At 39.6% G+C, this 144,179-nt stretch overlaps 2 long non-coding RNA genes across 4 annotated transcripts; both read left to right on the plus strand.

Moving 5' to 3' along the window:
• Positions 1-2,457: 2,457 nt before the first annotated feature.
• LOC137165345 (uncharacterized) lies at positions 2,458-120,391 on the plus strand. 3 transcript variants are annotated; one of them, XR_010923341.1, is made up of 5 exons: positions 12,469-12,563; positions 24,854-24,909; positions 117,535-117,611; positions 119,759-119,907; positions 120,082-120,391. It is a non-coding gene; the product is annotated as an uncharacterized lncRNA (long non-coding RNA). The 3 variants fall into 3 exon arrangements; XR_010923340.1 differs by lacking the exons at positions 12,469-12,563; positions 119,759-119,907 and adding an exon at positions 2,458-2,531; XR_010923339.1 differs by lacking the exon at positions 119,759-119,907.
• On the plus strand, positions 4,181-6,887 carry LOC137165346 (uncharacterized). The gene is made up of 2 exons (XR_010923342.1): positions 4,181-4,275; positions 6,669-6,887. It is a non-coding gene; the product is annotated as an uncharacterized lncRNA (long non-coding RNA).
• Positions 120,392-144,179: the final 23,788 nt, after the last annotated feature.

Below are 144,179 nucleotides of genomic sequence, written 5' to 3' on the forward strand. Positions count from 1 at the left end.
GCTGTCCAAAAGAATACTAAATTTCTTTACTATATTTAACTGCTGTTTATGAGTAATGAGTTCAGCTGCTTACATTTTAGATACAGTGAACACTAATTCCTCCAATATGAAAGTGAACTTTGCCTGATAACATGTAGCAAAGACCATAGCAGGGCCCTCCAACGCATAAACCATTTAATAGCCTACCATGGAGTGAATGAAATCATCTAGTAATTTGTTATATGCACAGCAGCTGGAGACAGTTGCCAGATTTGTGACTATAAGGGCCTCTGGGGGAGTAGAACAGGCAGAGAGTATGATTTTTATTTTAACAGTCTATTTAAAGACATTATAAGTGGCCCCAATCTAATGGTTTTGCCGATGTCCCAAATTTGCTTATTCTGGCCTTGGACAAATGAGATAGATCTTAAATAATAGTCTGACAGCATGAACAAGACTAAATAAAATATCCCGGAGATCACAACTGTCAAACTGCCATACAGTGGCTCAAGAGCATGAGTACCATCCTCCGAGCAGAGTACTAAGAGACACCACAAACCCAAAATTGGCTGTGAGTTCTATACTTAGATTTCATCAATCAAGTGTAAACTCCTCAGGCACTCTAACAGCCTAACCATGGAGTCACGGACAGTCCCCTTGAGTGCTCAGATCTATGATGTTGCCTAGGCAGGCTTGAATTTCTGATAAATATTCCCTTACATAAAAAAATCACAGCAATAATCAGGTTACTCCCAATCCCAAAGGACCACTCGCTTACCCCAGGTCAATTGCACTTTTGATCTCATACTAAAGACAACACTTGTAGCCAATCCTATAATAAACTATATAAAGATTTATTGACTAGGAAAAAGAAATGACAGTTATTTACAAGGCAGGTAAACACACACACAAGTTAGTCTTTAATTTCAAAAGACAATAGAAGCATCTATAATACACAAGTTTGGCATGTCCCTTAGGGCTAACCCAGGCTAAGCACTGGGGGTCTGTTCCTTATGCTTAGGAAACCTTGCCCTTGAGAGTCAAAGCAGCATAGAGATAGTTTCTCCTTGTCATGGATTTTCCCTTTTCTCTGAGCTGCCAGCTCAGCTGATGGGAGGTATTCACTTGCATGTCTCCTCTTCATGGGTGGGAAGGAGAGCAATCCACAAAGTCTTTTGTTCTCTTTGATATTCCACAGTAGTTCATCTGGTGTTGATGGACCCTTCTCTGTGGGGCAAGACATAACTTTGGTTGTAGGCCAGCATTTCACACTAGATAATGTCTTTCCTCGCTGATTATTTACATAGTTAGAGGCTTACAATGCAAATGCTTAAATATTATCTCATTACATGGAATACCAATATTATTATTTTTAAAACTCTAATTCATATTTTAACAATACTAACACACAGGTAAGCCAGAATGATTCCAGTTACTATTTGTCAGAATTGAGTTGAGACATGGGTGTCTTTTACCAGCATCACAACAGTCACCAGAACAAATTCGGGTGTAAGAAACCCAGGAGGAATGGGCAAAGAAAGGAGTAATAGATTCTATGGAAGTATTTATCAAAAATCAAACATTTATTTTCATCCTTGGTTTTTTGCTAAGATGCTACTGTGAGAACATGTGATTTAACGCAGATGAAACTACTTGGCTGAATGTTAGTAATAAAGATCAGGTAACTAAGTTTCCAGTGCAAGACAGTGGCTAAAATCAGTCATATTTGGATGGATAAAAAGAGAAATATCAAGTAGAAGTAGGGACATGATCAAGAATGATACGGAAATAATTATAAGAGTTCAAAGGAGAACCACAAAAGAGACCCAGGGGCTGGAAAACAAATGCTGCAATGTGAGATTTAAGGATCTTAGTCTATTCAGGTCATAGAAGAGAAGGTTGATAGTGACGTGATTATTGTGTATCAGTACTTACACATAGAAGAGAGATCTGATAATGAGGGACTTTCCAAAACTTCAAAAGCATAAAAAGATCCCAGGACTGGAAGTTGAAGTGAGGTAAATTCAACCTTATAATGAGATTCAATTTCCTGGCAATTAGGGTAATTAAACATTGGACTAGCTTACCTGAAGAGACGATGCACTTACCATTACTTGGATGCTTAAGAATAGATAAGTTATCTTTTAAAAAGACATGCTTTAATTTTGCTTCTGGTAAAAAAAATTTGCCCTATGTATAGAGAAGGTCAGATTAGATGATCATAGTGGTCTCTTCTGGCTTTAGAGTCTAGAGGCTAGGAGAACTAGTATTAGGGTATGGCTGGGGTCATCAGTTGGATTTCTTTGGTGTCATTTTGTGATGAGACATCCAAACCCTACAATGGCCAGAGAAGGGTTGATGAACCCACAGCAGCTCAATCAGCCCTGCCCTGATTCACCTGCTGAAGTGGTCAGGCGTGGAGGGGAGCTTTTAAAAGGAGAAATGCAACTCCTTTGGGAGAAATTGGGATGCTGTGCATATCTTTTATGCTAGTTCCCTGAAGAAAGGCCCTACCAAGGGACTGCTAGACACCAGAGCCTTCCTGCAGAAAGGTAGGCCTGGTGTGGAATTACTGTGTTTTCTTTTTTAACCAGGGGTATGATGTTTTCTGTTCTATCTTGGACTTGCTTATGGTCTGAATGGGATTGCTGTAATTGTTGCTCCCATACTATCCCCCAAAGGGAATGACCACTCTCAATAAATGTCTGTTGGTTTTCCTATAGCAGGATCTGTGATTTTTATCACAAGCCCCAACACATCCATGCAGCACCACACAGCAATGCATAATCGTGACCTCATGATTCACATAAATATTTACTTGTGCCCACGGGCTTAATGGAGAAGGCAAAACACACCTCACTGCCACACACACCTCAGTGACTTACAAAAAAAATCTCCTTCCAGGTTTTATCTAAAAGGCAGTTAAACATGTAATCAGCCCTCTACCTCCACCACTTGCTTTGTGCTTGATTTGTTCTCCTTTCCTGGTTCTGAGCTCTCTTGGGAGTTAGAAATCACATGGAAACCCTTGCAACATATTGTATATTTGGGGGGGGATGACAACAGAGAGGTATAGGGCATAGTTTCTCAAGTGGGCAGGGGGTATGCAGTGAAAAAAACAGTGAAGGGAGATGGGTGACAGCCGCTGGCTTCTGGTGGCTGCCGGGTGGCAGCCGCCCACATACCACCTGGTCCCAGCTCTCAGATGGGGGCCTGGCAGCAGCCTCCTGCGTATTGCGTCTTGCAGTTGGGTGGCTGCCACCCATGCCCTGGCTCTGAGCCGAGAGACAGCCTCCCACACCCTGGCTTGAAGATGGGCAGCAGATCCCTGGGTTCCAGCCTGCGCGGAAGCCTCCTCCACCCCAGCTTGGATTGGGTGGCAGTTGCCCACCTCCTGGGCTGACAGCCAGGTGGCAGCCGCCTGCAACTTGCCCAGGTGGGAACTCTTATCCCCAGCTCTAAGCCCGGTGCCCAGAAAACTAGGCGGAGAGCCCAGCAGCTCGCCCAGTCCTGGAGCTGGGCTCTACCGCTGGTTTACTTGTCAATTTCACTGCTCTAGCTGAGCAGTGAAATTAACAACTATGGCAGCCCCAGATTTTACCAGTATAAAAATCTTGAGGGGCCCACACAGTGTGATTTGCCCCAGGCCTGCTATCCATTCTGGTGGGCCACTAGTGCCTGCTCATACCTCACAAGTTCCTGCCTGTGTGAGGAGAACACCACCTGACCCTGCTGTCAGGCCATAGTAATTGGCTGGCATTGACCTTTGCTCCTATATAGAGGAAGGGGAGGAGGAAGGAGAGGAGAAACAGGGGGGGAATGTTGTGATCTGCCACAGCCACACAGCATTGCAGAACTCAGAACTCTCCTGCTTTGTGAGAAATACCGTCGTCCAGCAGTAAAGGGGAAAAGGATGGTATTTCTCAGAGTGGAAAATTGAGTGTTGGGGTACTTATTAAAATTTTCAGAAGTTAGGGGGTACTTGCTACTTAAAAGGTTGAGGAACACTGGTATAGGGGACAAGGCAAGGGGAAAGGAATTAGGTTAATTAAAGCATTTGTAGTCAAAACTAACCATTTTGTAGCATTTAATTCCCTGGTGACTAAGCAAAGACTCACCCGCCCCAAACCAAGAGTGAAGGGGTACTTTTCTGATATACAAATCCTAATTTTTGAAAAAAAATCCTCTTACATTCATTTGCAGGATCAGGGGCTCAAGTTGTCACTTTCTTTCAAATTGCTGAGCTGCTGCATATGGCCCTTTCAGCCACCTTAAACTCCTTCCCTAAGGTAAAAGGTAAACAGTAACTGACACTGAATTTTCATAAGAAAAAATTAGTTAAAATTTGTGGTTGGATGTCAAATTGCTCCAGAAAGGGAGGATAGGATTTGGAGCATGGGAGAAACAGATTCAAGTAGCCCAAAAAACAAAAGAGGGTTAGGGTGAACTTTAAAAAAAAAAAAAAAAAAAAAAAAAAAAAAAAAGTATTCATCATACAACAGAGAATGTATTTGTTATCTTTTCCCCTATTAATTTCTCATCATGTTACTAGGAACTACTTTTCATAATGAGACGGATACTTTGCATAAAATACCATAGAACAGTTTTTTTAAAATTGTTTTTAATGTGCAAATAATTAATGCACCATATTCTAATGGCAATAATCTGAGGTTTACAGTGTGTATGTATGCATATATGTAACTTTAAGCATGTGTACTGTCCCAGTGACTTCAGAGGGACTACACATATATCTAAATGCTTTGAAGGGGCCATGGTGCGTTTCCTTCAAGATCGAAGACAACTGGCTAACACCCAATAATTGCAGCGATAGTTTATTTTGCACATTCTGTCATGGCTCATTGGTATAGTGGGTGACACTCAAATGGTAGAAGTTTTAATTCTGTTTCCATAAACACTTAAAAGTTAGATGACTCACCAAAGTTTGCATCAAATGTAATTTTCTGAAGATGAAATTCTCTGGGGTAAATAAATTCTTTCCAAAGCACTCAAATACCACAGTGATGCAAACAACATAATTCAAAGAAAATGTTCAACCAATTTATTAGAACTATTATTCCCCTGCTGCTTATGGAACAAATAAAGGGATCAGTCTACGGGCTACTGACGAGAACTGTGAAGCAAGGCAAAGAATTAGCCTTCACACCATAACTGCCTCATATACCCTCTTTGCACCTGCTCTTTTCCCCTCATCTCCCTTTTCTTTTCTTTTCTTTTCTTTTCTTTCAGATTAGTTTATCCCCTCCTAAGTAAACCTACCCAAAACAAAATAAACAAAATTGTAGAACTAACTTGTTTGCTGCCCTCACATTGACTATGTTGTGTTTGTACACTGCCTAGCCCAATGGGGCCCCATTCATGGTAGGCCTTTAGGCATGACCATATTAAACATGATTAATAATAACTATGAACATGCAGGTACAGCATCTATACAGTGAGGCTTTAGCATTGGGCAAAGAAATGGGCACAGAGCTTAGTGGCTGACACATGCTGCTAGGCCTGCACTGAATTGAGCACTGGTTAGGAAGGAAGTAGGGTTGGGATAAGAGGATAGGGAGAAGTAGGCATGATGGGGGAGCAGACAATCTGTGGTCAGTGGTGTAAGTATAATCCGGGTAATGCAAATTATATTCTTAGTGGCCATCTTAATTATTTCAGCATCCTCCTGCTGCCATCTTACAGCACTGTTTTACTCAAGTATACGGAAGAGCTGACCTTAGAAGAAAAATGAGAGCAGAGGCTTAGCAAGCAACAGACTTAGCAATGCTTCTGAGAGTTCCCATGAAACAGTATTTCTTGCACCCAGAGGCTCATTAATGTACAGTAGGGTACAGAGTTGTTGCTGGCCCACCTACCTGCAGTCCCCACACCTCTCTGGATCATCAGGAACAAGGTGTCATGTACAGTGGTCCTACCACTGCACTCTCTCACCCTTTTTTGGCACTCCTGCAGGAAAAAAACACTGGTCTATGTATAAATAGGTGCAGCTTTATTGATTTCAGTTGATTTGCACCTGCTTACACCGGGTCTGAGATTCTGCCAAATTTTATTGAAAATATTTGATTATATAAGACTTGATTTTAGACTGATGAATCTATTGTTAAAGCATGCATTGGGCTACATTTTCTGCTTCTCAGCTTTTAGTGGGTGTAACAAAAGAAGGGGGGCTGAGCCTCCGTTGTGACCTCTTGATTTGCTGCTTGAACCTTTGCTGCTTTGACTCAGGTTACAGCAGGAAGGGAGCTCCCTGCTCCCCTGTGTCCGCTGTCCTCAGGGCTATGGAAAGGGAGGTACAGCAACTTAACTACACCAGCACCAACCCTGCTGGGGAAGTGATTCCCCTAATTCAGTGAAGTCCCACCTCAGGGAAGTTAAGACAGTTGTTGCTCCTTTTGCACTACTTAAATGGCATAAAGGGAGTAGAGCTGGGCAGAGAATAATGGTGCGTGGTGTTTTCTGTCTCACTTCATCCTCAACATTGAAATACATCAGACTATTGATTGGACTCTGTACATGCTATCAGGGATAAGTCTTTAAAACAATAATAGTAAATCTTATTTCTATGCAAATACCTATGAATATTTGTAACAAAATTCCCTTTATGCTTTTTTTTAAATATCTCTTCTGAATAATGGCTGATAAATGTGTTCTGTTTTTGTTTCTAAATATAGAGCCTAATTCTGAATGTTAAGAGCCAGCTCATGTGTGAAAGTTCTACTCAGTGGGAAAAGGGCTACAGAACTAGACTGATTATTAGGATATGGTTGAAAAGACTCAACTGAACATATTGAGCTGAAACCAAGACTCCTTTCAGCATAGTTGTGCCTGCTCAGAGACTGCCTGAATTTAGCCCACAGGATGGGTGCAATTTCTAAAACTGTTTTCTTGAATAGATTGATGAAGGGAATGATGATAAACGGAAAATAAACAAATGATTGTATGTGTTTGTTTCTGTATTGCATTGTAAAGCAATGATTTGGCTGCACACAATGCACGGTGCTTTCATTTTATGTGGCCATACGAATCACAGCATAGTAGTTGTCAAGCAGCCTGTCTTCTGCTTAATTACAGAGCTGTCCCATCTTCCTCTAGAATTGGACAAATGATCTTAAAATGGCAGAATAGTATTTTTTTTGTTAGTATAAAAATTAAATTTCAGTCGTTTTCTTCTTTTTGATAATCTAGTAGCAACAGGAAATGAACTGATTGTAATTATTCTCTGTCTTCTGCAAAGAGTTCTTTGCTGTGTGTTCTTTTTCCCCTTAGTAATAGCTGTAAATGATACATTACGGAACTGGCAATGCCTTTCCCATTTCAGCTTCATTGAAACTGCTGAATGTATAAAAGGAATCCCAGGGATTAATCCACAATTAAATATTCTGATATCTTTAAAAAAAAATCTGCCTGGCTATACCTTTTATGTTTCAAAGAGATATTGAATTAATAATGTTTTGCCATCTCGTCAGACCTCTGAACTCCTGTGGCTGAGATCACATCATTTGGCCCACTTAAACAGAATCTTACACCGCCAAACATCCATTTTGAACAGCTCATGGCCACTGAAGACTCGGTAGTGTTCACTGTCCATTTTCAGTAGCTGCCGCAGTCACAGGACCCTATGTTTAAAAAATCCTCACCCCCCCCTATGCCCCAAATGGTAGAGTTATTAAAGCACTGCCATATGTCATCAATATTTTAAATAAAAAGTCATATTCACTGCATAATGTTTAAACATAAGGCTATAAAATCTTGTTGGGGTAGTGAGTAAGGCTGCTGGCAAGGCTATCTGACCCATCTGGAGTCTGCAGGCTCACACAGGACAGATTCCAAGCTTTCAGTGTAAAATATAAGGGGGGAAAAAACAAGTGATTTATGTGTCATTTTCATCGCCAAAAACCCAGGCAGCAAATGCATCACCCAAATATTTACAAAGTGTAACAGAGCTGTGTAACAAGAGCAAGAATAATTTTTCTAACTAATAGCTCTTATATATTAATTTATTTAAACGAAGAACACATTGACTAGAAAGTTCTCTTTTGACATCACAGGGTTTTAATATTTTTGCCCACTGTTAAACTGATTCTCCTTTACATTCTTGTGTTTTTTAACCTCCTTTAGCTGCCTTCCAGGAGTCTGACATGTTTAAAGGCGGGAAAACATTAGGTGCATTGCTTCATTTAATAAGGCAAAAAACCTGGCTCCCAAGTGGATTAACTCAAAGCCTGAAGAAGTTTATTACAATGTGAGAAATGGATTACTTCAGAGGAGAATAGATGGGCTGGAAACAAGCAGACTACTCAGATGGTTACTCCCTCCCAAAAACAGGTGCATAGGGTGTAGGCGGGAAGCAACAGGGAATGGGCAGCTCCACCTCCCCCTATTCATTGCTCAGCACAGCTGAGCTGGCATGGAGGAAGTAGTAATTTTCTGCTGTTATACAGAGCTCTCAACTTTACTGCATTATGTGTTATATACCAAATAGGAGCTCATTTGGTTTCCCTGTTCAGCTGCACCATGTTCTGAGACATGTCCTAGGGCAAGGCAGATTTGGGGGAAGGAAGAAGAGACCACCTGGGGCAGCTCTAGGTCCTCTCTCTCCCCTGTTGCTCCTCTTCTCCATAAAGCAAAGAGGTCTGTGAAGGAAGGGATAAGATGCCCAAGAGTCATGGAAATGCTGACACCCAGCCTGCTTACTCTGTCCTCCCTCTACCATATTCAGACATTGGCAGCTGTGCTCTTTCTTTCACAGCATTCTGCTCTAGGGACAGGGAAGAAGGAGCAGGAAGCCCAGAGCTGCCTATGGGTAAAGGAGTCACTGAGTGACTTGGGGCTGGTGGGTAGTAGGCAGGAAGAGGCATGTGCAAGTAGAGACAGCTTGTGCTACTTGAGCTGGGGAGCAGAAAGGCTTCCATTAATTGAATTGGGGGGTGGGGGGAAGCAGGGCTTCTGGTAATTGTAACACGGAGCAGGAAAGAGCATTAATTGAATTTTCAGGTGGGGAGGGCTTGCATTATTTGAATTGAGGGCAACGTGGGCAGGAATCACTCCTCCCTGTCATGTAGCAACTGAGCTGGATATCTTATATAAACAGGTTTGCTTTTGAAATCTGTGGTACATTCTGGTTCCAGTCAGGCATTCTCAATGCTGTTGATTTTATTCAGGATGAAACCAGGATATCTTGAGATGTACAAAAATCAAAGCTGTGAACTTCACAAAAGGCTTCACTTTAAGTAAAGGTTTGGGCTGAGTACTAACTTATCTAAATCTCTCTCTCGTTCATCTGTCTTGACTCTGAAAAATGTCCATTTTTCTGAGAAGTAATCTGGCAGTAGAACAATGTTTGGATTGGCTGTGAGCCTCCACTTCAAAAGTAATTATATATCTTGGGTGTGTGGTACAAATTAAATTTATTCCAACAGAAGACAATTGAATGACAGGAGCATAAAATAGGGTCATATACATTCTCTGCTACCTTTGTAACTAACTGCCTGTCTTGTCATGTGTCAGGATGCGCAATCCAGGCCAGGTAAACCAAGAAGCTCCTTGAAACTTGACCCCAAAACTTGAATCAAATCTCTTTTGAGGTTCAGCAAAGTTTGGGTAACTGTTCTCCACCCTCTGTTGTTGTTATTGTTAGTTTTCACACTTACCTGCCTCTCCTGGGTCTCTGTATAACCAAAAATTGAAATGAAAAATACCAGAACACTGGCAATTTTTGATGTCAAGGTGATGGAGCAGAAACTGTGTAATATTTCCATCTACTCTATCTATCAGAAATATCACAGAATGGTCTGTTCCCATGGGATGACCAGAATTTTTTTAAAGCTTCAGTTATATGATTTGGTTGCTTGAGAAAAGCATCCAGACAGTTGGATGCTTATCAAAACTTGCCAGAACTTTTGATAATCCTCCATTGCTATTACATCCCTCAGTATTCTTCTTCGAAACAAATGATATAGCAAATAGTTTTTCTTCACTGCCCAATTCAATCCCAACATTTGGAAAGGGTTAAGAAAGGGTCAGCCTTATGCAGAAATTTTGTGAAAGATCTCTCTCTCTTCCAAATAACTAATTTCCCTCTCAGCATCTCAAGATACATTGGAGCCTTCACTACTCTATAGTCCAAAAGTCTACACATGATAGAACAATTCTGATGATAACTTATTTCCACAACAAATATGTACTATAATACTGTAACCTATCTTAGTAGGTAGAGATGGCATCTTTGTGGCTCCAGCATTCGGGTAATTAAAAAATTAAATGTAGGATTTCAGTTCCTGAGATGACAAGCATTTTTGTACCTGTCTGATCCTTGGACTATCAGTCTTGTTTTGATTTTTTTTTTTTAATCTTTTTTATCTTTGACCTGCTGCTACATAAAAGGATTGATGTAGGTAATAAACATGACCTAGTTCTATTCTTAAAACTGCAAGTGTCAGTAACTTGTTAGGGAGTTTGATCTCCAATGATCTAATCAAGGCTTACTTGGTAACCCCAATAGGAAGTATATGGTATCATAAAAATTCCTCAATATGTAACTTTATAAATTGGAATAAGAAGGAACAAGAAGAATGTCAGGAAAAAATGTTTTTTGAGATTGTATAGATGAGGAAATGGATACATTTCTGGCCTTTCTGTGACAAAATAACACACACTGGAAATACATCAGAGGCACAGGTATCTTTCTGCCTCATAGTGGAAAACAAAAATAATTAGCAGCTTCAAATATATCTAGAGGAGACTGCATATGAATTTGTCATCTTACTGGAAAAAGGAAGTTGGCACCTCTTGATGCACACTCAATGGCCAAAGGCTCACATCAAGAAAGAAAATAATTTAATTGGTGCGTTTTTAATACATGACACACATCACTTCTAAAACAGGAAGAATTGCTGCTGTGCAAGTGCTGCTTTCATTTAATTCTATAATGGGTTCACCTACTACAATATACTGACCAGCAACCTAAGAGGCTAGCTGTGTTAACTGTTATTTTATAATTAAAAGTGATAGTGAAAAATAGATCTTCGGTGATAAGAAGCTACACATAATCAAAATGGGAAAGTGGTCAAAGTGGGAAAGGAAGAGAGTATTCCTTTCTTCATCTGACACCCACAATACATTGGCCAGTGGGATGGCTGGAAGTGGGGGGGGGGAATTCTGTGCACTGTGGAGGTCTGAAATAGATTACTTCCCTGGCACAAGAGGGAAACACCAGAGGAACTGGGCCTCAAAGGGGTATCTCTGAAGTGTAGGCCACCCAGGTTTGTCTTTGACATGGAACAGTCTACGTGCCAGACTTCGCTCTGTGCTTTTAGTGGCAGCCATATCTTTCTTGAAATATTGTTTGTTAAGAAATTTGAAATATTTTTAAAAGTTCTACATTGAAAAAGTATTTGTCTCTGTAGCTGTTTCTTTCCCAGTGTCTCTGAATGCAGCATAAAGCTCTAAGACATGGTTTAATATAAATGCCACAAACCAGAAAAAAAAAATGCAAAATAACACAAGTTTTGAAAGGAAGACTTCCATTAGTCTGTTATCAAGACTTTTGTGACTTAGCCTCCATAAAATATGGACTGCATAAGAGCTACACAGAGTATGTTCATAATCTATAACATTTATTTATACAATGTAGTACACAAAGCAATCTTTAATTATCACTATATAGGATATCAAGTTATCTTTAATTATCACTACAGAATGGTTGTGCAATCAAATACTGCTGGCAATCAGCATTCATTATACAATAGCATGACTGCATCTGTTCGTATTAACAGATAAGCAGGAAAAATCAAAACAGCATCTGATTTATCCACTAAAACTGTGTGAGCAAAATATTGTATCTAACTCTCTTAATATCTCTCAGTGACTTTGATCTGATTAAAGTCCAAAGAAACATAACCACAGATGCAAATATTCTAGTGCCTCAGAAATTAAATACAGCTATATTTCAACAGACTGAATAGCTGGAGCCATACTCCAGCTGAAGTGATTATAGGCACAGCATAAACTTGTGATAGAGGGCTGTCTAAATCTCTGAGGCCGCAGGTGCAGGATTATAGTAAACCCCATTGAAACATACAGTATTCTGTCTAAATACACCAGAACAAAATTATTTAGGCAGTTGATCACATAATAAAAGTATGATGGATAATCTAATGGAAACTAGCAGCTCAGAGTCAATAACAAACTTGATTCTTTGATTAAATGCAGCTGATTTTTAATTCTGCTATTTACAGGATTTTCTGCCTAATAGAAGATATTAAAAAAAAATCTATTTTGAAAATGAGAACTCAGTCACAGTATTTATCTCTGTTGGAAACTATACTGTGTAAGCAATGTAGAATGTGTAGATAGACCTATCTGAAAGTAATTCTCTAAGATACTTGGCTGAAAAGCACATCAAAGCACACTGAAATAATGAGACAGGCTCCAGCTGTTGGATTCCAACAGCTTTTTGATTTGTGCTCCAGTAGAAGCTCCAAGTTTTGATCCTGTGTTGATTATTTCCATGGTATTGAAGTTGATTTGTGCATTATTTAAAAACAGGCTGTAGACTGCAAACAAGGGTGAGTTGCAAACTGCCTCTTAAAGAATATTTTGTTTCTGTCGTTTAGATTATTGTTTCATATTCCCATACTCTGTCAATGCACAGTTACCCTGGTAAAAAAGCGCCTATTTGGGAAAAAGAATGTATTTTAAAGAATTGTATTAAGATAAAAGGAAAGGCCACTATAAAATGGCGAGAACATAAAATGTGGGGATCCCACTATTTTCATGTGGCTTTGCTATTTTCTAGATAGGGTGGCAATTGTGGAAATGTGCTTTTAGAGCTGTTGCCAGGACGTCTTTCCTCCCTAGAGGCTGAATCATTGCCTAGGAAACCCTGCCATTAGAGAGAAGAAGCACCTTTAAAGAGCTGTTGATGCTTTATGTAAAATGTTCTTTTAGAAACCATTCTATTTATCATATTATTTAAATTATTATTTATTTGGTATCATAAACATGTATTGCATTTTACAGACAGATAAAGGCTCCTGAAAAATGTATAGTAATAAGGGCCAGATTCTGGCCTTGTAGTTCCCATTTTTTTCCTGTAAATTGCAGAGTTAAAAATCAGCAGACAACAGTAGCAGCTGTAAGTGCTCAGCCCTTATAGGGACAGGGACCCTATATTTCCTTTCTTACAAAGGATTAGAGCTAGTTGAATATTACTTGGCAAACACATTAATTAAGTTTCCTATCATTCATGAAATAGATTTATTTCATTATTTACAAGTGGAAGTTGGGGTGAGAATAGAATTTTTATTTTTAAAAGTTCTCCTCCTTGAGTTATTGATTGCCATTAGTTATGACCAGGCAGAGACCATCAGACTAGTTAATATTGGATATTCAGTTCATAAACCATCCATCTATTTGGAGGCCTCTCTGAAGTTTAGCCAAAGCCTGCAGTCTGAAAATTTGGGTTATGGATCCAGGCTTGCTCCTAAGATTTAGTGTAATTCATTATTTTTACCAGGCTGTAATTCATTATTTTTACCCCGAGAGCAGCTTTACTCCTGGTGAACAGCTTTTCTCATGGCTTTTGGGAACTTACATCTCTAGGGCCCACGTGGGATCAGGACGGGAGGTTATCTGAATGTGAAACAACAATGCTGTGGAAGGACCTGGCAATGTTTAACAGGGACACGGGAGAGCACTCATGTGGTGGCAGAAGAGGATGGAATTATCCATGTACCTATGCATGACAGACAGCTATCAATCAATTGAAAAAATGAAGGCTGACCCAGATTTTTTTATGAACTATCATTAAAGGCTAGATTCAGTTTGAGTTTGGGGCTGATGTTCTGGTCAATTCAAATATTTCACTCACCCTTTATCAAAAACAGGAGATTAAGACTATCACAGATATTTCAATAGCAACTAGATGTGATTTTAAAATAATAATAGATAATCTTAACTGAGAATGAGTAGCGAAACAGGTTAATTCAGAAAGTAGGATTGACAATGACATGAACTATGTCTCAGAGGCAAAATTCAGTTGATTTGAATGGACATAACTCCGCTGAAATATTTAAAGAGGCTGTGGAATCAGTACTGAGCAGTGATGTAGTAGGATGTTAAGCAATCTAGGTCTCTGTGCAGATATCTTAGGTTGGAGAGGGGTGTCATCAGCATATCATTTGGCTGTGTTCCAGTGTGGTGCTTGTTCACTCTACAGACATAGTATACATTCACTGTGTACCACTACAGGGGGCTTCATGGTCCAGCCATGAAGGACCTTCTGAGCCACTCCCCAGATGCTACTGCATCCTTTGCGATCACAGTGACCCCTGCAGTGTGAATGCACCCCTCACCTTCTCAGAGGGGAATGATGATGGAGGATGTTGTAGTAGATCTTTCAGCCAGTGCCAGCCCAAACATTACCTAGTCTGCATGTGCTGATTCATGGGGAACCCCTGCAAAGTTCTGCTCCATACATTGGATGTGCAGCGCTCACAAATTCATGAACCCATGAGTTCATTTTTTACTTCTCTGTAAAGGCTGTAGATGGAGGCAGTAGTTTTGCTGTGAAAGCCATTGTCCTACTGATGCCTCAGGGGAGCTGAGTGTGTTTCAAATCCACATTTGTTGAGGTACTCCTACTCCTTTGCTTTGTTCATTTTCTCTCTATGGGGCTTGAGGCTAATCATTCTCCCATCACACTGTGTGTAACATGGGGAGGGTAATAGCATGCACTCTTTGCTGGGATTGTGGATGGCTACTTGGAGTAATGTCAGCCAGATGTTTCACTTTATGCCAATCATGAGGGAGAGAGAGAAAGAACATCATCAAAAAGCAAACAGTAATTGGTTAAAATATTGAAGATCGTTGTCCATGCGATAGTGTGTTGTTTAAGTGCTCAGCATGAGATGGAGTGAATGTGAGGGATGAGACAGAAAGGCAGAGTGTAAAGAGAATCAGATGGTTAACATGAGCAGATAAAATGGTTGAAAATAAGAATTTTCAGGATCCAGGTGTAAAATATGGTTGCCTTAATATGCTACCACAAAATACTGCTTCAGTATTCGGATATGCTTTTAAGCAATTCCATGCATAAAGCAGCCATATTATAGGAGGGGCTGTGAACATTGCCTATTATTAAAGTTGCCTGCTACTTCCCATTATAAGATCCTATTTTCAGTTGCTTATAACTTTGCCATACTTTAATCATTTGGGCTGAAATTTTCCATGTTGATTGTCTGCCTCAGGCTGAATTGTTCTGGAAAATTTTAGCCAAAACAAGTCAGTCATTTCTGAGAAATATGCTGAGAAAAAATACACTGTTTGTTCTTGTTAAAAAATTCTTGTGATCTCCGTGCTTAAGAGCAGGGACTTGCCATTTGGCAAGGCATGACCTTTGTGTCAGGGATGTGCCTTTCGCCATTCCTGTAATAATCTGCCCTAATTTGGCCAAATTATAAGCATTTGAAGAATTATAATTTGCAGATACTCATTAGAGACTAGGTAGATCACAGTTAAATTCCCCATATGTTCCATCCACTCTGGGCATGCTCAGCCCAGGGCAGAACAAAATTTTCCCTGATTGTGTAGGTCAAGGCTGCTATAGGCTGTGCCAGGTAGCAAAAGCGAGAGCAGGGAAATTATCTTTCCTGTACTTTCAGTGATCCCCCTGTGGGTCCCAGGCAGTGTAGATGAGGAAGCTGCCTGATTCAAATGTATCTATTGGACAGGGAGGGTGTGAAAGGCTGGCAGGGGGCAAGTCTGGGGATGGGATTCGGGGGGGAGGGGTAAGGGGAGCTAGGACTATATGGACAAGGAGACTGGACCTGGGAGCCAGGGAGGGAAATGTGAGTTAGGAGAGAGAAGACTGGACTGCATGGGTAAAGAGACTGGGACTGGAAACCAGTGGAATGGGAGAAAGGAGGTAGGAAAGGGGAGATGGATCTAATGAATTGCCAGGCTGTGTAAAGTGAATTGGGAGAAGCAGGGCAAAGAGATGGGACAAGGAATGAGGGCAGGGGAGGGATGGGACACTAAGATTGGCTGGTGAGCCCAGAGAGTAAGACTGGGAGTGTGAGCCAGTGAAAATGGGTATGCAACGAGGGGGCGACAGATTGGACAAGAAGCCCTGAGTGGGACAACTCAGACTGGCTGTGGAAGGAGACTAGGGACAAGGTGGTGGGTGGGAAATGAATGGGATTGGGTGGAGGGGGAACTGGAATGAGGAGTCCAGACGGGGAAGGTGAGAAGCCTAAAGGATAGATGACTGGGGCTGATTAAGAGTGGAGAATGGGACTGGCATGAGGAAATGAGGGGGAGGGGAAGACCACTTTGAGATGGGCAGGTTGGAGAGGATGAAGCAGAAAGGGTCAGGCTTGGAGAGAATGAGCAAAAGAGTCTGTCCACATTAGAGAACTCTCCCTTCCAAAGTCTGGAATGCAACCCATGATTCCTGAGTCTTACCATTCTTCTGTTATCAGCAAATATCTTATGAAGTGTGTGTCCCTTTCTAGTGCTGGACCACATAGAGGATGACAGCCTACTACTGCTATCAATTACTCCATAGGCTCAAGCGGCAGAGGTCTGTGTGGTGGATCTAACTGTTCGAGTCCTGCTGATGAACCATGTGGGTGTCAATATGCTGCTACATGGTGGAATTTCTGAGAGAAAATTGTTAAGGTTGCAAAGTCAACCACACAAAAGTTAGGCAATGCTGGATTTAAGGTTTCTTGTGCTCAATTTGCCTCCCTGTACAAATGTATTATGATTAGACCTGGGTGAGTTATTTTTCTGCATCTAGAATTTTTTTAGGAAAAATGCATTTTGCTGGGCTCTGAAACTATTGGTGAATTCAGTTTAAATTTGAAAAATAGTTTTGGCTGAAAAAAAATTTGAAAAAGTCACAACATTTCATTTTGACAATTTGTGAAGTGTTTCATTTCAACTTTTGATTTTGAAAATGATATTTTTTTTCAAATTTTGCCAACAATGAAACACAAAGGGTAAAAAACATCCAAAAATAACTGAACTGAAGCAAAAAGCTTTTTTTTTTTTTTTTTTAAATGTTGCAAGTCACTCCAAAATGTATGTCAAATCAAACAATAATTTTTTGTGATTTTTTATTTGATGATAGTTGAAAAAAAGTAGGTTCAATTTGAATCAGATTTTTTTCGGCCCCCAAAACAAAAAAATCCATTATTTGCTCAGCTCTAATTATGAGACAGTCTTTAATTACATGATAACATAATTTTTCTACAAAACCCCTGCCTCAATCAGTGCACAGGGCTGCTTGGTCCCCATGTACCCTGGAGGCTACATCTTCTCCCACAAGAGGTCACCACCTACCGTTCCAAGGACCCTAACAATTTGGTCAACAGTGGGGTTCAGCTACTCCATTGGGTACAATAGGGGGGCCATGCCTGGCACACAAGTGGGATCAGCTGGCATACTTGGGGGAAGGGTTGGCCCAGACATCATAGTTTCACAGACTCTAAGGATGCCCTTCTATGCCTCGGGAGGTCTGGTGTCCTTTTATGCTAGGCCGTAGGGCAGTCTTTTCAAATATGGTGCAGTTTCTGGCATAGGAAGTACCTCACTTCAGCCAATGAATAATGGACCCTATATAGGGTCCCCTGGAAGGACCCCTTGACCGCTGCATGTTAACTTGACAGTGGAAAGACTACGTGAGGTGGAGGCTCGGGTCCTTGACCCCCTAAGGGGAGAGTGACTATGGGGGAGATCGAGCTCCCTGGGGGAGAGGGGCCATAGCGGACAGGAAGGGCAGTGCATAGCTAAGCACCACCCTAATTCAGAGGTTTTCCATCTGTTCAAGGGGATGAGGATGCCCCTCACTGAAATCCCTCTGTCAACCACCTCCTGAGTGGCGGCTTCCCAGGGCAAGGAAGAAGACTATCTTGCCATATGTTTTGGAGGCTGCCACAATGGACGAGGCCCCCACCACTCTTGCCAATACCCACACGTGGGGTGAGGCAGCTTCCAGGAGGCTGTAAACCCAGTGCTTCCTGGTGAGGCCAGGGAAGGGGCCCCTATGGGTGGAAATAGCAGAAATGGTCGGTGCTGTGGTTGGGGCAGGTTAAATCGTGGATGGTAAATTCACCACAGCCATTTGAGCATACACTCAGGTGCCCTGGGGAATGGGACCCCTGGTGCTTTTGGAAGGCTTAGCAGGAGGAGGAGGAGGAATGGAAACATCCCCCCCATTCTTCTTGCTCTTGCCTTTTCTCTGAGAGGAAGAGGAGGAGCTCAAGCTCTTGTCTTAAAGTTTTTAGCTAGAAATGGTGCCCTATAGAAGAGAGTAGCCAGAGGCAGTGCAACAACAGTGAGTGGGAAACCTGCTGCCCCCTTCTTTTCCTCCCCATCACCCCACCATCTGAGGCTTCTCAGGAAGAAGCCTCACTGAATGGGGACGGAGGACCTGCCATGGCAGTGACTGAAACAAAAGGGGAAGGAGAAATTGACAGTGATAGGGGAACACCATATACCCTCCCCCTGTTAGAAAGGGGAACCAATCTGAAAAAGGAAACAAAAGACAGAAGCAAGGAGAAATCATTAGGAGTCCACCCCTTCTGGCTGCATTTCAGGGAAGGGGGGAGGAGGTAAGGATCAAACTAAACAAACAATTCAGGGGGGCAAGAAAGAATTTGGGGAACACAATCATGGAAGATAGAAGTGAAGGAGGAAACCTATAACTGTGAAGAGAAAGAGGGAATGGGGAGCAGAGGGTAACATGCCCACCCTAAAGGGAAGCAGACTCCCTAGGCAGGGTTGACAAAGCTAATGGCAGCCAGCTGGAACCCCCACCCAGGCAAGAAGTGCTGCTCTGGGGCTGAATGTGGATTTATGCACTAAAGGAGACTTGTCTGTAGGACACTATGACAGATTGCTGAGAGCAAACAGGTGAACCAGAACTGTGATCATATAGGCTCCAATTGGTTTCCCCAGAGAAGGCTGATAGGGTGATACAAGCTTATTAGCTGATCAGGCTGGGAGGGCTGATTGAGCAATTAGTCCATCAGCTGAGGTGTATCAGAAAGATACAGGAAGGGAGTGGAGGTGGTAAACATCAGACTTGGTTTAGTTGAGCTCATGGTGTATACAGCCCGCGCACACACACACACACACACACACAAACCCCCCCCCCCCCCCCCCGCGGCGAAGGGCTAAAAGTAGAGAAGTAATGTAAATAATTTGCTGATGAGACTGCATTGGTGATGGGAATATAAACATATCACATGCACTTGCCACTTACTGGATGGAGTCTGAGAGGTTTCTGGGGCATCAGAGGATGGAGATAGAGCATGCCCCATTACAGATTCCTGCTTTGTTTGTTGTGGAAGTTGGAAGACCAGTAGTAAAAGAAGCAGAGACTGTTAAGAGAAACTAGGGTCTTGTGGTTAAGGCAGTTGAATGTTGCCCTGAACAATTTGATTCTATCCTTGTCTCTTCCACAGAGTATATTTGTGATGCAAGGCAAGTCAGTTAAACAATACTTTTTACTGGTGGTAACTAATTGTGTGTTCTTTAGTTTCTGGGTGTTTGATTTGAAATGCTGCTGTGTGATTTGCCGAAGTAGTGAGCACTAACAGCTGCAACTGAAGTTTATGGGAGCTATACTTTCAACATAAATGTTATATAATGTTAAGGAATCTGAAAAATCAGGTCCTAGTCATCTCAAATTGGGCTGCCAAAAGTAATGGGTACTCTTTACCTTAATCTCTCTGTGTTTTAGTTCCCTGTTTGTTAAAAGGGGGTAAAACTTTTGTGTCTCATTTAATGTTTTTGAAGCACTTAGACGCTATAATGATGAAAGCTATTGCCCATGAGGAAACTAATATTACTGTCTTCAGAGCAGGGTATGAATAACATGTAAGAGATAAGGTACTGGCCCATACATTGGATAACAAAAATAAAGCCAAATATGGAATCCCTATTCATTCATTAATTGGATACTGTCCATCATGTGCACTGAATGAAGCAGGGGTTCTGTGCAAGTGCTCATGTAATTAGACTGTATCATAATACATATGCACAAAGGGAATAAATTACAGATGCATAGGCAACCTTACTTCTGGCATTTTTGAACTTTTGAGTGCTTGACTTTTTTTCAACCTTACTAATTTTCTTTTAATGTATGTAATAAATTCTTATCTCTAACAGTACATTTCATGTTAAGTATCTCAATGCAAGATTTGAATATCCTATGAAGGGACCCAGGTTTGAAAATGTGGCTTCTGTGTTTTCACATTTTTCCATTCCACTTTTTTCGTCTAAGCAGCAGTTCCCTCTTCTTTTGAAAACTCGGATGTGGTGAGGATGAGAGGCAGGGAGGGCATTTCACTTCAATGGTGGGCTATTTTTCAGTGGAACATATATTTTTGGTTCCTAAGAGCTGAAATTCTGTTTGTTCATACTGAAGATTCAGGTTACTTTTCATGTATGCTGTTGTGTTGCTCTGGTCCCCTTACCCTGACTTCCAAGCTCTTCTGTCTCTGACATCAATCACAGAGAGTCTGCATAAGGATCAAAGAGCAAAGCTGAAAGCAGAATTTATACTTGCTAACTGTGTAAATGGAACAATTGCACAGTGGCTAGGTGTACCATGTGTCATATTTAAAGATAACAATAAATAAAGTATTGGATGAAATGGAAGCATGTCTGCAATTGTCAAACATTTTTTCAGCAGGTTTTCTGTCTTTTCTAGCAATTTTTTTCATTTGTCTCCCACACAAAATATGACCATATTCTGTAGTTTGCCCACATTTGGGGACAAATGTGCCGGCTGTTCGGTGATTGTTTTTGTATTTCTAGACCTCTCAAACCTACATAAACCTATTCCTTTCCATCTTGGTAGTGTGTGTTTTAAGGTAGGCAGAATGAGCACTAAAGAGGATCTCAAAGTGAAGGTGAATAACCCCTCTTATAAATACAATGGCGTAGGGGAAAATCTCTCGTTTTACTGTATTGTTCTGAGATGTTTTCCTTAGGTTTCATGTTGTGTTTGAGATATACAGCACAAAATGTTGCACATCCTATACACTATTGAATTTCTTTGTCCAATAACTGTCACCCTTAGCACGAGTTGGCTGCAGTCATTGCTGTTCAGTCAAAGAGGAACCAAATTCACGTGCAGGAGCAAAAAAAACCCCTTTCTCCTAGCCTGCCCAACAAGAATCTATCTCATTCAGTTGTGGTGGGCATATTTTATTGTATATGTGTTAACAGTGGTGCAAAATCTCAGGCATGTACCAGACATAGTGGGTAGAAATCCATACCTTTGCCTGGTGGTCTTCTAAGTGAATCATCAGTTGTCTTCCATGAAAGTCCAGAAAGCTTTGTAACCAAAACTGAAAAAAATACACTTTTAATTACATATGTGAGAACAGTGGCTTCCTGACCTTTAAAAAATGTGACAAGCTGAAAAAAGATATTCGGGTGAGAGTGCTCTCCGTGGGATCAGCATCCATGCTGGGAAGTACAAGACCTGGCTAGTGTTCTTTGCTCTGCTACTGACCTGCTGTGTGACATGGATGGGAGATCATATGAACCTGTGATGTTCTGTACAGCAGCTGAGAACCCTCAACATAGATATAAGAATGATTCCAACCACTCCTGCTACTCTAAACCTCATGATTAGCAGTGCCAGAAGCTACTGCCAGTACTAGTAGAATCACAGAGACACTTTAGTTTTACCTAATATTATGACACCATCAAGGCTCCTGTAACCGAGTTAGCCCGTACCCATGCCTATACTGTAATTGTCAGAAGTCTGAAATGTCAAGAAACTATGTCAGTGACCTCTTCCCCAAGCTTCCAAATTATCTTCCCCAAAATTGATTGATGAGGTATGCTTCCTGGCTATGCTGATAGCTTATTTAGGAAGCACTGGTGTGCTGTGCCCTGTAAGGGAACACTGAGTTCAACTAACATATTTCTCAGCCTTCATTTCAGTGGGAACTGCTAGGTGCTCCAACTTTAAATCAGCCCACTTATTTAGAAGCTTAAAGGTGAACTTAGAAGCCCAGTTTAGGTATCCGTTTCTTAAAATTGGCTAAAATATACTTGGTTTTCCATATTTATTCAGTTCATCCCTTCTACACACAGTAAACAGCACTGTGCTATGTGAAAAATACAAAGCACATGAAAATAATGGCAAAAGCATTCGGGTAGACTACATCTCATAATGTCGTAAACACAAGATGAAGATAAGGAATGTATTGCGTAGCTTCAGTGTTATCAAATATATTTTAGTAGCCCAAGACAAGGTTTGATTTTACCTAGATAAAACAAAAAAAAAAGTTCCTGTGCTAAGTCAACTAAAAAAAATTAACCCCTTCCAGCTTCAAATGTGAAATGATTCAGATTTTTGTTTGTTTTTTATCTTTAATTCATAACATTAAATCTGTGAAGACTTGTTTTCAAAGCAGTTAACCAGTCAATAATATTGGCTACAAAGTTCTGATTTAAAATGACCTTTTAAAAATGCTATATGAAATTAAATTTTAATGAGTGGTAATAAATGGTGAAACTTCTATAGAAGAAAATATGGTACTAGCCTCGAGCCCTTGCTGTATGCCATCCACTTCAGCACCATATTATGTAGCTTCTCTTTAATTATCTTCAAGCAGGGGGGGAAGATGATGATAATTCAACACTTGGAAGAACTGAAAACAGTTTTAATACTGCGCTTAAATGCTATCTTCTTAGGTGAATAATTACGTGGACTATGCTCGGTTGGTTTCATAACACTGCTTACGAGCAATGCTGTTCTGTTAAATTTAAACAGACAGGATGCCATTTTAAGTTTGTTCCATTTTTCTTTTGGTTACATTGACAATTTGAGTAAGAATTTCTCATAAACAGTAGACGAGTGTATGGTTATTGCTCTATAAGAGAGACTGGTGCTGCAGTTTTGCAGTGCAGAGAGCAAAAGTCTAATGTTGGTGACCCTTCAAGGATAAAAAGAGATTTCACAACAGGCATAGGGAGAACAAGAGGAGAAGTAAGGAAAGAGGAGGGGAAAGGAACATCAACTTGCATTATTAAATTGGTAAATGGTACTAGAATATCAGCCTCCCCACAATCAGCAATGACTGGAATATATCCAGAAATTCTGAGTGGGTCTGTAAATGTATCCCCAACCATAGCCTTTGGCATAGTCTTGTATTCTCAGTCCCTAGGGTGCTGAGTTTCATTTCCACATTTGCTAAATGAGAACAATTTATCTTAAATCAACGATAATCAGTGTAAACACTATTATTAATTTATTTGTTTCCAGTATAGAAAAAACAGTAGGATGAAGCTTTCTTCTTTTTATCAGTGCTTTTTCTACCCCTTTTGCCCTGAGGATCCTATTAGTAGAGAGATGAGCAACTCTATTTCATCAGAAATAAATTATTCCTCACTTTTTTAATGTAAGTACTGAAGGGCTGTAAAGATTAGAAATATGTTTGAACCCCCCTATCACTTGATGTTATTTTCCTTGATGTACCAAGCATCTTTGGGGGAAGTGAAACAACACATCCTTTTGAAAGCAAAGTTATTTTAAAAGAACTCTAGCAAGGAGTTGGGTTGATGTACAAAATAATTCAAAATCCATGCAAAAATATTTAACATCCTGTATATGTGATGTGATGAAGACCCATCAAAATTTTTGGTGTATGTAAGAGACAGAATGTTTGCAGGGAAAGTAGGTGGCAGACCTAGTCACCCTCATCTTAAAAATGATTAGAAAGCTGTAATTCCCAAGGAACAGTAGGCTAATTCTCACTTTCTTCACAAAGGGGCTAAGGATGAAAAAACACCTTTAATTAATAAGCACTGTTGGCACTATGCTAGTAACAAGCTGCTATAAATGAAACTCTAATTGCTACAGAACAGAGTATTGTGTAGAAATGCATTTTACTCGTAAGTGCTGTTCTTTGTTGTAGCTATTCTACCTTCTTGTGTATAATAGAAGTAGCCTTGCCAATTTAAAAAAAAAATCTGTCTTCTGTCTATCTAAAGGGGTTAAAAAGCCCTCATGAAGAGCTGAATAGATAAAATGTGGTGATATCGTAGGAGTGACTCAATGCAAGTTAGATTAAGCTGTGTAAGGAGCTTTTACTAAACTACTTATGCTTGTAATTTGTATAATTAAAACAATAACAAAGAGACATGTTAAACAGTAGCTTATGGTGGAAATATATAGAGATTGAATTATCTTATTACAACATTGGATTTGACACTTGTATGTATTCTTTTATTGCAGATCCTTTTTAAATAAATTACTGTTTAGTATTACTCTATAAAGTGATTTTAACAATATTTACCTAATTCATAGATGTGCTCTTAGGTTTAATTAGTTGAATCTTGCAATGCACTTTGAATCAGATTACAATAATTTGATTTTAAACGCTTCTTGGTGGGCTGTACCTTCCAATATGTGTGAGGGAAGCACGTTACACATTGTTGGTGCTATTGGAATATTAATAATTTGTGTATGTAAAGTAGTAAAATCTCTGATCATATAGGCATTGAAACCCCAAAACTCTCTCTTCAGTTTTTAGAAGTTGGGAGATACAAGAACTGCAGGGTGGTAAAAGTGTATTAAAATCAGGCTTTTATTAGTAAAAGGCTGAGGAAAATGGAGTATTGGATGTTCTCCTATAGAGAGCTGTCCAAATTCATCATAATTTATTTACTTAGAACACTTTATAGCCATCATCAACAACTTGTTGCTGTATTTTCATAAAAATGGAGGTCAGAATTCTTAATTTTAGACTGTTTGCAACTATACAATGCCTAACAAAATCACTGACACCAAGAATAAGCAGTTCTCACTTTCCCCTTTCTTTAGAATTGCCGAGTGAGTGAATAATCACAAACCTCATAAAAAGCAGAAAGAAAGGCAAGGTAAGTACTAAGATATTTATTTTTGGCATCTGGAAAGTGTAATATATGTTGTGCAGAAGATCTCTTACACTATTTGGTTAATCTCAGCAGCTAATTCGTTTGGTATGTTAAATGGAGTCTTTCAGCCAAAAAAAAATGCTTCATTTTTGCAGCCTAGTATTGTAACTGACATCTTGAGGATCATGTTCACAGCATACCCAAGTTTAGTGTACATGTACATACAAGTCTGATTCTGTTTTTTGGTTTTTTAATGTTCGTGGTGGTAGCGCATCTTGAATTTAATATTCGAATGCAGCCCTTACACAACCTTACAGAAAAGAGGCACTGAGACGTGGCTAATGAGAACAAATCCTTGCTACTGCAGTTTACAATAGCACCAACAAACATGGAATTGTGTGTTTATAGATTTTAAAAACCACTGGCTGCAACTTTATTAAAACACTAAATTCAAGGTGACCCGACATCTTTAGTTCCTTCACTGTAGATCTCTGCCTCTGTGAAAGCCTTGCTCATGAGAGAAACCCATGCCCAGCTAAGAGATGCAGCAGCTCCCCTGCATGCAACTTTTCACTAGTGAAAATCTCCTCCTGGAGGCAGGACTCACCTGTAATGGACTCCTGACTAGCAGGTTGTGACAATATCCAAATATTAATAATTCATGGTTTACCACATATCAAATGCCCTTTCATTGATCCTGAGATGTGCAGGTCCATATTAGAAAGAAGGGAGGACTGGCCAACCTCTTGTTCCCATTAGGGTCATCTTGAAGAGCACAGCATGCTGGACCTCTGTGTAGAGGTGGAAATCTCAATTCCCACGTGTTATTTCATGCTTACCCTTTCCTTTTGAAGTCTGTTTGCTCTGCTGACTTTGATTACCATTACTAGAATTTCATATGGTAGCATCTAACAGACCATGCTGTCCATTTCGATGCAAAGAGAAGACTAATTCAAAAAGAAAAACACAACAATTAAAGGTATATGGCCCTGACCATCCTGGGCCTCTCTAAGACTCCAAAACCTGGTGACATCAGTGGGAATCTTTCAGTTGATTGAAATAAACGTTGGATCAGGCCCAAATGTTGCTTCACATGATAGACTCCCTTGGCTCATGGGTCTTCAGTGGTTCAGCTCTCCTATAAGAAAGGTAGTTGGTGTGGGTTTTGTTCGGTAAAGTGTTCATTTGTAGCAATAAGCCTTTAGTGCACAGAGCCTGTTTAAAAGGTGAATTTCTTGTGAAGGAACAGTATTGAACTAACGTTGCATATTTGACTCTTTGCAGTTTCAGTAATGAGAAAAAGCATGGTATTATTCAGGTGGCTTTGAGATATGCATGAATCCCCATATTCAGGTTTTCAGCTGGAGAAATCAGAGTTCAGGTTTTAGATTAAAACCTACACTTTCGGAATCCAATATCTGATATTTATGTTTACATTCCTCTTGAATATCAGGAAAGATAGGACATTCAATGCTATTATTACTGATATTTGATACATCTACAGTACATAAATTCTGCTGCCTCGGTACCTCAAAAGAAGTGCTCTTTGTTAAAGAAACACAACTGCTGCAAGGAAACACAAGCAGAGGAGATATTTAAGGGGGGAAAAAAAGATTATAAACCCAGTAGACCGTGTTTATATCATGGTGCCTACGAGGCAAAAGTTTGCAATCCTGAAAACAAACTTAACCTTTTTATATTATCTAAGGTCATTAACAGCAAAGATCAGCAAACAAATTTCAGAGATGTCTTTAAGATTATTAGAGCTGTTGGAAAACTATTTGGAATATAGGCAGTTCTTCTTTAAGTTAAATAAAAAGAATTCTATTGATTTGTGAATTAAAGGGGAAACCCTGAGATATAAAATAAACTGGATTATTACAAACTATTAGCAAGTTCATCTTCTAACTCTCCCTTAGAAAAGGATCAGGTTCTGAAAGACAAATGCTTTTTGAAGCAGTCTTGCGTACAAATGATTGATGTCAAAAAGGTTAAATTAAACTTTTATTTTACTAATCATTAAAGAATTAAACCAATAACACATGCCACTTCAGAGAAAAAAGAAATCTTTCTATCAAGCATGCCATTCACCAGAGGCCCATCTTGCTGTCATTGCAGTATATGCCTGAATTCCCATTGGCTTGAAAGGGAAGCAGTCTAGCTATGGATTAATAATAATAATTAACTGATAGGATTTATAAAGACTGTTATGAAAACCATCACCATTTAACAAGGTCTTTTAAAATGAAGACAGAGGAGAAGTTCAAACAGAAATACTATCTCCATGCTTATTCTCAGCCAGCACTCATTTGGCATTGCAATGCGAAACAGTCAAGCGCCAATAAAACATTAGTGATGTTATTTTTTTTAAAAGCGGGGGAAAGGAAAAGAAAAATCTCTCAACTTCAAGAACATACTCTGCCTAAACTAAACAAAGTGATGCAGACAATTGTAGCATAACCAATACTATTTGTGATTAAAGTAGATGGTAGCTGTTTTACCCTGCTATATTATGCATCACAGTAATAAAAATGTACCTAAAACATCCCTTTTAAAGAGTTATGGCTGATTTTGCTAATAACAAAGAACATATCCTGAAAAGAGATTATTATTAATAATAATAATAATAATAATAAAAACCTTCACTGCAATTATAAATCAAAATAATAGTTACCATTAAAAAAATTAAGAGAACATTGCCTGGAAATGACATATTGTACAGGAATGTCTTCCCCACTCTATTTCCCAGAAGATGATTTCCATTAGTTACAGTAGAGTTACAGAACATTAAATACCCAGCAAATAAGATACTCCCTTCTGCTGCTGAAAGACTTACATAACAAGAAAGTTAGAGCTTTGGAATCAGGAACTGATTTACAATTTTATGGGGGAGGTCCAAGTGCAGCACACAGGTCTGCATAAGGTGCAGTAATTTGGATCTCTGTGAACTTCGGTCAGAGATGTCACTCTTGCTTAGCTCAAGTCGGGCAGCTGTTGGAAGGTGAATGAAAATGCAGATGGAAGAAAAATCAATATGTTCCAAATACAACTGGGGGAAAATTACATTGGTAAGCCGAGAATGAATATATATGAAAATATTTAAGATCTGGTCCTGCAACTCTTACCCAAGTAATTACTCCATGAAAATCAATAGAACTGCCTGTGTGCCTAAGGACTACTCATGTGAGTGAGGAGGGCATCAGAACACCAGTATGAAATGTGCTTCTTGCATCCGGTAAATGCCACTAGAGTTGCATAACAAGGAACGTATTTTGCATGCAATATGGATACTAGCCCTCTGACAGCCTCTCGGGATTTTATGTGTTGGTGCTGGAAGTGAAATGAAAACCCTTTTCAAAAGCAAAGGTGTAATTGACCAAGTGTTGGAAGTCACAGTTTTGTGCTATAATACATAGTTTATAAATTATAGCTTTAGCTACATAGGAACCTTATAATAATCAAACAATGATAGGCAGCCATAGCTGTTTATTGTGAAAGTGCTACATTATCTTTATAATTTTAGAACTTTGAGATAATGTTTCCAATGCACTGAAATTTAGGAGTATCGGTGCTGACCTCAAACACTGTATGTTGAATATACAGTAGGATGAAAAGCTTCAGTAAGTAAAGATCAATAAGATAGATTTTCCTTGTACTTCTAAAAACATAAAAGGTTTTCAGGATGCTAAATTTCTAACTATAAATAAATAACAACTTTCTTAACACCATGACTATAAAATCTGACATGAGGAGAAAATATCTAGTTTAAAATGACAGAAAGTTAGAAAGGTCAGTCATTTGTTATACTCTTATTTGCATTTCAGTGAGGAGATGATTAATAGTTATCATTTATATTGTGTTAGCACCTAGTGTGGTATAGGTTAAGTGCTCCAGGAAGTGTAGAGATGACACCCTTCCTGTACACGCTTTATGCAGACATTTTGTTTTCCTGGGGGGCACTGTATGCTGGTAAGAGAAACAACAAAGGAACATAAGATAGGACAGTACAGCCTACAAGTACCAAGTTTTGTTACTGTTTACTTACGTATTTCTGTTCCTAATAAAGGGTTTATCTTGAAACTGGTCTGCTCATTAATAAGATATTGCACTTAAAAATGTAGTCATGGACCAGGACCCCACTGTGCTAGGCACTGTATAAACAGAATAAAAAGATGGTCCCTTCCCCCAAAGAGATTACAATATGAGTAGATAGTAGAGATAACAGCCAACTTGTTTTAAAATCAACGTTTATTAACATTGCTTTTAAAAGTGACTAAATGTGTTTGAGGTTTTTTTTTAAAAAGTGTATAAGATTTTGCTTTTTTGACTTTCCCAGATTTTAAAAACTGATCTCAGTAATGGTTTTACATTCCTAATAAAGTTAGAGCAGAGTGTAATATTCTATCATACCATATGTCAATCAAAAATTCTCCAGTATCAGTAATCATCTGCAAAGAGTGATGTTCACACAAGCTCCTCTCTGCTAGGAATCAAATTCCTGTGTAAAAATATTAAAAAAGGGAAAACGTGGTTGAAAATGCAAGCAAGGGACCAAAGGACTGTTCTCAAACCTGAGTATTTCAGTATAGTGTTAATAACGTTACATCTTGGGAGATAGGATGTCAAGGCAGCAGCTGGATTCAGATGGATTCTATTCTTGGATCTGCCAGTGACTTCTCTTGTGACCTTGGGCACCTCACTGTGCTGTTGTTCTCTATCTGTAAAATGGGGATAATGATAGCTCTTCTCTCCCACCCTCTATCTCTTTTGTCGATTTAGTTTCCAAGGTCATTCAGCAAGGAACTATTTCTTGCTATTTGTATATACAGCAACCTATCACAATCTATTCATATTCGTGTCTTAGTTACTAATGTGGCCCATCTGCTGGGGTCTCTTGGCATTACTGTAATACAAATAATGCATAATAATAATTAGAGGAGAATATATTCACTATGTCAATCTGCTATAAGGCTTTCTTGCTATATATGTGTTCCAATACATCTTCTACATCTTTCATTTCTGTGATGATTTGTATATGGCTACTCTTCACTGGCAAATCTATTGCTATCTCAATTACTTTGATATTAAATCCGCCATTATAAATACTTAGACAATGGGAATTTCAGATTATTGTAAGTCATATATATAGCTCAGAGGTGTTGTTACATCTCTACATGGAAGTGCAATGTTAAGAAATTCATTCTCAGTCCTCAGGCAAACTAATTTTTGTTACAGGTCTGATATGACAAACTGGGTATTTGTATATTCATTTTGATTCCTAAATTAGGTGCTAGAAAATCACAGGTGGGCTATGTAAATGTTTGAAAATGTGAAGCTCATTGCAGAGATGCATGCCTCTCTAGATGTTCAGATCCAGATGTAGTTAAGCCTCTCTAGTCTAGGAACTAGCCTGAAAATCCTGGGGTTGGGGGGCTGAGGGGATGGAGGAAGCTTCTTCAAAATAGTTCCAGTAGTACTTTCTTCTGGCTGGGTAAGAAAATGATGAATAACCACTATTTATTAGCATTTTACACTTATAGTTCTGAATAAAACAAGGATGTATAAAGGCATATGAAAACTGAATTTATGAAATACTTCAACCTTTAAAAATGTCCAGGACCAATTTGGTTTGGAGAACAGATCTGTAACTTGAGGTCATTTGAAAATTTTCAAAAGAAAATGAACAGGTTTGGTTTACAATATTTTATTTTTTTTCCCCATTTTACAAAATGAAAACAAGTTTTATAGTTTTATTTCAATTTTTTTTCTCCCTTTCTACTACCATTAACCCCATTTCTCAACACACAAAACTTTTAATGCAAAAATGTATTCGTATCAGAATGAGCCCAAAGACATGGAACTGGGAGGATTTGATTTCCCCTGGGTTTATGATTCAGGGCCCAGCTCTGGTTTGATTCCTCTCTTCCCCAATAGATAAAGTCTATGAAGGGGATCACTGTGATTGTCTAGTGATCTGCTATATAACACAGGCCATAATATTCCACCCAATAATTAATGTTGGTGGGGACTACTCTTTTCTAGTACATAGAAGGCTCCAGGATTGTCACTTTCCTCACAGTTCAGGTTTTCTAAACCTTTTATCATTTTTCTTGCTTTCCTCTGGACTCCTTCCAATTTGTCCACATCTTTCCTAAATTGTGGTGCCCGCAGTTGAGCACAGTACTCCAGCTGGGGTCTCACCAGTGCCAAGTAGAGTGGGACTCTCGCCTCCTGTGCTTTATGCAACATTTCTGTTAATTCATTATGTGAATCATATTCGCCTTTTTTTGCAGCTGCATCGCATTGATGGTTCATATTCAGTTTGTGTTCCGCTATAACCCCCAGATCCTTTACAGCAGTGCTACCATCTGGACAAATATTTCCCATTATGTAGTTGTACATTTGATTTTTCCTTCCTAAGTGAAGTACTTTGCACTTGTCTTTATTTATAATGCTTTGCAATATCAGCTTGAGAGCTGGACTAGCATTTTAAAGTGCTATCCAATACAGCTTACTTAAAACAGTTATTAAGGGAAATGGATATTTATGGGCAGGATGTAAATCAAGTTAAGACTAAGAGTTAGTTGGGCATAAAGGAGATTTGCCTGAAGATAAAATTCTACACACTGTGTTCTTCCAAAGCAACACACCATAAATGGAAGAACCCAGAAGCCCAGAGCTTCCTCTTCCATATTTTAATAAATAAATATATTTTACATCCTGGTTGCTTATATTTTGTGATCATTTCATAATCTTAACAGTACCAGAAGTTTCCTTTAGTCAGACCAGCTGCTATAGTAATTTCACAGAACCCAAGTTCTGTTTCATATTTATCCTGTAAACATGGGAACAGGAACACTTTTGTACTCTTTCCGTCTCATTTCTCCCTACTAAATTTAATTAACCCTAATGTGGATTCATCATCTCAGTAACCACTGTGCAGTACCACCCTCAGACAGTCTCATTTAAACACTCTTTTGGCTGTATGAATATTTTTTCTAACATGGCAGCAGTTCTTTCCTCTCTGCACAGCATGTTACTGTTCTTTGGTATCTGTGAAGACGTTGTAACCATAGATACCATGCACAATTCAAACATGAATCTTCCAGGCAATACAATTTCACCTGTAAATATTTTGATGAGGAGAATGATAATGCTTCAGATCAAGGTCTCAACAGAGAAAATGCATATATATATTAACTGAAAACACTGATTAGGGGAATTAAAGCAGCATTCTCGGCAATGCTCCTTCTCAGGAATAGAGGACAGAGTTGAATCTAAGCCTCAGAACTTCCACATGGCAGTGCAACGTGCCACTGCTGGGCCAGCATTGGTATTTTTTGTGTTAGTAATGGCTAAGAGCCTGATCCAAAGCCCATCGCAATTCCATTGAATTCAATGGGCTTTGGATCAGATCCTTACAGCTTTACTGGTCACTTTAAAGTGGTCCTGTAAGTAATTTGTAAAATGCTTTAGGATGAGTATATATGTAAAATATTATTACAGTGTTCTCTGTTCCAAATGTAGGCAGAGTTGGCTCATCCCCAAGGTAAATACAGTGCAGTAAATTGTAGACCTAGTTTAAAAACATGAAATGTTTTGGGCAAAAAATGACTTCACAGTTTTTCAATGGAAGAAATACATTTTGTTGAAAATTTTCTCAGTGAGTCTCATAAATTGAATTTTCATAAAGCTTAGTGCATGGATTTTCCAGAGAAGACTTTAAAACTGAAGTTCACTCTACTCTATGTGCACATTTTTAAGGGTAGACTAAACTAGTAGATGAGAAATACATAATACAGCACCCTGTCTTTAAGGACATATACCACACACCAGATGGAAAACAAATTGTGCGTACAGCATTATCAATATTGCCACTGATGCTACCAGAGCTACAGTATGTCACAGTAGCAGCTCCATTAACCCTGCTACTCCTATTGGGACTGCCTTGTTGTTTGCCTACTTTGTGGCTGTTGTCAATGAATGGACTAAATTAGAGGATTTTAAATGTCCTTTTTATTGACCTCTCGCTTTGTCCTTGGATCATGCAAGATGGTGATGCAAATATTACTATGTAAATTGTTGCAAAAAGTTATCACTAGGTCTGACTCCTGCCGTTTCTGTAAATTATGTTGTTGCACTTATGACCCTTATAGTTCAAACTTTAGAAGCATAGCTAGTGCTTAAGGTGATGGTCTTCCCCCACTTTACCTGGTTGATTTGTCCTCTGCTCTCTCTCTTCTCTGTGTTACGAATTTAATACATTATTAACACATCCACTTAAGGACACTTTCCTTTCTACCTATTGCAGTCTACAGCCTCTTCTCTGCTTGTTCTCTCTCTCCCTTTCTCTCTGTCTGTTGACACCAGAAAAACATATTCTTCCCTGTAGGAAGGCGCTGTGGCCTTCCCCGGAGTCTGGACCCGAGGAAGGGCTGCAGCAGCCTGGCTGGACAGAAACAGGCCCAGCAGACAAGTCTGCCCGGCAACCAAAAGGCAGGGCAGTGATAGGACCGCCCGGCCCGCCCAATCGGCAGTATAAAAGACAGGCCCCAGAGCTCAGTCTGGGACTGAGGCCTAGGCTGGAGTGGAGCTGAGTTGATACCAGGGAAGTTGTCTCACGGAGCAGAGACTCCGACCATCCCCAGACCGACCTGGGCCTGGAGACTGGGTAGGGCCTTCACGTAGCTGGACCAGGCCATCTGGCCAGAGGGACTGGACCGAGGTACCAGAACCCTGAGACTGGACCAAGCCCCCTGAGCAACCCGGGTGGAAGATACCCCCTGAGGCCGGACGGGACCTGGAGGAGCTGCCAAACGTCAAGCCCGCAGAGACGGGACAGAACCTGGATGAGCTGCCTGAGGCCGAACCATCCCCCAAGCCCTGTGACCTAGAGGAGCTTCCCCTCGCGGAGGAGCTCCCCGCCTTGCCACCTGTGGACGAGGAGGGACTGGCGGGCTTACCCCGGATCGAGCACCTCAACAACCCCGTGGACCCTGATGAGCCAGGTACCTGGGGATACGGGGAGGAAGTGGCCCAGGGACAGCCATAATCAGTGGCTGGGACAGAGGCAAGCCCCATCGGCGCGTTGTGGTGGGAGCCCCGCCGACTGAGTGGCAACGCCTTTACCACTACTAGGGCCCTGGGCTGGGACACAGTGGAGATGGGTGGGCCTGCATCCCCCTCCCCCTTTCCCTAGCAACCCCGGGAGAGCATCCTCCTCCCTACCACTCCTGAGAGTGGACCTACTGCTTGCTCACCCTGCCTAAGGGTCGGAGCAATTGATATATTGCTTGCTCACCCTGCCTAAGGGCCGAAGCCATTAACTGCTTGCCCGCCCTGCCTGAGGGCCGGCACAATTGGCTGCTTGCTCACCCGCCCTGCCTGAGGGCCGGCACAATTGGCTGCTTGCTCGCCCGCCCTGCCTGAGGGCCAGGGCGATAGACTGTTTGCTGCCTGAGGGCTGGGTAGGACCCCCACAAGAGGGCTAACTGTTCCCCCTTTGGGAAGGCTCTGCGGCCTTCCCCGGAGTCTGGACCCGAGGAAGGGTTCCAGCGACCGGGCCGGAGAAGACGACCCTGTAACATGCCCAAAAAGAAAAAAGCACTAAATATGATGATTTTCGCATTTTTTTCGTAAATCATAAAAAAGAAGAGAAAAATCTATCACTCTTTTTCTAGGTGCCAGCACTGGGTCAGAAATGTGGTGATTGTAACAGAGTGGCCGGCCTCTTTAAGGATCAGGATACCTGGGCAACCCTTTTTAATAAGCCTTGTCCTATTACACTTCTGCTCAGTTTAGGACTTAAAAAGGGAAGAAGCCCAGTAGTTTGGGGCTGGCTGTGGAAGAAAGCAGTTGAGCTGGATTGTGATTAGATTTGCTGAGCTTACTCCTGCGATGGGCCCCAACGGGCCAGGGGGCCAAGATCTGTGACAGTGCTGGGCCAGTGTTCCACAAAGAACGAGAAGCTGAAGAGGAACCGAAGAAAGACCAGAAGCTCAAGCCCAGAGGGGGTCAAAAGATGCTTCATTAGTGTTTTGTACGATAGTTCTGAGTTCTATTGAGGGGTCCTGTTGAGGAGCCCTTTGACTTACCACTCTGGAAAGAACAGTGCGATTTTTGGTGAGTTCTGTTGTGATTTAGATGGACTTTGCTGTTAGCCTGATGGGAGCTGAGTGAAGGGACTCTGAAGAGGCCAGCTGGGAGAAGCCTGCTTGGGGCCTGACCAGTTACAACTGGACTTGGATAGCCCAGAAAATGATTGAACTTTTAAGTGATCTGGCTATAGGGCTAAGTTACTGAAGACCCAGACAGAGGGTCCAACAGCAGGATGCTATGAAGAGGAAGGCTCAATAACCCTGCACCCAGACACAAGGTGGTGCCAGCCAGTGAGTCATTTCTTTGCACGTGAGGTTCATTCTGAAGCAGGACCCTCAGTAACAATGACTGAATTATATATGCAGTTGCATAGAGATTATGTTTAACATACACATGGATGGGTCTTTGACAGCTACAGGCAGATAAGAACCTCATGTTTCTTACATCACTTAGGGCATTGCAAGACCTAGAGTCAGACCTGGCAATCATTTTAAATTTGATTTATGAAAAATATGGAGGTCCCCTATGTCCCTAGGATGCTTGAAGATGCAACCTGAGTCATTTCAAGATGCCTATTTCAAAGGCAGATATAGAAACAACCTATCACTAGTTTTCCTTCCACTCCAGGCTCTTCTTGGTGTGAGTGTGAGTGCCTCTGATCATGCAGGTACAATTCACATTAGCAATACTTGCCACAGCAAGCTGAAAAACCTCCTTGCCTTCAGTTCTGTTGTGATGCAGAGGTTTCATTTTCTCCAAGCAAAAAGAAGCTTTCACTATGAGGAAAATAATCCCTGATTTTCATTTTGGACAAGACAGTGCATTTGGAAACGGGTTGGGTGGACTAGCAGTTCTGTTCCTCTTCCTAAAATCAGGCAAAGGTAAAAGTTACCCATTTATATGACTTGTGTGCGCACTTTAATTGTACAATTGTTAGAAAAATGTGTCTGAGTTTCCTGTCTGACAAGTGATTGAGCTAAATTTCAGAAATGAATGAGTTCTGTTAATAGAATCCATTCTTGTAAATTAATAACATTTTAGTTTATCAATCTGACCTAGAACATATATATATATATATATATATATATATATATATATATAGTATGAACTGCCTGAGGTTAACTCCTATCAGGCAACACCAAGTCATAGCTTCAATGTGAGACCTTATTGCCAATCTAGTAAACATTACTTTTCAGAATTCAAATAACATCCGTCCGAGTTTTCAGCAATGATTCCTAGACCCCTAGGAATAATGGAATAAGATGGTATTTTACCTCCAGCCCATAGTCAGAACCATGCAACCATCCTAACAGACAGCTTGTATCCTGAAGGTAGCCAGTCTTGTGCTCGGTCTGCTCGGGAGCTGTATGAATTGCATAGTGGTGTACCCCCTTGGTGAATACGTCCTAAGAGTTTGAACATAGGTTCTGTTGGCCTTAGTGTCCCCATTCAATGAAGTTGTTGTGGAGGTGCCTGGCGAGATACAGTCTTTCATGGTGCCAGGCTGTTTTTCTTCCACAAAAGCGAAGGGTAAAGATCATTATCCTAGATTTGATAGTGTAGTGGCAAATCCTACACTATGTTTCTGAAAGCAAAGTTTCTTCGTTTACAAACTCTAGAAATGTGGCAACAATGGTAGATTTGGTTGGCATCTATTTTGGCTTAATGCTTTTATTCTGTTTCAATGCATAATATCAGGTGAAGAGCAGCTTTGTTTCTGACATTTGGGTGCAGGGTGTGCAAACTGCAGTCTCCTGCACTCATGGGGGCAGCTGTCCTGAACAAGGGACTCATCTCAGGGGGATAGGGAGAACAGGACAGGTATCACCATCTGCCAGGGAGAAATAGCTTTACATTCCAGCTCAGCAAAAGGAGGCTTCTCGTACGATACACTAAATCAGTCCATACCAGGTGCTCTGGTCCTTCCCACATTGTGGCCTGTGTCAGCCAGCTTCAGGTCTCCTAGTGGAGTGGACTTCCAGGTGGTTTGCATAGTAGCTTCTCTTATTGATGCCAAACTTTATGTAGATTTTCTGCCATCAGGGGCTAGCAGCCTAGTTTACTCAATAAAGGAGTCACTAGATGCCATGCAACCTGGAGAAAGATGGCCAGAGCATTCCCTTTTATGGAGTCTAAAGATTGAACACGTGTCTTGAAAGAAACTGTCCCCACTAGCAATAGGGCAAACCTCACTATATAACTAGTGAGCTGATCCTATTATATAAAAGGTTTTGTTTAGACAACAATTAAATAGTTATTTTTAAAAAGGAAATTTACCTTAAAATAACTTCAAGACAGTCTTATAGGACTTAAATTCTTCCAGTCATAATTTGCCTTGTGAGACTGGGCCTCCTGCTAGCAAGTACAAAACAATATCAATAATATAACAGCTATCACTGAGAGTATCAGTCACTGAATGGAGCTGTTCAAACAATGTCAGTGGAGACTAAGTTCTACTCACAGTTGCACCATTCTAAATCAAGAGTAAGAGCTGATTTATTTAAAATTATGTGGAAGCATTTTCAAGAGTATTTACAAATACATCACCCAAACTCTGATCTGTTACTCTATATTTATACATGTGTTACTGAGAACAGAACTTGGCCCATGTATTTCTTTATACAGCTGGGCAGTGAATGGTTTTCCTGTCCCATGAACGTTTTGAGATTTTGAAAATTTTGTCACATCCCAAATCAGGATTAAAAAAAAAAAAAAAAAATTGTGAACCAAAAATCTGGGGGGGGCGGGGCAGGAGAGGGAAATGGTTCTGGTCTATCAAAATACTTTATGGTTCAATAATTTCTTAGCATTTATTTTGACTTTGAAACATTTATTTTACTATAATTGGTTTAAATTTCTAAACAGTCATTTTGTACTGGAAACTAAGTTTTCATTTTGAAAATAAGATGAAATATTTAGATAATATTTAAAATATCTGAACTTATTTTCATCAATAAATTTGTCAAAACAGACCCTTTCCCAAAGAAGGTTTTGGTTTCAACCAATCAACTTTTTTTCTGATGAAAAAAGTTTTATTTAGCTGACAGCAATACCATGCCATGGAATTTCAAGGAGAACTCTCCATCCCATAGTGTTTTCTGTATTAGTCATCAGCATCATTGTGAGATGGCAACTTTTGATATGGAGCCCGCATTTTACAATCCCCTGTTTGTGAACCTCATACTTAACTTCATGAAACTAATGGTGCACTGTGCACTTCTGGTTATAAGATAGATATAGCGTAGTTATTCATTTAACATGTAAGCACAAAACATTTACTATCGAGTATCCTTGCTACTGCATGGTACACTGGGGCCCGCTCTGGCTCCCAGACAGAGGAGTTAAAGGGACCTGTCCGCCTGGATCACCTATGTCTCATGCAGAGTGCAGCATCAATTACCACTGCAGCACTGCTCCTTCTGGTCCAAACCCTGTGAAACCCCTTTCATGGAGTCAAGGACTTGCTGATGGTCAGGGAACACATCAGGTTTGTTCCATGGGCGATATATATAAACTACCTGTGTGCCTCAGGGAAAAATTAATGTATCACTTGAGGTTATCTGTTCTATTCATTCCCTTTGAAGCACCTGGCATTGGCTGCGGTTGGAAGGCAGGATGTTGAACTAGATGGACCACTGGTCTGACCTAGTATAGCCATTCTTATGTTCTTTTCCTTAGGCTGTCAGAGAGCCAAAAAAGTGTGCTAGTGTGACAGAGCTTTTTCAGGAATACTGGGATCCATGGATTCCACAGACAGAATCATACCTTGTTCTGCAGAGTTTTAGGGGAAGAGCAAATGTGGGATCATTGTGTGGGGCAGAAAGTGGAGTTTTAGGGTGTTGAGCACCAAGTAATTTTATAACAAAAATTACTGCAAATGTATATTATGGAAAAGCAGGAAATGATAGGCAAAATCTTAATTATTTCTCTTAGTGTGGCTTCAAGGATATGAACCCCACTAGTTTAGTCACTTGGGGTTCTTGCCATGCCTTAAGAGACACTGAAATTATACACGGTAAATAATCTCTGTTATTCACTATGGCTGTTTTATTACTAAAGGAAAAAGGGGGGGAGAAAAACAAAATAGAAGACAAGTGGTAACCAATGGTTACTTTAGTTACAATCTCTTCCATATGCCTCTCAGTAGAGAGCTTTCAACAGAGATTACACTTTAGCAGAGGGTCCACCTGTTTCTCTAGGTAAACTAAAACCAAAGTATATTTTGCCCAAAAATCGTCAGTTTTTTTGTATCACAGATAACTAAAACAGTTTATAGATGGGCTTTTTAATTTAAGGGTGGCAGAATCCTGTTTGGTTTCTCATAGATAATATAAATAGTTTACTTACCTCTGCTCATTTATAATCTTAAATCCTATGAATTGAAGAAAGCATTTAACTCCATTATTTAAAAGAAGCCATTCAAGGAGTGGTATGAAAACAGGCAGATTAATTATTTTAAACTCAAATCCCCATATTTGTCTATATTTACCAAGGTAAATTTATGTCTCCTTCCAAGAATACATAGTCTAAACAGTCTGGTGTTTAACAGGAGAAAATGTTAGTATCTTAAATTACAATATCTTCTCAATATCCCATTATATTTATTACAACAAAATCTTAAATCTAATCCTTTGGCAGTGCTTTTGCAAACTCCATCTCACCAACGATGCTGCAGTCTCAGTTATGTCATCAAGTTTCAGTGATGTCATCAAGCTGTGCTAGGCTAGAAGGTTGGTTCATCTTGATGTTGTGTGGTGGCTTCTTTGTTTTCACTGTCTTGTTACTGCTACTGTTTGCTTGCTTGTAGAGGTATTAGCTTGAAGGTATGATGAGATGAGGTGATCAGGCTGAATTAAGGGTGTAAGAGCAAGTGTGTATAAGAGTGTAAACATAAAAGCACTAAGGGTTTAGAAGAATGTAAATAGTGTTGCAAGAATAAGTATGAGAGCACATGCCTCACCTCAGAGGAATTTATATTATTTTTCCATAGTGTAACTTACGATAGAAGGCATACCTTTTCCAGGGACATGACACAATTCAAACTGTCACCTTTCATTAGCTCAACCCCTTAATGAGATGGTTCTGGTAGCATTTTAGATCATGAATATGTAATCAGCTAATGCATATGAAGTAGGGTTGTAGTACTTCAACTTTATAGTTAGATTGCTTTAGTCTTTTTGGCAGAAAATTCGCAGAATATCGTTAAAGATAGAGTTTTAACTCTTTCTTTTATTCAGTTCATTTATTGAGAGAAGCCTTTGATTTCATCAGAGTTTAATAGGAGTTGAAATTGTCTTTCAAATGACATCTTTCCTATATAAAAGTCTTTTAGCGCTCAGAATGTTTTTAATTAAATGATGATTAAAGAGGATCTTTAAAATTAAATGGTCATCAAAGGAAGGTATTGTCTTTTCTTAAAGATCCTTGCAGATGATGTATGTGTCTTTCTGAATCTGGTAAGGAGTGGCTTAAGTATTTCCAGATATTCCCTATTTAAAGACAATATCTTATACTCAAATGTTTTTTACTGTAAAAACCAGTTACCGTATCAAATGACCTTGCTATGTTTGTCCATCAAACAACTTACTATTCACATAATAATGATCTCAGGCAGTTATTATATGAAGGGCTTGCATTTAGTTACAAAACAGTTGCAAATAAACATCTCAAAGGAAACTTATGCCATCTAAATCATTTGAGGGACAATAAACATTTTCATCAGTGAAAGAAAATATGTTCCAAGCAAGTGATATCTTATGTACAATATTTATCAGTCATAAATGTTCTTAAAGTTTAAAGAAGGATGACTTTAGCGTATGTATAAAATAAATCCGTTTCAATAATGATTTTTCATTAATTTTGTGAGCTTAAAACTAAAGGATTATTTCGTGGCAAAGAGGAGAGATGTGCAAGCCCATTTTATGATTTAGGACTTGTCTACAGTTAAATGGTTAAAGGGATTTTCCAGGTGATGTGGGTAATCCACCTTCCCAAAAGGTGATAGCTAGGTCAATGGAAGAATTCTTCCACTGACCTAGCATTGTCTACACAGGGATTTAGGTCGGTTTAACAGCTCCACTCAAGAGTATGGATTTTTCACACCCCTGACCGATGTGTAATTAAACCTATCTAATTTTCTAGTGTAAACCATCCCTTAGTGTATAGCGCTGATAACACACCCTAAGCATCACTCCTCTTTGGTATATCATGAATAAAGAATTATCCTCTCATACTTGTAAACACCAGATCTCTTTCTAAAACATAAATATCTTACAAGTTTGCTTTCTTAATATAAATGCAATGTCTATGTCCTTTTTGTCTTGTACATGGGGGAGGAGGATGGATTAACCAAATGGATTCTAGATTTACAACTTACCATTTGTAATACATTTACAATTTGCAGTTGAAGACTTCTATTATATAGTCTCTACAAGGCATAAATTACAATACCTAACACTTTAGATCATAGATTTTCAAAACATAGTATAAAATAAAATAACATAGGAAGTTAAAGCAGAATAGAAGTTATAAAGCTGCATCTCAGAATATGTGTAATCCTTGTTGAAGATAATAAATATGCTTTTATGGATAAGTAGTGTCATCCTTTTTGACATTTTTGTCACTGTTTGATATAGAAAACAGAGATTTCCTAGAAATTTCCTTAATTAGCTTAAACTTTTCATTTAATTAAATAAGTAATCAAAAACATGAGCATGTGAAATATCCTATCCAAGTATCATGTGTAAGAAAATATTGTATCTCCTAAAGTTCAGAAAGGGTGAAGGCATGCCTGTAATAAGGTAAAATTATAATAATAAAAAATACTTTTATTAACCATTTTTGCATCTATGTTGAGGTCTATCCCCATTTACACTGGGAACGTTCTGCAAAGGTATCTCACATAATTTTCTTATCCAAGAGCCCAAAAACAGCTTTGCATCACACATATGGATGCAAACCTCATGCTAAAAACTTGCAGCACTTTTTTGTGCCTTCCAGGGATATATAGGGCTCACCAGTTTTCAAAGATTGCACTATATTGGGAGTAGAACTTCTCCCATTTATTGAGTTATCCATTGCATTTCGTATTCCCATCAAGAGAAAGAGAATTCTTTGCGTGGCAAATACAATTATCTGAGACTTACTAAAATCAGGTAATATCAGGAGAGCTTTTGGAGTTTCCTTTCTTAAATTGCCTCTTGTGAGACATTCTCACCAACAGCTACATTCCCCTCTAAAACATTTTTGCTCTATGTTCCTGGGTTGCCCTGGCTGGTCTCCTATACTAGAAATTCCATATAGAAGGTAATTTAGGGAAATGTCTTCTGAACACAGAAGACTAAACCCCAGTATTCTATGTATTTCTGCCCTCTCTATTTGCACTTAAATATTATAAAAAAGCATTTGTATCCTTTATGAGAAACGTCTTCTAATTGGGTTATAATAGTTTCTACTCTTTCCGACAGCATTCCCCTTACAGTGTATACTGTATACTTGCCAATGAAATTTCTCTTGCATTTACTGTGGGAACTCACTTTTGTGCTGAATTCTAAAAACACATGGTCCCAGACAACGGCCTGTAGCTTTAGTTTGAGTCTAAATCTTTTTATATTTAAAGGACCCCAGATTTTAGCCTTACATTTATTGTAATCTCTTATTACAGCAGAGTTGAAATAGTACTTTCCTAGGTATCTAGTAATAGATATTCCAAATAGGAAGAAGGGAGGGAAGGAAGGAAGGAAAAGGTCATTATTCAGAGCAATTTACCCTCAGATGAATGGATCAAAGGAAGCACTGTTGAACCATCATTCATTCAAGGCTGTGACAAGCAGTATTTTGAATGCTAGACAACGGGGAAGCCTGATCTGATACCTGAGTCCTGTCAGTGCCACTGTTATGCGTTGTTACGTACATGCTTTGTTTACAATGATCATGGAAGATGAAATAGGGCTACTGAATGAGGGTGGGAGTGGATAAGAAGAACATTTATTATCACTTCGTCTGTAATGAGAAAGGACATAACTAAAATTATATATTTCTTATTCTTCTATACCTGAGATTCACTATGATAAAATGATAAAATATTCATTTTATCTATAGACTTATTCAGTCTCAGAACATATTGATTATATATAGCTTTATAGTTCTATAACACACTAGTACAAAATACCCTCTCTATATTGTACATTTGGAAAAAGATTTAGCAAGGTAAAATGGATAGAAGTTGAAGTTAGACAAATTTAGACTAGAAATAAGACAGTTTTTTAACAGAAAGTTTAATCGTTGAAAAAACTTTCCGAGGGTTGTAATGGAGTCTCCATCACTGGATTTTTTTTAAAAATCAAGATTGAATGTTTCTCTAAAAGACATGTTCAGTTGAAACAGGAATTAATTCAGGGAAGTTGTATGGCCTGTGTTATACAGTATGTCAGACGAGATGGTCACAATGGTCCCTTATGGCCCTATAATCTATGAATTTTTATTTGAAATAAAATTAGTAGCGGTAAAAAGCCTAGTGGATAAGGAAATAAAATTGTGCTCCAAAGATGAATTAATCAAATAAGAGATTTTAATGGTCAGATAGTCACTGAAATTAAGTGGGTAGCTGAAGTGACGGCTAGAAAAAAGGCACAAGTAAGGTGAAATACAGATCAAAAGAAAGGAGCAGTGATAGCCACAGATCACTGTATCAGGCATCAGTGAAACTTAGAAAGTGATAGAAAAGTATGTCTAAGAATAAAGATAGGAACTCATGCAACATCACATTGGACAATGATTATAAAAATGGTTCCTATAAGACAGTAATGAACATGAGTTAGCCCAAAGACAAATGTAACACTACATAATGTAGATAGTTATGGCTACTCCATTTTCTGCGTCGTCTCTCATGATATGGAATCCAGATTAAAACCAGAAAACAGAATAAGAGGAAAGAACAGAAAGTCTCATAGATGGTGGCAAACAAAGTCCTATCCCAAGAAAGCAAAAATTGGTCTGTGGATAGGGCACTAGGTTAGGGCTCTAGAGACCTGGATTTAATTCCCTGTGTACCATAGATATCCTTGGTGACTTGTTCAAATCACTTAGATTCTCTCTGCCTCAGTCTTCCATCTGTAAAATGATTATATTCATACTTCCCTAATCTCACAGGAGTGTAGTGAGAATAAAAACATTAAAGATTGTGAGGCACTCAGATACTGTGGTGATGGGTTCTCTATAAATATTCAAAAAGAACTTTGCCATTGACATAGAGGATCAGGATTAGATCCTACTAAACAAATATACCTAAATATATCTATAAATATATATTTATAATATAATATAAATATATATAAATAAATATAACCTAATTTTCTAAAGGTCACAGAAACAAACAATATATTGTAGATTCTGTTTTATGGTACCATGGTACATTTCCCACTATTTTAATCACACGTTAGTGGGACAAGTTTACAGTGGACTCTGTTTTGCATTTTTTACTCAGATAGTACTGAGTTGTGACTGCAGGTTCATGCTCAGCATAATGCAGAAAAAGAATCAGAGTATAGGGCCTGGACCATTCTCCTCCACCACAACTGAAAGCTTTCAGCAAAGGAAGTCATAATCTTAATCAAGCTGAAAAATCAGACCAGAAAAAATATGCTCACTAGACAACAGCACCTACTTCTTTGGACCTTGGCTCAAATATCTTTCCTTTGTGATCTCATGATTTGATTATTGCAATACTGTCTATCTGGAACTACTCTTGAAGTATTAGCAGTTAGAGACCAAATGGTTATCTGATCTTCCAAAGTTCCACTGGCTCTCTATGTACTTCGATTTAAATCCATCTCTATGGCATGGGTCCTTACTACTAGACAGACAGCCTGTCTCCCCTAAGAACTGCCATGACTTTATCAATGATTGGGAAGAAAATATCGAATCATTGCTTGTAAATTTTGCAAACATTGGTGGTGTGGCAAATAATGATGGAGAAGGCCTATTATACAGATTGATCTGGATTTCATGGTAAAGTAGGCACATTTGAACAACATCTATTTAATACAGCTAAATACCAGGTTGGGCTTCTAGGAAAATGATAGGCATCTACAGTTACAAAATAGGTGACTATATCCTGGAATTCAGTAACACTGAAAAAGACTTGGAGTAATGGCAGATAACCAACTGAACTTGAGCTCTCAATGAAATTCTGTAATTAAGGAGGCAAATGTGATCTTTGGATACATGAACAGGTGAATATCAAATTGGAATAAGGAGCTGCCTCTGTATATGATATAAATGAAAACATTACTGGCATGGTTGTGTCCAGTTTTGGCATCCACACTTAAAAAAGAATGGTGAGAAATGTGAAAGGGTTTCTAAAAGAGCTACACAATAAAACTATTTACATCATCAGCTAAAAATTATATTTGTGGTTATGTTATTTGATGAAAAATCAGACTTTCTGTTATAAAATTTATTTAATTTAAAATCTAATTTTCTACTGACAAACAGTTGAGGTAGAAATTTTGCAATCATCCCATAGAGGATGTCTTTCTAAAAGATATGCTATAATTTAGTTGGAAGTTATGGGCTTGATGCAGAAATTACTGAGTGAGGTCCCACCTATGGCCTGTGGTCTGCAGGAGGTCAGACTAGATTAACATAATGGTACCTTCTGGCCTTAAAATCTATCAATGCATTAAAATTGATTTTCTGTGTATAGCCACAGTGACTTAGCTTTTTTTTGCTAGCGCTCCTTGACCTGTAAAATTGGGAACAAGAAGGTAGGGCTTTATCATGGAAGAATCTTCTGCTTTGAAATTTTCCTTCCCTTTAGTTCTGTCTGATCTACTCTTTGTCTTCAGAAATCATATGTTCAAAGCTTTTAGCCTGCTGGCAAGGAGAGGGTGATTGTTGATGTGGAGGGAATCAGTCTTATTTTGTTGATATTGTAATTTATTTGTAGTATCTTCTTTAAGATCCTAAACAAGATAGGGACCCAATAGTACTAGCCATAGTAAGAGACAATCACTTCCTCGAAGAGTTTGCAGTTTAAATAAGCAAGACAGACAAAAGGGTGGGAGAAGAAACACAGGCACAGAGAGGAGAAGTAATTTACCCAAGATCACACAACAGGGATGAGAACCCAGGTTCACTGACCTCAATCCATTTCCCTGTCTACTGGATCATACTGGCTTTCTCAAATAGATTACCAGAACAGAATTCATTTTGCTTGACATTGACAGTAAGGGCTATGTATTTTTATTCTTTGCACAGGATATCAGACCCTGCTGGCTGGGAATGTTCTGTGGTCCCAATCCTCACCCTCCATTACATGGGAGTAAGCATTGTATGGGGGTGGGGAGTTGCAGCAGCCTGGCCACTCTTGATGAATATTCAGCCAGTGAAGGGCTCTGCAGGAGATCTATCAGGATTAAAGGAAGCAGAGCTCAATCAAAGAAGCTGTCCACCCCAATTTGGCCCTCTATGGATCCCACTTTTCTTCCTGTTCTCCATAGAAACTTCAGAGGTTGCTGCAACGCTATGTCTGAAGTGAGCCCCAGAGGGCAGGCTGTAGTGTGAGATAGAGAGGACTGACCATTGGAGAGATGGATTAGAGCCCTTCAAAAAACTTAGCTTTTTGGGCGTGGGACCCCTTATTGTGTGGGACTGTGCTATATTTCAGACCTACCAGCTGAGCTGGGTCTGCAGGACTGGGGTGCCAACTGATCCCTTGATTCAAACCCAGAGTAACTGAAATGAGAAAAGTCTGGCCCACAAAGACAACAGACAGTCTTACCTCACCTTATGTCTTCCCCTACATGGAAGCCGTCAGCATTGAGAGGACATACAGCCTTTCTCCAGTATTGCTTTCTTGGAGTTTCTGCACTCAGGTTTTGATTAAGGGTCCACAGGTCTAGAGCAGCCAAGGCTGTGGAAATCTGACCAACTGTGCTCAGGATTTGTCCAAGCTCAGGATTTTGCCCTGTAAAATTATAAATTAAGTATAACTTCTTTGAAAAGTTGTGTAGATTTTCAATAGGGAGAGTGACCTTTCTGTGGAATTTGTAAGCCAATCTATAGATTTCTACAGCAAGGATATAATTATCTATTTAATTATTTAGCATGGTAAGAATTCTAAATAAAGGATTGTATTCTCTTTTACATTCTTTATATCCTTACTGTCAGATGTACTGAGCACCCATATCTACCATCAAGGCCTCTGGGAATTATGAGCGCTCAGCAATTCAGAAAATCAAGCCATATACATTTTAAGAGTAATTCCTATAGATCCCTCCTGAATGTTTATAGAACTATACTGTATTGCATATTCAGTATGTTTTCCATGAAGTATTTACCTTTTGAAATAGATTTCTAAGCACTTTGATGCAAGAATCATCATTTTGTGCTGTGTGTTTGAAGCACCTTTCATCCGGGCTTTTAGTCTATGATGAGCTCTTAGGCACAAAACTAATAATTCAAAATAAAATATGAAAAATTCTCTGTGACACACACACTGTGTGTGTGTGTGTGTGTACAGTTTGGGAGGTAGGGGAGAAAGCTGATATACAATTCCAGAACACTTCACCACTAAAACAGTATGTAGAAGTGAGTACATATTCTTACCCAAATAGAGTTGAAGATACAGCTGTACTTACAGAACACCGCTAATGATTGCTATGGTTTTTCATGACACTGCTTTGGTATGCTTCAGCATGACCTTGTCAAAGTTAAAAGCTCGTAAAATTCCTATTTATGGCATTACGATTCTGCATAACAGTGCTTAAAACAAAAACACAGGATAATTATTCTGTCTATCAAGCAGCTACGAAAGTCATTTCCAACCAGCTTTGCATCTAGCAAGCTGTAAATAATTTATAAAACTAGAAGTCATGACTAAGTGGAGGTGTTTTGGGGCTAGTTAAGCACTTGTCATAGCTCTGTGGTTTAAGCAACCCCATGCACAAAGCGCTGGTTGTTTACTTTTATCCTGGGAGTGTACAAATGGTCGTTTGTTCTTGTCGTATTGCCATGCATGCACCTAATAAAAATATCAAGCTGTCAATAGAACTATGAACAGGTGTATAGAGTATGTAGTAATGATGTTTAATTCATTTGAATTTCCAGCCCATTTAGCTTCATCCAACAAACAACAAAAATATTTTCTTCATTACCTCCAATTAATGTAAATGTCAACTATGTGGAATATATTATCATACAGATAATACTGTATATTGATTAATTTGTGGAATATTTTCCATTAAAGTGACTTTTTAAAAAGTATAATCCGGAGTGCAGGCACCTAAACAGAAATGGTCTGGGTTTGGGGCTTTTTTTTTTTTTTTTTTTTTTTAAACATATATCACCAATTGTCGCTCCTAATGAAAGCATGAATGAAACTGTACCCACCCGGTTTGCCATTTGGTGCACCATAATGCTACAGCAGTACCTTTTCTCAGTCAGGCATTGACCACCAAATTCTGCCTTTCCACCTAGTATGTATTCTTCATTGCTAGAATGATTGTGCCTCTTAGGTTCAAGGTTAACATTGGACACAAAACGAGCAAAATTTCCCAGAGCTGAGCTAGCAACAAACTTAGTTGACTCCAACCAAGCATAAGAGCCAAAGATCTACTAACTTAGAGTACTAGATTACTCTATCTCTGTGATTTCAGATTAAATGTAATTAAAGATGATTTGTGCTAGGCCAGACTGCTGCTGTATATCACTGAGTAGACACTAGGACAGCATGGTTTGAACACCAAAGCACTAATATCAGCAGTATCAAGAGGATGATTCAATGGTATATGCTGAGTACTCAACACTTTCAAAAATATGGTACCTTATTGAGTGGCCTATATATGTATTTAGGAGCCATTTTAAATATCTTGGTCATAGATTTTTTTCCTTGTCAGATTCAGACACATAGCCTGAGAGGTTAGGAATTATAGTACTGCATATGCACAGATGGTGAGCTTCAGACTTGAAAATCTTTCTCAGCATAAACAGCATACATTCGGAGAAAAAACATGGACAATATCATCTGTCTCTCTATTGTTACAGCAGGCATCACTGGGTAGCAATGTCACACACAGTTTTCGAAGGCTGGTATTTTTTTGTTTTTGTTTTTTTTAAGCATGTGAATAAATTTTTAGTCTTGTGAAGACTTACTGTGTTGCTGCTTTTGTTGTTTTGCATGGTTTTGCATAGAGGCACTGGCTCTCAGAGAGGAGCTGTGTGAGTAGCAGCAGAGTTTTCTCTCTATCTTGGTCTATGAATAGAGTCAATTCCTGAGACAGAATTGTTTTTTCGGAACTGGGTATTACTGTTAGGCAGAAGTTCATGGAAGACAAGATCTCTGTTCTAGGACTGGTTTATACATATAAGTAAAATAAATTACACTTAGAATACGCTCAGTCACCATGTCACCCATTTCTCCTTCACTAAGAAGCTGATCTGCAAAGCCCTAGGCATCTGCTGCTGCTCTGCAGGGGGAGATACTGCTGTCAGAACTGGTCACTGATTGTGGAAGAAAGGTCAACTGTATTTTATGTGTCATGTCTCTCATGCCCATGCAAATACTGAGATTCTATACCTCTGAAAATTGGAAAACCTGCAGAGCTAGTGTCTCAGTTCTTGTTCCCTTGCTAGCATACCTATAGTTCTGAGTATTTTCAGTCTTTTCCAGTGGTACTTCGTGGGTGATGTTCTGCCTCATCCTTGTGATCCTCACAACAACCCTCCTCTTCAGCATTCTTGGGTTAAAGGTTCTATGCTGAGATCTAGTGTCCCACCTCAACCCACTGCTGCAGACCAGAGTTGTGCCTTTTTTTTCACATTATAGATTTTTGAATGCTCCCAGCTCTATGAGAGAAGATTAAAAAGAAACACAAGAATGGAATTCTGGAAGCATTCCAAATTCTGGAGCACAACAATGAGGCAAGATACTCTGGACTGTAACAGGCCCCACTCCATAGCAGATTAGAGAGAGATGTGGTTGGTGGAGGGAGTAGAAACCTGAAATTGGATGGAAGATCCCAGTAGTGACTTGTCCTGCTTGTGGCTATCCCCATGCTTGGAATTGTCATAGTATTTGAAAGAGTATTTATTGCATGACTGCTTAGAATGTCGTAGGCAACATGGGAGGATAATGCTGCCCATCTTCTGAGGAAGTATCCCATCTCTAGGCTTCTGACCTTTTAAATCTGCTTTTGTCACAGCGACACAAGCTCAAAGCAAATTTTAAATAAATAAATTTGGTTGGGGCTGATTTGATTTATCCAATTATCTTTGCTGCATTATAAACACTCAAGGAACACTCAAGGAACCAAATGATGATCTATCAAAGCATTGACTAGCAGGCAAGACTAACAGCAAGAGCAACAAGGGAGGGATTTGGAAAAGGAATTACAAATGGAAAAATCTCTTAATAAAAAGAGCATGCTTAAAGTTATTCAGTTTCTCCTAGCTGAGGTCAGAGAGAGCTGTTTTGTACAGCAAAGTGCTAATGCTTCATGAACACACAAAAAAGTTAATCCCAGGCTGGCTAAAAATACCAGGTTCATACCATTGCAGAGGGACATGTTATACAGCTTATGGATTTGCAAAATAAAATAGAAGAAGAAAATATAAATATGCTCTTGTCATGCAGGCTAACAGATTTTTGGCAGAAGTCTGTAGAAACATACTGATAATGGCTGAAACTTACTGTGTAGAAATTTGCAAATAGAGGGAAAAAAGGAGCAGGTTGAAAGTGTGGAAAGATTAAGCAGGTATTGTGTTTAGGTATTTACCCTTAGTAAGTTATAGAATATAATACATTAGGATAGGGCCTCTTTATCTGTGTAATACACAGGCAAGGTAATTATTCTCTAGTTGCAATCAAGGTATAGAAATTTAAAAATGAAAGGCCAAATTCAGAGAGTGTTATCTGAAGTCAATAGATCCTCATCAGTTTACATACGCAGAGAATCTGGGCCAGTGTATTTTGAGCTGCAATAAGGTGTTTCCTAAAATATCACATGATGGGTAAATAAAATATTTTTTGTAGTTTACAGTTTGCATCTATAGTTTTAGGCAATATAAAGCCAAGGAGGCTTTATAATATACAATATAAAGCCAAGCCAAATCTTTGTCCTTGACTCCTCAGTGTTATATTTTTCTCTGGTGTTTCACTTGAGTAGTTTCATTTTGTTCCTACTCGATTCTAGACTTCTAACATGTATAACTCATAAAACCTCTACTATACTGAGCACAACCATTCCAGTCATAGTGAATGCCATTGCTGCTCTGGAGGTTGGGACATGAATGCATGTAATCCTGCTGCCCTGCTAACCTTTCCTGTCACCAAATCTTGAGGTATTTCACTGGAATGCAAATTATTTTATAACAGGAAAGCAAAAATGCTTCCATTTCATGGTTGTTTTGAGTCAGTCTTTTAACGTTCTATCCCTTTTATCCACAATGTTCTGTCATTCTCTTGGCAGTTGTTCTGCTTTGGGTCATGCAAGCATCATTAGAGAGTAATGCTCACTTATGCCCATAAGAGAAATTGGATTTTTTAATATCAAATAAAACTCTTATTTTCTCTACATTTTTATTTAACCTATTATAAATTTGAAGTCCACTGCTCATTATATGGTTCACTTTCAGGTTTGGGTTGGTTGTTTTTTCCTGGAACAGAATTAAATGGCCTATCCTTACTTTCAGGTAAATTTGAATGGTCATTTTTATTCCCAAATGCTCTGTTAGTTTAAAGTGTCTCCATACTTGTTTCTTTCAAATGTCTTGGCAGTTAGGGATTAGTCCAAACAATCAGTACCAAAAGGGGAAAATTAACATCAGTGCAAAAAGAAATCACTTAACTGTCCACAACATAGCTCAGTGGAAACATAGGAGTAATTCTGAATTCTTTGCCAACCCAAGGCTGCCACTGACTTCATGGAGAGATTTCGATATGCTGAAAAATGCAGGATCAGCCCCCTAATAAGTGACTAATCATAACTATTCTGGGAAACACACTATAACACTCTTCCTAGGAAGATCTTAAAAGTATTCAAATATGAATGAATATAATTTGAGCATTTAGACTGTACCCAAATGCATTAAGCAAGATGTCCTGATCTCCCACCTTTAGTACGTCAGCCTTTTGTTTAATAGACTGATCCAGTATTCCCCGTGAGTTTTCTCAGAAAGCTGAAATCTCTTGTACGTTTACGTCAAAGCTGAGTTACCTGTAGTTCAAGATCATCCTTATAGTATTCAAAATGCCACATGGATGTTCTGATACCCATCAGATTATCAAGTGTAAGAATTGGTTGTAATTGTGTACTATGCTGCTAGTGATATTATATGGCCACCTATTAAATAAGGTCCGTTACATACGATTTACTGTATAACATCTTAAGATGTGCAGGCAAGGGAAGAGTACAAAAAGTGTGTGGGGAAAAAAAAATCCAATAAACTGTCATAACTAAGATTATACCAACGAATGGCCAAAAAATATAACACTGAACAAAAATAAAGAAAAGCAAAGAGTTAAAAAAATATGTATTCCCTGAAATGGGAAATACTGGTGGAGATCTGGCTCCAATAAATATTTTGGTCTGAGATGTCTTAATTTGCTGTTCTGGCTAGTCAAGACGCCTTTCAACTGAGGGCTCATGCAGCACCCCACGTAAATTAAGGTTGCCTCAGTGCTGCTCTAATTTAGCTGTTCATGGCCCTAACAGTTCATTCTCACAGGTGAGAATAGACAGAGAAGAGTAATTATCTGCTTATTCCCCTACACCAGAAATATATCCTGTCATCCAAATCCACTGACTTGTGTCCATTTTATATCACTGAAGCTATGTAAAAGATCTAAAGGGACAGACTTCTGTTGTAAAGATTCAGAAACTGTAGTTGCTCCATTTAAGATGTGAAAGCCTGCAATGACCATGTACTGAGACCTTCAGGAGGTCTTCCAGCAAAACTCAGAGTGGATTTGACATTCCTGACATATCTAAGCTATAGCAACTAAGATACAACTCTCAGGTCATCTTCTTACATCATAAATAGGAAGAGTGGGAGGAGGCAAAGGCTACATACAGCGCCTCTCTCTCTCTCTCTCCCTCCCTCTTCATAAACGCATGTTCCTTTTTTCTCTCTTCATAAAATAGTAACAAATGTCAAATTTTGAAAATCAGTAAAATGTGGCAAAAACTTTAATAATAAGGAGGTTTTTAATATTTAATGTGATGAGTTGCAGGACCTTCCCCTCTAGAATTGTGTATGTATTTATGTATAACTTTTTTAATAGACATTAGCAAAGCCAACAATACTTAGGTTCGTCTGGTTTTAGTGCTTTTGGGAAGCCTGTAAATGAAGAGTTGTTTGAATAAAAAAATAGGTATCAAGACAGTCCCCAGAACCCCGTTCTTTAGTAATTGTTTCTCTTAAGAGAACATTTTCTCTATCACAGATGGTCAGAGTGATGTATTGTGGGAAATCAGCTACACTTGGCTTTTTTCCTGGTCTCTCTGCTTAGTAACTGCAGCATTTAACCCCAAAAGTATTATTTAACTCTGCTCCAGATACCCTTTTAATCAATTGCAATAGGCTTCACAGTTGGAAAGCTCCCTTTAAGGTTCCCAAGCACAATTTCATTTTATTTTAATTAATTTTGCTTAATATTTTGGATATTTATAAACAATGTCTGCCAGAAGTTGTTTCCTCACTTTCAAATGACTTGAAGAATGAATCCTGAAAAACAACCCACAGCAGGATGTAAATAATTCCATAATATAAGTGATATATCAAGAAGAGACAAAATAGTTGAAGAATTCCTCCAATGGGGCAACATGTAGGTAAGGGAATAATATGAGCTATATTCCCACACCTAGACAGGAAGGCATAGTCCAATTGCTAAGGTGCTAGCCTATGACTTGGGAGCCCTGCATGCAAGTCTCTGCTGCCATGGACTTTTGTGATAATGGACAAGTTGCATAGTGTCTCTGTGCATCAGTTGCCCATCTGTATTTCCCTACCTCACAGTGGTGATGTAAAGACAAATATTTTAAAGATTGTGAGGTGCTCAGATACAATGGTAATGGCACCATTACCATTCAGAGTAGCACATTTTATATATCGAGTAAATATCTAGCATAACTGCAGTGGATGGGTGAACTTTGTGGATGTCTTAGTCTTTTGGTGACTTTTTTTTGTCCACTTTCAGGCAGAGTCCTTCTGTTTAATCAGAAACACCACAATGACTGTGGGAAAGCGGGCAGGGTGGAGGTGGGAAAGCGGGCAGGGTGGAGGTGGGAAAGCTATCTCTGTCATCTCTACAGTAAATTGTGAGCAAGGCAGGAGGACAAAAATGGCCTGGAATTCAGGCCCATATTTTTCACACTCACTTTAACATTTGTAAATGCTTCACTACTTCAGAAGACTCAGAGGAAAAGTGTAGGTTCTTTGAGTAGCATTGTTACCTCATTTTAAAAATTTGTCTCTCATTTCAAGAACCTAAATATGCAGTATTCTTCATTTATTGTACTTGTTTTCTTGATTATCTTCCCTATGGAATTAAAATGGTAGAGTGCTGTGTATAAGGATTTAGTGTGGAGCATGGGAGATTTTTTTCCCCTTAAAACTATGAAGGATCAGGATTGCTGTTGCTGTATCCACACCTTCAGAAGCCATTACTAGCCTGAGACATTTCTTAATTTGATTTGTTTTTGCAGGTTATTCATTTAGCTATTAATATTTTTACAGCACTGTTATTTCAGATAGGACAATATTGCGTTCATCATTTATCTCTTGGTCTTCATTTTTTTTCTCAACTTTCTTATTCCATTTAACTAACTGCTCTTCTGAATCATGGTTTGCTTTCTACTAAATCTACTTCGTGCTCAGGAAAATTAAATAGTGGACTCTGGTATTCCAGTCTACCAACCTGAGATATATAGATACCATAGAGATGGGTGCTGGTACAAACACTTAGGACACATAGTTGCTTTGGTATGAATTCCAGAGCAGACATTCATCCACTCAGTAGCAGAGCAGGAATTAGGCAAATAGTGTAAAAAACAAAATTCCATACATCTTCACATGAATTTCAAAATACATTTCTTTTGGTTGCACTTCCTCCCTTGTGGAGTACACTATTAAAAAAAAAATCTAGTGACTGAGTTTTGTTCACTTTAATTCTGTTGGAAAGTGAATTTCACAGCATCATGTAGTCGCACCGGATATCTTATAGTTTATATGAACTAGGACACAACTTGACATAGCAAGGGTCAGGATTCTTAAAACCTTCTTTGTAGCCCTGGCAATTAAGACAGACAAGGATGTAGCTACAGCCTATGCATCTAAAACTGAACACCTGCATAAACCTGGGAGTAGTTTTATCAGCAAATAGTTTATTCACCAAGAAAGCCAGTTTTGGGTCAGCTGAAACTGTTCATGAAATCAGGTAGAATTTCATGAATAGTTTTGGCTGAAAAACAATGGGGAAAAATTCTGAAAAAGTTGAAGTGATTTTTTTTTGGCATTTTAGAAACAAAATGTTTTGATTTTTCAGCTTGATACGACACAAAGTTTGAAATTTTAGCTAGATTTAACCCAAAAAAGTGAAGCAATAAACACCCAAAAAATTAAATAAAATCTTTCCTTCAATGATTTTGTTATTATTGTTGTTGTTTTTCCACAAGAAAACCTGATTTTTTTTCGGGTCAATCCAAAATGATTTTTTTCCCCCCAGTTTGACCACTCAAATCAATTATTTGCCCAGGTCTACATCTGCACATAATTGAGTATGTGACATTGATGAGGCAAAACAAAATTTTAACTTAGCATGCAGACAAAAATCCGTATTCATACTTTTTTCTTGAAATAATGTCTTGGTCAATGCCTGTATTGCCCAAAATGTTTTAAAATTTCCCCAAATTCTCAAATTCATCTTAGCTTCTATCCTTAAAAATTTCAAAGCCCAGTGGCATATCACAGATTTCCTCCTGATTAAAAAAGCCATGCTCATCCAATCAGGGAACCAAAACAACATTGTGTGATTTGTGTGACCCATTGCAATTAACTTGGGCAGTCCAGGTGCATTTTTCAAATGTACTGGCATATTCTATCACATCTTCTACATCTAGTTTTACACTCTTTGCTTCCCGTCCCCAAAGTCTTGTGTAAGAGTTAAGCCTCCTTCAATTGCTATTTGCATTCTTGTTTCCTTTTATTATTTCTGTGTCAGTTTCTCCACAGTTTTTTATAGATGTTCTGATTTAACCACGGTGTATATGAGAAGAAATGTATTTGATAGTTATTGCTATTATTGACAAGTACCTTTGCAATATGGAACTGTGGAAAATTGTTCCTGTGGAGATGGTTCTCTTTCTTTCTCTTTCTAGGCAATTTGGGCTGCCGGGCTTCAGGGTGCTTTGTTTCTGGCCTCTAGCCCAATGTCTCAGGAAAGACTCCTCTTACTGGAGTTAATTTTTCCCTGAACTGCCTGCTTTTTTTCTCTTTGCTTTCTCTCTTTTAGTCCTGGCATCTTTTTTTTTTTTTTTTTCCTTTCTGAGGGAGCAGGGGAAGTGGACAAACCCTCTCCTTTTATTATGGAGGAATTTCACTCACTTTCTTCTTAGAGTCATTTGGGTGAGAGAGAGAGAGAGAGAGAGAGCACACAAGCACTATAAGTGGGGTTCCACTGTGACTGCAGATTGTTTGCACACTGCAGAGCATTCAAATAATTGAAATGATTGCAGGTTGCTCCACTAGTTTGGTTAAATTTGAGTGTTGACTCCCTGCTACTCTGTGGGTGCAAAGGACCCCAGGAGCAGAACTGTTGTAGTTCCATATAAAAATAGGGGTGAACAGGATGTCAAGAGCCCATGAAGCAGCTCCATGCCTCAGGACCTAGTTTGTAACAGCTCTTTAGGAGTGAAAGGAGTGGGCAGAGGGGAAGCTAGGGGCAGAGCTGGGAGGGAATCAACCACAACATGGATCCTCTTTTCCTCAGCTGCCTTGCCACACGCAGTGGGGGATGCAAGGGCTGTAGAGGTGACATCAGCCCTATAGGTTAGAGTAGCATTTGTGGAGCAGCCTGTGGGAAAAGGATACCTCCCCTTGTTACTCCATAGATTTGCAGAGCATGCCCAGAGTCACCTTGGATGGGTGTCAGGGGGGAAGTATTTCAGAATATAAACTGCTTCAATTGGTCCTTGTAATTTGTAGAAATAGAAAAAGTAACCATTCCAGGTTGAGGTTTGGAAAAATCCTGCTTTGCTGTGGCATTTTCCTATTTCTATCAATATAATGCAAAGCACATATTAAACCTTGCCTGGATCTTTCTAAGAAATAGAACTCTGCAGAAGTTTGCAGAGCAAAGCAATTTGCTTGGCCTGAATATAATAACGAATTAAGTATGTAAAACCCCTTTCTTCTTTAAACAGAGCTTATAATTAGGGTTGGGAGCTCTCTTAAAGATCCAGCCCTTTATTTCCTGGTTCTGCAGCCAACAAAGAGTTTTAATTGGCACAGAAGGAATCAAAACTTGGGGTGATTTATCAGTGGTTTTTTGTTTTGTTTTTTGTTTTTAAGAAAAGAAATATTATCAAATACATAGAAACATTTGCCCAGCCTGGAAAATGGAAATAATCCTCTTGCTGAGATAGACGGATGTCACAACATTTGCTATTCTACAGGGTATTAAATAATTGTTGTGCTATTCAAAGACTCTTTTCTGTTATTAATGTTGAATAAAAGAAATTTATTTTTCTATCTTTGGTTCTATTTCTAATTCATTTAATCCATTCTGTCCTTCCTTTTCACGTCTTTCTCTCCTTCCAAATTATCTGTGTTAAATCTTTTTTCCTGTGTTTCCTGCAGTACAGTTCATCCCACTTTTTTTGTATATAGATATTCTCTAATTTGTTCACTTTTTTTATTTCTGTGCTTTTTTTGTTCTTTCTCTTTTGTTTTAACTTGCAGTAGTTTTCTCTAGTTCTTTTTTTAATTAATCACTTAATCTATTTCTAGTTTTTTCTTGTCTCTGTCCATTAACCTCCTTTTCCATTTACCTCGGTACGTAGCTCTCAATTTTTCACACTCTATTCCCACTCTCTGTCTTCCTATTTTCCCAGACACTGCAGGAAGAAAGACAAAACACTATGAAAGTGGTTTTATAAGGCTGCAACTTTATTAAGTAACACGGGGGAGCTATCTGAAATAACTCATCCTGTTCAGGCCCTCCTTTCTATTGGAATCCATACCATCTGGTAGAGGACTGCTATCAGCCCCTCACCCCGCTAATCTGGTTCTAGCTCTATTGCTGAGATCCCCGCATCCTTCCCTCATCTAACAGTTAAGAGGACGGGGAGGAAAGGATTGTGTCCTTGCTCTATCAGTCGTTAGATGCTCCACTACCATTCTCCACCTTTTTTTAGGAATGCCGTCTCCTATATCTATTTCTAATATTTGTTTATCAGGGAGCCGGACTCTCTATTAAATCTCCACCGGCACTGGACACCTGCCAAATTGCAACAAAATGAATTTTCCCACTTAACCTCCCCTCCGTGTCCATGGACTGTTGAGAGAAAGGTGAAAGAACCCAGCCCCACCCCACCAGACTAGTCTGACAGTGAGGAAAAATTTTCTTATCAGTCCCAAAAGGCAACTAATATGGTGCCAACAGTAAAGCCCCAAAACCCAATCCAACAGTAATCCAAAGGGAAAAATGGGGTAGCTTTTCTTCCTGGCACAGAATGGCAACCTTGGCCCGGGGAAGGATTTATAAACCCTCTCCTTGGGTGTGTGGGAGTTAGTAGGAATATGTTGCACTCTTCTGTCCAACCAGTTAGCCTCAGCCCCCACCATCCTCCCAAGTGCTAGTGGAGGCTCCTCATCCACAAGGAAAGGAGGGAAGGGTGCAATCCTGAAAGTGGCCAAGGGCTTTCTTTCCCCTGCCAACCCTGGGAAAGCCTCCTCCCTCTTGTGCTTTCTCTCTTTTTGTATCATTTCTCAGAGTTTTACAATGCTTCCCTGTCTCTGATTTTCACTTTTTCCCTGCTAGCTGACACTGGAAGCTGGATCCTGGCCGTTTTTTCCCTCTTTGTTCATTGCTCAAAACTAATCAACAAATGTTTCGTATAAGCACATTTCTGTGGATTGCTTTGTACTTGCTGTTACTACTGTGTGAACGGCCACCTCAGTTACATGATACTGTGCTTTTATTCCCTAACCCCATTAATATCATTGTAATTACAGAGAGGGAATGTGCCATCAGGTTACTGGACATTTAGTTGCTTAAGGAGAGAATGTGAGCAGTTGGTGAACTTAATACGAACTAGATGGAGAAGATTAAAGAGCTTTTAGAACATTTTTTAACCTTCATTTTTTAAAGGTCTCTTAAGTCAGAAAAATTACACTAATGTAATATGATTTTCCAGGCCAGCTCTCAAATAAATGTTCTGTTGTCACATTCACACAAAATAATAGTTTGTGTGTGTGAAGCAACGCTGTTGTCTTGCCTGTTTATTTGGCTATTGTATCAAACCACTGACCAGGACTTTCATACTGCACTATCCTGAATGATGTACTACTTTCATCATTCCCCAGCACTATGGTCTGGAGGTTTGGTGAAATAGTCCCTCCTTGTGGTACTGTGTTGCTGTTAATCAGTGTCCCATCTCATACATAGAAATTGTTCATATGTCTACCAAGAGCACTGATTGAATTTACTGGTTTCCAATTTTCTGCCAACTTACATTATCTGCCATAGTCAATGTCAAATTAGGGGTTGGTTGAATCCCTGGAATAGCCTCCACATCAGGACTCTGCCCAGGGGCCAAGAGGACAACCGAGCTTATGAGGTGCTGTGTGGTCATTAAAGTATCCCATATAGTAAAGCATATAACATTGCATAAAGCAATTCATATGTTGTTCTATTTCATATATCAATGGTAATTTTCTGTCATCCATCGTGTGTACATGCATATGCCTACTTTGAAAGGGTACAGTCAAAGCGGGGGTTGCAAGCTCAAACTGTGTTGTCTCAGAAGAGGGTGTAAAGCCTTTGACAAGTATAGCTGATGGTCATTGTGCTACAAGGATGATACTGTTGGTCTCACATGAGTGGAGAGAAAAAGGGTGCAAGAAGGTGTAGAGGTGAAGCAGGTAGTTTAAAAACTTGCACAATAAAGGTATCTTCTTTCCTATTAGCTCCACTGGACAATGACAACCTGTCATACACTTGTTCATGTTCAGTTAGGTTACAGGGAAGCTCACACTCAAATGCCTGTAGTCTGAAAGATGAAAAAGTTACTATTATTAATTTCTTTAAAAGGTGCAATCTTCTTTTAAGGTTATGGAGGTGACTAATAGCACAGTGTCCCATATTGAAAGGTCAAATAATTGGTTTGTGGTAACAAATGTAACCATTTTTAATTTAAAAAGATCATAAGGAAAGAGTAATTCTTCAGAATAGTTACCAGAGGTAGAGGAGAATCCAGCGGGAAGCATTCAAAATGATTAAACTGCTTTGTCTACTGCATGTTTCATAAGAAATAACAGGAACTAGACATAAAAAGTGTCTGTCTGTCTGTCTATATCTGTATCTCCATATGTGCTGATATAGAGATAGATATAGATACTGTAGATCTATATATACATGTTGGCCAAATACCAGTTATAAAGGAAATTTTGTTTGTCTTCTGAAAAGGATGTATTAAATAATTTATCAAGCTTTGGTTTTTAAGGGGACAGCAAGTCCATATCTAGCTACCAATCTATTTTATCTATCTGTGTACACAACTGCACACTAAAAACCTGCTGCTTTTAGAAATAAAAGAAAATAAAGTAAGAAACAACAGCATGAGAAGCCATACTGCACTAGTAACACATAAATAAAAGTTGCCCTGTTCAGCAGGATTCCCATCCCTGTTTGGATGGAAACCTTGCTGTGCTGCTAAATGAAGAGTTTATCTAAAAGCATTGAAGGTTAAGGGCCAGCTCTTCAACGGATATAAATTGTCCTAGTTCTATTAAAGTCAGTGGAGTTCCTCCAGTTTACTCCAGCTGAGGATCTGTCCCTAAGTGGGTAAAGACTGAAACTATTAATTTGAACATAATAGTCCCAATGTGATGATCCATGGATGACCAGGGGTCCTTGAGTCATTTGCTAGTGGTCTGCAAAGAGCTGGTTGGTCATGTGATGCTGACTCTCCTCCCTTATTTTCAGTTGCCGTTATCTTCAGTGTACATTCAGCAAAGCTGAGGAGAATGTGTGTGGGGTTGCAGAATGGAGGTGGAGGGGAAGGTGGCTTTAAGCTGCCTTTCTGTTCACCCAATCCTGGCTTGGCCAGGGATTTCTGTGACCCTTCACGTAACATAGAGCAGCCTAAGAACTATCCTAAGTTTGGCTTACTGCGGCATACCCATAGGGACCTGAGAATCAGGTGGAATACATGATGTCCCAGCGGTTCTCAACTTCATTGCACCATGACCGCCCTTTGGACAACCAAAATCATTACTTGATCCTGGGAGAGGGGACTGAAACCAGAGCCCAAGCCCAAACCTGAGCCCCCTCACCCTGGGCGGGAGGGCCGAAGCCCAAGGGCTTCAGCCGTTGGCAGCAGGGTTGTAACATGAAATCAGAAATGAAGCCGAAGCCTGCGCCCCACTGTCCATGGCTAAAGCCCTCAGCCTTTGGCTTCAGCTCTGGTTGGTGGGACTTGGGTTTTGGCTTCAGCCCCAGACCCCAGCAAGTCTAAAACCAGACTTGGTGACCCCATTAAAATGGGGTCATGACCCACAGTTGGAGAACTGCTGCTCTATCCTATCCTCCTGGCATGCCCCTTCTTGACCCTCAAAACACCTACATGGCCAGAACTAGGGCTGAAGAAGTGGCCCTAAATACTTTCCAATAATATAGATTGGATATAAGATATATTGGAATTGGAAAAAGTACAGAAAAGGGTAACTAAAATGATTTGGGGTATGGAAAAGCTTGCATATGAGGAAAGATTAATAAGACTGAGACTTTTCAGCTTGGAAAAGAGATGACTAAGGGGGGATATGATAAAGGTTTATAAAATCATGACTGGTGTGGCGAAAGTAAATAAGGCAGTGCTATTTACTCCTCATAACCCAAGAACGAGGGGTCACCAAATGAAATTAATAGGTAGCAGGTTTAAAACAAACAAAAGGAAGTATTCTTCATTTTGCTAAAAGATGTTGGTGAAGTCCAAGACTATAAGGGGGTTCAAAAAAGAATTAGATAAGTTCATTAGGATAGGTCCATCGATGGCTATTAGCCAAGAGGGGCAGGGTTGCTTTTTTCCAGAGTCTGAGAATGGCTGACAGGCTGGATCACTTGATGATTTCTTGTTCTCTTCATTCCCTCTGAAGCACCTGGCATTGGCTACTGTTGGAAGGCAGGATACTGGGCTAGATGGACCATTGGTCTGACCCAGTATGGCTGTTCTAATGTTCTCACTTTTCTATGTCAGAAATTGCTGTAGATGCTGCTTGGATGTTATTCAGCCACCAGTGGGAGGGAAGGTGGTCTGTGCAATCCTAAGGAAGAAATTATTTTGAATGGGAGGCAAAGTGGTGTTTGAGACAGTCTCTCCATTGTGGTAATGTTCCTCTAGGGGTCAAATCCAGACCCAGTTGAGATCAGTGACAAAACTCCCATTGATTTCAGTGCGGCCAGAATTTTATCTTAGAAGACTAAGTTTTGAGAAGCACTGTCATAAGAGATCATAATCTGTCCAACTATGACCTTAATGCTATATTCCAATTATGTTAGTAGCATGTACGAGTCATTCAGCACTAGTATCACTACTTGGTAACATTATGAGAATGTGACAATGCTACAGGGCTTTTAATAATGAGATCCTCTTTTTGCCAGATACTGCCACAGCTGTTTCAAAGATCAGATTCTTTCTTTTCTTTGTTTCCGTCCTCCCACTGGTCTATAAGTAATGTGTGCTCCACTCTCACAACTTCAAATTAAATCCAGTAAAACAAAGCACACTAGAATTTAAAATGTGCTCCTGCTCCTGCTGCACACACTGAATGTACTACATTCTGAGTGTAGAGCAAAAGTGACAAAGCCAACTGATTTGGCAGGTTTATCCCAGACAGGTGTGGTTACATGTGGATTAAAATTTTCTTTACTTTGAAGCAGGGTGTATCTGACCCATTTTAAATGGAGGTAGGAGAAGCAAAGTCATCAGAAATTTCCACCCACTCTGTCAATTTGATATATTTAAAATGAATTTAAAATGAATAAAATATATAAAATGAAATAAGTGTTGAAAGAAACAATAATTAAACTGTTGTGAGATTCAGCTGCCTTTCTGGATGTATGGAAAAGCATGACTCTTCAGTGAGCAAGGCCACACATCTTCCCTGTTTGTTAGTTAATCCAAACAGGGTTAGCTTGTTTGATAATCACTCTATTTCATTGCATTGTTTCCAAAATATAAGATACTGAGTTAATACATTTTTAAAGAAACTAACAAGACGTGCGCATAATAATAAGTGTATCTTAGTGATTGGTCACAGGTACTATGAATGGTATTGTATTGCACAAGTGTTGTCTTTGTAGTTTCCTGTTTATAGAGGATAGATATTTCTTTTTTCCCCCCCTTCTTTCTGATTTGTATAACACAGGAAGATTAAAAACCCAGCACAAGTAAAGTGGATGTGACATGGCTTAGAACTCAATGAATGTATTAGAGTTCCAAAATCAAACTTTTTTAAAAATAGTGATATAAATTTTAGATACTTAAGAGGATAAGTACCTACTGAGAATCTAGTGTAAGGTTGATTGAGGAAGTAAATCTACTTTTTGAATGCCTACAAAGAAAAATCAAATAAGAAATGCAGTATCAAAAACATCAAAGACAATAATGCAGTTGCTTTCATCTCCCACGCATGCCAGCACTTCAAAGAAAAGCAAAATGCTTGCCCTTCCTCCACTACCCCTGAAGGAAGATGAGCCTATAGCTGAAGATAAGTATCCATTTCTTCGAGAGAGCAGGCAAAATATAAATAAATAAAAATTTGTATAGAAAAAAGTAACGATGCAGTATTTTTTCTTTTGCTAACATATTATCAGTATCACTGGACTTTACCTTCACCCAAGAATCTTATTCGCTTAATAAGATGTGGCAGGTTAGTTCCTTTGAAATCTGCTATCCATCCAGAAATTTCAATTTCACCTGTTAAAGTAGCTTAGAACTTCTTAAAATAGAAGTGAGACTTTTCCAACTAAAATAACGTTTTCCACATGGGCTGCCACTTTCAGGAGAAGAGGGCTGGTTATATAAACCTCCTATGGACAAACAGACATACACACACCTTCGACGTCCTCTACCATTAAGATTGTTTATTTTGTGAAATATTACATTAGGTTTCATGATATAAAACAAGGTCACCCTTCAGCCACAAGTATTGTATGTTGGAGGGACCTGCTCAGCAACTCTGACCCTCCCAATCCCCCACTTGAAAAGGAGGAGGAGGCAACGCAATGCCTTTCATAAGCAGTTTGTAACCCTGCTTTTGCTGGGAGCCCAGCAAATTTTAAGGTTGGCCCTGCTATAGAAAATGCACAGGTTCCAAGAATTTAAGCAGCTGATCCAACTCTGTGTAGTCATTGGCAGTCTGTCCTTGAAACAACCTACAAAATAAAAAGAAACAAAGATCAGGGCATTTCCTTCATAAATTTGCTTTAGCAAACTTGCCTTTTCAGGAAAAGGCTTTTGCTAAAGATTTGCAGCAGCTGCACACATGAAAATATCATAATTTTTGTTTCTCTGACAAGTTTTTAAATGGTGGTTGAAATGAGAATAAATCCAGTTTTGACTTTTCCTCCATTCTGCTTTAGCTCAGTTTCAAAACTATCATTGATCAGGAAGCTTGACAGCCACAGTGTTTGCAAATCCTCACCAAAGAGCAATAACAAGATTTAAATGTGAAGCCGCTCAACAGAGAGCCAGTGCACTCAATGTGCTGCTTTATGTAGTTGGGTTATTTAGTCATCTGTGAACTTAGTTCCCTTTCATTTTCAGATTTCAGTGCCATAACATACCTGGAGAAAAGGACAGGGAGTAGTCTGAAAGTTTGTCACTGTAATTTGCAATAATTGACCATAGTCTTACATTACAGTTCTTGGAATATCAGCCAGTTAGAAGGACATTCATAACATTACAATAAATCACTACTAAAATGAGAGCTTACCCAAAGGAGCATTAATGTTTGGAAGCAGGCGTGAAAGGGAAATGTTGCCTCTACTGCAGTGTGGCTTCAAGTTTTGTCCTATACTGAACATAGGGGAAACACAATTGAGAGAAACTTTTCTTATTACAGTGGACACATGATAAAAACTGAGACCTACATAGGGCTTTTAGTTTGGTTCCTTGAACAGTGAGTCAAACTATCAAGAAGTGGGGAATTTTCAAGACTGAATAGCAGTATAAAGCATGAATTTAAGACAATTTAAGATTTTTTTTTGTTCTGTTTAAGTCGCTGATATATTTTTGTATTTTGACAATGAAAATTGTACATTAAGTACTGTGATTGAGAAAGACTTTCTGAATTTGGGATCCAGGAAACTCCTGATACTTGCAAACATGGAAGTGCACATCTGCCTGTGGTATCATCTCACAAAAATACAGAACGGTTCATAGAGCAGTTTACCCAGGCCGTTACATTGTGTGACAATTATTTTGTTAGGTGCTTAGGAACTATAGGGATGACTGTTGTATAAATGCATGGGCAAATAAATATATTTGATATTTGAGTAAGTGGACAGTGATGACTGGCTGACACCATGACATTGTTTCAAGAAGTACTGATACCTTCCTGCAGTGGTGGTGCAGGTAGTAGCATACTTGAATCCAGTATGTACTGTGATTGTTTTTGTTTTTTAGAATAGTGAGAAAAACCTACTAAAATATCCTGATTCAAATACACCACTCTTTGCTTCCCCAAGCGCTGCCCAGAAAGGTCAAGTAGCACATCTGGATTCAGTTACAATCCGCAGGGCTAATCTCAAATACACAGGTGAAAATCTTCAGTAACTCCATTCAACTCAGTTCACATACTCCAGACTTGCACCAGTGTGTCTGAGGTCATAATCTAGTTTGTGCTATACAAGTTAAACTTCATGCATCTGACAAAGTGGGTTGCAACCCACGAAAGCTTATGCCCGCAGAAATTTGTTCGTTTTTGAGGTGCTACAGGACTCTCGTTGTTTAAGTTAAACTGTGTGTCTGCACAGTGGTCAAATATAATTAGTGGGGTAGTTTCATGAGTTTTGACTCATTTGGACACTGCGAAAAATGACACAGAAATGAATAGACGTAAAAAATAGGAGCTAAAATGAAGTCTGTGTGTGATGGTTAAATGCATTTTATAGCTATATCTATATAGATTATATCACTTTTTAGATAGTTTGATTCAGGTGTTTTGGCATACGAAGGCATTTTGGCATTTCTGAAATGAATCTTGAACATGTTCTTTATATTCTTAGTTACAGATTAATATTTTTAAATTATTTCATACATGCAACACTGGATTTTTGCTTCCTGCCTATTTCCATATTGACTGAGGCTCAGCTTTCTCAGCTCAGAAATGAGCTTCACAACAAAGACTTTCATCTCAATGCTGGAAATATATAGGCCATCAACGCTTGCCTGTCCAGTCAGTGCCTTTTATTAAAGATAATTAAACAAAATTGGAGTAAAATCTCCCCACACTCCTTCCAACTCCTAGTTGCTGAATTATATTATGGCTTCATATACTAATTTCCTTGTCCATGATAAATCAATAGTTATCTGGATGGTTTTCTGATACATAATAATGTAGTTATAGCATGGGCCCTATGTGTCTGAAGCAGTTGGATGATCATCTCCAAGCTCTCTATTTTGACCTTCCTGCATCCCCCAAACAAACAAATTCCAATTTTATCAATTTCTGTGGCAGAGAAGTAAAAAATATCTCCTGTCGCACATCAAGTGTTTTCCTTTAAATCTTGAACAGTCCAAATTTGGTCATTATCTCTTCAAATATAAGCATAAGACACAAAACTAGGACAATTACTTTGACCCAAGTTGTCCCCTGTGAATAGATGTGTGTTTGAATACACTTCCATGTACATAACTCCCCACCTCTGCCAGAAAGGAGGAGACTGTCACTTCTGTGTGTCCCTCATAGAACTTATTAGTGGACAATGATTGAAAGTGGGCAGGTGGGCAAAGGATTGATTAGGATGGGATGGGGTCCCTTAACCCTCTGGAGATTCCTCCCTACTCACCCCTTCCCCTCCCTCTCTTCCCCCCCCCCCCCAAAAAAAAAAAAAAAAAAAAAAAAAAAGATTATACAACCCCAGGCAACGTTATCTTTTCCATAGGACCCCTTTGCCATAGCCCCTGATCTCAAATCCCTTTACCATGAGTCATCCCTAGTAGTGGACTCAAGTAGTCATCCCTGGACTCGGGGAACTGGGACTACAGTTGCTGTGAGAGAATGGCCCTGGGAATACCTGGGAATCGGCAAGGTTTGGGGGCAAGCAAATGTTTGACACTTGGTGAACAGTCAGCACCGATGCAGAAAAGTACCAACTCAAGACAGGTAAATGTGCACAGTCCTCAGCAATGTTAGTAAATCTCTGCTCCCGTACTGAACTGAGAACAGGTGTGATGGACGGAAAGGGAAGAGCTAAGGCATGGACAGGACATACGTGCTTGAATGCTGTTTTGTGACAGCAAAACTTATGCAAAGATACTATTTGTGAATATTGATGAATGTTACCCTTAATGCCAAACATGAGCAGTGTCTCCTTTGAGTGTTTTCAGATGCTTACACAAAATTGACAGCAGAGGCAGTCATGAGGATGATTTTTCTTTTCCTTTTATTTGTTTTTAAATACTAGCAAATATAATCTGACGTCATTTTGTATCTTAACATATGGTATATGAAAAGAAACTACTGAACTTTCTGTATAAAGCTCAAATTCTTTGATTTTTTTAATAACTCATTTATGCGCTGACCTTTATGGATGGACAAATTGGTAATGTCATGGGACCTTAAATTACTTTCAGCAGGCCTCCTATTGTGCTGACTGCTGCTCTGTCTATTCCATTACATATTGCGACATACAATATACACCCGTAAACTACCAACACAACTGAATGGAAGTTTTATGCATGAAATTAATAGATAATTTCACATAAGCCTCAAGATACATGTGTGTGCTGCGGAGTTTTTCAGCCTTAACTTTGAATTTCATTCTTCTGAGTTTGTCACAACTATTGCATTATTTAAACATCATTTTATGTCTGTGAATATTAAGCTGAGTTGCTTTGGCCATTTAGTAATGCAAAATAGATGAAACCCTTTAAGGATTTGCTAGCTGGCACAAAAGCTCTTATTGTAAAAAGTTAATCTCTTGAAAATGTTATACTATTGACAATGTTGTTTGCAATAATTAAGAAATTTAAATGAGTCATTCATAAAGCTGTATCAATTGGGTATTATGGTTTCATATGAAATAACAATTTCAGATATTAAATGTTCATATTGTAGGATGAAAAAGTGCTTTGTTTCTTAAAGGAAGATTATCTTCTAGTGGAATTAGCTCAGAACAACAGGCACTGAATCCTAGGTCTGTCTCCTTACTATTTGCTGTGGACTAGGTTTTCTTCCCCTCATTGAAGAATACAGGGGATATACTAAATCCTTCTGTGTCTCTAGCATCCTTCTGCACAGTCAGCTCATAGTCAGCAATCTCTAGCTGTGTAGCAAGTGATATCACAATGTTAACAACTCCAGAAGCCATAGTGATTTTTGTTTGAAATACTGTGCACTGTAGGCCAAACCTTGATCCAAATGAAGTAAATAGCAAAGCTGCATTGATTTCAATTTGTCTACAGTTTCACTGGGAGTTTTGCCATTGGCTTCAATGAGACCAGCATTTGGCCCTTAATGATTTTTATCTTTTGCTTTTGCAAAAATTTCTACATTTATATTATTTCATTTGCTTTTCTAGATCCATAAATGTCCCCGATTAGTTTAGGGTGGGAGGGCAAAGGCAGCTGAGATAAAGATTACAACTGTTTACAAATGTGAGGATTACCATTTTACCATGCATATCCTGGTTTTTCCTGTTTATTGTTTTTAATTTTATGTGAAAATCATGTAATATTAAAATCCAATTTTAAAAACAAAAGGCTGACGAAGATAATATATAAAGTAAAAAGCTAATCACATGACTGCACACTGTTGTAACCCAGGTCTTCCCGTTATCCCAGAAGTTTCCTCTATCTAATTTCTGCCATCCCATGCTTAGTGCAATATCAAATGTGGGGCCCAATCCTGCAAAAACTTAATACCAGACATAGTGCTTTTTTACCATAAATCATCCCATTGAATATGATAGGATTACTTAGATAGATAAATGTGCTTGTGTGTATGTGCTTTGCAGGATCAAGACCTTCAATTATCACTGAGTTCCTGTGGACAGGGACTATGAGCCAAAATCCTCACTAGTTTTAGCAAATACCATTCCAGTGGCTCCATCTCATACCATCTGCACCTAAGATGAATTTGACCCCATACCTTTTGTCTGTAAATTGCCATGCTGAGTTATGGAGTACTGCCATCAATTATATTGTGAAATTTTCAGCAAAAGATCAAGTCAGATCATCAAGGTTGGGGAAGGGCTTACATCAACTAACTTAAAGAAAAATCCATTTTCTAGCTCGTATTAGCGATGCCAGAAGATGCCCTTTTCCCCACTATGGCCAGACCTCATATATCAGAAGTCTGATTAAGCTAATTCATTGGGAAAGAGGTGTGTATCTTGATATTTAGACCTTTATTTAAATGAGCACATACATTAACTCAAAATATTTTGCACAGGACAACCTAGAATATGTGTATATTGTATTTTTGTTCTGTGTTTGTACAGCTCTTAGCACAATCTGGCCCTTGCCTGTGACTCAGGCTCCTAGGTGCTATGGTAATACAAATAATAAAAAGAATAGGGTACACATTCAGTGAGGGTGAGCATGGCCACACTTTGGGTTTTCTGGTGAGGCAGTGATTCTGCATGTGAGATTTGATTCTGCATGTTCATTAAGTGGAACATAAACTCTGTAGAGAAATTTTAAATTGAGACTCAATACAACAAATCAAGAATGAGTTGCAGGTGTGACAGTTGTTGCTCCCTTTTTGGTGGTATAGTGAGGAGTTCACGTCTCTCCTACAGTTCACTGTAAGACATGATCTTAGAGCTTTGTAATCAGTGTCTCAGGTACGTCTGTGCTGCAATTAAAAACCTGGGGCTGGCCTCTTCCCGCTGATTTGGGCTCACAGGACTCAGGCTAAGGGCCTGTTTAATTGCAGTGTAGATGTTCAGGCTCGGGCTGGAGCCCAGGCTCTGGGACCCTGAAAGGAAGGAGGGAGATTTTTAATTGCAGCATAGACATAGCCTCAATGATAAATAGACTGATAAACTGAGTTGCTTTGAAGACAGTTTCTATTGAAGCATCTGCTGTTTGATCAAAACAGCTTTATCCAGGTCTAGTTTGGGTCCAGTCTCAGCCAGAAGAAAATCCTCATCTGAAAAATTTGAATATATCCAAATGAGGGCTTTTGTATTCTTTTGTAGTTCTTGGAATACATGCAGTCTGTTAATTAGCTAGAAATCTGCAAGTACTTACAATGTCCAGGCTGCACATATGTTTGTTAAATCATATTTGGATGACTTTTTTCTTTAGTTAACATAATTAGTGTCAAGTAAGAGTGTTCTTTAAGTCAGAATTTAATTGCTCTGTTTTATTTTGTTCTGTCTTAATTATGCTATAACGTTTTTTAAAAAAACACTAAAACCTTTTCAAATTCACACTTCTTTAATCTTCATTACTACTTGGAATATCATAAAATGATATATCGTTATATAGAAAATAATCAAACTTGGCACAGCGTCACATTAGTGAATGGCTGGAGTGTCATTTGGACAGAAAAGGTTAGCTATAATAACTAGAAAAATCTGAAAACTATTTGTTTAATGTTGGCATAACAAGACCACATGTTAAGAAAGTAGATTTTACTGTATTCCCACATCACTAAGAAGATTAGGTACTCGATCACTTCTCCACAGAAAGATTAAAAATTACACACTTGGATGTAAAAGTTAAGTATTTTTAAACTCATCAACCACAGACAAAGGCCTAACTAAACAAATTTAATTGAGAATTGATTGAAGTGGGTATTTTTTTATTAAGAAAACTTTTGCAAATGAGAGTTTTAAATTATCTTTGACTAATGGTAAATTTTTCACTCCAATTTTAGTCCTATAAACTGTTATATATGTAGTCTTTACTCATTCAAGTTATCCCTTACAGGACTAGGCCCATAATTTTTCAATCACAGCTATATTATAGTTTCACTAGCAATATATAGCATAATTTCATCGTAATAAATTGATTACATTAGTCAAATCCAATTTTATCCACAATGTTTTGTGGGTTTCTTTCCATAGCTAAATTTTAAAGCTAATCTTTGTTTGTTTTATAAGTTTTATAAGTGACATGCTGCCCATTTACAGTAATGGGCCTCAAATGAATGGCTGTGTGTGAATATTTAAATATGTATTTAGTTATCTTACATCTTAAAAAAAAAAATGACAGCACCAAGCATCAAGCAATTATTGTGTCTGGGGAATCGAGGTCTACAAACAAATTTCTCCATTCATTTGTGATTTCACTTGATATTATATGCATTGAAGCATGAATTAAAATAGGTGACAAATATTCTCAACATTAGTATAGTTTGCTAATGGACAGAAGCAAATGGACTGATCACTTGATATTTTTAATTATCTGTTTAATTTTAATGAATGTAGTGCTCATGACAGTGAAAGACTAATAGTACTAGCTTGAGTCAGATGTAGGAATATATTCTCGTCTTGCATATGCAGTGTGGCTCTCTTCAATATTCCGCACTCAATGCCTACAGCCATGTGTGCAAGATAATAGATATTCTGTGTGTAGACTGGGCAATAGAGATAAGCACATAGAGATAGCCACTATGGATAAGAGAAGCACAGCATGGATCTGAGAGGAGACATTTGCCCACAGTGTGGGCAAAGACAATGCAAGATTTCCCCTGCTAATTTGACAATACATCTCCCTCCTGACCTGCCACACACTTGCTACTCTGATTTTGGCCTTTTATAGAACAAAGACTTCCAACTGCTCCAAATAATTTGTGATGTGGGTAAATACGGATTTAGGAATCACCAAACTTATTTACATTTGGGACTTCATAGACTATAAGGTCAGAAGGAACCATAAGGATCATCTAGTCTGACCTCCTGCACAACGCAGACCACAGAACTTCACCCACCCACTCCTGTAATAGACCCCTAACCTAAGACTGAGCTAATGAAGTCCTCAAATAATGATTTAAGGACTTCAAGGTACAGAGAATCCATCAGCAAGGGACCCATCCCCCAGGCTACAGAGGAAGGCGAAAAACCCCCAGGGCCTATGCCAATCTGCCCTGGGGAAAAATTCCTTCCCGACCCCAAATGTGGCGATCAGTTAAACCCTGAGCATATGGACAAGGCTCACCAGCCAGACACCCAAGAAAGAATTCTCTGTAATAACTCAGAGCCCACCCCATCTAACATCCCTTCACTGGCCATTGGCATATCTACCACCAGTAGTCAAAGATCAGACAATTGCCAAACTAGGCTGTCCCATCATACCATCCCCTCCATAAATTTATCAAGATGAGTTTTGAAGCCAGCTAGATTTTTTTTGTCCCCACTGCTCCCCTTGGAAGGCTATTCCAGAACTTCACTCCTCTGATGGTTAGAAACCTTTGTCTAATTTCAAGGCTAAACTTCCTGATGGCCAGTTTATATCCATTAGTTCTTGTGTCCACATTAGCGCTGAACTTAAATAATTCCCCTCCTTCCCTGGTATTTATCCCTCTGATATATTTATAGAGAGCAATCATATCTCCGCTCAGCCTTCTTTTGTTTAAGCTAAACAAGCCAAGCTCTTTGAGTCTCCATCATAAGGCAGGTTTTCCTTTCTGCAGATCATCCTAGTAGCCCTTCTCTGCACCTGTTCCAGTTTGAATTCATCTTTCTTAAACACGGGGGACCAGAACTGCGCACAATATTCCAGATGAGGTCTCACCAGTGCTTTGTATAACTATACTAACAACTCTACTGGAAATAGTTTGTCTGATGTATCCAAGGACCACATTAGCTTTTTTCATAGCCACATCACATGGGCAACTCATAGTCATCCTGTGATCAACTAATATGCCCTGGTCCTTCTCCTCCTCTGTCACTTCCAACTGATGCATCCCCAGTTTATAGCAGAAATTCTTATTAGTCCCTAAATGCATGACCTTGCACTTTCCATTATAAATTTATTTAATCCTATTTTGATTACTCCTGTTTACAAGGTCATCCAGATCTTCCTGTATGATACCTCAATCCTTCTCTGTATTGGCAATACCTCCCAATTTTGTGTCATCCGCAAACTTTATTAGCACATTCCCACTTTTTGTGTAAGTAATAAGATCAGTAATAAAAAAGTTAAATAAGATTGGTTCCAAGGCCAATCCCTGAGGAACTCCACTAGTAACCTCCCTCCAGGCTGACGGTTCACCTTTCAGTCTGACCATTGTAGTCTCCCCTTTAACCAGTTCCTTATCCACCTTTCAATTTTCATATTAATCCCCATCTTTTCCAATTTAACTAATAGTTCCCCATGTGGAACTGTAGCAAATGCCTTACTGAAATCTAGGTAAATTAGATCCACTTCATTCCCTTTGTCTATCTTCTCAAACAAGGAGATCAGGTTGGTCTGGCATGATCTACCTTTTGTAAAGCCATGTTGTATTTTATCCCAGTTACCATTAACCTCAATGTCCTTAACTACTTTCTCTTTCAAAATTTTTTCCAAGACCTTGCGTACTACTGAGGTCAAACTTACAGGCCTGTAGTTACCCGGATCACTTTTTTTTCCCTTTATTAAAAACAGGAACTATGTTAGCAATTCTCCAGTCATACGGTACTGAACTTACAGATTCATTAAAAATCCTTGCTAATGGGCTTGCAATTTCACGTGCTAGTTCCTTTAATATTCTTGGATGGAGATTATCCGCCCCCCCCGATTTAGTCTGTTTAGCTGTTTAGATGTTTAGCTGTTTGAGTTTGGCTTCTACCTCGGATGTGGTAATTTCTACTTCCCTATCCTCATTCCCATTAGCCACCCTTCCACCGTCCCCAAGATCATCATTAGCCTCATCAAAAACGGAAGCAAAGTATTCATCTAGTATCATTAAGAAATATCATTAAAAATGGAGGCAAAGTATTTGTATTTGTTTAGTATCTGTTTCCCTGTCTGTAAAATGGAAATAATAAGGCACGAGGAAGGAAGTGATGGAATAGTACAGTCCCTGACTCAAAGAGGTTAATTAGTTGTTTATAAAATGCTCTGATGGTATGACTTTTACTAGCTGCAGAATCATGTAATATTTCAAAATAAGATAACCACAAGCGACAAACTACCAGTTCAAATATTGCATTTTTATAAATAAGTGCACTATGGTTTTAATCTTGAAATAATTATTTTTTCCTGTATAACACCGTCATCAAATGCCCTGTAAGAAATCATTCATGTTTGATGCAGTCATTCTTCACAGAGACGTCTGAAGGCAACTTGTACAAGAAAACTGCTAAGCACAAAAGGCCCCTCCTTCTGGTATCCATAGATCCTTTCGAGTTTTCCTTGGTTATAATTTAGCATTAATAAAATAATTCATGATGTTTTATATGTTCTAATCTAATATTCCGCCTGTGACTTCATTCAGAGTTACCGTATATTTTAAAATCTCAGTTTGGAAGCCAGATACCACAGGAGGATAGCACTGGAAAAGTCTAAATTATCAGTTATGAGCTTATCTAAAACTTATAGTATTAAAACATCCCTTGAAATATGCATTAGAGAATCTTAAAAAGGATCATATAAAATTAATCAAGCCCCACATTTCAGAAGCAGCCACTTTTTCATCGGGTTTTGGGTGTCACTTTTTAGTTCTGTATTTTACAGGCACGTACACTCAAACAGATTGTTGCATACACATACAGAGGGAGGCTGTATGAGCTCATTGCCTATCAAGCAGCACATTTTAAAAGATAATGTAGTTATGATGCTCATGAACAGTGGGAAATTGGCACACATGGGCCTGATCCAGAAGAAATTAGCCTCCTTGGCTTATGGACTATGCATGTCAAGAAGGCTAATGGCATATTGGGCTGCATTAGGAGGGGCATTGCCAGCAGGTCACGGGAAGTGATTATTCCCCTCTATTCGGCATTGGTGAGGCCGCATTTAGAATATTGTGTCCAGTTTTGGGCCCCCCACTACAAAAAGGATGTGGACAAGTTAGAGAGAGTGCAGCGGAGGGCAACCAAAATGATTAGGGGGCTGGAGCACAGGACTTATGAGGAGAGGCTGAGGGAACTGGGCTTGTTTAGTCTGCAAAAGAGAAGAGTGAGGGGGATTTGATAGCGGCCTTTAACTACCTGAAAGGGGGTTCCAGGGAGGATGGGGCTAGGCTGTTCTCGGTGGTGGCAGATGACAGAACAAGGAGCAACGGTCTCAAGTTGCAGGGCGGGAGGTCTAGGTTGGACATTAGGAAAAAGTTTTTTACTAGGAGGGTGGTGAAGCACTGGAATGGGTTACCTAGGGAGGTGGTGGAATCTCCATCCTTAGAGGTTTTTAAGGTGAGGCTTGACAAAGCCCTGGTTGGGATGATATAGCTGAGGTTAGTCCTGCTTTGAGCAGGGGGTTGGACTAGATGACCTCCTGAGGTCCCTTCCAACTCTAATATTCTATGATTCTATATGAAATAATCTCTTCAGTACACTTTGAATATGTTAAGATGCTGGGAAAATACTGAAAACACTTTTCTGAAAATATCCATTCTCATTTTTTAAATATATATAAATTGACTGTTTATATTAATTTTGTAAGTCTATAACCAATGACATTGCTTGTCCACTTCATAAACTCAGCTGATCTGCCTCTTTAAATCAAGGCCCTGATACTGCAGCACATGAGTAAATTTACACATCTGAGCAGCCCCATACACCTCAATGTGGAGTTTCTCACACAAGGGAGTGTGACAAGACTGATATTTTACTTTGTTTTTTGCTATGTCTGGCAGGTAAGTACATAGTCCCTTCAAGGCTTCAGACAGAGTTAGTGCACAGGGTCACATGCTTCTGGGTTTTTTAACCATGTCAGAAGGAGGTGCATAGATCACTTTCTAACCCTGATATGTCTTGTTTATTGAGATTGAGCGGTCAGTGCATGTAACAGTAACATTACACCTTGTCAATATAGTATGTGTTTTTCTTTTCTTTTCTTTTTTAATGATTTCTGGGTGTGCATTTTGTTAAAATGATGATAATGATCTGACCTTTGAGTAACTTATGGCCCCTTTATTTTTTTAAAAATTCATACAAAAATAAAAAGGGGCGTACACAGATTTGTCATGTCATGTATGTTATGAGATGCTACATTTGCAGCCTGCTCCTTACATTGTTGCAGCCCAGGCTGAGTGTCATGCATTCAGCTGGGCTCTGAGAAAGCATTATGGTGTGAGTGGTGGTTTGTGGTGGCTGCCAGCAGGCCTCACTGTGGTGCTTGCTGAGCTGACAGCTTCTCTGCCTCCCCTTCTGGATCTTCATACCCCACACCTGCTAGTTTCCAGCCTATTGGAAAGGAGGCTTTGAAAGCATTCATGGGAGCTGAGGGGATAAAGGGGATACAAAGGTTAAATGGAGCAGCAGGAGCTGTTCAGAGAGATACAGGGACTGAGGGGAGCTGAGGAGGAAACTAGGAGGAGGAACAGGAGTGAGTGAGCTAAGGTGGAGTCGGAACTGTTGGGGGACAGAAGATAAGGAAGGATCATGAGCTTTTGGATGGGGATCTGGCTAATGGGGAATATAATGAAGAGGAACAGTTTATAAGGGACAGCATGGGAATGGGGAATGAGAATAACGTCAACTTGGAACACTCCCACCCCTGCCCTGAGTTTTGCTCCAATAACTCCTCAGGCTACATGCTTCCCACCAGCCGTAACTCTTTCAAATTCCCACAGTTGCTCCTGGCTCCCCCACACCTCTAGGCTGATTCTGACTTCCTGTGTTCTGATAAGTGTAAAGAATAAATACCTGCCTCCCTTTTCCTGCTCTCACTACTTGGAGGAAACCCTGTGAGAGAAACCTGGTATCAAATCAACAACTTTCATAATTATTTTTAAATCTAGGTTTCAGACAATATGCATATGATGTGCAAATGTAAAGTGGTTAATTTGCAAACTGAAAATACTGAAGTTAGTCTGGCTGATTTATAATTCCCCTGGTCCTCTTTATTCCCTTTTTAAAGACTATGTTTGCCCTTCTCCATCCCTCTGGGGCCTCACCCATTCTCCATGAATTCTCTAAGATAATTGTTAACTGTTCTGAGATTGTTTCAGCAAGTTCCTTAAGTACCCTAGGGTGCTTGAATACATCTAACTTATCTAAATATTCTTTAACTTGTTTTGTGTTCCTTTCCCCTTGTGAATGTTAATTGTGTTGAGTATCTGGTCACAATTATCTTTTTGGTGAAGACTGAAGCAAAATAGGCATTAAACTCCTCAGCCTGCTTGATGACACGAATTATTAGCTTTTCTTCTCTGCTATGTTGTGGACATATTCTTTCTTTTGTCTTTCTCTTGCTCCTCATGTATTTAAAGTACCTCTTCTTATTGTCTTTTGTGTCCCTTAGTAGGTGTAACTCATTTGGTGCCTTAACCTTTCTGATTTTGTGCCTACATTCTTGTTTATTCTTTTTTGTACTCTTTGTGATTCTGGTAGACCAGGTGCCAGCTCTTGCCAAGTCTGTAGGTGTCAGCTGGCCACTGAAACTAAACCAGCTCACCTGTCTGTTAGTATGTATAAGATAGGTGTCAGAGTTTAAAGACTCTGCATATCATTACAAGTCTATGCTGCTGCATACATTAATCTTAATTGTAATGTTTGTACCCCACGCTATAAGATTTTGCTTTATAATTGTAAAAAAGGCCTTCTCTGAACCTGTGAATTCAGGAGGAGTGGTTCCCCCCACCTCTCAAGGAAGACTATCAAAACTAAGTGGGCCATTGTAGGACAAAAACATTGTTGATTGCCCTATCCACCCATGAAGAAGTTATGTGCAGGAGCATTTGTCTCATCAGTTTGAATTCTGGGGAAAGGGCTTACAAAGAAGAAGAATAGTTATCTCGTTGCTGTTCGGACTCTCACAAGGGCTGGAGCTAAGAAACCAAAGAAGAGATCCTCAGTGTCAACCTGAATTAGTCCTAAAAGACATTCCGTGAACAGATTACTACAACTCTGTCACCTTTTGGAACCATAGACTGCAACTCATCTGTGCTTATATGTTGCATACTTTAACCTATGAATAACTCTCACTTCTTTTTCCTAGTTTATACAGCCTTAGTTAGTTTACTATAGAATTGGCCACCAATGTAGTCTTGGGTGTGAGATCTAAGGTACAAAATTTTCTGGTGTAAGGGACTGGTCTCTAGAGACTGGGAGCAACCTGAATCTTTTGTGATTTTTGGTGTAAGTGACCATTTATCACTAAGTCCAGCCACTCCCCCTCCGCCCCGTTACTACCATGTTTTGTTTTTTGGATATTTCTGTTCTAGAAATGGCTCATCCGCCTCCTCTTTTTGATTTGGTCTATAGTAGACTCTTCCCATTGTGTCACCCCTATATTTTTTACCTGTTTTCTTTACCCAGAGACTTTCAGCTGGTTTGCTTCTCACTCTCTTCCAGACCTTGGAACAAGTTTATATATTCTTGATGTATAATGCAACACTTCCTCCCTCTTTATTCTCCCTGTCTTTCCTGAATGAGCTATATCTAGCTATACCAATATTCCAGTTATCAGACTTGTCCCACCAAGGGCTGCAATGCCAGTTAAGTCATAATTTAATTTATGTACTAATAGTTCCAATTCTTCCTGTTTATTCCCCAATACTCCTTGCATTTTTGTACTAAGATGTTGATCAGATTCCCCAAATGCTTTCCCTTGTTGCATCTATGACCCTATTGTAATTTTTCATATCCCCCACCCCACAAGCCCTCTGTTAAGGTTACTCTTTTTTTATGCTTACCTGAGGGCTTTTGTCGCCTGCACTCTTTGAACCAATTTTGGGGTGTTTTAGATGTATCAAGCATGCTGCTGGCACTTGGGAAGTAATAAATTATAATATTTTAGGAAGATACATACAGAGCTATCAATCTGAATTTGAAGAAATCTCTTTGGATCCAGTTATACTCTTCTTCCTCCTCCTATGTAGCCAGATGAAGACAGTGGAGCTTTGCCCTTAGTTTTGGTATAATTAGGGTATTTTTCAGGATAATAGTTTTTGTGCTTAGATTCTGTAAAGGCAAGGTCTACTGAAGATTTGATTGCCACCTTGCTGAACCTGCCTTAGGAAGAGAAGGTGATTATTTTAGTATTAGTAGCCCTCTGAAGGACCATAATATGTTTCATTTTGTTAATGCCTCTTATTCCATAGGATTATTTGGTCAGAGTCAAGAGATTAAGCTAATGATTTTTTATTTCTGGGATTTGCCAACCATTATATATGCGGAGTGCCAGATTCCTTCTGAGCTGTCACTGGATAAATATGTTCCAATTGAATCCACCTGTTTATCCTCTGACTGCCAGGAGAGTGATTGGTTGTCAGTGTGGCATCTTTTGCCAGTATTAAATCTTCCTCTTTCTTTTTTTTTTTTTTTGTGGGGGGAGGGAGGAGAGGTTGCATTAATGAGTTGAATTGATGTGAGCACAATGCTTTTCTTGGTACATTATGATGAAATAACCCTACCAGAAAATAAAAAGAAAACTAAAACTTGATCTTAGATGCATCCGGCCACCATTTCCAATAGAGAGAGAAGTCAGGTGAGGTAATATTTTTTTCTCGATCAGTTTATGTGGGGTGAGAGACAAGCTTTTGAGCTTACACTGGGCTATTCTTCAGGTCTTTCCCAGATGTGAAGAAGAGCTCTGTGCAGCTTGAAAGCTTGTCTCTCTCACCAACAGAAGGAGGTTCAATAAAAGATATTATCTCACCTACCTTGTCTTTCTAATATCCTGGGATCAATATGGCTACAACACTGCATGCACCATTTCCATTAGCATTTTAATTTGATGTGAACTGTGAAGTGTCTTGGTTTCAGCCTTTGTTTGGATATTTTTTTCTTACAAAAAGTCATGCTCTCCCCCTCAAGATATTCCTGGATTTGTTGTTCATTACCTCTGCTACCCCATTTTACGTGAAAACAGTTTATCAGAAGTGTGCTTTGCAATAAAATGTAATAACTGTGTGTGACAAACAACAGATCTTCATAATGGGTAACTTATGTAGTTATAAAGAAATATTTTTCTTTATAAAATATATATTTTAGGACGGTACATTTCTATGAACAGCTTCACCACAAGATGAAGTTATGTGGCAAAAAGTGTAACAGTCTCTTTCTGGCTTTAAATTATCAATGGGATAATAATAATCCCAATGGGAATTACTCACTCATTCATCATTACACAGTAATTCTGGTAATAGTTGGGAGTCATCACATCAATTCTGCAATACTGGGTCTAAAATCCAGCATAAGATCTTTGAATGGACATCTGCCTCCCTCATGGGGGGAATGAAACTGAAAAATCTATCAAACCTCACTGAGCAACTGCCCTAACTTTTCCTTTCCTGAGGTCATCTGTTTTGCGGTATGTATCATATATAAAGGTTATATAAACAGAACTATGAGTTTTAAGACCCAATGGACCAAATTTTGCAAAAGGATATCCTGGAGGCGGTTCTGGGATTTGCAATTTAAATTAGTAATTCTTTAATCATTTTATTTTTGATTTATTACCTTAGAATTTTGAGCGGTTCCAGTGATGGTAACATTTGAAAACTTATGGAAAACAGGCCTTTATGAATAATATTTTACTATTGTTAGCCTAATTGCCAGATTTTTATAACTGTAATATGTAATATCTATAGATATTATTTAAAAAAAACCAGACTTTAACAAACTCAGAGAACTTGTAGCTAAAGTCCCATGGAAAGAAAATGTAAGGGAAAAAGGAGTTCAGGAGGGCAGACAATTTCTCAAAGATAATATTGTGGTAAAGTCAGGCCAGATGGCCACAAAAAGGTATACCAGGGCTGGGGTGTGAGCCCAAGAATGCCAAAAGCCCTTTTTCCTGTATGCAGAGGTGAGATTGCTGCAGGGCAATTAGAGACATCTGGACCCAATGAAGGGCGACTCCAGGTGTACTTAAACCCTGCTTTCCCTAAAGGGAGGGGGAGCAAAGGAGGAGGAAGCTGCCAGAAGGTTTGTGGCAGCTGGAGGAGAAACTTCCCCTGGGCTAGGAGATGGTGCTTCTCTGTAGCGAGAGGAACAGAGAAGGGGAGAACCCTTGGCCCCAGCCGGCAGGAGGGAGCCACAGCAAAGTACCTCCCTGGGGAGACGGGGTAGCAGGTGACTCCCTGGCCCACTAAAAGGGGCAGAAGCATGAGACCCGTGGACCCAAAACTGCCGGTAAGGCTTTTACTTTAGGGTTGCAGGTTTCCGAGAGCAGAGGAGTTGCCTCGATCGAGGGACGGGGATGATCGAACAAGAATGCGAACAAGGTTTCAACTGAAGAAATATTGCTCATTTATTTATTCATTAGTAAAGAACAAAGTACATAGGCATAACTAATACAAACACAAAATTAGAAAAAAATACAAAGGCCTAATGTTCTACCATGCATGTATTCATTTCTTATAGTGCACAATTCTGTTACTTATTTCCTTATGCTTACAGACATATGGTCGCTTGTAAACTCCTTGTTACCTTATACAGACATATGGTCATTTGTACAATTTCACTACTTATTGCCTCATGTTTACAGACAGATGGTCGTTTGTAAACTGTGTTTACAGAGAGATGGTCGCTTGCAAACTCTCTCTTATAGTACACAATTCTGTTACTTACTACCTCATGCTGACAGACAGATGATCACTTGTAAACTCTTAGTTATCTTAAAGTAAGTGTACTTTCATACATTACCAAAAAGCACTTCTTTCCCTAAGCCCCTTTGGTCGGGTCGACTCTGATAAGTGTTAGCTGTCCCTCAGACGCTGCTGGTTCATAGAAGGGCTCGGTCCAGCTACCAAGGATCCCAGCGGGCTGCAGTCCAAAGTGCGACTGACTTCAGGGGGTTTAAATACCCTCAAACTGATCACCAAACTGATCAGTTTGATTAGTATGTAACCAACCAGTGAACAGTGTCACTTTTGTGGTCAGTGTGTAACCAACTAGTGAACAGTGCCTCTTTTGTGGTCAGCTCATCCGTTCTTATTTTTGCCCTCTATTTGTGCTGTGCTAGCATCCAGACTGCCCTTATCAGGTCCTTCCAGCCCTTTTCCCAAGCTATATACTTTACTATTCTATCTTAAAGCACAAAACCCATTAACTATTCTTTCTATATTCTACAAGACCCTCTAGGATGGAGCCGGCTCTTTGCCACAATATTTAAAGCACAACATCAAACTATCCCAATGTGAAGGAAAGATTGGAAAAATAGTAAGAGTTGAATATTATTACATCAGAAGCTCTCTAATTAATCTGAAAGTCAAACAGGAATCTTACAACAAGTGGAAACACAAACAAATTACTAATGAGTGTACAAAAGAATAAAAGACACATGGAGGCACAAAATCATAAAGGATACGGGTCAAAATGAGTTATGTCTAGCAAGGGACATAAAAGGCAGTGAGAGCTTGTAATGGATGACACCAAGAAGGCTGAGAAATTTAATGCCTATATCTGCTATTTCACACTTGCTGTTAAAGTTGCACGAAACATTTGAAAGTTGTTTGCAGTGTTTTTGTAGCTATGTTGGTCCTAGGATATTAGACACACAACAAGGTGTGTGAGGTAATACCTTTTATTGGACCAACTTCTGTTGGTGAAAGACACAAGCTTTTTGAGCTACTTCAGCTCTGGAAAAGTTATTCCAGGCGTCTAACTAAATACACACAACTAAATACATGGGGAACAGATTGTTTAGCATGAATAATTAACATGCATTCTAAGGGACCATTCAAGGTGAGGTGGTCTGTTAACACTGCTGCCGTCATGGACAAAAAGGGGGGTTAGTAGGTTACAAATTGTTTTAATAAGCCATATTTTTTATTAGTATCTGGCAAAGTTGAACTTCAGATGCCAGGCTCATCTTTTGAAGGTGTTGTGTAGGTTTCCTGTGAGGATGAAGACAGAGAGGTCAGCTATGGTGCAATCATTTTGTGAAAAGTGTTAGCCCGTGTGTGATATTGTGTGTTTGTCTTTTTCATCTTTTTTCTGTGTGAGTGTATTTGAGAGCATAGTGATTGTCTTGTTTCACCCACATAGTTGTTGGAGCCTTTAGTGCGTTGGATGTAGTACACCCTGTCACACCATCTGGAGAGGCTCATAAGCAAGAATACCAACCTTGGCCAGAGGTGCCAGGATATGAACTGCAAAGCCTAGATGTGCCGGGGCTCAGCCCTGGCAAATCCTGGCAAAAACTAAGCACTGATCTTGCCACTCAAGCAAGTTTAACTCTGTGATAGATGGTCACTTTACACCAAAGATCATAAAATAATCAAGTTATTCCCTGTCCCAAAGGACCAGTCATTTACCCCAGGTCAATTTGCACCTTAAATCTCAACGCCTGTAGCCAGTCCTGTAATAAACTTATTAAAGGTTTATTAATAGGAAAAAGTAATGAGGTATTTACAGAGTTAAAACAGATACAGATACTCATACACCCACAAATAAGTTGCAGTCTTAGGTTTCAGATGGTGGTAGAGCTACTGAAATATGCCAGCTCTACATGTCCATTAGGGCTAACCCACATTAGTCCTGGGGATTTCTTGCTTATGTTTAGGAATCTTTGCCCCTTAGAGTCCAAGCAGCATAATAAACACCCTAATTCCTTCTGCTCAAAGATATTTATTCTCCCTCCCTAGAGTCTAAGTTTATGGTGCTTCTGCAGATAACCTCTTCGTGGGTGGGTGGGAGGAGAAATTGACCAAGTCTTTGTTCCACAATGGCCCTTTGGATGCAGTAGTCCTCCTTGATGGACAGAAGATAACACCTTGTGTAGGAATCCAGCATTTTGCATTAGGTATAGAGTTTTTTCCTGTTCGGTGAATTAGAGTTTCAGAACAAACATTTCACAGTTATAGAGCAAACACTTACCTTATAGCATGGGATACAGATATTATAAATAAGATTCATACATGCAGCATCCTGCAAGCATCCTAACCCCCATTCTTATAACAGTAATATCTATTTTAAGTAAACTAATTCACAGGTAAGTCAGACTGGTTTCCAGCTATACATTTGTCAGTGTTCAGTGAAGGCTAGGGCCTTGGAATGAGCTGGCACCTGGTTTGCCAGCGTGTCACATCCCAAGTTGCGATAGGCATGTGTACGACCCAGGTATCTTGATAGTTGTGTTGTGAGGGGTATTGATCACTGTAGCAGTGGAGGTATGTCTGCATGTTTTGCATCTGTTGTTCTGGCAAAGTCTGGTGCCACTTGGAGTTGGTGAGTCATGGTTTGTGGGGAGCTTAGTTCTGATGATTAGTTTTGTGAGGTTGGAGGGGCTGTTTGAAGGCTGGAGGAAGGGGCTTGGGAAAGATTTCTTTCAGGATGGGGTTCCAAATAAATATGGGTTCTAATTGTTTAATTATATCCTATATGGATACCACACCCACCTTGTGCAACTTTGTAATTTATCTCTCAATTGTAAAGTATATCATATCAAAGCCATTTGGTAAATTAACATAATAAACAGTATGCAATATTCAGTTTATATTTTTCTCTAGAAAAAATTAATTTATTTTATTATTATTAATAATAATAATAATTTGTATTGCAGTAGAGGTCCCAGTCCAGATTGGGGCCATATTGTGTTATGAGCTCATAGTAAGAAATAATCCGTGCCTTGAAGAGATTGCAATCCAAATAGACAATGTAAAGTGTAGGCGGGAGCAGAGGTGCAGAGTGTTGAAGTGACTTGTCCAAGTCAGTGGACTGTACCCTGGAGATCAGGGCAGAGCCAAGAATAGAACCCAAGTTCCCTGATTCCTAGTCTAGTTCCCTACCCACTAGACTACACTGCCTTCCTGTAACCCAGTTTATTGTAGGATGACTTTATAGATTCAGAAATGCAATAACAAAGAAAGGCATGTGTTACAAAAATTTGGGCAAGTCCATTTCAGTAGAATAATAATACTCTACCGATACATTTTCATTCTATGACTATTTCTAGCTAGGTAGATTCTTCCTCTGATTCTTCTTGTCCTTCACTCTTTAATCTCTGTTTGTTCTCAGAACAAAGCTTTGGTGTTTTATAAGGCAATATATGCCTCCTGCTATGGCTCTGGCACTTACCAATGCTGTTCTCTACACCTTTTTACATTATGGGGTGACCATAGTTAAGGTTGAAGATATCTTATCATTATAAACACAATTTTCAACCTTCACACATGCATGCACTTGCACACACCAACCCACTTCCCCAAAGACAAAAGGGAAAACATTCCCCTGTATTAACTTTTGAAAATTTTCTTAACTTTCCAAATTTATTTGCAGGTGTCACTGAGTTGGGGGATGAATGACAATGTTATAAAAGAAAGAACTTGAGATGATGAGGTGTGTATGCCCTACAGTAAGATAAGCAAGAAGGAAGTTAACTGGTCATTCCTTGGTGCAAAAACTCACCAAGGACAAATACACAGCGGGAATAATTAAGATCATATAAACCCACCAAAAGAGGATGCAGTAGAAAGGCCAATGAGAAGAGGAAATTATCTTTATTTTTCTTCTCCTTCCCACCAACCTTCTCTACTACTTCCCTCCATTTATCCTTCCATCCAGCAAAAAACAAGAGACCAGGAAAGAGTGCTGAAGTGAAGTTGAGAGAAGCAATAGAGCAAAATAGTTCATGGCACAGGTCTGCCACGTGGACATTACAAAAAAACATGTTGTTTGCCCCCTAATATATTTGAAAATACAAACTTACTAAAGGGGTGTGTGTGTGCATGTGTAAATTTGTAAAGAAAGTGATATTTTTGTTGAGGACGGGATTTTAGCTGAACTCCATTGAAATATACTTTTGACTTGAATAATTTGTTTGGTAAATTTAAATGAATGCTAGCTTGCAGGTTCCTAGTGCATATTTATGTGTGTTTCTGCTGTCTTTCCCTTCTTAGCTGGTGGCCTTGTGTATTTGTCAGTTAGGGTCTTTTACATTCTAGGATTACTGCATAATCTCTGACCTTGATGTTTTCTACCTGGTCCTCTTGCACAGCTCTACTGGCCTACTAGTCATGGTCTGAATATATATGCTTCCCAGCAGGGTGCCCATACTAATATGTCTGGTGCCATTCCCATGTTTGTTGTTTTATTATTTGTAGCCTCTAGTCATGGACCAGGGTCCCATTGTGCTAGGCATAAAATGAAAAGGTGGCACCTTCCCCAAAGAGCTTACAGTCTGAGTATAAAATGAAACCACAGAGGGATACAGGTACATAGGGGTGAGTATAAGGAAACAGTGAGACAATTGTAGTTATCATGATGGGTAGTAGTGTCAGGGCACCAGCAGCCTAACCGTTGTCACTTGTGATTCTTGGGTCCTCTACTGAGCTTTGAGTCATGCCTCAAGGACTTCACTATCAATATTCTCAGTAATGTCTCAAGAGCTGAACAAAGTAATAGAGGAAAATCCAAAAGACAAGTGACTTTATGAGAATCCAGGATACAGTAAATAATGCACCAATATCTTGCAGCATAAGCATGGTTCTCTGCTGTATGCTGTCTGTTCATTTAGTTGAAAGGCATTGTGGCAACACATTGAGATTACTAAGGTTAATGACTGACTGATTAACAACAGAGAACACATTTGGCAGCAAATGAACTGTAGTAACTGTTACTGTAAAGCCTTTGAAAAGCATGGTTTAAATGGGCACAAAACTATTACCTGAGATGGTGTCATCCCAATAGCTTGACAAGCAGCCCTAGCAAATATTTCACCTTATGTGCTCTTTGAAAACACATCTAGATGAAGCTGCAGTGTTTATTGGTGTGGGGAGGAATAGAGGGTATCAAGCATCTGTTGTTACTGTGATTCAAAGCCCATTTGGCCATCATCATTGCACATAGGATGATCCCTATTACCAGATAGCTAATTCAGACAACCATGACGAGTAACAAATGTGTTTTCTGAGCATCACTGACACCTGAGGTATTTGATATCAATCCCAGATTTGGATGGGAATTATGCAAATGGACCCTCTGTTTATAAATAGCTGACCCAACACTTCGGATCCTAACACAGCTCAAGTTTAAGGATCTTCGAAGTCCATATCTAACTTTTGCAGCCTGAACCTATCTCTGATAACAAGTATGAGTTAGTTGTTTCTCTTAAGAAGATTATCTCACTTTTGTACAGTATTGCAATATTGTACCAAACTGTTGAATAGAAGAAACCAGCCAGAAAAGCATGTCATTCTTCCACTTTGGGGTATCATATTCTACATACTTGAACAGTTCCATTGTTTCTGTTTGTAACAGTCAATTTATTTCTGATGCTTGCTACAAAATAATAGTTGGTGTCCAATCGGAAACTTCAGAGGATATTTCAAAGTCATCTTCACTACCTTGCATACCTATCTTAATAATACATGAAAGCAGAGACAGAACAGCACCGCTGTGAAGTCACATTTTATTATAATGGCTGTTTGTGTGACTCCATGCTGATGAAGTTGGAACTGCTGAATATTGTATCATGTAGAAAAGCACCCAGGGTAGCATTTGCTTTCTTGGATTTCAGGAAAAAAAATGAAATATTTTCCTGGGCCACTAGGTTTGCCATCTTCTGGGTTTTGTTGTTTGATTAATGGTATGTTTGCAAAATGCAGACTTGAAATGAAATTTAGCCAGGTGTCTATTTAAAATTTTGTGTGATCCAAACATTTTTGCATATACAATAAATATGTAAATCAGTGTACAGCCGATGACACACAGATATATCTGTAGTGCTTAGCTATTATGAGAGTATTTAATATTTTTAAAGGGTTAGTTGTTTCCTGTACATGATTAATTTAAGTAAGATGTGACTAGTGCTTAACTTTTCCTGGCCCTAACCAGATAGAGAACCTACACATGAATATGCATGCTCTGAATTAGGTGCAATGGACATTAACTATTAGAGCTGGGTGAGAAACAGTTTTACCATTATGCAAAACTTTTTCAGATACTGAAAAATTTTCCTGTCCTGAATTGAGACAAAAACTTGAACTTTTGAAAACTGAAAATCCAATAAATAGTTCTGGGAAAATCTAAACATTTTGTTTTGATAATTTCAAAATGTTTTGTTCTGATTTTGACCATTTTTATTTTTTAGTATAATTAGCTCAAATTCTAAACAAAACGTTACGTGAACCAGACATCCAGATTATTTCATTTTGAATGTCTAAATGAAACATTTAAATCATTTTGAAACTTTTCTACACTTCTTTCAAGTAAAAATAGTTGTTGAAATTGACCCTTTTCCAGTGAAAAATTTCAATTTTCACAAATAGACATTTTCTGAAGAAAAATCTTGGGTCAAAAAAACTCCTGACCATCTCTATAATTTTATATCATTTTAAAATTTATTTATTTAACAATTTTCAGTTCTTGCAACCAAAATTAAGGGAAAAAATCACTACTTTTTTTAACATTGGCTATTTTTGAGGAAACAGATATCGCGTAATGGCTTAAAGCCTTACTCACATTGAGTATTAGCGTTTCCTCATGTGAAAAATCCTGCTGAAAGTCAATGGGAATTAAGGACGGGAATTAAAGAGAATTAAGGATGGACTACTCACACAGTGGTTTGCAGGACTGTGTCCTTAGTCCCTTGTTGACTTTTGTAGAAGAAACAATGAGACTGATTGCTGTACTCAGTGTGATGTATCTAAAATCTAGAGACAGGAGCTGTAGTGTTCTGATTGATGCAGGAGCAAAAACATAAAATTAAATTTTTTTTTCAAATTTAAAATTGGTTGCAGTAGCAAAATGTCCCATGCCTGAGGCAGTTCTAAGGAAATTAATGACCAGCTGAGGTTAATGGCTCCCTGCTTTGCCTTGAGCCATCAACTCTCCCAGCTGGTCATTAATCCTCAAGAAATGCCCCATGCTTTGATAGTTATTGTTGAATTATTAAAGACATTAGGGATCGGAAGAGAATCCAAAGTAAGCAAAGTAAAATCAGAAAAGCATATCTCAAATTTAATCAGGGTTATACCCTTCAAGAGCAGGTGGCAAAATAAATCTAAACAAACATTGATACAATAGTGAATCTACTTCACCTAATATGAGATTTTGACATGAGTTCAATTCACCCATGTTACCATCCAAAATTCAGTTACAACTGAAAGCCTAAAACTGAATATAAACTCTATAGTTCTTGATAAGGCCATCTGCAGAGTTCTAAAATGTGGAAGATGACCTGCAAAAGAACCTTCCAAAAACAGAGATTCAAAGTGCTTTGTCCTTGGTTCTATCCATATGGGAAATATTTTTCTTCCTCTCTCTTAAGTATAGCCAAGAAGTTAAGATGATTGCAACTCAATACATACAATTTTTTTTATGTGAGCTATTTATATCACAACAGATATTTTCTTTACTTGGCACTTTATTTATATTTGGTAGGTGGTTGACATATTTAATAATAATAAATCAAGTATGCTTGCTGCTAGAAAGCTATATTTTTCATTTTGATTGAAGTTACTTGAATTATTCTTGAAAATTAAGTGAGCAAGATCTGGCCCATGGAATACTATATTACCAGTTTTGAAATGCATGTACTTAAAGTTAGGCATATCAGTCCACATTGATAGAGCTGTCTAATGCTCTGTTTTTCATATGTGCTTTGCACCCAAAGATTCCATTGTCTTTAGTGCAATCAGTGGGTGCTCAGCATCTTCAAATATCAAGCCATACAAGCCTAAGTAGGTACTTAAATATGATTTCTCTCCGTCTATCTGGCCAAGAGGAAGGTTCCTCTGATCTTGTTATAATCTGATCTTGTAATAGGGTAGTCTGATCTTGTAATAGGGTAGTCTATCCCCTTCAGGGTAGTGGTCTGAGGGGTCACACCTTTATGTGATATGGCCCTTTAAGATTTTTGGCAGTCTGATGTATACAAGGAAATAGAAGCTATTGATAGAGAGGCAGTGGTCCCAGCATATATGATACCTTCTCCCTCACAACAGAGCAGATGCCAACGGATGAGGGCTTTCTGTTGAATCGTCTAAGCCTGAAGACAAGCGGTCAGTAGGAGATATGTAAGCTACATAATGTAGCTTGTGTATCTCCCATCGACATATTTACGTTCCTGTAGCGCAGTGTCTTCATGGCACTGCGTCAACAGGAGACTCCTTCTGGTCAATGTAGCCTTACTCCTTTCAGAGAGGTGGATTACCAGCGTCAGCCAGACAGCCCCTCTGGGATCGACTGAGTGGGTCTTCATCACCTGCTCAATCACCACATAGCCCATGATGTAGACATACCCTAAGTGTGGAAAAAGGGGCCAACTGAAGGAAAGCTGGTTAAGGCAATTCAGCTGGCTTAAATTACAACCCCAGCTCCAAGTGTGAGATGTTGGGGGGAATTCTTGTCTTAGGCCTGATCTACACTGGTGACAGAGATCGACGTAACATCGCTTCCGTCAGACTTCTAAAGCATGCATCTACACTGGCATGTTAGTTCCGTTGACTTAAAGCATGGTAAAAGTCGACCTAATAAAACCGCCTCCGCAAGTGGCATAGCACGTAATTCGAATTTAATGGGTCGATTTTTGCGTCCGTGTACACAGAGCATAACGTGATTCAACGTTAATGACCTCTGGGAGCTATCCCATAATGCCCCATTGTCCAAGAAACTGGACATGGACATGGAGCATCGAAGATCTGCACAGGAGCAAGAGTGCAGCATGCAGCAGGAGATGCTGCGAATAATGCAGGATCAATCTGACATGCTCAGGCGTCTTGTGGAGCTCCAGGAACAGTGGTGGCAGGACAGAGTCCCTCTGCAGCCCCTCCAGAATGTTCCTCCGCCTAATGCTGTGCTGCCCTCCACCCCCCCAAGCAGCCTAGGACGAGACTGGGCAGGCTGCAGTACATTAAGAAGTGAACTGCAAGCAACCACACTTGCTTTTAGTATAACTTTTTAAACTGTGAATTAGCATTCCCCCACCCCCGAAAGTTAATAAATAAAACTTTGCAGCATTACAAAACATGTTTCTTTATTAATTCATAGCTTGCTTTGGGAGGGAATTGGAGACTGCTGATATGGATGGTGAGGAGATGGGAAAGAAAGGCACAATGCAAACAGAAAACATTACTGCGGGTCATTGCAGAATGGGATTTTTCAGTGCTTCACGAAGACGAAGCACTCCTCAGTTGGCTCTGAGCGTATTGCTGCCATCTGGCTGCTCAAAATTTACAGCCAGCCTTTTTGCCTCCACAGCCCAACCCTGAGGGAACTTTTTGCATCTTGACTTCACACACATTATGAAGTACACAGCACACAGATATAACTGATGGGAAGTTTTTTTCACTCATGTCTAGCTTCGTATGGAGACATCTCCATCTGGCCTTTAAATGCCCAAACGCACATTCTACCACCATTCTGCAAGTGCGGTTATTAAAACACTTTTTATCGCTGTCAAGGTGCCTGATGTAGGGCTTCATTAGCCAAGGGAGCAAGGGGTAAGCAGGATCCCCTAGGATCACTATTGGCATTTTCACATCCCTGATGTGAATTTTTTGGTCTGGGAAGAAAGTGCCTGCCTGCATCTTTGTGAACAGACCTGACTTCCTAAATATGTGCATGTCATGCACCTTTCCATACCACCCCACATTGATGTTGGTGAAATGACCCCTGTGATCCACAAGGGCCTGCAACACCATTGAAAAGTACCCCTTGTGGTTAATGTACTCTGTTGCAAGGTGTTCAGGCACTAAGATAGGGATGTGAGTGCCATCAATAGTCCCCCCCCACACACACAGTTTAGGGAGCCCATCGCAGCAAACCCATCTAGTATGTCCTGCACGTTTCCCAAAGTCACTACCCTTTGTAGCAGAAGTCTATTGATGGCACTGCACATTTGCATCACAGTAGACCCCACTGTAGATTTATCAACTCCGAATTGATTCCCATCTGACCGGTAACAGTTGAGGGTTGCCAGCTTCCACAGAGCGATGGCCACTCACTTCTCCACTGTCAGAACTGGTCTCAAGCGAGTATTCACGCGCTTCAGGGCCAGGGACAGCTCCGCGCAAAGTTCAAGGAAAGTGGCCTTTCGCATACGAAAGTCCACTGCTCATCATCCCACACCTTCATAATGATGCGGTCCCACCAGTCTGTGCTTGTTTCCCGGGACCAGGACAGGCACTCTACCGACTGCAGATGATGCGTAACAGCCTGCAGCAATCAGGAATTGTTCCACTCTATGGCTTGTAGCAGGGTAGTCTCAGTGACATTGCTGTTGTCTGTGCTTCGGGTTCTCTCTCGCCTTTGAAAATACTCCAAGATAAGCTGCAATGTATTTGTGACGCTCACAATAATAGTACAGAGCTGAGCTGGCTCCGTGTCTCTGCAGAAATGGTGAGCGCATGGCATAAACAAACAGCACAAAAATCAGTTTCCTGTTTTGTTTGGGGGAAGAAGGGAGCGGGAAGGGGCGTTGCATCATGGGACGATGAAACTCACCCCAACAGGCACTGCGGCTAGTTGCACTGTGGGTTAGCAACCCACAGTACACTGCTTTGAATGTCGACACAAGCGTGGCAAATGTGAACACATGAGCCCAGCGCAAAGAGCGTGGCGTGTACATGCTCCGGCGTCTTCTAAAAATCGGCGGGTGAAAGTCGACTTTATGTAAGTCGACTTTACTCTGCAGTGTAGACATACCATGAGTGAGTAAATCTGGACTAGAAGTGCTTCACGCTTTATATGTATTTGAATGGTAAGCCAATGTTTATCACTTCTGTAGCACGGGGTCCGGTCCAGCCCTGCAGTTGTGGCCCTTCTTCAGGCCCCGGCTTGGAGGAAGACCACTGCACCTTCCTACAAGGGGAATGTTAGCTTCGGCTATGAGTCTGGTGCCCTGGCCCTGAGGCAGGGCGGGCAGGCAAACAGTCTATCGCCTGGCCCTCAGGCAGGGTGGGTGAGCAAGCAGTCTTTTGCCCCTGCCCTCAGGCAGGGCGAGCGAGCAAGCAGTGTCCTCGAGTCAGGAGAGCAGGGGACGGTAGTCACTATCTGGGTGGCAAGGATAACGGGGAGGGGAAGGGGACGCAGGCCCACCCAACTCCACTGCGTCCCAGCCCAGGGCCCTAGCTGTGGGAAAGGCATTGCCACTAAGTCGGCGGGGCTCCCGCCGCAACACGCCGACGGAGCTTGCTCCTGTCTCAGCCACAGCTATGGCTGTCCCTGGGCCACTTCCTCCCTGTATCCCCAGGTACCTGTGTCGGTGGGATCCTCGGTGTCACTGGGGTAGACAGCCCGCGGCAGGCTTGCCAGTCCCTCTGCGTCCACGGGTGGCAAGGCGGAGGCCAGGTCCCAGGGCTCCGGGGATGGCTCGGCCTCAGGCAGCTCCTCCAGGTCAGGTCCAGCCTCAGGGGGGATCTTCCAGCCCTCCGGTTCAGGGGACTCGGTCCAATCACTAGGGCCTACGGGGTTGGCCCAGTCCTAGGGGCCTGTAGGCGTTGGCCAGTCTAGGGGTCCCGGGGGCCCTCTTCAACCCTTAGCGGTTGGTCGCTTGGGCCGTTCCCGGGGTCTTCGTCCCGGGAGGCACTCACTTGTGGCAGCAGCCCAGCCCAGTTCAGGCCTTGGCTGTAGCCAGCAGGGCCGCACATCTGCCTTCGGTGATAGCTTGTTGTTCTCTGAGCTGTGGGGCCTGCTTCTTATAGCCTCAGCCCTGGATGAGGCTCCGCCCCTCTGGTGCTGGATTGGTCGGCCGGCAGGACCTATCACTAGCTGGCCTCCTGACTGCCGGGCAGACTGGGCGGCCAGCCCTTTTTCTGTCCAACCCCATGGATGTGGCCCTTCTTTGGGCCCCGGCTCAGAGGAAGGCCACTGCACCTTCCTACAACTTCAAACTAACATCATTCCCCTTGAATCTCAAGTGTTCTGAAATTATTTTATCCATAGCGGGCTGAATCCTCAGCTGATGTAAATGGAGTTGTGCTCATTTACATCAGCAGAATATTTGGCCTGGTATCTTCAGTAAGAAATTCCCAGGTAAATTTAAACCTCTAGAAGATTTAATAGAGATTTCTGGATATGCATCTGTACTCTTCCCCATTCTTTTTTTTTTTTTTTTCCCCTTCTTCTTCCTTCCTGTCTCCCATCATTCTGGTTATGGTGATAAAATTTTAATTCTACTTGACATCACTTATGTACTCCTGCTTAGCTAAAAGTCAATGGGAATCAGGCACCTCAGAGCCATTCATGCCTTTGAAATTCTCTTCCTAGATGTAGAAAATCATTACAATAAAATGCCTAGGAAGAAAATCTAGGATCCCAACCCCTGCACACTGCATCAAAAACAAAGTGTTGATTGAAAATTTAGAGAACATTTAAATCAGTGCTTTTGAAAAATGTGGTTTTATAATATCATTAACAATTTTTGCATGACAGCCACAACCCTGTGTTAAGTTTTAGAGCTTGCCAAGCACATCTACCAATCAACTCCTGGATCCAGCAGGTATTCTGCAAAAGGAGAACTCTACTGGCAAGCATGCTTTTGAGCCACATAGCACTTTCTTTTTCAAGCATATGATTAATCAGCTATTCATAACAGTAGAACTGGTTAGTTTTGTCATATTTTTTTAAAAATCCTCACATTACTGTTTCCTTGCAGTATAATCTGTAAAATAAATATTCCATACACAGATTTCTTGATATTTTTAAATAAATGTTAGGGATATTTTCTTATAACAATAGTCATTTTTCATTGCATATTTCCCTTGAACCTGAGAACCAACATATATAGTTATAATCATATTCTTTGTCTGATTCTTCACCAAAAAAATGATGTTCATTAAAGGACACTCTCAAGATGAACAAGCAGAAAATTTGACTTTAACACAAGCACCATTGAATGTATTGTTTTAAACACTATCACCACACAAAACAAGGACTTTTAAAGCACTAACTCCCTGCTCCTCATGATTGCAGATGTGCATTCCACACTGTTTTTACAAGCTCTTGGCTCCTTTCATGAATCAACATGGGGTTGAACATGATAAAAATCCTGCTCTTTGAACACTATGCAGAGCAGATGGATTGTTAGTTTTAATTTCCTGCAGACGCATAAGAATGGACCCAGTTGACTGTCATAATATATTTAGACTGTAAGATCTTTTGGATGATCTATTTATTATGTGTGGACAGTGTCTGGGGGCTTCAAGGCATGACACAATACAAGTAATAATCAATCATAGTCTTTTCCTTCTAACCAAGGCTCAAAATGGAAATAAATAAAATGGGTGGTGCTCCTCTCATATATCAATATCCGCCAAGAAGCCAGGCTTCATTGCATCATTTACACATTTCACTATTCTCTCTCCTTCCCTCCCTTAATCACAAGGGCTAGAACATTGTTGGTTTAAATAATAAAATGAAATCTGAGCTTTGGAAAATGAGTTGGTTGGCTCAGACAAGTGCCAAGTAACTTACCCAGTGTATCATGGCCAGTTTGAGCCATGCCTCTTAGCTTCATGACTACTCTGTTCTCTTTGGATGTTTTTTCTAAGGCTTATATAGAATGTCCCAATAGATAATGACATAGAATCATAGAAATGTTGGGCTGTAAAGGACCTGAAGAAGTCATTAAGTCCAGCCCCCTTGTGCTATGGCAGGACCAAGTAAACCTAAACCATCCCTGACCGTTGTTCATCCAATCTGTCTTTAAAAATCTCCCTTGGAAGCCTATTCCAGAGCTTAACTACCATTCAGTTAGAATTTTTCCCCCAATATCTAACATAAATCTCCATTGTTGAATATTAAGCCCATTGCTACCTTTTCATGTCCACTGATGGTAGAACAACAGTTGATCACAGTACTCTTTATATCAGCCCTTAATATATCTGAAGACAGTTATTGGGTTCCTTTCCCCCAGTCGTCTTTTCTCAAGACTAAACATACCCAGTATTTTTAACATTTTCTCATAGGGCAGGATTTCTAAGCCTTTGATCATTTGTGTTGCTCTCCTCCGGACTCTCTCCAGTTTCTGGACTCCAGCTGAGCCCTCGCCAATACCATATAGAACGGGACAATTATCTTCTGTGTCTACATACAATACTCCTGTTAATATACCCCATAATGATATTAGCTGTTTTTGCAAGTGCATCACATTGTTGATTCATATTTAATTTGTGATCCACTCTAATCCCCAGATCCTTTTCAGCAGTACTACCACCTAGCCAGTTACACACCATTTTGTAGTTGTGCATTTGATTGTTTCCCACAGTAGATAGTTTTTGTCAAGCTTTGCTGACAATACGATGGGAAATACAAACCCTACCCCAGAAAATGATGGGTTAAAGAGCAGTTTAGGGCTCAAGTAGCCTTGCCCTGCCACACCTGCAAGGCACGCCAATCTCAGAGGAGGAGCCTTTAAAGGAAGAAGCCCAGTTCAGAATGGCCCAACCCTGGGAGGTGGGCCCAGCCCTCGGAGGTGGACCTCTTCCCACTAGCTGCTAAGCAGGAGACACCAGTAAGAGACAGCTATTTTGCTAAGACCTTTGAACCTGGAGACTAATTGGGGAAAAGGAGCCAGTTGAAGGAGCAGCACACTGAGGCCCTCCAGTTGGCTCAAATTATAAGTCCAGCTCAATGGAGGAGAGCTGGGGAACCCCTGCCTTGAGCGGAGGGACTGCCTGAACCACAACTTCAGTTCCAGGAAGTATACTGGAGGGGACCAGAAGGACTGTTTTGAAATATAGCCTAGCTACTGTTGGAGAGGCTGGGAGTGGCTTTGCAGAAGTTCTTCAGTATCCAGATGGGAAGAAATTATGAGGAGCCACAAATCCATGTTGGGAATAGCAGTGTTCACAGATCTGGGGAAGACACTGAAAAGCAGGGAATGGTAGGAGCAGCCCAGGGAAGAGGCAGAGGTTTGAAGGAACAATCTTTAGTAGCCTCAAACAAAGTCCCTGGGCTGGATCGCCGAGAAGAGGATGAGTATGGACTTCTCTATCCCTCTCCCAGACCAAGGGGAGAAGAGCAGACTTCTGGGCTGAAACAGATCAAGAATGATGAGCCCCAGATGGGGCGTGAGGGCCTGGTATAGAGACTGCTAGACTCTGGGTTTTTCCTGTCTTCTTAGACTGGACTCTGAATTACCTGAAAAAGGAATAAGATTCTGTAGAGTAATCTGGCCAAGAGGGCCAAGTCACAAGGCAATTGTTTTAAATTTTCAAAAATTTAAATCTTTTAAATTTAAAGATGGCTAATGGACCTTGAAGGCTAGTAGGAAGAATGGTAATGGAGAAAAACCTTGCAACACTTCACCTAGCCATGAGAGGGCACCAAAACTGATGAGTCATTTTGCCATAGACCAGCTCTCTTTAGTAGCCTAGTTTAACTTTTAAAAAATGTTGAACATGTAGATATAGTGACAATCAAATATTATACTTCAGGATGGCTGTAAGTTAATCAGTACAGAGATCAGGAAAGAATGTTATCTCCATGTACAGGGATTGCTCCAGAAGATAGCCTACCTCTGAAGAGTCATGCATTGCCAACTATCTGAAAAAGGATAAGACCTTAATGGATGAATAGCCTAATGTACTATCTTGTGCAAAAAAGCTCCTGCTGCTAATAGCATGATTCATAAGAGAGAGGGGGAATGGGAAATATATTATAATATTAGGGATGAATTACAAAGGACTTTTCTGAGATTCTCAAACCCATCCCAGTTTAATTTGTGAAAAAGGAAAATGATCTGTTGAAAGAAGACCGCAATGGGAGCTGCTTACACCTGTTCTTGCCAACAAATTTTTAATTGACATGTCTCCAGTAAATATCCAAATTTCATAGCTACAGTAAATAAAATGTCACTTTTTGAATAAATTAGGCATTTTATGCTACCCTCTGAATTGCTAATGATATCCTGTGTAATATTACGTTTATTCCTCTCCAGAGGCAGCCTCTTCAAATCTGGCTTTCTGTAGTTGCAAAGAAGGACTTCCAAAGACTGCCTTTCCCAATGGAACATAGCTGATATTAAAAGTTGCTTGAAGAATATTTTTTCAGTTTTTCTAAATACACCTCCAGGTCTTGCATTTTTGAATTTGCATGGACCTTTTGACAATTGTCAAATTCCAATGACAGCAGCCTTTGTTTTGTAATTCACCCTCTTCACCTGGCATACCAAATTAAACAACTAGAAAAAGGTTAATTCTTTGTGTTTGGTTTAACTACCACCTCTATTCCTCAGAGCAGTCTGGCAGTGCATTTATCTGTTGCCTCTGGCATTAGACTGACATGAGTCCAATATCTCACTGTAACCAACAGAAGCAGAAACTTTCTAATGAATTCTTTGGTAGTAAAAATGGGCAAGCTTTAAAACGATTGAAGATCCATTTTGAATCTGATAAGTTCTTTCTCCCCAGATCTTGTGTTTTTTCGAAAGCTTGTGCAAAACTGTCCAGATGGCTGACATTTTCTTCCCTCCCTCCCCAAAAAGTGTTCTCCACATAAAAGCCAAGAAATTAGGAATAAATGTGTAATATAAAATTATGAACCACAATCAGTGTTTTACACATCACTGAGACACACACTCTATCCCAGGCTGCATAATGCAACTGGAGACCAAAAAGCCACACCTGATCTTCAGAGGTATCCTCGCACCTTTCAAGAGTGAGCAAGAACTGAGCACTCCTTTCCAGTAGGGCTGCTATTGTGGTTATCTATTGCATGGAGAGTGCAGAGGGCTATAGGTTCTTTAACTGAGCCTCACCTAGCCCTCCAACACCACCTGTGTGACCAATACAAGGCACTTTATGGCCCTATATTTATAGCTAAAACCAACTTTTTTTTTTTCAATTGCAACCCTTAAAGACTATAAGATCCATTTCCATGGTTCATAATTTCTTTGCCCTTGCCTTCTGAATGCGTGAACGCATTTATTTCCAGACAGCAGCTGATTATAAGCTAACATTTGGCTTTAAAAATAAAGATTTTTGTGAGACTGAAAATTGTGCAAAGTTTAACCATGCTTCTGTGATTGCTCGCACACAAAATAAACAAACATTTTTTTAAAGGCTGTGGAATGGAATCACCTGCTTTCTATTGCTGCCATCTTATAGATGTGCTGTGAGATATTCATGTGGCAATTTAGCTAAAAGTTCATTCAACAAACTGTGTCTTCCTATTTTGTTGCATAAAAGCAGGATTTTCAAGATGTTATAGAATTTTTTCCCACCTACCACAATGCATCCTTCCCTAATATAATTGCCAGGGATTTTCTGCTGTTAAACAAATGTTTTCCTTGGAGAAAACACAACATTACTAAAATAAACTGTAAAAATTACTTAACTGAGCAATTTGGATAAACATTTTCATGCATTTCACACAAGTCTCTAAAGGTTCCTCCTCCCCCTTTTCTAGTCTTAAATTCAATCTCTGTTTGATTTCAGCCTAATATTGGTGGTAATTATTATAGGAGAGATGTTTTCAAAGGCACAAATATGGACTTGGGTACCCAACATCCTATGACTGGGTATATTCAGCCTTTGCAGCTTACTGCTGCGGGCCTTACGGTCCTACTACCTATCACCACAAGAAGCAGCAAAGGTAAGTTCTCCAAGCTTGCCTAAAGAGGATTCCCTTGGAGCAGCCATTTTGGAAGCTAGAGAGACATGGTCCTCCAGGAGCTAGAGGAGTTAGCAACAGCCAGTGAGGGCCCTGCTAGAACCCAGATAAAAAGTGCTGCCTGGTCTTAGCAGATCAGTTCCTGGCTGGAAGCAGAGGAGGGAAGAAGGGTGCTTGTCTCTGGCCACGGGAGCCTGAAAAGTGGCCATAGTTCATGGCTGGCTGAACTTATGCTAAGGTTGCAGAGGAATAAGCATCTGAGGATGCTGGCCCTAAGATTCGGATGAAGATAAAAAGGCTGGGTGGGAAGAGTCCCAGAGAAATGGCAGCAAGGACTGAGGTAGGTAGTACTTGGTTGCTGTGTATACGGTCCCTGGTTGGAAACCATAGTAGTGGGTAAGTCCAGGTTCTCCTACCACCACAGGTAAAGTAGCATAAAACCCAAAAGGGAGCTGGGCTTATTTGGGACCCTGAAAAAAGGGCTGAATTTAAAGGGCCCAGAACCAGGCTGAAGCCCCTAGCAAGGGTGGACTCTTTAATACCCCAGAAGGGGTTCAGACTTTGTGAGTTGGTTGGTGTGCCTAGCCACTGAAGATGGTCAGTCAGCAGCCTGCAGGGGGAACCAAGCATGAGAAGAGAATTGTGGTACAGCACTCAGCTGCAAGGAGACACTTTCCATTGAAAGTCAGTCAATAGGAGTTAGGTGTCTAAATCTCCATTTGTGTTTGGGAGTATACATACTGTCAGATCTGAAATACTCAGTCTGATGGCAGTAGGGGAAAAATTTGTTTAGCACAATTAACTATATTCATTAATTAGCCTTCAAGGTTCAGGTTCAATTTTAATTTTTCCTTCACTAATATGTACTTGTATTTTAAAAAATAGGGGGGAGGGAGTGCCAAAAACTATCAGGTTTACAAATATCCACTTTTTGAACAGGTGTTTTTGAAAATTTCATTATTTCTTTTTAAGCATCACTTTTCTGCTCTCACTAGGTTACAGAATGTGCTAAACCCTAACACTGTAATCACACTAGGGATCACAACGTCACACTTGATGGAAAGATTTTAAAACACAAGGTTCTCTGAAGAAAAACAGTTAAAGCAGCACACTCTGTAATTGTTTTGGTCTTTTAAAAGAGTAGCAGCTTTAAGAAAAAAGCTTTAAGAAAAGCCTTAGCATTTCTCTTATCCTGAAGGAAGAAGATATATTTTTTCTTCCATAAGATGTGACATAACCAAGGTTCACTCTAGACTAGTGGGCAGCTGTGCCATCCCTGCCATCTAACCTGGGGGGCCCTTTACACTGCTTTGCTGCTGTAGCCTCCAATCAGGACTGCCTACAATAAGTCTCCAGAATGTAAGTCATTCCCAGCTTGGTCTTTGTAGACTTATAGCTTGCCAGTCACACCTAGGCATCTACCAGCCTGAATTATACTGCAAGTTGATCCCAGCACATTCCCAGTCCCAGATTTTTCCCCAGAAATGTACATCTTGTGCTGTCGAGCCCTATCCTGGATGATACTAGCATATATACAGTCTGTAATTTTATTAATAGAAATGATACGCACAAATCTTGTTACTCCAAATGGAATTCCCTAAACACTTCAGTTCAAACACACTGGTTTAGGTCAAACGTAAAACAAGTTTTAACGACAGAGAGATTTTAAGTGAATACAAGTTATGAGGCATAAAAGTCAGAAATGGTTACAAGAAAATAAAGATAAAATGCAAGTTGTGCCTAACTTAACAAACTATGTTAAATTCAAAGCAAAGTTTTTCTCACCACATGTTCTCAACAGTCTTACAGGCCAAACTCCTGAGGCCAAGATCCCTTCTTCTGTCTGTCTGCTTCCTTTGTTCTTTCTGGTTCTGTGAATCAGTGGACAAAGAAGGCAAGAAGGAGGGGTCCACTGGGATGTCTGTCTCTTCTTTTTATAGTCCTGTCCTTCCTTTGAGAAGCATTTCCAAGTGGGAGCATGGTGACGGGCAATCTGTGTGGCTAGGAACCCCTTGCTCTTATTTTGCTAAAACGTAGATTTTCTGCCCATTCCACATTTCCTGCCACTTAGTAGGTCAAAGGCTCATTGACATTGTTTACACCTGGTGATGGTGTCAGTTTGCCCTTTGTTTCTGAGGAAATTATGTGGCCACTCCTCAGACTTGGAATATATTTTAGTAACATCATACAGTGGAATCTTATAACTTTGCATATAATGTTTCAATATATATTTTACCAGGACAATAATGACCAGCAAATTATGAGTTGTCACATGATACATCACCAGGCATACTTTGGACAAAGATTATTACAGTAGTGTGCCAAGCTGAATACAGGGGTACAGTCTGTCACAGCAGCTAATCACCTTGGGTCAGGTGGGATTTTAAGGCTAAAGGAATGAACCCACATAACCCCAATGTAAATCCAATCTATCTTCCCAGATTGCTGGCTAGATTACACAAACATTGGATAGATGGGTCCTTCATTAAATTGCTTTGTCCGACTTACCAAAATGGTACAAATGACGAAGCAAAAGAAAAATAATGAGTGGAAAAATCATTCTGGAAAGAATATGTTGACTATAATTAAATTCAGTCACATGATTCCTAGTCATAATGCAGTGATGGATTCAGAGTTGTAACTTACTTTAATATACAGTGCATTCTATAAATCTGGTTACTATTGTAGCTGCTACACTCATTGTCTTTCCTTTTCTTGTTTTATAAAACACTAATTGTAGCCTCAGGAGAGCGCGGAGGTACCAAAGCAATTGCCACTTCCTTAGAAAGAGGCAGCTGTAACTTGCCATATTCTTCCCCCAAGTGTTGTTCTTAGTGTTATTTAAAATAGATTTTACGTGGGAAATCCTGACCCCACTGAAATTAATGGATGTTCAGCCACTAACTTCAGTGGGGCCAGGATTTTACTCTACAAATGGTAATATGAGACAGACTTCAGTAGTTCTCTGTGGTCATACATAAAGCCTCTTTTGCTGAAGGTATCACTCAGTGAATCAAACTGTAATCCTGAATCATCAAAAGTTAGTATTACTAGGTGGAGGTGGCCAAATACATAGGACACTCATTAGGGACATGTGAGATCTTGGTTCAATTCCCAGCTTTGCTGGGTGATCTTGGGCAAGTCATTTCCCTCACCTGTAAAATGTAGATAATGATACTGACCATCTTTGTCCAGTGCTTGGACATCTATGATGAAAAGTGCTATGTAAAAGCTAGATATTGTTGTTCAAATGTTAATGAATCAATGGCATTTGTATGGATAATTAGTTTCATATTGCAGGAAATAGAATTTTCTGTATTTACAAGAGTCGATCTGGCAGCCAAGGATTTTGATAAGAGTGCAGCAATTATCTGGCCATGCTCCATTCGCCCCAGCGGCACCATCAAAACACTTGATATGCCAGGGCCAAGAAAGGTGGCAAAGAACTAATCTAAAATATCCCATATTGGAGTTTCACTTTAAATAAACCTAAAAGGTTCCAGAAGGGGCCTTAGAACATCAGTTTAAATTTTAAAAACAATGAAGATTTATCATTATCACCTCCTCCTGAAAAAATAAATTTGAATTAGTCGTGCTCTGAAAGCTCAAATAGCCAGAAAGGCATTTTGGTTAGATGTTAAACCAGTTGAACAGTCATTTTTCATTACTAATGACCAGCTCACAAGGTATCAATTCTGTCCATCTGAGTGTAGATCATTTAACAATTCAGCTCGGCATTAGCCTATATTATCACCCTCAGTCTTTTTTCCATTTATTTTTGCTCTAATCTGAAGTCTGTTTTTCCCTTACTTCCCTACTTACTAAACTCAGTCTCTACAAAGATTAACAATAGAGTGAAGTCCGATAAGAATAACAAGTTATTTTCCAGCTACACATTTGCTTTCTTAGCTTTTTCTTCTAATTCTCAAATGATCTATTTACCATATGCTCTTTTCTATCTCAGAAAATCCAAATCACCCTTTCAGAGTTTTGACTGAGAATGCTGAGCATGTACTCCCATTTTTCTTGTGTTAGGCTTTTAGTTTGATATATCAAATACAGTCAAATATTACTTTTTTTACCTCCAATTCTGTTTTAAGTCCTATAGTGGATGCCTGATTATATTTCTAAAGGACCTGCTTACAATCTCTCTCAAAAGGAAATATCAGGGAGATCCCCATGTTTCTTTTTCCCCATGATTTTCCCAGTACAGGTTTCTAAGAATTTTAAAGCAGCATATAAAAAGACCGTCCTAGTAGACTGAAAGATCTGTATCATTAGGCTGATGTTGTAATAACAGGGTGGAACTTTCTTATGACTATTAATAATGTAGACCCTGGTTTTTTACATCACAAGATTTATGGCTGAAATTTGAGAGATACCAAAGCTACTAAGGAATGTTTGCCTTGAGCAGTTGAAGGCTCTGCAAATTCCAAATAATACAAAGAAATATACAGAAAAGTTTATATTTCAACATGAGAAAAACAAAGTAAAATAAAATTGGCACCCCTAAGGAGTGTAGGGATTTGTGGTGGGGGGGGGGGGTTCTTTTTTTTATTTGGGTTTAATTTTTCACAATACCCTATTTAATTAAAACTATTTATTATTTGATATTTTAGGTCCCAATTCAGTAAAGCAATTAAGCATGTGCTTAACTTTAAGCACATGAGTAAGTCCCGTTGAAGTCGTAGCTTGCTGAATCAGGGTCTTGACCTGCATTTGGAAATAAATATTCTCACAACACCCATGGATTGGTAAATTAGGGCTCTCCCGCTGCACAATCTTCCTACCACATGATACTTTGGAAATTCCAGTACTTTAAATTCATTGGATGAAACCCTGGCCCCATTGGAGTCAATGGGAGTTTTGTCACTGACTTCAGTGGGGCTACAATTTCAGCCCCTGAGTTTTTCTTGTTGCACTCCAATGATTTTTTCTGGGAGAAATTGTGACCTGGCACAAAAGCACACTTTTATTACTGTTTGACTTGCAGAGCCAGTAAAGCTATAGGCTACTGAGCTAGATTTGTTCTGCCTCATCAAGAAATTTGTCATTTAAGTTCTGATTGCAGCAATAGCCTTATTTTTGCCAATGTTAGAGGCAAAAAAGAATGGTATTCATATTCCTGGTGTTTGTAGTTCCTGTAGATGGATACAAAAATAATCACTTTTGACTTTAAGCTAAGCGCCTTTGCCCTGGGAGCCCCTCAGAGAATAAATATGAAAACCCACATTCTTTTTTCAACATTCACTTTTCTGACTAATCATACTGTAGGATAAAACATTATTATATTTAACTTTAAAAATAGTCTATGCGGCAGAAATAAACCTTATTCTATCTTCCACTAAATATGTTTTTCTGGAGGCTGTTACATAAGGAAAAAGTTCAATACAAATTAATTGTTAGAATTGTTTGTACAATTAGAATGTAATTCATTTTGCATCGTCAGTTTTCTCAAAGTTACTAAAGAAGCTTTCACTAGTCCCTAATTAATCAGTAATGCCCAGTCTTTACTATTTATTTTTGTTTGCAGTTCTTTCCTTTCCAGCAGTAAGACCCTGAGGATTTTTGATTGTAAGATGCTCTGACTACAACTTATGAGTTTAATAGCCATCACACTGAATTTATGATCCAATATTGCACTTGAGGGAAAGCTTCTGTAGCTTGCTTGCTGGCTTTGTTTGCAGTAGTCAAAGCCCTGGAGACATCAGCATTTAACTGTGGTTTGAAATTGCTGAGGCCAGATTGGGTGGCCAACACAGCATCTTTAATAACAAATGGCTTTGGGGGGTTGTTTTATAAAGGGGGGGGAGTAGACAGGGTTGGGGAACCACACACATACTGTGTTCAGATTGTCATATAGTTATTCAGTATTTCCGGAAGAAAGTGACTTGCTGTTGTCTCTATGTTGAGCTGGAACATGAATGTAACCTAGAATGAACCTATGTCTTATGTTTTTATTCATTGTTAGTTGACCCATTGGTCAACCTTCTGTCACTATGATTAATCATTCAGACTCCAGTTGTCCAAAAAGACATTTCTCAAGCCTCTTCTGAACAAAAAAAGGGAATAAAACAAAGTATTAGCAAAACAAAATGTGTTAATCCTTGACATGATAATTTATACCAGGACTATCAGAAGAACAGAAGTGCTGTTGTATGTGAATGATTAATAGCTGCTACGATTGCATCTGTGACAAGTGATTAATAAAGTTTCTGATTAAGAAAAATACTTTCCCTTCTTTCCCTAAGTGTGCAAATCTTGCAGCTCCCCCTTAGCCTGCACAGTTGTTCAATTATAATGCAGACCTATTTGTAATTCAGATGTCACTCACCATTACTGATTCAAACATCTTCAAAATGAATTTGCACTTGATCTATTAAATATGGGGGGAAACTCAGCATGTCCCTTGAAAAGGCTCTTTAGCCTAGTGAAGCTTTGTTTTTTGCATGCAGTTAGTTGTCTGTGCTCAATAAAATCTAAATGACCAGTTTGGAAAATGTGATATATTAACATAGAGCTGTCTGCATGTTTGGGGATTGTACGAGCTATTGTCCAAGTCCAGATCATTTTTTCATAACTAGTGCTGTGAGAACTATTTGCTCTGAGCCTCGAACACATCCATAAATAGTGTTGGGTTTGTTATGTTTCCAAACCTCATACCACATTATTGAGAGGCTGTCAAATTGGGTGGAAGTTGTTTGCAGAGTTACACTCAGATCTCCAGCCAGCCTCCTGTCCTCCTCCTTCCATCCCCACCAACCTCATTTGTTGTCCTGTGGGATCTTTCCCACACCTGGATGTTCAAGTGCACTGAATGCAAAGCTGTAGGGGTACGTTTACTTCAGGCACTGCAAACTGAACTTTCTAACTTTAGTTTGCAAATCCATTACAAACCAAATCTCACAGGTTATACACTACCTTAAAATAATTCAATACATATCATGACCCAGGGCCTCCTGTACAGTGCTGAAACCTGGGTCACATGCTGTAGACACCTCAAGCCTCTTGAATGATACCATCAACAGTGCCTTTGCAAGATCTTCAGAATCAAGAAGGATGATCAATGCACCAACATCAGCGTCCTGTCCCAAGCCAAAAACTCAAGCATTGAAGCTCGGACTATCTGCCACCAACTCCATTGGGCTGCCCACGTTCTTCAAATGCAAGACAATTGACTCTCAAAGCAGGTCATATTCTCGCAGCAGATGAGGGTAGGGCAAAAAAACAGTGCTTCAAAGACACCCTCAAAAGCCAAAATGAAGATGTGCAACATCAACATAAACTCATGGGAAACCTAAGCTCTCAGTTGATTGAAATGGAGAAGGACCTTGTGGCAAGGTTAAGGTTAAGGTGGAAATACAAGACAGACTTGTTGAAAGTCCCTGGGTAAGGATAAAAAGGGTAAAGAATGAGGGTGATGTCATGGTCGGGTCTACTATAGACCACCAAACCAGGAAGAAGAGGTAGATAAGGCGTTTTTAAAACAACTAACAAAATCATCCAAAGCAGAGGATTGGTGGTGATGGGGGACTTCAACTACTCAGATATCTGTTGGTAAAATAACATAGTAGGCCACAGACTATCCAACAAGTTCTTGGAATATATTGGAGACAATTTTTTATTTCAGAAGGTGGAGAAAGCTACTAGGGGAGAGGCTGTTCTAGATTTGATTTTGACAAACAGGGAGGAACTGGTTGAGAATTTGAAAGTGGAAGGCAGCTTGGGCAAAAGCGATCTCGAAATGATAGAGTTAATGATTCTAAGGAATGGTAGGAGGGAGAACAGCAAAATAAAGACAATGAATCTCAAGAAGGCAGACTTTAGCAAACTCAGGGAGTTGGTAGATAAGATCCCATGAGAAACAAGTCTAAGAGGGAAAACAATTGAAGACAGTTGGCAGTTTTTCAAAGAGACATTATTAAGGGCACAAGAGCAAACTATCCCATTGCATAAGAAAGATAAGTATGGCAAGAGACCACCCTGGCTTAACCAGGAAATCTTAAGTGATCTAAAAGTCAAAAAAGAGTCCTACAAAAATTATTTAGACAAGTTAGATGTCTTCAAGTCACCAGGGCCTGATGAAATGCATCCTAGAATACTCAAGAACCTGACTGAGGAGATATCTGAGCCATTATCGATTATCTTTGAAAAGTCTTGGAAGACAGGAGAGATTGCAGAAGACTGGAAAAGGGCAAATATAGTGCCCATCTACATAAAGAGAAATAAGGACAACCCAGGGAATTACAGACCATTCAGCTTAATTTCCATACCTGGAAAGATTATGTAGCAAATAATTAAGCAATCAATTTGCAATCATCTAGAAGATAATAAGGTAATAAGTAACAATCAGCATGGATTTGTCAACAACAAATCATGTCAAACCAACCTGATAGCTTTCTTTGACGGGGTAACAAGCCTTGTTAATGGGGAGAGGAGGTAGATGAGGTATATCTTGACTTTAGTAAGACTTTTGATACTATTCCACATGACCCTCTCTTAAGCAAACTAGGGAAATACAACTTAGATGGAGCTACTATAAAGTGGGTGCAAAACCAGTTGGAAAACCGTTCCCAGAAAGTAGTTATCAATGGTTCAGTCATGTTGGACGGGCATAACAAGTGGGATTCCACAGGGATCAGTTCTGGGTCCGTTTCTGTTCAATATTTTCATCAATGATTTAAATACGTGGCATACACTTATTAAGTTTGCAGATGATACCAAACTGGGAGGGGCTGCAAGTGCTTTGGAGGATAGGATTATAATTCATAATGATGTAGACAAACTGGAGAATTGGTCTGAGGTAAATAGGATGAAATTCAATAAGGACAAATGCAAAGTACTCCACTTAGTAAGGAACAATCAGTTGCGCACACGCAAAATGGAAAATGACTGCCTAAGAAGGAGTATTGTGGAAAGGAATCTAGGAGTCATAGTGGACCACAAGCTAAATATGAGTCAACAGTGTAATACTGTTGCAAAAAAAAGCGAACATGATTCTGGGATGTATTAGCAGGAGTGTTGTAAGTAAGACATGAGTAGTAATTCTTCTGCTCTACTCCAGCTGATTAGGCCTCACCTGGAGTATTGTGTCCAGTTCTGGGCGCCATATTTCAGGAAAGATGTGGACAAATTAGAGAAAGTCCAGAGAAGAGCAACAAAAATGATTAAAGGTCTAGAAAACATGACCTATGAGGCAAGAGTGAAAGAACTGCATTTGTTTAGCCTGGAGAAGAGAAGACTGAGAGGGGACATGATAACAGCTTTCAAGTACATAAAAGGTTGTTACAAGGAGGAGGGAAAAAAATTGTTCTTAACCTCTGAGGACAAGACAAGAAGCAATGGGCTTAAACTGCAGCAAGGAAGGTTTAGGTTGGACATTAGAAAAACCATTCTAACTGTCAGGGTGGTTAATCACTGGAATAAATTGTCTAAGGAGGTTGTGGACTCTCCATCATGGAAGATTTTTAAGAGCAGATTAGACAAACACCTGTCAAGGATGATCTAGATATTACTTAGTCCTGCCATGACTGCAGGGGACTGGACTAGATGACCTCTCAAGATCCTTTCCAGCCCTATGATTCTGAGACCCAACAAAGACAACAGGAAGTAGAGAAACAGGAAAGGAAGAAAGAACACACTGTAGCCCAAGTCAACAATCCAGATCCGCACCTTCCACTGGGAAATGTCTGCCCCAACTGTGACATGATCTGTGGATCCTGGATCTGTCTCATTAGTCACCTGTGAATTTACCACCAATAACCGGCTATCATTTCATGGAAGACAATCGTCCTTTAACTCGGAGGAATTGCTGATATATATAGAGATCCGTCTATATGTCTTTCCTCTCTCTGGTATGATATACTCTGCCCCCTTGGGGAGAAAAAGGAGCCTCAGACTCCTCCCATTGTCTCCTATGTAAATACATAGGCATTTTAGTGTTCCAGACAGTCAATAAATTTGGTGTCTGATGGATCAGAATGGGGAGTGAATCAAGGCTCACGTGTTGAAAATACCATACCAGTTTATATCTGAATGTTGGTACCTCTGTCACCACAGCTGATCTCAAGTATGTGATTTAAGATGAAGTGAAAGTTTGTCTTTTAGGCAACTAGGAGCCAAACCATATAGAGTGTTATCAAAATCAACATCACTTGGAAATTATGTCAAAACTAATGAATTATTTGCTGCTTTATATACGTCAGCAGTCTGTTTCCAAAATAAGAAATGAGCAACATGCGTTTTCTTTCTTATGTGTGGTAAGGTAGTTCCCTAGCATTATATTACATCAATGTTAACCTTTCTACAATAATACATAATCACTGTTATAGCCTGGTAAGATTCCTTTTCATAAGGTCCAAAATCTTACTTGCCTGTTAAATTTTAATCACGGATGCAAACTCTTCACTAATTGAGTCTACTGTAGTGTTATTGACTGATAGAAAAGTCACTTGCCATTTGTAACAGTCACAAGTTAAACCTAAATGATCTGAAATTGTATGTGCCCATTCAGCTGAATGAATTGCTGGCATGCTAAAAAGATTAGCTGATGTACTCTTTATTTTCCACTACAGGTTCTTTCCTGGAGCAAACATGCTCTCATAAGCAAAACCTCATGTATTCTGCAAAATAGAATAGAATGCTATAACTGTCTTGACCTTTTTTAATATTGTTTGATTGAACTTGCTTGTTATAATCCCACTAAGATTTGGAGAAGAGGTGGACTAGCCAGCCAATCAAAATGCAGAATCAAGAGTGTTTTGGCTTATATGTGCAAAACCATACCAACACTAATACCATCACTTCGGCAGGGGAGGGCTTCTCCTCTGCCATAAACAGTCTGTAAGCTCTATTATTCTTTCACTAAGCCATCTTCTTTAAACAAACTACAAACTGTTACTAAAACAGTATGTTCTGTACATCTCAGGAGTCTTAAGTGGGTAAACAAAGACGGCACTCTCTGAAGGAGCACAAAGACAGGGCCGGCTCTCTTAGTTTCCTTTTTGTTGTGGTATTAGTTCTGTATAGTGCATTAATTCAATTTTTCAAGCAATCTTAACCTTTGGGAGCAAGCATTGCAAAATGGTTGCCCAACTCTATAAAACCATTTCTCCTCCTCCCCGCCCCAATAAACAACTGCTAGACCTCAGTATTTCGTTCTGAATGAATGTCATTCCTTTTGCAGAGACTGCACTATTTACATTTAGCTGTTGATATTTTAATTAACAATGTAAGTGCATTGTTTGCCCTGTGAGTTCAATGAGAAAAACTCTGCAAATAAACAGCAGTTCCCTCATGGACAATCACTTTGTAAATTAGCTTACTTTGTCAATAAAGTGCATGCCTATCAGCCCCTTCAAAGCAGCGGGGGCAAAGATATTCATTTACTTAAGCAGTAGGTTATACCATTAATGTGCATGATTGGTGTTAATTAGAAATGTGTGTGGATGTCTCTGTGTCACAGAGACCACTTTATAAAAACCCTTAACAATCAGACTATTAATTCATGAAGTATGAATGCTTGCTTTTGTTTGGGGTTTTATTTTTTTTGTTTGTTTTTTAATTATTTCTTCTTTTTGTTATCTATTACTTGTATTAGAGTAGCAGCCAAAATGTACTAGATACATAGGAAGACACAGTCCCTGCCTTGAAGAGTGTACGATCAAAGGGGCTGCACATTTGGGTCCCGATTTAGCAAAAGTATGAGGTCAGCTTAACGTCAAGCACATGATCCCATCCCAATTCCATAAAGCATTTAAGCCTGTGTTAAGGTCCCATTGATTTCAACATAGTTTAAACATGTGCTTAAGATGCTGAATTAGTCATAAATAGTGTTACACAAGTTACAGGACTACACCTGGGAAACAAGGTTATGTAAGTGTACATATGTTTACAGGATCAGATTCTGCATGTATGTCCATTTACTAATTACTATATTTTTAATTCATATTTCTGAAGTATGTCTTGAATGGGGGTTTTAGGGTCATATTGTGCTACTGGCTTCATGAAGAACTTTCCTTTGCTTTCAGTAGTGGGGTCTGTTCATATACTGACACAGTAAGAAAGTCATTTAGCAACCCAAGTTAGCTAACTTGAACTAAAATAGCAAAGAACACATGGCAACTCGGCTTTTAACTTGGTTTAGCAGCTCTTATAAAAGTCTATATCAGAGCCTGGAATTAAGCTTGAGCTCCTAGCCCAACCTAAAACCCAAGTTGCTGTGTCATCACAGCTATTTTAACTTGTTAGCTAATGTAGGTTGTGTATTATTAATTTGGTTTAGCTAACATGCGTTAGAATTATAGAAGATTAGGGTTGAAAGGGATTTCAGGAGGTCATCTAGTCCAACCCCTGCTCAAAGCAGGACCAACCCAACTAAATCATCTCAGCCATGGCTTTGTCAAGCAGGGCCTTAAAACCCTCTAAAAATGGAGATTCCACCGCCTCCCTATGTAACCCATTCCAGTGCTTCACCACCCTCTTAGTGAAAAAGTTTTTCCTAATATCCAACCTAGACCTCCCCCACTGCAACTTGAAACCATTGCTCCTTGTTCTGTCATCTGCCACCACTGAGAACAGCCTAGTTCCATCTTCCCTGGAACCCCCATTCAGGTAGTTGAAGGCCTCTATCAAATCCCCCCTCACTCTTCTCTTCTGTAGACTAAACAAGACCAGTTCCCTCAACCTCTCCTCATAAGTCATGTGCTCCAGCCCCCTAATGATTTTTTTTGGTTTTTTTGCCCTCCACTGGACTCTCTCCAATTTGTCCACATCCTGAACCTGTTTTTTCACCACTGAGGGTTGCTCACTTCCTCCGCATTCTGTGCTCCCCAGTGCAGTAGTCTGGCTGCTGATCTTGTCTGTGAAGACAGAGGCAAAAAAAAGCATTGAGTACTTCATTTTTTTCCACATCATCTGTCACTAGTTGCCTCCCCCATTCAGTAAGGGGCCCACACTTTCTTTGACCTTCTTCTGATTGCTAACATAGCGTTAGCTAACTTGAGCTAAAATGGTTCTGATGACACAGCAGCTTGGCTTTAAACTTGAGCTAGGAGCTCAAGTTAAATTCCAGGCCTCCCATATAGGCTTTTATTCGAGCTGCTAAACAGAGTTAAAAGCTGAGTTGCCATGTCTTCGCTGCTATTTTAACTCAAGGTAGCTAACTTAAGTTAACACACTTTCTTTTGTTGAGTTCCCCTCTTCCTTTATTGCTGGGACTGTACTTTTAAGGGTAAGTAGTGTTTAGTATCTGGGTAAGCAAATCACCCATGCAAGGGGGAAAGTAAGAGAAACAACGCAGTTAGTGATTGAACTAAGTGGGGAGAGAGGATGACAGACATTTTCTCCTGTTACATGCAGGGCCCTTTTATACGTTGACTGTGGAGCCAATCCTGAAATGAGCCTCTGCACATGAAGCAATGTGTGATGGGGTGTCCATCCCACACAGGACTGTGCCAGGTTAAGGTGGCTGGGTAGGCCAGTTAATTCCACAGGCTGACCTGGAGTGGGAGCCAGGGAGCAGGAGATTGATTAGGAACCGGCAAGACCTATACCTCCTCATAGCAGGCTACAGACTCGGCGGTGAATGAGAAAGGGAAATCACTCCCTGAAAAGAGGGTTCTTGGAGTTGGTGCACCCAGAGAGAGAAGGGGACCCACAATGTCAGAAGCAGTCCAGGGAAGGTCAATAACGGCAGAAAGAGGGAGCCTAGAACTTTAAGCTGAGGGTCCCGGGACTGGAACCTGGAGAAAAGGGTGGGCCCAGGTTCCCTACCAGCCACTGGGGCAGTGAATGGGAAAACTGCTTAGGACTGTTAATGGACTGTATGCTAGAAGGGGGAACGGCTAAGTCATGAAGGATGTGCTGAGGGTCTTGGAATGATAGAGGAGCTGCAGACCAGAGTGAGAGACAGAGTAACAGTGTGCAAACCACAGAAGAAGGCATCCACCTCAAGAGCTAATCTCCAGAGTGACCAGGAGGAGGTGCCAGACCAGTAGTAAGTGGGTCACCCTGTGACATAGTACTCAACACAAACAGATCCCTTTGGACAATCAAGACCTTCTTGTTAACAGAAAACAAAAACATACAATCGACCTTTCAGTTGCATTACTCCAAAAGTGTTCTCTTGTATCTTTGAAATGGAATCTGACTAAACAGAACATAGACATCATCACATATTCAGCCTTCTTTGAACTTTAGAAACTTTCTAAAGATATGCTGACAATTTAAAAAGCTAATGATGGCTTATAAAAAGCTGAAGGGAAGGTATATACATCAAAAATGCAATATAACCATAATAGTTTCTAGATACATGTGGGTGTGAGGATGCGTATATGTAGTGTAAATTCTAGCTCTGCAAGAATATTAGAATCTTGGTCTAACTGATCTTCCTTTGTATTCCCCCACCAGAAATCACTATCCTTTGGTTATTACATCATACTTATTTCCACAATAACCCTTTGGCATGTCACGGAGGATTATAATGTTTGACAGAGGAAGAAAGAACTGGACATCCTTAGTAATAAAAAACATGAGAAAAGCAATGCAAAAGATACAAAAGGGCACAAGATTGTTTCTAAATAGTTTTATAGTTTTCCATCAAGTGAAAAATGAAATCAATTCTTCATTAAGGGGAAGGTCTTAGAAATAAATATTTCACTATTAAAAATCAGTTTATTTTGCCTCGATATAGTCTCATGCCCATGAGCTACATCCCACCCTCCTTTTGCAGGCCACTGAACTCAGTGTAGGTTTTACCTATGAAAGACTAAGGATAAAATCTTGTCCCTGCTGAAATCAATAGTAAAATTCCTGTTTACTTCAGTAGAGCCAGAATTTCACCCTAAAGGCCTAATCCTGCTCCACTTAAGTTAATGCCACTGAAGTCAATGGCAATATTGCCACTGAGAGCAGCATAAGGCCTTAAGAACTTTGCTCACTGATGTCAGTGGGAGTCTTTCCATTGATTTAAGTAAGCTCAGGATCAGGCATTAAGGACTTCAGGATTTGGCCCTATTTTGTAGATGCGCTAAAATATGGAAACAAATTCTGTTCTTGGTTACAGTGGTAAATTCAAGCTAACGCCACTGAAAGTGTAGCAGAGTAAAATAGGGCTTGGCATCTTTATAAGTCACTTTAAATGATAGCAGAATTCCACCATATACACAATCCTTTGTTTATATGGATATCATGACCACCTGTAATACTTAAGCAACTTTTGACATAAAATTTGTTTGTTCACGTCCTAAATGGACTGATATATATGTTTGCTTTGTCTTTATTGTGCCACAAAACTAACCGACTAAGCCACTCTATGAAATGATTGGGAACATAGGATTTGCCATACCAAATCAAACCATTATTCCATCATTTATTTCTTCTGCACCTGGCCAGTCCCTGATATTTCAGAGGAAAGTGAAACATACATGGTGCTCACATAGGACCCAGTTCTGCAAAGCACTTCAGCAAGTGCCTAACTTTAAGCATGTGATTAGGTCCTCTGAAGTGAATGAGGATTGGGAATACCTTGTTAAATCAGGGCCATAATGAATTGTGCATTGCTGTCTATTGATAATCCTTTTTGAAATGTGAAGTGATCAATTTATGCCTTAAAGCATGAGTTTTGATTAATGGCATTTAAGCTTCTACACCTACCATATATCATTGGCTATAAAATTAGCCTGGACTTTAAAAAGTAAGAAAATAAACAAATAATCCAGCTATAGCTTCACGGTACACCACAAAAGAGAATTTATGTGTGTTACTACTAATCTTTGAGTTTACTCGAAATATTATTTTAAATTAGTACAATAGAGAAAAAAATTAAGTTTATATTTTAATGTAGGAAATATAAGAAGCATCCATTGCCATATAAAGTAATTGTACATAACTCAAAGTGATGGCTCCCAGTTTTAATGTGTTTAATTCCCCAGAAAGTATAGGATTGGTTTCTGAGTTTACTGGCAGAAGGTCAATGAATTACAGGAAATAACAAGTATTAATTCGGTACTCATTCTGACTTCTGTCAAAGAAGACTGGGTATGGACCTTTAAACTTGTGACTTCCTGATCTCACACAAAGTAATGCTTGTAGAGGGAAAGCATAATAATTTGTTGTTATTCCTTCGACAATGAATGAGCAATGATGATCAATGTAGGTGCACATTGGGAAATTCTTCCACCCATGTTGGATATATTATTGGGCCAGATCTTCTGTTTGTGTAAATTAGCATATTTCCACTTATGTCCATGAAGCTATGCCAATATACAATAAAAGAATATCTGGACCATCATTTCGGTAGGTTTCTGTCAAATAGATGTATTTGTTGCTTTACAGAATGCACCTATGCCAAAGCCAGGAGTCCTAATGTTCATAATCAGAATAGATCATGAACAGATCACTGGACTGAGAGTCAAGAGAATTGGGTTCTCCATTCCTGGTCTGCTGGGTGTCCTTGGACGAGCTACTTTACCTCCATTTCCCTATCTGTAAAATGGGATAATGATACTGACTGACTTCCTTTGTAAAGTGCTTGGAGATCTAGGGATGAAAAACACTATATAAGAGTTGGGTATTATTGTTATTTTACCATGATGGAGCAATCTTATTATTATTATTATTATTATTATTAATTATTTATTTTAAACAAGTAGCTGCAATCATCCAATGATATGACTAAGGTGTATTTCTGTATAAGTGCTCTACAGATTGCTGTTAGCCTGAGGCATGGAAAAGATATCATATTGATTTGGTTTTAAAGGATTTTGTAAGCAAATGTATACAAATACTTAAAGTCCCTGGAAGCATAGCGTTCAACAAAAATCCACAACAGATCCTGCTGATGTTGCAAGGTGCAATCAGTGTACACTGTAAATGAAATATTAATACAATCTAATACTGAGATTAATACAAACAAAAACGTAAGGCCTTGCCTTCCTTAGCCATATTAGTCATCAAAAAGTAAACACTAATTATTAGTTACATGGTTGCTTAGTATGCTGAGAGGTTCAAGTGAGGATAGGCCATTTCAAACTTCAGGCACTGATAGCCCATGAAGTCTGTGGGCATTCACTCCTCTCTCTCTGAACCAAATATATGCTATATTTGGGGCCTATTCCTGTGATGTTTAGAGCGCCCTCATTTCCCATTTCCTTACATGGGAAATAAGAGCACTCAGTGCATTCACAGTGGGTGTTCAGCAAAATGTTCTCAATTCTGAGCCACAGGGTCCTACCTTGCACCTATAGAATGGTATTTTTACCACTAACTTCAGTGGACATAGTATCAAGCACCTAATATTTTAAAGGAGTAAAAATAAACTGGGTCTGAGCAGCAGTGCTTGGAGGGTGCCATGGTATGTGTAACCCCTTTTGAAATCAGTATTCTGTGAGACGAGACAAAACAAAAACAAACCAGAAAAAGCCACCCATGTCCTAACATGTCCTAATGCCCTATATCTCTCCATGTTTCTCTCTTTCTCATAGTGTTCCATATTGTGCCCGTTACTTAGAATCTAATCTTCTATGCCAACCTTCTTGTCTTCATTGTTTCATATAAAGGGGTAAGTGAGATTTTTACCCACTGAGTGTTGTTTTTGTTTGTTTGTTCTTTTTGTATGACAGATTTATATCTTTAAAAGATATCACTGGAAACTTAGGCTATGTACGGCAAATTCGCTGCCATCAGATCAATTTTTCCGGTTCGATTGAGTGACGGTGACAACACGCTCAATCGATTTGGAAGTTGATCTAATAAAACCACCTCCCCAAAAAGGATAGCTCTGCATTGACAGGAATGCATTTCCCATCAGCGCAGCACAATGGGGACAGCGCGCTAAAGGGAAGTTACAACGTCAACGGGAGTTACACAAGCTACTCTGTGTAGCTTACGGGACTCCTGTTGACTGCCACCAAATTTTGCCAGCGGTGTAGACTTGCCCATAGAGTGAAATCATAGCCTTATCAAAGTAAAAGCAATACTTGTATTTGTTCAGTGGGTCCAGGATTTCAGTCATGATGCCTTGAAAGGTCTGGAAACCAGAGTGAGATAATAATAATAATGGAGTATATGACTCACAGGTAAGATTTTCAGAAATAACTAGTGACTTCTGGTTATCCAACTGGAGGCATGTTAAAAAACTCTGATTTTCAGGAAGTGGTGAGCACCCCAGCTCAAAATCATACTTCCTCAAGGTATCTGAAGTTGGACACCTAAATACTGAGGCATCACAAGTCACTTTTGAAAACCTTGGCTTGTGTGTCTAACTAGAATCAGAAACATTGTGAGAATCCATTCCAGAAATGCAGAAAAACCCAGATATGGATTCATCTGTGACAGTCACTGGTGACAAGTTAAGAAATGGATTAATCACTGAGTAAAACTGCTGTCTATCTGACACTAGCTCCCTAGTTTACCTAACATCATTTGTTATGGTCACAGGAAAATCCTACTTTGGAATTTTTTTTGGTGCTTTGTAATAAACTCACTTTTTTCAAGGGTGATAAAATGAGGCACACTAACAATTACAGTGGAATAATACCACACTTCTCTGTCTAGCTCTAATGCACCCACTGGACCTAAAAATTTGAATTGCAGTCTCTTTAAAAGCATGTATCTTGACATCACCAAATCAGAAAAAGGATTAAAAGCCGTAGAACATGTAATTCTGATTTGTTTCCCAAGACATTTGTACTTAGAGGAGGGAGCAGGTACTTCAGAATTGTCAAGACCATCAGGATAGGGAGAAATTAATTCTTGGATAAGGTTTCTTAAAAGCATGAAACTGTTCATATAGAGAGAGTGATCTGTAGAACAGGAGTTTGCAAGCCTGCTTTACTTCAGCTCAATTGAACTATCTGTGTATGACATTGTATTGTTTTTGACAGAGAAACAAGTGCTGATGAAAATGGAAATATCAAAGAGGGAAAGACAAGTTGTAACAAATCATTTGGCATACTATGTAGCCCTTATTTTATGGGATGTGCTTAGTGGTTAGACAGGTAGCCATGATGCAGAGGGAAAATGCTCAAGCTTTGTCAGTGTCCAAGAGCATCTTTCATTTTAAGTAGGTATTGCATGTGGAAAATAGTCTTTCAGATTTAGTGTCAACCTGTGACAACTTAGTCATGGAGAAATAATTCAGTATCAATGGAAGGATCTTTTTAGCTATCTAAAAACTGCCTAAATACGGTTTGAGTTCTAATATAATTATTTATGGTGTTATTTTTACTGTCTCAAGTTGTATTGTGCTCATGTTCTTGGTTTTTCTTTTTGTGATTCATCCAATTGAAAACACTTAAGTTAAAAACCGGAAACTACTGACAGCAACATGATTTGCTATTCCATCCTCTGCTGAGAAATAAATCCTGCTTAGCTCATAGGTCTACTTCCAAATGTACTGAGCAACAAAGTGCCATCTCACTTAATCCCCAAAGACTGTCTATACCCTTCTGTTGTGCTGCCAGTAGAGAAGAGACTAATTATTATGCATGAATATGATTCTACCATTGGAGATACAGAAACAGTTTCTTGTGGCACTTTCTTTGAGCCAGGAGCCAGACTCAGAATTAATTTTCAGGAAGTGTGGCGATTATGATGCATGGGGAAGAAATTTATGAGAAAGAGGCAGTGATGGTAGTGGTGACTATTACAGTCGTCATGAGCTCCTTCCAATTTGAAGGTTGATTTTATTTTTATCTTATTGTGCAGTCTCTTCTACCAGGCCTGTAACATCAGTACAGAAAGTTCGCTCATCTTCCACATTGATCATCTTTGACATGCAGTTGGACACCTCATCTGTACAAATCTGTCTGAAGTGTTCTACATTGGTCTCACCCCATTGTTAAAAAGCTGGCATGGTGTGTCTTTGAATTGGAATCTAAAAATCTATCAAGAATATACTCCCCTCTGATTCTTTAATGTACTTTATGTGGGTCCTGTTTCATAGTGGCTAATAAGCTGTCCCACAAATGCACTGCAACATCATCAGTTACTTCACAGTGTTTCTACATTCATATTTTTTCCCTCTCCAGGAGACTGATAAGAGAGAATATCTGTATGAGTCCAGTGTGGAAACTGTTCCCTACTTGAGCAGCCTTCTTCAAAAACCTAAAGAGGGTGAATAAGATTTCTATAAGACTTCACTGAGCACATTAAAGTTACACAAATGTCTTTCTCATGCTTGCTTTTCAGTTATTGGAAAGTCATTAATGGCTTTGTAATATTCAGAAAGTCATTCAAGCATGGAGAGGGTAGAATTCCATCTGTTTACTGTATGTTGTGTCTGACTATTTTACATCTACCTAGCATTTATAAGATGCAAAAAGCAGTAAAAGAATTTCTCATGTGATCTCAGGTTGTCGCCCACAAATCCTTTGCAATGTTGTGAACAGTCACATATTGGCAGTCGAGAGAAAACAAAAAATGAATCCTGCAAGTTCTTCTTTCTTACTGGCACCTTCCCATATCTTACCCTCATCAAAGCTAATGCAGCAAAAGATGTCAGCCTATTTCAGTGGAAAGGACATGGGATGAAGTGCCAGGTACTCTGGAATTCCAGTTCTGGTTCTGCCACTGATTCCTTATGTTACTTTGGGCAGGAGACTTAACCTTCCAATCCCAGTTTCCCTTTCTATAAAATGGGGATAATTCTTTCCTCACAGTGAGGTTGTGTGAATTAATTAAATAGTTTTTTTTTATTGTCTCTTTGAAGATGTAAAGAAATGTAGAAGTAGTAGAGACAATGCCAGATGTAAACCACTCTGTGCTTTCTTCACACATTTTCTTTTATCTCTAGATGAGGATTGATAAAAGATGTTGCTCAAGGACCAGGTTGGGCCAATGTTTCAAAAATGACTTAGTGCCTATATTTGCGTGTGCACATGCACACAAACTTCCACATGCAAACTGGAAGGTGCATAACTTCCTAAGTAGCAAATACTAGTGGGCAACCCTGGCAGGTGCAATTAGGGAGGCCAGGTGAAGCCACTTTGAAAATGTGGCCTTTTATGTAAGCACATTTACTGAGCCACCTGCTGATCCTTATAAAAACTATCAGTCTGTCACTTAAAACAAAAGTGTCTGTCTTTCCTAAAACAAAGCCGTGGACACTTATGTTTGTAACATTTTGTGCAATATAAGAGCCCCTTGATGGAAATTTGGGAGCCAATGAATACTTGCAACTTTGGGTCTGCATGTTTCGTGAACTCTTCAAAACTTCTTTACAAAGGAAAATGCTGCAACTGCCCTGCAAGCATTTGCTCTATCATGTGTTGGCTTCCGTGGTATTTTATAAATATTTTGGATGTTTCAGTGGCATATTGGATGGCACTGTCCCTACACTGCATTCTGCCTATAGCCTCTGCCCTAAGAAAATGATTCTTCTATTATTATGCTTGGATTGCAAAACTAATGTGACTAGAATAATAATGGAGGCTGTGCTACAGTGAGTAGCACGAGTCTTGCTTGTGTCCTTTCTCATTTTTTCCAGCTGCCTTCCAAAAGCCTCACTAATATTCTACCACAGATTTTTTTCCTATTCCATGGCATAGCTGTTTTTCAAGTGGCTTCTTTGAACAGATGTTCCCATGTGTTTACCCTTTCCTCTACTGATGATTTTCCTCCAAAAAAACAGCAGATTGCATTGCTGCTGTTCTTTTAATTGAGAGGGGGGAAAATAACACCTGTATTGTCAGATTTATTTTCAAGCTGCTCCACTATCACGTATAATGTCATGTTCTCCCAGTAGGGGTCTGATCTTGCATGAGGCTGAGTACCTCCTGAGCCTCAGCTTTAAATATTGAGGTGCTAAGCATGTTGTAGTAGTTCTGTACGGGTCACCAAAAAGATGGATTCCCACCCTTTTACCCTGTCACGTTGCCTGGAGTGACCCACAACCGAGAGTGTCAATCTCAGGGCAGATTGTCAAAAGCAGGACAGACACCCCAACTGGTGGTATGTTCACCAACCCAGTAACAAATGTGAACTCCTAGATCACTATAACAGTCTTGCCACAGAGCCATAGAAAGTCCCCTTGGGTATTCCAGTCTATCTTTCTACCTAGGCAAGCTGGACTCAGTCATAAATGGTCGCTTATACCAAAAATCACAAAATATTCAGGTTGTTCCCAGTCCCAAGAGACCAGTCACTTACCCCAGATCAATTTGATCTCACACCAAAGACAGTGCTGGTAGCCAATAGTATAGTAAACTAATTAAGGATTTATTAACTAGGAAAAAGAAATGAGAATGTTATTTACAGGTTGAAGCAGGCAACATATAAGCACAGATGAGTTACAGTCTATGGTTCCAAAAGGTGACAGTGATGTAGTAATCTGCCAGCACTGAATGTCTTTTAGGGCTAATTCCAGGTTGACCCCGGGGATCTCTGCTTTTGTTTCTTTGTTTCAGCCCTGGTAAGAGTCTAAACAGTAAAGAGATGAAAAATCATCATGTCAGCTATCTTTATTTCCTTTTTCCAGAATTCAAGCTGATGGGGTGCACTTTCTCTCATGTAGCACCTTCATGGGTGTAAGAGGGCCATTAAATCAGCCTTTGTGTTGTGATGTTCCACTATGGCCTACTTAGTCTTCATAGTTCTTCTGGATGAGCAGAGGAACCACTTTTCCTGCCTAGGTTCACAAATTCAGAGCAGGCTTTTTTACAATTATAAAGCAAAACTTACATATTACTTTGTAGCATGGGATACAGACATTACAAGTAGGATTAATGCATGCAGCAGCTTATAAGTGTGTCATTGAGTCTAAACACTATACACATTGTTACAAGTTCAACACCTGTCTTAAACAATATTAACATATAGGTGAGCTGGTCTGGTTTCCAGTTGTGATTTTGCTTAGCTAACTCCAACAGACCTGGCAAGAGCTGGCACCTGGTTTACCAGCATCCCAATCCCTTTGGGATTTTCTTCTGAATCGTTTTATCAGCCAGCACTACTGAACTGACTTCATCACAGGATGATAGAGCAGATTTTTAAAGGTATTTAGGTGACTAAAGATGGAGCTAGGCACCCAATGAGAATTTCCAAAACACCTAGGAACCTAGCTTCTAATGAAATCTATGGAAGTTAGGTGCCCAGGCACTTTTGAAAATCCTACTATGTGACTAACTTTAAACTCCTAAATTCCTTTAAAAATCTGACCCCATTGGCTAATTGATAGTTACTTGATACTAGTAGCTATAGAGAGATGAAGCCATGCATTATTCCATGTCAATATGAAAGTCCTTTTTAAATGTTCAACCCCAGACAGCTTGATGGAATCTACTTAATTTCAGATTACATCATTAAAGAATACAGTCTGACTGATAGGCCACTCTACTGATAGTTAGGGAATTATCACAATCTTTTTATTTTGACTATAGATATAGTAGCCCTTTAAAATCGTCTCTTCTCAGCTTTGTCCTCACAAGTTACCATGATATACCAAAGGCCCACTATTGATCCCCTGCTGCTTGTAGATGAATTGATAGCAGGAGTGGCCAAGAATTCTTGCCCTCCCCCATTTGAGGTTGGCTAAAAGGTTTGATCCTTTTTTGTACCTTTGCATATCTCTCCAATTAACCATGTCTTTTTCATCTCAAAATTGGATTGCTGCAATGCACAGTGCTTAAAGATTTCTAAAGGAATTTCAAGTAGTGTATAATGTGTCTGGGTTTATTGTCTCATAGGAAGCACATTACAGCTGTGCTTTGTGATATGTGATGGCTTCCAGTTTGTTTCTGGATGTAATTCAAGGTGCTATCTGTGACCTATAAAGGCTTACCTAGTTTGAGATCGGTCCTTTTGAGAGAGTGCCTGCATCCTTATGCAGCAATGGAGATGGGTTAACCTGTGGAGGAAGGAATACCCCAGGTCAAGGGTGCCACTTCAGAGTCATCAAGCTGCTTTCTGGGATGCTATGTCCCTTATCCTGCCTGCTGTCAGTGCAGCAGGAAAAAGGGGATGTGTTGGCTCTCATCTTAGATATTTGGCTCCCTGTGTCTGTTGTTTTTTGATATGTTAGAACAGTCTAGATGTTGCTCTAACATGGCCCAGGACAACTAAATGCCACAGAGAGAGAAATAGCAGGATGAAGGGACTGAAAAGGTAATCTTGATGCCTCTTCTGCACCTCTCCCTGAACTTCATTGTGTGCATATCGGCCACATCCCAGAATCAAGCCTTTTATTTATTTAGAAACCAGCTAGTAAACCAGTCAAATAATAACATGGCTCTGTCCCATTCTCCACCTCACTGTTTTACAGTTGAAACACTGTTGAAGTTGCCAGCATGTTATTTGAATTTGTGTTGCCGCATTCTACTGGTTTATAAATGTTGCATTCTGGTTAGTGAAGGGGTACAGGATTGCCCTTAACTTACTAACAGTAAAAAATTTCCCTACCTTGAATTGCAGAAAGTGGATATTTCATTTTAACTTGAAAACAGTAGCACTTGAACTGAAGATAGTGAGACTGAATTTACGGAAGTGCTATATACATCTACATGCTGTTGCTGATTTTTTAAAAACATGATATGTAAATAGATTGGCCACTGGGGATGCATTGAATACATGTTCAAAGCTACACTTCATCTGGAAACCCAGCCTAAATTTTAATATTCAACTTCACTAAAAAAAAAATAGTTCAGATAGTTAGCCAAAGCTGAGGTTGACTCCATTTGATTTCAGTGAACTTTGAATAAGGTCTGTTGTCCCTAAGGATCATTCATGTCCTCATTCCTCACTCTTGCAGACTGTATTTTTAAAACTACCATTTCTTTTTGTGACTATGAACAAAGTTAGCTTTAAGAAGTCAGCAATGAATATCATCATGGAGACTGACTTTTATCTTAACCCTCTAGGTCAACAGAATTTAAAAGAGAAAAAAAAGAGCATAAGATCTCTTTAGTCATTTCAACATGTATAAATTTATTTTATTTAAAAAAAAAAAAAAGATGCACACACACAACTTTACAAAGGAAAAAGTAATTCTTTTCAGAGTAGATTTAATTACCAAGATGTTGTTATGGAAAATTGTAATATCAGCCTTTAATTTCAATTATTAAAAGATGTTCTATCTGCAGTGTAGATTTTGTTTTGGTTCTCCCACTCTCCTCCCATAATGTCATTATGACAAAATACTGTGGAAAAAGTAATATCCTACTACGGTGTATTTTGTGGGGTTACGATGTTGACTATTGGTATTGGTTCATATTGCTAATGTGCTGCTGTAGTAAATGATCAAATACAATACACATGACTGCATCTTTCATTACTCCCTTCACTATTCAGCTTCAAATTCTGCTGTGGCTGAATGCCATTTCCAGTTAATTGGTATTCAGCCAGATAATACAATTAGTGATGTGATGCACCCCTGTTAGCCAGGTATATTATTTCAGTTGGATTCCACCATGGTGCAGAAAAATTGTAAAAAATTCAGAATGAGCGGCTCATCTGCTCAAATAAACTACGTCTCTCTAATAGTTTATCTCCAGTTCAATTCTGTATAGCCTTGCAGTTGTGCAGAGAACCCTATCCCAGCTGGAGCAATCTGGTTCTGGTTTATGTTTAGTAATCAGTAGGATAAGACTAACATACCAAGGGGAAATACATGCACTGCTACCATTTGATACTATGTCACTAAATAATACTGTATTTATTATGTAGTGTGAGACAGCAGGGCTAGGGAGCAGTCAGAGAGCAGCAAAAGGGAGATATATCAGTCCAAGAATGATCAGGGCCTTGTTCCCTGTGGACTGAGTAGAGCTTATTACAGGTCAATTAGGAGCACCGGAAGCCAATTAAGGCCCAGCCACAGACAGGATAAAAACCCTTGTGCCAGACAGATGGGAGAGAGGAAAAAGAGCTGGTGGGAGTGTATTGACTGAGGAAAGACCGAAAGGAACCAGGTGAAGGGGCATGCTGGATGGGAGTCTTCCCTGCCAAACCCTTGGCTCAAAGAGCCAGTGGCCTGAGAGAAAGAGGACCTTGTCAAAAGGGGGAAACAGGACTGAGAGACTCCCCCCAGGCAGAAGAATTGGAGGAGATCCTGCCCAAGAAGAGAGGGGGTAGGGAACTCCAGAAGCTGACAGGGCAGATGGGGAAAGTAGCCCAGGGAAAATTGCAGCTGGAAGCTCTATAAGCAGTGCATAGCTGCTACCATCAGGGCCCCTGGGCTGGGACCCAGAGTAGTAGGCAAGCCCAGGTCCCTCTGCCTCCCCCCTTGTCTCCACTGAGCACCACCAGGGTGGCCAATGCCCAGAAATAGGGGCAACAGGTGGCGCACTGTCCATCCACTGGAAGGAAAAGTGCGGGACCCATAGCAGCAGAGCTAGCAGTTTGCCACAATAGCTATAGCAGTCTGAATACCTAAATGTGCATTGTTACATTATAATTGCATGTTTAGGGCTTTCAGGAAAGTAAAGTGCTCTAACTAATCTATCCATGCATTCATACCATGCTCATCATCACCAAAGTCAAATATCTAGTGTCCCATGTAAAACTCTGAAAGAGGGATCTCTATTTGCACAAAGGAGCCGCAGAACACATACATCAAAAACAATTCTAATAAATAATTTTGCTTTTTCTACTCATAAGTGGTGTATCAGTTCCATTCACTGTTCCTTATTGACAGTGTCATTTGATTACAGTTCATTGAGATTATCGAGATTAAGTAGATGCCTGTGAAGCACTTTGAAGAAGTAAAGCACTATACAAATGATGATTTATCATTAGGAGTAGTAGTAAGGACTGAAGGATTTGTGTCAGGATAGCGGGGGCTGGGGCAAGAATGGGCGCAAGCTGGAGCAGTCTGTAAGAACTACCAGGCAGTTGGCAACCCTCCTGGCAAGGTAGCGATGTTGAGCAAATGTGAGGGGCTGCTTCCATTAGGAGCCATTACACCTGCCTTAGAGTTACCTAGGTAGGCCTTGTAGTTTGGCTGGTCCTGGTTGATAGGCTCATGCTAAGTAAGAGACTCACAGGTAGTTACTTCAAATGACTCACCAGCTCAGGCTCAGGGATGACTCATCACAATTTGCTGTGGACTGGCCCAAATGTCTCCCTAGTCGCTCTCATGGCACTCATCTTGTGAGAATACATTGTTTAGCATTCAGTCTTTAGTTCAGAGGGAAACCACCAGGGGTAGGGAACCAAAAGGAAAGACAAAATGCAAAAAGAATGAAAAATATAGGAAGGGAAAAGTGATAAAATAATGCAAACCAAAGAAGAGAGGAAAAGAAGGAAGGAAGGTGATATCAGAGTAATGTGACACAAGATGTTATGGTGATGTTGACTGTCCATCTGTGGCATGGGACCACACATGCACACAAAATACATGTGAAGATTCGGATTAATTAGTCTACTACTTAGAGCAGAGAATTAGGTGCCATGATTGCTGGGTTCTCGTCTCATCTCCAATGCTATCTTGCTGTGTGACCTTTAAATTAGCATCAAAATCTCTGTCTCCGTTTATCTGGAAAATTCATATAAATATTAGTAATATTTATATTACTAGCTGGCAGGTATACCATGAGCTGAATTAAGTAAAAATTGCTTGATAAACATACGCATATATACACTTTCTTCTCCTCTAATAAATGCAACCCAAGAACAATAGGCTTTAAAAAACAAATGAAAGTTTCAGTAAGGTTCATTGGTGAGACACAAGGATGAGTGGCTCAGGTTATGTCAGGGTCTTAGGAGAAATCACTCTCCAGTCCCTTGAAAAAGTTGCAAATAAGCCAATGGGAATTTTTTACAAGTAAGGATTAGAGGTCATTACTCTATCATGAGGAATATTCATTACATGTGTACTTTAGAATAGCAATTAATACAAATACTGTTGGGGACATATACCCAAGTATATCTGCCTGTTTGACTTTTGGATGGATCGGATCCAGTGACTTGAGAATTCTTGCTGACTTCATTTAATACTTTTCTCATGTATGTATGAGAGGATGATCCCACTGATTTATTTAATAACAAATATCCTCAGTCCACTCACAGGAGAAAACTACAAAGTAAAGGCAAGTTAAGAGAAACTTTATATATTAGCAAATGTCTTCATAAGTCAGGGTTGACTTAGGGACAAAATGAAAACTTAGCTTCCTAAGAATGTGTTTTTTGGTTTTCTTTTTAATTGCTAGACTTTGAATGAAAATGTAACCTTTTTTTATGTTTGAAGGTGAACAAGTGATACAAGGTTTTTGTCAGTTACATCCTTCTCCTGACTTTGAGGAAGGTGAATTTTTTTTAAATGTTTGGTTAAGGAAAGAAATTTTTCTTTTATGTAACTCCTGGAACTTTAATATTAGGTTATCTTTATAATTATTGTGGACATAATTCAATCAAAAATACCTTTGGCTTCAGAACTGAGGAAGGTAGGTGGAAATATCAAGAAAAAGTGATGGTTATGTGGCCACATGGTGCTGCTTCATAAAAACTGGCACAGAGGGCCGGTAATGAGACATGGAATCTTTCATTTGCAGGTTGCCAGTTCAAACTCAGCTCAGGTCGGTAGTGTCATAAAGTTATTACAGTCTGATGGTTGTTCTGATGAGGTACATGAAATGGACTTGTAGTTTCAATTCACTTCTTCATGGGCCTTTGTGCATATAAAACAAAAAACAAAGTTCATATTAATTATCATCCTTGTCAGTTTCAGAAGGGAAAGAAATTATCTTCTCAACTCTAGAGGTGTCCCAGCAGATCAGGGCTGAGGTATACCTTTGGGGCCAAGCTAAGATACATGTAATGCTGTTGCTTGTTCTTTTACTGCTTCTGTGAAGCTGTTAAACACCTACTTTCACGAGCACTCAATTTGCACATGGACACGTGTACACAATATTTTTAAAAATAACATTTTCTGAGCTAGTGTATATTTCCCCTGAGAAGGCTCTGAAAAACCCTGTGAAACTATATTAAATTAAATGATCTTATATCTTTTTAAATTGCTTGTAGTCATTATAATTCTGCTAAAAAGCTTGCTACTCTCATTCTTAATTCCTTCCCTTTAGCTATGTGATATATTTTTACCTTCTCACAAAACAGGAGAAAAACCAAAAATTCTACAAATAGAACTTTACAGGGTTTGCTTGTTATGCAAAATGCTTGTAGAGCTCTGGTTGCTCTGTTCCCTCACTAGATACCCAGGAAAACCTAAAGGAGACTTTGTTATACAGGAAGAGATTTTTTTAGAAGTAAGGGAGAAGAATAAAGAAATTACAGGATTTAGCAAGATTAGGGGGTAAGAAGGTATCAAATTCTAATATCTCATGTGAAATAAAATATCATGTTGCATTTATGCACATAGGCACTGGACTTTTTTCAAGTGATGCACTTCTGAGATCAGAACCTGTCTGAGAGAACCACAGTCACTGAAAGGAAAGAGGCTTCTCTTGCCCAGGTTTCACTCACAGACCTAGGCCAGAAAAGCAGGCATACACACAAATGAGGCATTTCCTCTGCCTATTGTTTGCTCTTCGTGGATGTTGTGCCGCAGAGGAAGCTGTGAATGGTTTGTAAAAGTGCCCTTCCTTAAAAGGGCAAGGCTCTGCCTGCCTGTAATGGAGAAGCAAAAGAGCAGAGGGCAGATGCTAGTGCCACTGTTGGGGATAGTCATGAGGATCCTGTCTGCAGATAGGAGGGAAGTTAGATAAGTAGGTGATGCATTTGGGGGGGATGGGGATCAGGATACAGAGTGGGAGGAGGTTTTGAGGCAGCAGGAGGAGAAGAGAGGTTGTGACTGATGATTGAAATGAGAATCAGATTGGAGGCTGCAGCGAAAGATTGAGAGCCAATGTGAGAGGTTCTGAGCTGGGAAGGGGAAGGACAGACGTTTGTATGTGGAAAAGAGATTACAGGAGAGATTTAAGACCTTTTAATGATTGCTGGTACAGAGAAAGAGGGGAGAAGTCTGCAATGTATAGCTGAGTGTGTTCAACAAGGCCAGGCCTAAAGCAACCAACACTGTAGGATTCTGCAAAGGATCGTTACATGGACAACACCTACATATCAGCTGGGGGCATGTACCATCAGTTTTTACACTTTTGCTGTAGCCACTACTCAATGCTCTATAGTTGGCCATGCATGGCAGGCGAGAAGAGCAGCATCCATATCAGCGGAGAAGTATAGTATGGTGACAGCTTAGGTAAACCATGCATAAATTCGTTGTAACTAGGTGCATAGAGATTCAGGGCTCATCTGTTGATTTATTCAGTTATGTGCTTCAGCCCTCCATAAAAATGCTAGTTAATTAATGCTGTCACAGTGATGGGGCATTTTGTTATTTCACACCTATCAGGAACTCAGCTGCCTCCAGGCTCAGTCCTCCAGCAACCCAATGAGTTTGGCTGGGCCCAAGAGACGCTCCCTATGTGAGGGAGCTCCCGGATTGGTCAGAAGAGCCAAAAGTCATTTAAGTCACGATAGTGGCTGCTTGATGTGTTCCACACCTGCAGCTTCACCAGACCAACTTCGTGTTCAGCCCTTGCTCTAACCCTTGCCTGCTCCACTCCAGCCCTTGTCCTTGCCTACCTCTGAACTTCTGACTCCTGCCTATGACCACTGGCTTGTCTCCTGAACACAGCTCCAGGTCAGCTGTTTGGTTCTGTTCTGGCTTCTGATTCCTGGCACTGACCTGGCACTAAACTTGCCTCCTGATCACACGGCCAATTCTGATCCAACCACTAGGTCACACAGCCTACACCTCATAGTGTGACAATACCAAGATATGAGAGGGGTTGGAGTGACAGGGAAACCCTAGGAACAGCCACGCTTGCCAGGAAGCTTAGGAAGAGGTTTATATTCTGTTGTTGCTATGTGAGCTGCAAGGAAAGCCAGACTCTGTGAAAGGAATAAATCTGAACTTTGCACTCTGTGTGTATTCTGCTGGGAGTGGAATGGAATCCTCACTTGCATATATTCCCCTTTGGTTTCGCTGTCATTTTCATCCTTATGTTGCACACTGGTTTGTAGCAACTTGAGTCTTTATCTTGGGTTGAAAGGCATATTGCGAGCCTGCTATTGTTGGAGGAACTTCTAGAAAAACTTAATTCTGTGGAAAATTCAGAAGAGGACAAACCTCCTGCGAGATATTTTGGAATATTGTACACTTTAATTTCCCAAATATGGATGTGAAAAGACTCTTTATATTAAACTCTGCTTTGCTGCAGAAGTACCAGAAAATTGTCTCCAAGAGTTTTTAAACAGGCAAGTTTCTTTATAATTCCTGACATTCTGCTCATACAAGAATGACTTGATACAGCTGCTGTTTGATATTATTTTGAATCACATCATTCTGGACTTTGATTGCATCACTTTCAAATGTCTCTTGTTAAGTATACAATACAGGACGGTTCTAAATGTATTCAGATCACAAATTATTCTTGAGGCAAATAGCTATTTATTTCCATTCCCTAAAGAAGCTACTGTATAAGAGGCAAAACGTCAGAAATGATTTAAAAAAAAAAAAAAGTTGGCTATAACCCCCCAAAAAGAGAGATCCTTTGTTAGAAGAAAACCTTCACACACTAAAGCTGGCTGAAGTCATAGCACATTAATTCCAATAAGGTACTTTCATGTGCTAAATAATAATCAAATGTGGCTGCTGCACTTTCTTCACAAGGTTGCATATCACACTGGTTAGAAGTTCAAAGGGTAAATTCTAGAGACATGGGGTTTAGGGTCTGGTATGTCAAATTCTTGTCATTTGTGAATTTGCTTTTGCAAAGTTCAAACCAGAGGGTTTGTTCAGAAGAGAATTGCATCTTACCTGATCCTCAGCATTTGTGGCAGGCTAAGGGGGTGTTCCAGTTCGGGCCTTTTCCTCATATACTCTTAGAAATTTATCGTGGATTGACTTTTACATGGACTTTGGAACTCTGTAAAACAATTAGAGAGAAGGGAGCAGGTAACCTTCAACATGGTAAGACAAGAACCACAGTGATATGATTTAAATAGGATGCAGATCTATTGAGTCACCTCTAATAAAACTATCCAGCAAGAACTGAGACAGTATGTATCTACCATTACCCTTTAATAAGTAGGACAACATTGGGAGATTAACCGGAGTTCCAAATTTGTTCTTAACTTAACCCGAGGAAGAGATATCAGTAGCAATCCTGGGACACCAAGTGGCAGCATTGGTAAGGTCAGGGCTAATATGCACTCCTCTGGATGTGCAGGAACCAATCAGATTTAATAGCACCCTTTGAAACAACCAATATATTGTGACACTGGTGGAAAGTCCACTCCACCATTCCATGTTTTGTGTCCCTCCTCCTGTCGCCTCTCCCTCCCTCAGTAGTTCCACAGAGGGTCAGAGCATGCTGGTACAGGAAAGGGAATCAGGTTGGCATGGAGAGTGGGAAGTCAAAACCTGTGCTTGGGGACCCAAGGGTTTTTTTCCCTGCTGGGCTAGCCAAAGTCCACTCAGGCTATGAAAGGAATTGTTCCAGGAGATAACATGAACAAACACAAGAAGTATCGAATCAGTGGATGAAATCACCTAAATCTGATTTATTCTACTTTTGTTCACATTCTGGAATGAGTTTTCCCAAAAAGAACACTGAGGGGAAAATAATGCTACGAGAAGAATTCTTACAACACAGTTGTGGAATACTAACAAAGAAAAAGTCAAAACGGTCATAATACAGTAAAGCATAGATGTTGAGTATAGGGAATATCTATCCAGCTAAGGTAGATATAATATCCACGTTGTTGGTTAGTTGGTTAACAAAACCATCTGCTTTGGTAGGAGCTAAATCAGAGACAGTGTAAGAAAAGCTATTGCAGCAGTACTGTTCTCTTCAGCCTTGATAGCTTCTGTGACTTTACTGAAGTGTCTGCACCCCACTTTCATGTCTGGGGTCTGACCCTAAGACTTCCATTTAAGTTAATCTGTATTAAGAATAAAGGAATAAAAGTTAGAAGCTAGTAAGCCAAGACTGAGTGGTTGCAATCCACTAGTTATAGGTATATTGATATTGTAGTAGATATACATCCATTTGTATACTTATTAGTTAATGTTATGTTATACTAGACACTGGGTCTGAGAGTCGGAGGACCGTTGCGGAACTCTGATTTCCAAGCTACTGCTACCCCACTTGAACTGCACTTACCATCTTGTGAAAAAAGAGAGAAATTACTCATTGTCACTTGTTTTAATTCCAGAAAATGTGTGTCTGTTATCCCAGCATAAATCAGGAGTTCCTGCACTAAAGCAGTGAAATTACTCTAGATTTACTTTGATATAGCTGAGGTCTGAACTTGGCTCAGTTTGCCTGGACTCCTTCCAGGGTCCACTTAATGACTTACACCCATGAAAGCCCGTTTGTTTCAATGAGGGAGTAAGTCAGGGCAGAATGTTAATGTATAATGTCTAAGGGTATATCTACACTGCAATTAGACACCCACAGCTGGCCTGTGCCACCTGACTTGAGCTTGTGGGGCTTGAGTTAAGGTGATGTTTAACTATCGTGCAGTTGTTTGGGATTCAACTGCAGCCCAAGCTCTGGAACCCTACCGCCTCGCAGAGTCCTAGAGCCTGGGCTCCAGCTCAAGCCCAAATGTCTACATTGATTAAAACCCCTGTATCCCAAGCCCCATGAGCCTGAATCAACTGTCATGTTCAAGCCATGGGTGTCTAATTGCAGTGTAGATATACCCTAAATGATAGCCAAATTGTGCCCTAGATACGTGCATGCACAATTTCACTGGTAGTGTCATGCAAGTAAGTAATGGGGGACTCTTGAACTGTGGAATGACCCTACGATTTTGAACTCAATGTAGAAGGGAGCATGTTTTTTTTATTAGTATACTTCTGAACACGACACCAATCAAAAGAGCACTAACAATTACATCAATAGCCTTACATTTCTCAGCCCTGTTAGCCTTCTCCTTCCTGAAAGCAGCCACTAGGGTCAAAATGCAAAAGGATGGCATGAATAAGCTGAAGAGAAAATAAAATGACCTTAAATGTTACATGAGTGGCTAGATGGAATGAATGACTGAAGCACTTGTCATGTGATATAAAGCTTTTTCAGTTCAAGGTCGCAAGTATGAATTCTTCCCAAGTTGGTAGTGACCAAAGCCCTTACCACCTGAAAGTGACATAGCCTAATAACAACAGAGATTGGAAATGGGAATGTAGAAAAACATGAAAAGCTTTTGAAAGTGCCCTTGCAGGCTAATATTGTAACTCCAATGAATACGTCTCTTAAAGGCTGTGAGCTTATGGCCGTGGTAGACTTGCTATTCATCTCCTCCTGAGTGTAGTGTAAATGCACTGTATTAGGGTCATCATGAAGAGCAAACCTAAAAAGTAAAGATGTTCAAAATTAGTTAGCCAGCCAGCCAGATGAAAAGTGTAGACTATTGCAAAGGGAACTGTGGAAGCAAAAGGTAACATTTGGAGCGAGACAGCTACAATGGGTTAACATCTTAAATGCAAATGTGGGGGGAGGGGCAGTTTGAAGGTGTGTGTGGCAGTGCCACTGTCGGGAAGCAAGGAGGAAGGTCTGAGAGTGCCTTTAAAAACTTACATGGTCCTTTTGTTCCAAAAATATTTCCAAAATATTGGAAGCAGCTATGATATACTAAAGCTAAGCCTTGCCTGAATCGATCAAACCCAAACTCACATGTGCATTTCTAGACAGGAGGTAGAAATAGCACAAAAAAAAGGACATACTGGAGCCCAAGACCACTCTCGTATCTGCAGGGGGACCAGTGGACTCAAGAAATGTTGTGTACCCTTCAGAAAGTTTAAACCTACTCATGCACTTCTAGGGGTGGGAAGCAGGGTAGACTAACAGGCTTTGGATATCTTTCAGTGCAGGGCAAGATGAACTGATCCAATTGCTCTTGACTTAATCCCCCATTGGAAAAAGCAGGACAGGAGGGGAAGAACTTTCAAATAATACTGATAAGAAGCATAGACTGGTTCACACCACACGTCCAAACCTGAACACTTCTAAACTTTGAGGTGGAAGGTTTATGCTGTGGACCCAAATCCAGATCCCAATTTGACATTTGGGACTTATTTCAAGTTCATGAAACTTCCAGGAAAGAACAGCAGCTTTTGTGGAAATCATTAAAATATTGAGCTCTGGAAAGCCATCCTGTCAACAAAATGGAAGATGAAATTCAGTTTTAAGTACATAGTAATGCAATTTGGAAAATATAATTCCAACTGCATATACAGAATGATGGGGTCCAAATTAGCTGTTACCACTCAAGAAAGAGTTCTCTGAAAACAATTCCTCAATGTGCAGCAGCAGTCAAAAAAAGTTAACAATGTTAGGAAATATTAGGAAAGGGATTGAAAATAGAACAGAAAATATCATAATGGCACTCTATAAATCTCTGGTACACCATCCCTTGGATACTGCATACCATTATGGTTGCTCCCATCTCAATAAATGATATATTGGAATTGGAAAAAATACAGAGAAGGGGAACAAAAATGATTAGGGGTCTGGAACAGCTTCCATATGAGGAAAGATTAAAAAGAATGGGACTGTTCAGTTTAGAAAAGAGATGACTAAGGGGAAGTATGATACAGATCTATAAAATCATAAACAACATGGAGAAAGTGAATAGAGAAGTGTTATTTATTCCTTCACATGACACAAGAACCAGGGGCAATCCACTGAAATTAGTAGGCAATAGATTTAAAACAAACCTAAGAAAGTACTTAACGCAACCCACAGTCAACCTGTGAAACTCATTGCCAGGAGAGGTTGTGAAGGCCAAAAGTATAAAAGTTCATGGAGAATTTCCATCAGTGGCTACTAGCCAAGAGGGTCAGGGACACAACCCCATGCTCTGGATGCCCTTAAACCTTTTATTGCCAGAAACTGGGACTGGACAATAGATTTGCCCTGTTCTGTTCTTTCCCTCTGAAGCTTCTGGCACCGCTCACTGTTGGAAGACAGGTTACTGGGCTAAATGAACCATTGGTCTGACCCTATCTGGCCATTCTTATGTGATTGTCTGGTTTCACACATATAGTTGTTGTTGGGATATTTAGTGCACTGGATGATGTACACCATATGTTGGGATTAGGCATTTATAGGACCCATGGATCTTGAAAGATGTATGTGTGGTGGTGATGGGGTTGGGGGTTGATCATGAAAGCAGTGGAGATATGTCTATAGATTTTGCACCCGTTCTGTCAGAGTTTGGTTTGGGTTGGTGTGTCCTGCTCTGTGGAGAACTTGCTTCTGACCATGAGCTTGGAGAGGTTGGTGGGGTTGTTTGAAGGCCAGCTGTGGGGTTTTCCCTTCCTTTCTTTCCTCCCTGTGTCTGGAGAAGTGTTGACAGGCCACTTCATCTTGAATGGTCCCTTGAAAAATGCATTCATTATTTTTGCTAAAAAATCTGTTCCGTCCTTTTATTTAGCTGTGAAGCTATCGCCATGTCTATACTACCACTTATGTTGGCAAAATTTATGTCACTTGGGGTGTGTGAAAAACACCCCTGAGCAACATAGCTTTGCCAGAATAAGTGGCACTGTGCACAGTGCTATATCAATGTTACAGCTTCTCCCACCAACATAGCTACCACCACTCATTGAGGTGGTTTTATTATGTCAACAAAAGAGCTCTCTCCTGTCAGCATAGAGCAGCTACACAAGTGATCTTACAGTGGTGCAGCTGCATCGGTATAGCTGTGCTGATCTAAGCTTGCTAGTGTAGACATGGCCATATGAGTACCTTTCCCAGGCCCGCAGAAGAGCTCTCTGTAAGCTCAAAAGCTTGTCTCTCTTATCACAAGAAGTTGGTCTAGTAAAAGAGAGTACCTCACCACTTTTTCTCTCAACTATACGTATAGTGAGGCATTTTAAAGGAATGTAAGGTACTGGTATTTAGAAAAACGGATAAATATAATTGGGTAACATTAGGGGTATCCAAATGAACAAATCTTAAATTTCAGCAATATTCCTAGTCTTGCTATCTCTCATGTTTTTTTTTAGTCTCAGCTCACAGAGTCATGTGATTACATGAGAATCTCAGCTTTGAATTTTTTTAGAAAAGCAGTGGTTAGCTTTCATAGTAGCATAAAAGAAAAAAAATTGAAAATGTGAACTATAAAGGTTCAGAGGAAAATAAAGACTCCCAAATGTATTTATTTTTTAAATTTCATGGTTTTTCATCCAATATAATTACGTTAAGGTGGCTGACTCCTGCCTTTTGTACATGATCCTTCACGTAACAGTGCCTATCACCCCTAGCCCTAGCAACTGGCAGTGCCACTCCTCAGAAGAACTCTGTTTCACTTTACATTCACCTAGATTTTCTTAAACCACACTCACCTAACAGTGCCCTAGCTGGGGACGGGAAACTCGTTATAATAATATCTTACTAGTGAATGATCATCACCAATCTTCTTTCACCCTCCTCTCTTGCTATTTACAAATACAGTGCTGTGTGTCTATCTCTTCTTCCACTAGTATTTTTGACACTTCTCAGAATCAGGCTGCAGAATACACTCTGTGCTGGGGAAGAATGAATTGTGAGGGGATCAGTGGAAAGATAGCTCCAGTACAGAGAAAATGAGAATGATGGTGAGGAAACAGCATGGGATTTTTTCTTTTTTTCCCCATTCAAAAATTCTCTTTTGAGTTGAGTTAAGCTTTGACTCAGCTTGCAATCCATCAGCCCTCAAGAACATTCCTTACAGTGAGGCCTACTTGCCTGGTAAACAGATGGCCTCAAAATGGGCTAATTGTAATTGGCATGGATTTACCAGATACAACCCTAAAGTGTATAGCTTAATTTAAACCCATCTGAAGAAGCAAGACCGGTTCCTACCAACTGGAAAAGTATGGATAATTCTCTTCCTACCTGGTTTCAATCTCTCCCAAAAACTTTAACAACAAGTTTTAGAATTTGTTATGATGAGTCCTTGAGTTATTTCTGCTTTGGAGATTCATTCAACCATATTTGCTATTCTGTTTTCTGCACAGCAGCTTGGCTAGGCTTTGAAAAGAGGATGTTAGCATTTTTAAAGCCTTCCCCCCTCCCCTTCTTTTGTTATATAAATCAATTTTCTTGAGTGAGTCAAAGTTCAATCCTCCTGCTGCATTACAATGCCTTGCATTCTAATGTTAGAGAGCAAGTCCCATTTTACTCTGTAATGCGAAGCTTTGCTTTGGCATTAATTTCACTCAAAGTAGCTGCATATATAAACAGATCCCTTTTAAGCAAAATGGGAAAATATACATTTATCAAATAACTTTTCTTTCGGTAATGCTGCAGCAGTCTTTATTGCATCAAAGCTGTCAGCAATCAGTCCATCTTGCTGAATAAAGATGTGCCAAATCATAGTAGTTGACTTAATACTGAATAAGCAATGAATGAGTTCTAGGATAGTGTCTGTCTGTCTACCTGTCTGAGCTTTTATAATATAATCTATATATTTCTGACCACATCGCCTAGCTACGGCAAATAAAAAGTGTTGGATCTTTATTTCCTAAACAAACATAGAAAGTGACACTATACAGATGAAAATCATATTATTTTTAAAGTTCATTGCCTGGGATTCTAACAGCTTATTAAAAGTAAAAGATTTTTTAAAATCAAATTTATTTTCACCTCTGAGTATCTTTTACCTTTTCCAATGTGTTTTTTTGTACAGTGAAATGAAAATAATCACTTCTACATTCAGTGGGTTGTCACTTTCACATTCTGGTGCAGCACAGGGCTATTGTGTTTGCATTTCCAACATAAGAAATTGTTTAAAATGCTTAAAACAATTTTCATTTTTGATTTTGTTTTAGCTTAGTGTTTGTATTCATTTCAAGAAAATATTTGTTTATATATTGGATTAGATCCAGCTGTGCTGATTGTTTTCACTCAAGGAATTTTTTCTGAGTGAATTCTCTGTATAAAAGTGAGGATCCGACTATCCACTTTGCCAGCACTCATGGACAGGAACCATAGCCATCTGGCTGCATGGAGGGAGAGAGTACTGCCTCTGCAATACCTTTCTGCTTCCCTTACATTATTCCCTTACAAATTCTCACATTAGCTCCTTTGCTGTGCTTCCAAGGTTTTAGCCTTGAACAGAGGAGCAAGCACACTGCAGCCCCTGCTCAACCTCCGGATTTCAGTGCAGAAATCAGGATAAGAGTTGAATGCTGCTCAGCCTTCCCTGACTGCTGCTATTGAACATCTTCAGGGAGACTGTGCAGCCCAATCTATGGATTGTGTCTTAATTGAATTGATTACTTAAGAAATCCCAGTTAACACTCTGAGGGTTGGCAGGTTCTTGTCCCAAGATCAGGCCTAGTATTATTCAGCATTATTCAGTTGGAAACCACAATGTGCACAATTGCAATACTCTCATTTCAGGAACCCTTCTGTATTTACAATAGTTTATTAATACATTAGCGAACACTCTAATACATCAAGGTAGATAGGGATAATACAAAATGTACATCAGAACATCCATACACTCACACAATCCCTTGCAGAACAACCTGAAATGTTAACCATTATCTTCCTCATCATCGCCAGTGGCCATCATCCAGGTACCTCCCTAGAGGTGCCTCTCTCTCTCCTTCCGCACATAGGCTGGGATACAACCTTTATAATATGTTATACGGACACCATGCTGTCTAATTCATATTCAGTAGGGACTTCTCCCCTCTTCCTTATTTGTATTTCCTCACCTTACTGATATTGGGGTGCCTTTCTCCTATAGGTTAGAATATTAATTATCTCAACTTATTATATATATCAGTTCATTGCCATGGCTGTCTTGTGGTCAGACATCTGTAGATGTTCTATCCTAAAATATCCAAAAGCTGGGGTATCTCATGTTCCTGTGGTTGGCTGGTTTCATTAACTTCCTCCTTACATACTCTATTCCCAGTTTCCCAAAACATAGGGGTGATCTGTGCCAAAGTTCATAAGCTTCAAGCCTTATGCTAACTGCTGAAACCAATGTCTTACAGAATAGAGGCCTGTAGGTACCTTGCATTACTGCTGAATAAAATAAATGCTAAAGCTAGCTCTATGGGCTACAGCTGTGCCCATGTAGCATAAGTCTTGCTTTGAGACATGCTGCAGGTGGGGATGAGGGATCACCAGAGAGACAAAGAACCTCTGCAAAGTGATTTTCATGCTGCCTTTGTTTTGGATTGGAAAACTTTGAATCCTGCCAACTCTACAGCTCCCCAGCCCCTCCCAGTAAGGGATGTAAACTTACTGAACACAGGTATTGAAAACTGAAATGCTATCTTGTTCTCTCCAAAGTTCACTCCCCAGATACATCAAAATCTCTTCATATGACAATATAATTTTGTTTGCTGTTATAAAGAAGTAATGGTTATTAAGCACATCTGACACAACACTATAAATCTACTAGGAGTTTGCAGTTTTTTCAAATCTTTTCCTTCCTACCTGACTACCAATTTACTTTCAATCAGGGATAAGTGGATGGAAGTGGCAAACAGGTCAGTGCCACCACATAGGTGTCATGGGCTGGGACATAGGTGGTGAGACCAAGTTGGTAGGTCCAGAGCCAAAGGTCAGGGCCAAAGTTAGAAGCCAGAAACCAAAACTCAGGTCAGAAGCAAGGCAAAGGAGCAAGGTCTTATCACAGCAGCCAGTTGAGAATCGACCTACTTGCACAGACAATTTCCTGGTGTCCCTTCTAGGCTTAAGAAGTTTGTGTGGACCAATCAGGGACCCCAGAAGTGCTGCTAGTCAAGCCCTTTGTGGCCAGCACCTCTTATGGTGCATGGCCCCATCAGGCTCACAGCCCATCAATCGCTGCTCAGTCAGAACTATTGGATGGTAGTGTGGATATGGCAATTGCTGTGGGACTAGCAAGCCCAGGTTCTAGCCAACAGAGCCTCATAGCAGGTTGCCAGTCACTTTGGTACAGATATTTATATCCTTTCACTTATGCTGACAACATCATGGTGATCAAGAGATAGGTGCTATGGGAATGATTCACCACCGTGTTATTCCAGTTTTAAGTTGATGTAACTTCCATCAAAATCAATGGAGTTACAATGGTTAAAAAACTGTAGAAATACAATAATGAATCAGGTGCACATTATCTGCAGCTGGAGAAATGAGAGCACTCATTTTTAAATCTGAGATTTGCATGTTGAGCCTTGGAACAAAATCTTTCAGAAGTATTGTAGCAACTAGATGCAGGTTGAGAAGCCCTGAAATTTTGCATTAATGTTCCAGTACCATCTGGACTGTTTCTAAACTGTTGTGCGTTGCAAGATGCAGAAACAAAACAATGTTGTGTGTTGGGTTTGTTGTTGTTGTTAACCTGAACTGAGTAGAATTCTGAATTCCCAGCAAGGAGGCAGTTTGCATTTCCAGAGCATCTGACAAGCAGTAGCTGTAACCACCTCCACAATCAGTTCCTTAGTAAGCTTCCACTGTTAAAAAATCTGTGGCTGAAGTTGTAAGAGACTGGCTGATCTAATTGATCCCAGCCCCTTAGGGAAGCTGCTTTTCATTTAATTAAGAGCACAACCACCTGCTTGGTATACTGGTGTCTAGCAATTCATTTGAACAGGTCCATCAGCAGATTAGGGCAGTCTTTAACTGATGTGCCATGCTCAAACACTACCACATTAAGCTGTAAATCTGATTTTTAATCTGTCATAATGCTAGTTGAATTACAGTTGACTGGAATACTGAATTCTGGAATTCTGATTGGCTGGAAGCAAATCAAATCCGAGAGAAACCACGCTGAACTAATAGAATAATAAGACAAAGTGCTTGAGAGAAATTATTTATACATTGCTTCACAAAGGTCTAGATAATTCACTTAGTTTATGGTATCTGGCAACAATCAACTCTAAGATGTTTAATCAAAACAAAATTTTAGCTATTTCACATATATTACAAAAAGTACTGGAAAAAAGGCCAGGATCCACTGATAGATTTAATGTTTATGAAGGTAAAATAAGATTTTTAGTATTTTATCAGCTGCATATTAATACAAGTGAGCATGGTTTACACATCAAAAGACCATCAGTTAACAGTCTGGACTATAAAGCTATGGGGAAAGACTAAAGCCAGAGTAAATGCAGCAGCAATTTTCAGTATAAAGATGACTAATTCTGCAAAGCACAAAGAATTAGGTGAATAATTTGATTTGAAACCAAAAGAAATATTCTAGTTAATCACATTAGAGCAGAATAGAGAATTTGCTTATGTGCCTTTTATAACTTTCTATCTTCCTAGCTAAAAAAATTTAGTAAATAGGCTTAAGTCAAACATGCCTTTTAATATTTAACACTTGGATTTTTTTGTTACCGCTGTTGTTTTTTCTTACTATAGTTATCTTTATAGGCATGCCTTTATATATGCATGTAATCTCTGAAGACCAATACAGTAAAACCTCAGAGTTATGAACACCAGAGTTATGAACTGACCAGTCAACCACATACCTCATTTGGAACCAGAAGTACATAATCAGGCAGCCACAGAGGGGGGGAAAAAACCAAAAACAAATACAGTATAGTACTGTGTTAAACGTAAACTAAAAAAAAAAAGGGAAAGCAGCATTTTTCTTCTGCATAGCAATGTTTTAAAGCTGTATTAAGTTAATGTTCAGTTGTAAACTTCTGAAAGAACAACCATAACGTTTTGTTCAGCGTTATGAACATTTCAGAGTTACGAACAACCTCCATTCCCAAGATGTTCATAACTCTGAGGTTCTATTGTAATTTCCCTGTATAAATGATGGTTATAAATATGCAACACAAAAGTGTTAAAGGAGTCTTTAACATATGAATGTATGCATAAGAATGTGAGAACGTTGTCAGTAACACATGTGTGACCATAAATCTGTTCAGTCATTGTGTATTTGTTTTGCCTACCATCAGATGATGATATTTTAGCAATGGTATATCTGTCAGTGATATAAATAACGGAAAGAAATAACAGCTGACCCACACTTGATCCAGATAAGATGAGCAAGGAGAAGCATTTAGGAGAACTTGCCTATCCATAACTGATACTCCTCTTACTAAATTGGCTGCCCACTGAGTATTGGATCATATTCATAGATTCCAAGGCCAGAAGGGACCATTGTGATAGTCTGGCCTCCTATATAACGCAGGCCATAGAACATATCTTTTAGAAAAACATCCAATCTTGATTCAAAAATTGCCAGTGATGGGGAATCCACCATGACCTGTGGTAAATTGTTCCAATGGTTAATTACTCTCACTGTTTAAAAAAAATTACACCTTATTTTCAGTCTGAATTTGCCTAGCTTCAACCTCTAGCCATTGGCATGTTATATCTGTTATATCTAGACTGAAGAGCACATTATTCAATATTTGTTCCCCACTTAAGCTGTAATCAAGTCATCCCTTAACCTCTTTGTTTTACTAAATTGATTGAGATCTTTGAGTCTATCACATTTTTTAGTCCTTTAATCATTCTTTTGGCTCTTCTATGAACCCTCTCAAATTTATCAGCCATCTTCTTGAATTGTGGACACCACAACTGGACACAGTATTCCAGCAGCAGTCACACCTGTGCCAAATACAGAGGTCCAGTAATCTCTCTACTCCTACTCAAGATTCCCATGTTTATGCATCCATGGATCACATTAGCCCTCTTGCCCACATTGTCGCACTGGGAGCTCCTGTTCAGATGATTGTCCACCATGAGCTCTACATCTTTTTCAGAGTTACTATTTCTAAAGATTGAGTCCCCTGTCCTGTAAGTATGGCCTACATTCTTTGTTCCTAGATGTATACATTTACAATTAGGCATATGAAAATGCATATTGTTTGACTGCATCCAGTTTACCAAGTGAGGTCAATCACTCTGTATCTATGCCCTGTCCTCTTCATTATTCTTATTCCCCCAATTTTTGTGTCATCTGCAAACTTTATCAGTGATGATTTCCTCCAAGTCATTGATAAAAATGTTAAATAGCATAGGGACATGAACTGATCCCTGTGGGACCACAAGATTCTAGATCATATCTTCAAAGGCCTTTAATGAAACAGTGCTTGATTATATGATGGTTTGTCTCACCATCCATCCTACTCTTAGTTAAACCAATACATTGTAGTTATCAGTACTTATAGCACAGCTCATCAGAGTGGGAGTACGGAGCATTCTCATTGAAGGCACCT

The sequence above is a fragment of the Emydura macquarii genome, unplaced genomic scaffold (assembly GCF_026122565.2).
Source record: "Emydura macquarii macquarii isolate MOO-44397 ecotype Brisbane River unplaced genomic scaffold, CSIRO-AGI_Emac_v2 contig_2768, whole genome shotgun sequence".
Taxonomy (NCBI): domain Eukaryota; kingdom Metazoa; phylum Chordata; order Testudines; family Chelidae; genus Emydura; species Emydura macquarii.